The sequence below is a fragment of the Chaetodon auriga genome, chromosome 17, assembly GCF_051107435.1.
Source record: "Chaetodon auriga isolate fChaAug3 chromosome 17, fChaAug3.hap1, whole genome shotgun sequence".
NCBI lineage: Eukaryota > Metazoa > Chordata > Actinopteri > Chaetodontiformes > Chaetodontidae > Chaetodon > Chaetodon auriga.
The window spans coordinates 6,284,768-6,428,946 of record NC_135090.1 but is presented as its reverse complement, the minus strand read 5'-3'; the positions used below and the strand labels follow the sequence as shown (position 1 = coordinate 6,428,946).

At 41.8% G+C, this 144,179-nt stretch overlaps 4 protein-coding genes across 5 annotated transcripts; 1 reads left to right on the top strand and 3 right to left on the bottom strand.

Moving 5' to 3' along the window:
* The first annotated feature begins 989 nt into the window (after window positions 1-989).
* LOC143335259 (transmembrane protein 54-like) lies at window positions 990-6,199 on the top strand. The gene is made up of 6 exons (XM_076754547.1): window positions 990-1,055; window positions 1,765-1,961; window positions 2,374-2,433; window positions 3,963-4,154; window positions 5,564-5,710; window positions 5,846-6,199. The coding sequence occupies exons 1-6, from the start codon at window positions 1,043-1,045 to the stop codon at window positions 6,197-6,199; spliced, it is 963 nt and encodes a 320-aa protein (XP_076610662.1). The 5' UTR covers window positions 990-1,042.
* Window positions 6,200-7,696: 1,497 nt separating this feature from the next.
* On the bottom strand, window positions 7,697-46,350 carry LOC143335044 (hippocalcin-like protein 1). The gene is made up of 5 exons (XM_076754142.1): window positions 45,769-46,350; window positions 18,110-18,278; window positions 15,846-16,127; window positions 12,502-12,607; window positions 7,697-11,129 (listed from the first exon to the last, which is right to left on the bottom strand). The coding sequence occupies exons 2-5, from the start codon at window positions 18,203-18,205 to the stop codon at window positions 11,032-11,034; spliced, it is 582 nt and encodes a 193-aa protein (XP_076610257.1). The 5' UTR covers window positions 18,206-18,278; window positions 45,769-46,350; the 3' UTR covers window positions 7,697-11,031.
* A 48,522-nt stretch (window positions 46,351-94,872) lies between these two features.
* On the bottom strand, window positions 94,873-112,354 carry nt5c1aa (5'-nucleotidase, cytosolic IAa). 2 transcript variants are annotated; one of them, XM_076755351.1, is made up of 7 exons: window positions 111,672-112,343; window positions 107,746-107,790; window positions 104,703-104,870; window positions 104,476-104,605; window positions 100,132-100,254; window positions 96,938-97,122; window positions 94,873-96,355 (listed from the first exon to the last, which is right to left on the bottom strand). In XM_076755351.1, the coding sequence occupies exons 1-7, from the start codon at window positions 111,825-111,827 to the stop codon at window positions 95,999-96,001; spliced, it is 1,164 nt and encodes a 387-aa protein (XP_076611466.1). In that variant the 5' UTR covers window positions 111,828-112,343; the 3' UTR covers window positions 94,873-95,998. The 2 variants fall into 2 exon arrangements, with proteins under 2 accessions (XP_076611466.1, XP_076611467.1); XM_076755352.1 differs by lacking the exon at window positions 107,746-107,790 and having other exon boundaries at window positions 111,672-112,354.
* A 4,344-nt stretch (window positions 112,355-116,698) lies between these two features.
* On the bottom strand, window positions 116,699-139,849 carry LOC143334965 (hippocalcin-like protein 4). The gene is made up of 4 exons (XM_076754014.1): window positions 139,660-139,849; window positions 125,395-125,570; window positions 123,270-123,485; window positions 116,699-123,113 (listed from the first exon to the last, which is right to left on the bottom strand). The coding sequence occupies exons 2-4, from the start codon at window positions 125,554-125,556 to the stop codon at window positions 122,916-122,918; spliced, it is 576 nt and encodes a 191-aa protein (XP_076610129.1). The 5' UTR covers window positions 125,557-125,570; window positions 139,660-139,849; the 3' UTR covers window positions 116,699-122,915.
* Between the last annotated feature and the right edge of the window lie 4,330 nt (window positions 139,850-144,179).

The window sequence follows — 144,179 nt, the reverse complement described above, 5'->3', positions numbered from 1 at the left end:
TGACAGAAAGCTCATGTCTATGACCACTGTCATCACCAAAACTGACATTTTTTGTTTTTTGTCTTTTGTATTCCCTAAAAGAGACTGTCAAAGCACTGAAAATAAAGCCTTTTTTCTTTTAAACTTTGATAAAACCACAGCACCTGAGCTTTAGTGTGTGAGACCTGCTTCCCCCTACTTTAATGGCGCCCTTTCTCCACCTGGTGGCACTAAAGGCATACTACACTATGATATGAAGGAGGTGAAACTTCAGACAACATGATCCCTGAGCTGACTTAGAAACACATGGCTTCCTCATTTAGCCTACTATCTAAAACTGACATAACATGTTTACACTTATTCTGCGGTTAATATTAAAACTGTATCATCGCGTGATCACAGTTGTCTATCGTGTTTATCCAGGCTTTGGATCCAGGTGTTGACACCGGAAGTAGCATCATAGAGTAACGTCCTTAACGCACCATATTTATCAAAAACAGCATAGTAATGTCAAGAAAAAAACAAAACAAAAAAACCCTTTATGAATATAGTCAGTTGACTGTAGTGTAACCGACACCAACCTATAAGGCCTGTACATATATTTTTTTTTTCACCACCAAAGACAGGAAGCTGCTAATCGACGCACCTGTGCTCTTCTGCATCAAGGTTGCCGAAATTCCACCGATAACAAGTAATTAGCAATTTTGGTTTCAAAATAAAAGCATGAAATATTTTCCCATTGGAGACATAGACTGCTGGAAGTGTATGTGAGGACCATTTTGGGGCATAAAAGAGTATTTTAAGTATTGATTGATAAGCCACAGATTATAACTAAAACATAATCTTTCTGCGTATTTTCTTCATTAGCTTAAACAATTGCACTGTGTACATCATGTTCATCACAGTTCAGCGATGCGTTCCCAGGTAAGATTTTATTTTGAAAAATGTGAGACGAGGTGTCACTGGCTGCTGGCTGACGGACTGGAGGGAGCTGCACAGTTTGAAGGGAAGAGGAGACACGCTGATAAGGTCAACGCTTTAAACGAATGGTGACCTAAGCGAGATGCCTGGTACAGGTAAGAATCACACCTGAGAAGTTCGTGGAAATGTTTGAACACCGCAAACATGTGTTTGTTTGGAACTTTCCGAGTGATTGTTTGGGCGTACAGGTGATGAACTCTGGATTAGTGGAAATGAGTTTCGACAACGCCTTGATCAAAATGATGGTGTTGAGTAACGAGTATTGGTCATGATATTTTACTCTGATTGAAATCATTTTAAATAAAAAGAATTAAAATTGCACATTGAAGCAAGTATTGGAGTGTGTGTGCTCTCTGCATGTGTTTTGTGTCAGTGAATGCAGGAATGTGTGAGTGAGAATTCCCCAAATATTCAGCTGTGAACTTGTCTGGAGGAGATGAGAGCAGGTTAACAGACATGCGCAAACAGAGAGGTGGAACTCAACTAACCAGCTCCATTGAAAATAAAAGTCTAATTCCAGCAGAGCCACTTGAATATTTGTTGCTTTCATAATTTAGTTGATTTAGCATATTCTCTTCTCTCCAGCGTTGACTTTATTCCAGTTAATGTAAAACCTAGTTTGATTCTCGTTTTTGTTCTGCAGGTATGTGTTTAGCAGCTAATCATTAATACAAGTGACATCTCTGCTGTGGACTTGACCTGGCTCTTGTGTGTCTGATCAATACAGCATGAACAGCATGGCTGCAACTCTCTGTTTTGGATTGTGATTCTTAATATTTTGCTCTTCCTCCCTCTCCTCCTCAGGAATGTGTTGTGCCAGCCTGGAGGACCCCAAGACGCTGATGAAGATGGGTCTAAGCATGGTCCTCGTTGGCCATGTGAACTTCCTGTTGGGAGCGCTGGTGCATGGCGTGGTGCTCCGACACATTAACCTCCACAAGCAGGCCCGGGCCCTGGAGTACGCCATCTCCAACGTGGTTGCGCTCACGTCGGGCCTTGTGGTGAATAATCACACTAATCCTATAGCAGAGGGGATTTTGATGACATCTATGGGAATATTATGGAGTTCAGCATCACATTGTTTTAATTAGAATTCCTGTCTCTAATATGAATTAGGTGTCGAGTTAAAGGGTCATTCTGTGATGTTATTTTTCTTTAGCCCTTGTGAAAACAACTTTGAAAACACACAGAGATACTTAGACTCATACCTGAAATGCTTGTAATGATAGCCCTGCTGGGGGGGTGAGAGGAACCATCTTATGACTTTTTCTCCCTGTCCCTACACTGAGACCAGATGAGAAACACATCATTTTTCACATTGTGGTCATCTGACATCCTTTTCCCTGTAAAATCATGGTCATCATGGTTGCAGATATGAATATTCTTCAACCCTCTTCTGTCTTGTCTCTGCAGGGAGTTGTCGTTGGCATTCTGGCTATTGTCCTGTCTAAAAACAAGAGGAGTCGAGGCCTGGTCAGTAACACTGATGTCTGTCATATAAACTCTTCCTTTTTTATTTGAACGTTCTCAAGACATGCTAAAAAAAATCTGTGCTGTGATGGTGCTGCTGTCAGTCCTTTCCCCTGATATTTTCTCTCTTCTCCCCTTCGTTGTTTTAAAGGCGCTCTCAGCTCATTTTGATCACCGCGTGTACACTTGCTTTCTCTTTATTTCCCAGCTTTCTCACACCTTATTCTTATTCTGTTTCTGTCTTTCTTGTCATGAAGACATTTTAAACCCCCCTTTGAGCTCCTGCGTGTTGCCTCAGGTGTCTGAATGCAGCCCTGCAGAGCTGGAATTGCTCCCTCCCTCACTGGTCGTGCAGCACGGCTTCTCCTGTGTTTATTCAGTCAGCTGTCGGGCTGGATCGAGTGAGTAAGCCCAGGCAAACCTGCCGCGATAAACCACTCCCCGTTTCCTTTGTTAGCCACAGCGACCGTGAACTGGGCAAGGCAGCGCTGACGAGCAGCAGTTTCACTCCTCATCTGTCTTGTTATCTTTTGCAGTCATTCAGACACCTCATAGCATGAATAACATGTAATCTCAACACTCCCTTTTTCATGTTAACACAGTCCCTTGATTACATACACTGGCTATATCTCCCAGACAAATTGCAACAGTTTTCTTTTGTTCTTATCAAGTAAATGTATTTAAGGATGGGTTCCCTTTTTTTTCTACCTAAAATATGATTTAGTATTGATCATAACTGACAGCTGTAGTTTCTAATGATTCTGACTGGTAGTTTGGATAAGGCTGGGAGTGTTTTCTATATTTGACTTATTATCAACAAATCCCATTAAGGGACCAAAACCAACAAGGAGTTAGACTGTCTGTCAACACTTACGCATATGCCTAGCCTGTCTGTGGCACCCAGCCTCAAGCCTGTTTGTTCCAGTTTCCTTTCGCAATATTTGCTTGATAAATGATTCTCAATCCAGAAATTTAAAATCAGGCTTCCGTTAAATTAGGCAGCTAACAACACACAGATTTTAAAAAAGACTGGTCAAAATTGATGCAGCAGTGGGCAAACTAGTCTGACTTTTAGTTTCAAATATGGCAAAAGATCCAAAGCCACTGGATCCTCCCAGCCTGGCCCAGGCCTTTCAAAGTCCACACCCTAAGTCTGTAACACAGGTTTTTCTTTAAAAATCTTAATTCTCAAGCCCAAACCAAAAGACAACCCTTGTGACATCACCAGGGTTTGACAGGCTGAGAGGTATTCCTGATGACAACGGATTGTCATGTGTGAGACTGGTGGAGTGCACCTTTAATCCGTCACTGGACTGTGTTGAACTGACAGCGAACTTACACCCATTTTCATTCAGTTGATCATATTTTGCTTATTTCCATAGCTCATTTTGTAAATGCTGCCTTTAATCAGCTGGATTTACACTGTTACTACTTATTTTTTCCAGCTGGGAGCGGTACAGCTTTACCTCACCAGGTATCAAGCTTTTGATTCCTGATGGTTTTTCCTATCGATCCCTCTGTTTCCTCCTCAGACGTGGGCGCTCTTCACCGTGGGTCTGGCTGCAGCTCTCATGGCGGCAGCTTCAGCCATCGGACTGTTCGTGTCTGTGGTGAGGGCCATCATTCACGGCGGGCGGAGCCTCCTGACTCACTGCCGCTTCCCCGATGCCATTGGCTACTCCAGCATCACCAACGAGTGTCCTTTTGACCCAACGCGCATCTATGTGAGTGTATTAGTGTGTATGGCAGATGTTGAGATCAAGGCATGAACTGTGATTTTTTTTTTTTTTCCTGCAGCAGCTGGCTCTTTGATCAGCTGACTGTTGTCAGTGGCATAAACATAACAATGTGGCTGCACGTCATAGTGGCCGTGCCTCTTTTGTGTGTGTGTGTGTGTGCACAGGCTGTGGGAGAGGCAGGGAGTGTGAGGCTGAGTGTCTGTCTTTTCTGTCACACAGTCAGTCACTCTGTGCAGCCACAGGGCTGGTGGCAGAAATGTTGACCTGACCCTGTCGGTCCTCTTCAGGCTCTGTCCTGTTGCAGTGTGCTGCAGATGGGCTGTCAGACCTGCGCTGCCTCGCAGCTGCAGCCACACATCAGCACGACTTTGGCATTTTAGCACGGCTCGTAGTCTGTAAATTATCGGTTAAGGGACCTTTGTCTTAAGATGGATTTATTCTTGACACGCTGTAGATGCATCCAGCGTAGGCTGTGAATTATAGCTCAGTGTCACATTTCACCCATTAATAGCACAAACCCAGCATTAGACAGATTTACAACCAGTTGTGCAATTGTGTTTACATTCATTCATTCACTTGGTGACACAGAGCGACTGTGGGAAGGGCTGCCTTGTCTCATTATTGAATAGGAGGCTGCTGTCATGCACTCGCCCTGTTTACAGTGTGTTCTGTCATTCACTGGGATAGAAAGTGGCAAACACTGGGAGCTGATGGTTGTCTAGCCAGTCAAATACAAAAATGAGTAGGTAGTACTTTATTTTCACATCCACAAATCTAGCAGCATAAAAACATTTAATAAATGGTTTACAAAGCACTGTAATATACTTGTTAATAACTTTAAGTGCTCTGTGGGCTGCTGTATAAACAGATAATGAGTGACAGTATAATATTGTATAGAATGCTGCTCACTTAGAGTTAGCTAGGGACCTTCAATATGGCTGCCTGAGGGTGCATTACATCACCTGAAAGAGTGTTTTGGACTTCTGGCTCAGATACTCATAGCTGCTTAGGGGCAATAATGACGGTTATGCAAGGTTTCTTTTTTTGTGCTTCCTGCACATTTCATCATGAATTCCAAAGAAAGCTCCAAACTTAGAACCATCAACGCTCATTCTCTTTGTAGCCCAACAAAAGGCAGCTCGTTTTTTTTTCTTTTTGTAATCCCCTTGCACACTTCTACTTTGATACATTCTGCGGCGCATATTTTATTCACATCGCTGAAATTCCCAGATCCACTGCTGTATTTTTGCAGCCATCTGACAAACCTGAGGTTCTGTGTCACATCATTATCCACACTGTAGCCCTGATTCTGTGAAGCTGCTCTTGCCTCAGATTGTGTTCTCTATGGTCCAGCTGGTGGTTGCCACTAACTCCGCTCTTCCATCCCTCCTCAGAGTACCACTCTGATCCTCTGGGTGCCTCTGATCGTGACTTGTGTCATCCAGATGGTGTTCTCTGCCCGGTGCTCTGCTGTCTGCGTGTCATTCCTCGGTCTGCCTTGCTGCCCAAACAGGAAGAGAACCAGAGACTACGGCAGAGCTGTGAGATTTTGACTCAAACATACTGTACATTGTGCTGCTTTAAACAAGTAATCCTGTAGATGATGCAGAAGACCGTTTTCAGTGTTTTAAGATTGGATCACAGCACTGTTGTGAAATAATTTCTGTGTTGTGTAGATCAATGTGGTGAGGCCGATGGAGGAAGCTGCTCCCTCTCACCATACCGAACCTCCACGAAGCCACAATGAACCTCCAACACGCTACACTGAACCTCCAGGAAGCTCCCGCCAACCTCCAAGATGGAATACTGAACCTCCAAGACAGCAGCACCGAGCTCCTCCCGCTCCACAGCGTCTCCCACCTCAGCATCGGAGCCTTCCTCCCTCGGAGAGGCAGCCTCTTCGCCAGCCGTACAGAGAAAGGTCAGACGGACAAAGGCAAGAAACGAGGATTGGCAGCCAGCAAAGGGCAACGGAGCGACACCAACTGCTAGAGAGGGGTGCGCTGGAAAGGTCCAGCTTTTGGATTTAGCCATTTTTGACATGTCAGCATTAAATGTAGATGCTGTAGTTCTAGTTACAATACGTGGATTCAAACATCATACTCATAACATCCAAACTGTGAACCTGGAGCTGGAGATGTTTTATTTAACAGTGCAGTGGATCTGAGCTCAGCGTGCAGGATCCTGGTTATGTCAGCGTGTGTGTTCTGGTATTTTTGTACTTCTGTGTCAAATTATTCATATCAGGAAGACAGATGAGTCATGAAATCCTCGCGTGAGGACATTCTTGCTTGTACAAGGATTTAGTTCAGAGTTAAAGAATAGTTTGATATTTTTGGAAATGCACTTTCTTTGTGAGCGTTAGATGAGAAAATTGGTCTCGCTGTCATGATTGTGTGTGTGCAGGATGGTGCTGGAGATCAGACATGGTTTGCTGAAGTTAGCAGAAAGACTTGAAACATCCAGCTAGCTCTCTCCAGTGTAAGAAAATACACTTAGCAATAACTCACAAGCTGCCTAGCTAACATGTTACATTTTGTTTATTTAATCTGCATAAAAAGTGAAGTAGAAAAACGTGGTTGTACTGAGGATGACGTGCATGACTGTCTCTTGGCTGAGTTGCCAAAATACGATTTCTCGCCATGACAATCAGAGTCCAGGAAGTCACTGCTTGTCACAAAGAAACGGGTATAGTGCAAAACTTTCTGGAAAACCACAACTTCTCATTTAGATTTTTTTATGCTTTTATTATTCGTTTTTTTTTGTGTGTGTATTTATTTTTTTGCTTTCCAACTTTATGCTAGGCTAAGCTAACCATCTGGCTCTTGCATCACGTTTAGCACACAGACGTGAGAATTGTGCCGATCTTCTTGTCTAACTCTCGGCAAGAAAATGAAAAAGTGTATTTCCTAAATGCCAAATTATTCTTTTAATGTTTGAGTTTTCAAATAGCTTACAATGGAAGCAGGTGTCGTAGAGATAAATTAGGGTTCTCACAAATATAGTAGTAGTGTACAGAGTGTGTGTGGGTGTGCCTTCTGCCTGTTTTTGCAGAGTGAACCTCTGGTGTGTTTGTGTTGCCTGTTGGAGCTGTTGACAGTCAAGTATGTGCCCATTATTTTAAGATAGGTCAAGATAAACCAGTATTGCTCGTTTTGTATTTATTGCTTAAGTAAATAAAGTTTTTATTCACAGTTTGGCAGCTATTTTGTGTGTTTTGCATTTGAACTCTGCACCAAATACAGTGCATATGTGGTAATGTCAGCAGCGAGTGGCCTGACAGGTATGACTGGTTACACTCAGACACACATGTCGACATCCTGACAGGTTAGCACAAACACATTTCACCCACATTCTGCCAGCTGTCTGTAAATTAGGAGCTGCAATGTACCTTGACATGCTGCAAAACTTTAAAGTATCTGAGTGACGTTGAGCTGTCAGATGGGACGCTCACCTCGTGGTGAAATGCTTGGCTCATTCGTGCACTCCCAAATAACCAGAAATGAAGAAACATCCACGCGTACAGCTTTGAAACACATAGGTATATTTCGCTTTCAGGTCCAACGGAACAAACATGACATCCTCACGTGAGGTTTTCATGCAACAGAAAAGTAGGAAGGAAAGAAAGGGAGGTAAGGAAGGAAGTAAGAAAGAAGGGGTCGTAGTTATCGAACACAAGGTACCAGTTCATCAGAGGCAGTGAGAATAGAAAAGGGTTAAACTGTAGTAGACCGGGTGTTGCAACTGTTGTTCCTTATCCTACCAGCAGAAGGCAGTGACACTATAGGATCCCCAAAGCACAGGTGTGGCTGGGTCGGCTCCTGTGCAAATGTTTGGTACGAGCTAACCTCAGGTCAGTCCTAATGACGTGGATGCAGCTGCACCAACACAGCTCTCAGGCTCTCATTGGTAGTTCACTTTGCCACCATTGCACACAATAATTCAGTGTTGGGCAACATACATACTGGGATGATGTTGGCTATTTTTAAACATCAGGTGTTCACCAGGTAAGTGTGGTATGATTGAGGTTCTTCTCAGACTGGCTGAGGTTATTTTATGTGGCAGATTGAGAAATCATCCATGAAACGTTTGGCGTTTAGGGTAAAATGAAGCCTGTCCACACCTGCTTTACGAAGCTGCTAGCACACCTGAAATAACTGCCTTAGCCTGGATTTCAATGAAGCATTTCAATGTGCCATTTTAAAAGGATTTCCTCACATCACGAGAATCTAATTAAGGACTAAATACTAAATACGTGCCCCCTTATAAAGTGCTGCATTCAAACTGTTTACTTACATAAAAATCCAGAACTATTGGCAACAAAATCTACTTCAAGGTTTTTTTTTTCTCTTTCGGCTGCTCCTGATTGGGGATCGCTACAGTGGATCAGGATTATCTACAAAATCTACTTAAAGTACCAAAGTAAAATTGCTCATTATGCAGAATGACCCATGCCAGTGTGTATATTATTATATTATTGCATCACTATTATTGATGCATTGACATGCAAGCAGCACTTAAAGGTGTAGTTGGTAAGGTTGGAGCTAACTGTTTCATATCATTTTGGGAAGTTTAGAAGAATACAATATATTTTATAAACTTGATCTGAAAAGCAAATAGTAACTACAGTTGTCAGATACACGTGATGCAGTAAAAATTCTTATATTTCCTGCTGAAATGTAATGGATTAGAAATACAAACATAAAAATACTGCAGTAAAATACCTCAATATTATACTTAAATGCATTAATTGATTTAGTTACATTCCACCATTTCGAAATACTGAGAACACTTACATTTCAGAGATGAGATGAGATCAGCCTGTAAAAGTAAAAAAAAAATGCCAATATAACTAATGCTTCTTAATAATAATTGTCTTTCAATGCTTTTGGATGGTCTTCAGTAACGGGTTTGACCTCTTTGTGCATCATGTATTTCAACTGTGACTTCAGTGGTAAAATGGGTCTATGAGTATCTGCACTGTGCAGTTTTACTTATTCCTTCCTGCCTGCCCAACGCGTAGCTTCTTCACCAACACACTTTATGTTGTGTTTAACCTCCAAAACAGAAGATGGCAATAGTGTTCTGACAATGGGGGCCTTAAATGGTTGGTACATGGGAGTCGTGCTGGTATTGCTGCAACCAGTGGCTCTGTTTACATGTGCACACTACATCAGAGGGAGGCTTTTATTCTGACGCAGTCAAGCCTATGTTTCAAAACCCGACATACAATTAAAAGTCTTGTATTTCATTTCAGTCGGACAGACATCGAAGTGTTTCACTTTTCTTGCTCCAAATAATCAAATATGTTTGAATAGGTTCCCAAAATATTAAGGATTACTATCAGTGCTAATGTAAACACAGCCACTGATCTCTGTCAGATTTCTACATTGTTTGTTTGGAAACCCTGAAAACTCTCATTAGAGCAAGTATCTGCACTTGCTCTTACCTCCTGAAACATGTCCCATCATCTAACTGCTCTGTAAGCAGACTAATCCAGGAGGTTATAAAAGCATTCAGCTGGAGAGTGATGAACGAGCCCTTAGTGAGATCTCTGTCTGTCAGAGGAAAAGAGAGAGGGGGGGTTGTCCCAAAGCAAGACAAATATTTAATCATTTCTGCCTGGTACGGTGCTGAGGAGGCTGCAGAGCTACAAAAACATACCGCTGTGCATTGACTGGTTTTGTGGATTTTGTCGTCATCTGGTTCATAGGATCATGCAGTATAGTGACAGGTTACGACTATCTTAAGTTTACTGCTCGTTGTTAAAGAAGTTTAAAATACTTACAAATTAAGAAACAACACAACATGATAATACTGTAAAAGTTAGCCTCAAGCATACGGTGCATATACACATGCACACACTCGCATTCAGACCAAATGCACAGCCGTACTTTATAAACACATGGCGGCTCAAACGATATGTGCTACTGGTGTCATTGATCAAATGCATTATGGGATTCCCTTATTTCACTACAGTTTCACAATTGTCCACTTTAACGAATCTACAAATCCCAAAGAGGTCAACCTTAAATCACATAATCACATTCTCGCTCTCTCTCTCTCTCTCTCTCTCTCTCTCTCTCTCTCTCTCTCTCTGTCACTGTAAACTGGAATATGGTCATCTTTAAAATCATGTCACGATAATAAGAATACAAATAAATAAATAAAACAACATGAAGGAGGAAAACAATATGTACAAATGAAAAAAAAAAAAAAAACTCACACATTTAAAATTTAAAAATCAACAAAATGCCAGTAGATTTCAATAAAAACCTAATGGGATCTCAGGCCTTCTTTTTCTCAGTGAAAGATCATATAGCAGTAAAATCCCAATAACGCCCCACCCCCAGCCACCTCCACCCCGACGACTCGTTCAGATCAGACCAGGAAGCTACGCTACATAATACTGCCTTTCGAAGCCAGAAAGTGTGCACCATACATGAAGACAAATGTACTTCATCTCATGATATACATAGACGTACAGTATATACAGGATATACATGTGTGTTGGAGGACAAGCTGAGCCATCCCCACCCTGCAAAAAAACATCCACACTTTGTCACCAGCTCCCTGGAAACCCGATTCCAGAGAGAGAGAGATACTCGGGAACGGACGTCACTGTCGACTGATCATTATATATATGCATGTCCCTTCATTTTTCCCAAATATAAAAATGAAAGTGAAATGACAGAGATGACTTCTCTCAGCCTCCTAAAAATTCCTTCTCCATCTTTGCACACAACAACAACAAAAAAAGATGATATGAGAGACGAGAACCATCATGCATTGATTTGAGTGACTGTTTCAATAGCAACAGAGAGGGTGAGGAAGAAAAGGGTCGTAGCGGGGCTGGGGGGGTTCAGAACTGGGAGGCCGAGCTGGGGTCGCACTGGAGTAGCCGGACGATGGAGGGGTCGCTTTTGGCACCTTTGATAAACTCCTCCAGGGACAATTTGCCTGCAGGGTGGATGGAGACAGACAAAATGAGGAGCCATTATTTTGAGGGAATATGACGCTTGTTGCAAGCAGACTACAAAAACCCTGTTTGAATTGAGTCAACATGGTGTTAAAATGTAGAGTTAAGAAGGAGAAAACTAAAATACTATATTTTAGAAATTCTACTCCTGTCCACAGCACTGAGTCACATAAGCTGAACTTAGTAGATCATGTAAATATCCAGACTTCCATATTAATGAACACATGAATATTATACGTTCATGCTCTTACTTAATCAGCTGGTAGAGCTCTAGGAGGAATCATTGGTAAAAGTAAAGTCCTGATATTTTCCCATATACTCAAATCTCTCTCAAGATTGTGTGTTTCCTGCACGCAGGTATGCAGCCAGGGGTTGGTGCCTTGTGTGAATTAGTGCAAAACAGTGAGTACTTAGTGATGATATTACTTTTTAAATGAGTAATACGTAATTGATTAATTTTTTAAAAGTAACATGCCCACCACCGGGGATATATCTCAGTCGTAGAATTGTTAGTTTATATGGAGGAAAGTAGGCTGACAGGAAAAATACAATATTCATTTGGGATGAACAGCTTATTGGATCTTGTTTTTTTTAAGTATGAGTTCAGTGGCATGAGGCATTTTTTAATCATGAAAAGATCAACCCTCATCTGTGTAGAGTTATGTTGTATGTAATTCGTCTCAGAAGCAGAGATCCTTATGTGCCTAGCTGAGATCTAGTATTTTACCACTTTTAATGTGACCGTTTATCAGTCTAAAACAGGGCTTCACAAACGTTTTTCAGCTCGAGACCCAGAAGGAAAAATCTGGTGTCTTCTCAGGACCCACATTCACAAAGATAAATCATGAATTGCTATAACATGTACATTGATAAACTGCTGATAAAGAACAGAACAAACAAGGATTTAAAATGCATAAATTGATATGTATGCTGGCCTACACATAATAATGACAGAGAGGGTATTATTACAAAGTTGGAGGACTCTGCATAATGTGAGTGTGTAAACTGATTTCTCCCCACGACTTGAGTATTACACATCCACACACACACAACAAATTTTGGATAATTGTCCGGCATGGAAACTAACACATACACACACCTAACTAATATAAATGCACACGCATTGCTGACTCTTCCACTGTCAAAACAATGTTGAATAAATGCACTATGCATTTCACTGCCTAACATACGAACATCCTCCTAAATTCTCTCAAAAACCTCCAATTTCCAGTAAAATGAGCATGTTTCAAAGATTATCTTCAATAAGCTGTCACATCCACCCTTCATTCCTCACGCACACACTCCCTCTCTACAGCATATTCATCCCTCCCTGTTGCCATTTCCTCCTCTCACCATCATTATTGAGGTCCATTTGTCTGAAGATCTTATCTGTCCTCTTCTCCGGCGTAGACTCATCCTCTGGCATCTTCATCACAGATGACACCATCTTGTAGATGGCCTGAAACATGAAACAAGACAAAGAAGGAGAAAGACAGGGTTAGGAGGGGTGGGGGCAGAAGAACAGAAAGTGAAATGAAGCCAGCAGGGACCCATTAAGAGACGGCAGGAGACAACTAACACACAACTGAACTGAAAAATAAAGTCGATGTGGCTTTTAAGATGCTGATAAACACGCTTTCCAAAGTCCACATGATTCACTGACATTTGTTACGCCCGATGCTAAGAGCTGCTCTCTGGACAGCTTTTCCCCAAATACTCACGCAGGGCTTGTTTGGCTGCAAGATAAGATAAGATAAGACTTTATTGATCCCACACCAGGGAAATTAAGTTGTTACAGCCAGCAAGTATTAGAAAAAGCAAAAACTGTGGCACAGAATGGTCAAGATAAAAAAGTATACAAGAGATAAAAGAGGTATACAGGACTATAGAACAGAAAATCTACGTCCATGTACATTATGTATAGATTATAAAATACTAAATGCCATAAAAATACTACTGCCCATAAAAACACTTTTACCAATATTCTTATGAGAAAACTACCAATGTCATATCATATGACTCATATGTCGTATTGCACTTACAGAAAATACTGTTGCATAGAAAAGACAATGAATTTGACATGGATAACGAGCATAAATTAGCATCGATAACAGTAGTGCAAAAAAAAAACAAAAAAACAAATAGTAGGTTTAGGATGTAGAGCCACCATCATACCACAGTGATACGTGCCAGCAGCATGGGGGGGACTTACGAGCAGAGCTTACTGTATTGATCTGATGCATCTTTATCTGTTGACTGATACACGAGCGTCTCCCGTCCCCTGATAGCATTAAATTAACCTCTGCAAGTGAGCACAGAGAAGCTCTGAGTATCAGCCAGCCTCAGACACGGATGTACAATCATCTTCTGCGCCCATTAAATCTTCTCCATTGGGAGCATGGGGTGTAAAACTGACTGTAGATGAGTGTCAAAGCAGCACCCTCAGAAGGGGAGGCAGCTTGCATAAAATAAGCCCTCTGTGCTTTTTGGTAAGACATATCAGCTCTAAAGTTTTATCTCTTGGATTATAAAGCGAGAGTTCATATAGCTGGGTGTATGCTGAAAAATATAGATATGTTATACTTAAAGGGCAATGAGGCTACTTCTCATATTCTCATTCTTTTCATGTCATTTGACTTTGATGATATGTCTCAGTGATGTGACATGAAGAAATTGACTTATTTCAAAATTCATCAGTCAATTAAAACAGACATTGATTTGAAAAATGTGGCCAAAATAGGTCATCCGCAAACAGAACACATATATTTAATATTATCTGTAATCTATTTAATTTATTATTTAAAGGGAAAGTTGGGAGCTAATAGATGGAGGACCACAGTGGTTATGTAAATGGTTGTAAAGCATTCCATTACTTGACATCTATCAGGACAATAAAAATTGGATTTTACAATTAAAAACATGAATCCTGAAATACATACATCAAATAATAAACTTGATCACAAAAAACATAAAAAACAATAAATACATCAACTGAAAATAGCAATAGTAATTTCAAAATATAGTTTTAAAAGAGGAACAAATAACTGACAACAGTGATATCGCATGATTCCAGAGATTTTTCTGACCCAGACACGGGGAAATGTTCTCTTTCCACATTTTTTTAAATAAAAATATCAATTAATGCTTTCATTATTGTAACTATGCCAAACATTTCTTCACCCTATTCCATTTTCAGTCAGCTTTAGGAACAGGCTAGATTAAGTCAAAAACTTATTTTCATGTAGAGAGCAGGAATAATGTTGTGACATTTTGGTGCACATAAAACAAACCAAACTCCTTCTATTTTGACAATCTCTCTCACTCTCACTCTCTCTCAGTGACACAATGGGCCCCTCCTCTCTCATCCAAAGGTGCGTAACCTCAGTGAGCCTCAGGATAATCCCAGTATTCTGCACACTCAGGGATAAACTCTGGTTAAATTTAACTCGCTAATCCGTGAGAACCTAGTAGTGCGTACACATTGCAAACACACACACACACACACACACAAAGAACATACGGCGAGATCCTCATATCTCGACATATGGGTTTCTCAATTTCTTCTCTTCAGGAGTGACAGGATTACAAAAAGCACTAATGTAGCACTGTACTTGACAGTCTCCACGCAAAGTGTTGCCGCTGCCAATATTGCAGTCAGCATATTAAGTGGACCTGCTAATCTTTGCATATTACTGCTCGAGCCTCCTTGCACATATTTACAATGTATTAACTTACATAATTAAAGCGAGCATTTACGGTGTGATCAGCACTTTCTATGTCTATCCCTGTCAATGCAAAAACTCTACATGACTGTTTGGTCCAAGAAAGTGTGCAGGAGCGCACTTGAGGTGGGTCCAAATTTGTTATAAGCATATTATGTTATCAACAACACCATATGTGTTTGTTAAAAGCAAAGTTAAGTTTAGTGACGAAGAGATTTATGACATTATTTTGGGAAATGTAGGGATCCAGTTTTGTCGGTGCTTTATACACAGTAGGAACTGAAAGTGAGGATATCGCCTCCTCTGCTGGTTCCATTTTGACAATTTTTAGACATGCTAGCGGTGTCGTTGGTTGGTCAACCACCATGGTCCAAACTGAGTCCCCTGACAATTCACGTAATTTGTCTCAGAATTTTGGTTTATGACCAAATACCAAAGCCAATGACATTCCCATCAGCCTCAGGTGTACTTTTCGTCAGTGCTAATTAGCAAATGTTAGCAAGCCGACAAACTAAACAAAAGTAAGATGGTTAGCATGGTAAATATCAGCATGATAGCACTGTCATTGTGATGTTAGAATCAAGTCCAATGCATAGCTGTGTCTAACCTCACAGAGCTGCTAGCATGTCTGCAGCCTCGCTAACAGACAGTCTGCACTTTTGTGAGTTCGCCAACTTTACAGAAGTGAAAAACTAAACTGTAAAGTAACCTTGCCCTAGTAACTGATTCCAAAAAGGTTTCCACTGCTGTTTCAGTGCGAGGCAACTGCTACAGTGTACTTTATTTATACCATATTGCTCTCTTGTTTATGAGTCACACGTGACAACCTTACTCTTAGCACCTGAGGCCAGAGGAACAGCTACTACACATAAACCTTCTCAAAAATGAAAATACCCACATCTTTTTCATAGACAAAGTACCTCAACTCACCCTCTGCCCCCAACAAAACTTCATTACCCAGTGCCCCTTGCTCACCTGTACAATCTCCAGCATCTCCTCGCGGCTGATGTACCCGTTTCCGTCAAGGTCATACATGCTGAAGGCCCATTTCAGCTTTTGCTCCAGCTTGCCCCGTGACGTCACGCTCAAGGCGATGATGAACTCCCGGAAGTCTATCGTTCCATCGCCGTTGGTGTCAAAGGTTCGGAAGACGTGCTCAGCGAACTTGGAGGCATCACCGTAGGGGAAGAAATTGGCATAGATTTTCTTGAATTCCTCCACATTCAGGGTTCCACTGGGGCAATCCTTCAAGAAACCCTGAGGAAAAGAAGATATCAGGTAAGACAATAATTCCTGTAATGCTCTCTTTCAGCACTTCCAGCAGACCAAAATAAAACCTTTGCAAAGCCAGTTGGAACAATGAGAATTCAAATTTGGGTCAAAAAACTTTGACCAGTAAATGTTTCATCCATGTAATGTTTCATTCTGAACACACTGAGAAAGTACTTTTTGATAAGGAGCTTAGTCTTGGATAGTTGAAAGCAGTTCTATCTTCTTTGCAAGGAGTCACATTTGATAAAGCAGCATTGTGCCTGAGAAGAAAAGGGAAGTAAAAGTCATGTCAGTCTCAGTCTTTGTTCAGCAGAAATAAAGCTCTTTTATTATTTTTTTTTTTTACAAAGGCCTTTAAGATAGAGGCAGGGAGGTGAAGTCATTGCCCTGATCTGAAGGCTGGAATTACTTTTTGATCATCATATCAAATATTCTCATAGGTGAAGGTGGAAAGTCAACATGGTTCTGTTCCCAATAAAACTTTTTTTTTCATTGCCTTTGCCGTTTTCTGTGTGAGAGCATCACAACTTGGGCTTGGGTTTATTACCAATAAATCCCCAACACAGACAAGCTGGATAAATTCTGCGAGACCTCAGGCACCTCAACATCCTGTTGAGTATACCATGCAGTTTATATGACATCTCAAGCATCCGGGAGCTGTTAATCTGCTGAGAGTGAACACTATCATGACCACTATCAGTGTGAAGAGACCCGGGGTCAGCGAGGCTTAAGTCAAAGGTCAGGAAGGCGACAGTTTAACATGCACAGCTCTTATTCAGAACCACTCACACAGCTGTTCCATAGGTCTAATCCATGCATAAAGCCATACAGCCATTACAGAAACACATCTACGCACACAAGATGAGATAAGTCATGTGGTCAGGTCAATGTGCACTTCATTAAGTCTTAACGGAGTGGGAGGCGGTGGTACTCGACCTTGGATGTAAACACATACTACCACATTCAAGGCTACAGTCGAAACATGACTGTAAAGAAGAGGAAATTCTGTTTTTGTGAAGGAGCACTGGACATAGAGTTATGATGATTACTCTCAAACATCATTTCAAATGCAAATGTACTATGTGACTTAATGCAACTCGCAATAAGAATAATTTGTATTTACTTCATTACAGATACATTTTCCAGTTGTTTCTAAGTTCGACATCATCAACATCTTTTCCTTATGCAGCTGTTTCCAACAAACAGCTCTATTAAACTCAGTGTACACAACCTGCCCACCACCAATTTAGCATCTATTGGGCTAACAGAGTTTCCCTCAGATACTGGTGGAGACAAAAACAGAGCTAAAAGGAGAGTAAATACTAGACTTACTGACTGGTTCACCACATCAACTTTATAAGGCGAGTGTGTGTTAATGTTGTGTTGACAGCTTGTTAAGTGGACCTAAAAATCACTTAATGTAGGTTGAAGTGAAAGTAGAGTCCTGAATTCAAAAATGTAAGAGTAGAAAAAAGTAGGTAGGTAGGTAAAGTGACATTGTTATAATCTATCTTATATGGAGTACTAACATAGTTTGGATATTGCCTCACCCAAACAAACAGGGGTTGGTGTTGGGTTGATGGGGGAGTAGACAAAAACAGAAGGAGAAAAAGTGCTCATTCATTCAGTTGGGTCTTGAGACATGAAAGCAGATGTGAATGGTACCAGCCTGACTGGACCACCGGCCAGCCTTCATTTTCCTGGTTCTGCTCTATGTAAAATTTTAACTTGCCAAGTAACATATTAAGTATACCTGCTAAAGAAATAGTAAAAAAGTACATATCTCCCTCTGAATTGTAGTGATATAAAATGTTAAGTAGCATGAAATGGAAATACTCAAATAATGTACAAGTACTTCAGGTGTATGTGAGAAAATGTAATCAGTTACTTCCCACTCCTCAAGCACAGCAGTGCAGTTACTATGACTTGGTAGCTCTGAAAAATGTCCACACTGTGTGTCTACATACCTTGTACCACTCCTGCAGCTCGTGGTCAGAGAACTCGGTGTTCTCCCGGAGGTCCTGCAGCATCTCTGGCCGCAGCTTGCTGTTCTGTTTCCCCATGGCAATGGGACAGGACACTTGGTTTCCTTGACAACAACAGTGACTATAGCACCAGCCAGGCCGCTTTTCACACCTGTCAGTCAGAGATAAAAACAAAGGAGGTCAGCAACAATTAAGCAGACAGGAGGATGACAAAGTGAAATGTAGGTGGTCAGCAAAAAGCAGCATGTCACTGGAGTCACTCAGCAACAGATAAAACATAGGAGGGACTGGGAGCAAGCAAGAGTAGATACAGGTGACTGTTAGCTGCAGTGGAGAGTTGAAGATAGTTAAAGATTATTTTATCTATCACTAGTCTGCTGCAATACATAGAATCTGTTTGTGCAAATAAAATCACCGAGCAAAGAATAGAAAAATGACATAAGCCAGTTCCCTACAAGACACTGACAAGCTGGCAACATGACTTTGTCCTCTCACACAATGACTCTGAATTTTTAAATGCAATCAAAGCAAGCCTTGTCACAGTGTTGCATCCCAATTCCCTTGACACGGGATGTTATGTAATGCCACAAGCCTTTAAACTGCTGCATCACATTTGCAAAACATTAAATAATCCCGAACGCACCCCTGTGACGTCAAGCGCTAGCCCACTGATCACATATCTGGGTTTATCTGGCCAGCTGTGTGTTTGTGTGTCAAATCAGCTGTGTGGTGTGCGTGTGTGTATGAGTGTGTGTGTATGTGTGTGTGTGTGTGTGTGTGTGTGTGTGTGTGTGTGTGTATGTGTGTGTGTGTGTGTGTGTGTGTGTGTGTGTGTGCCCAGATCTCCTAATCTTCATCTCAGCTCGACCTTCCTGACAAAACACGATTTCAGTGATGCAACTACGTAATGAAACAGTTACTATGAAAGCAAATCCCTTAATATTTTAAGCTTAAAATAATGATGTAATTAAAGTAGTTTTTAAAGAGATAATTAATTGTAATGGATTATATGCATGGTTTAAGCGGTTAAAATGCCTTAAAATCCTAATAAATTACATCATTTGAAATGGGAAAACTGATATTGACCAAAAAACATGAAAACCATCCCTTAATCTATAATTTAAAGAGAAAATTCAAGGATGGTTTTCATTTTTTTGGGGGTCAATTTTAGTTTGCCCATTTAAAATGATGTAATGGGGGTGTTTTAAATGTTATTTTAAGAGGATATTTAATGAATTGTGATACGTTGTTTTCAACGGATTACATGCACCGTTCTGTTAGGAAGCCTCCTTCGCCCTTCCTTTCCTTGAGTGTGTCCCCTGTCCCTTTGTGTCTTGTTAGTCTCTGCTTATGTGTGTATACGTGTGTGTGTATGTGTGTGTCTGTCTGTCTGGACTGGGCGGTTCCCTGCAATCATCACCTACACCTGCTCCCTGTGCCAATCAGCCACCACAGCTGCAGCCAATCCACACTCCTCAACCCCAGGATAAAAACCCGGTTCTCCTCTCCAGTCTTTGCCAGACTGTTGCACTCAGCAGCCTGGTAACATGTCTTGGTCACTTTGCTTTCCTAGTGCTTTGTTTTATGCTCTGGAGTTCTGCCTTTCTGGCTTTTTCCAACTGTCTAAATCTGCTCTCCTTGTGTCTCAGGATCTGGTCTGCCCAGCTCCAGTCCACCACCCAAAGAACCTGCTGCTGACTCACCTCACCTACCTGCCTGCTCCTTTCTGGATCTATGCACAACATCCCCCAGCAATCATTATTCATAATTTGTGACAATAAATCTTTTTATTATTCAAACCTTCATTGTGTGTGTTCTGCACTCTGTGTTCAGCCATGACCTCAGCCCTGGACAATTTCAAGGGGTTTTTACGGCATATGAAATCACTCTAAATTAAGAATCATGAAAGCCCTCCCTTAATTTATGCTTTAAAATGGCATTGAGCTGCTTTAAAAATGTAATATTTTACAATATTATAGATGTGAACTGTGGCCACAGGCAGCAAGTGCAGGATGTTTTACTTTTATGATAAAACCACTGAGATGTTTATCTGTGATATGCCAAAGTGAAGAGTAAAAACTAATCAACGAGTGTTTAGAGCACAAGCACATATCAAAAAGTCAGAAAACTAACCCAGTCATATTAGTTACACAGCACTTCGTGGTTTAAGCTCATTGTCAGCTAACATTGGCCAAACTAAGCTACTGGGAACACCAGACCAAATGTTGCTGTAGTTGTGTATTGAGTTGAGTAAGGGTGCATTTCATTGCCTGTACATTCAACCACAGTCTCACTTTAAGCCATCCTTTAAAAATCCACAATGTAGAATTAATAATTAATTCACATATTAATCAACCCCCAAATTTGAGGTGTAAATATCTGAATGCTTTGGATTACAAATCCATCAAAATAAAATTGAAAGCATTTCAGACCTTCATGTAAATTATTGTTGAAAGTTGTTTGTTGTGTTTTCGGGGCTGAATTAAAGATCATCACATGGTATTTTAGGCAATGCTCATTTCATAGTGCATGTAGATAAATCATGGGCTTTAATTTTTCAATTAATATAACTCTATTACTGGTAGAAAGTACGCCAGTCTGACTCTGTTGTCCACTGTAAGGTCCTGGTGTAAAAGAGACCAACAAACTCGTGCTTGTTAGGTTTGCTGCCTTGCACCAGACGGCCAATTAGCCTGTGCTCAGCCATCAAAGCGGTTGCTTCCATGTGTGTGTTTGTGTATGTGTGTGAATGCTGATTTAAATTGCAGTATCACTGGTGCTTGAACACCTCCAATGAGCCTTGGCCGACCTTGCTGACCTCCAGTCTCTCCTCAGTCATGCTGGGTAATTATACCAATAACTTTGTGTGTGTGTGTGTGTGTGTGTGTGTGCGAGAAAGTGAGACTGAGCACAGGCCTGTTTGTGTTTATATGAACTTGAGAAAGTCAAACAGTATGTGTGGTGCATATGAGGTGGACTGTGTGGGTGTTGCAGGTCTCGATCGCAGCCTTGCGAGAGCTTCACATACACAGAAACAAAACCCACATGTGCAATCGCTTCCTTACTCGGCCAATAAAATCAGACTCAGTCCCTCATCCTGAAGGAGTGGGGCTAAATACTTGTGCACTGACAGTAATGTTTGCAGCCATTCCTCAGGCTGCTGAGGGGAGACCTGTTCATCACTTATTATTTCCTCCTCTCTGTTTGGGGACGTGGCACACTCCGAGACTAACAAACTATATAATGGCCCTGTGTCTGCGTATGATTTGCTGGACTCCTCTTATCTTTAAAAAGAGCTCTTCTTTTTCCAAAAACATAAGACAACGTTGGTTCCCAGCATTGTATTTCTGCCAAATGTAATTAGTACAGATCTCATTTCAGTTGCTTGAGTTATACTATGATCATGTTTGACAAGTATGACTTGCCTGTGAAATTTGCATTTTTCTCAAGTGTCTGCATGTGAAAATCGGACATATTTACGTCATATTTTTTAATGAGCCGGAATTGGTTTGTACTTTAAATGCATGTCAGGTTTTTCTACTAAGCCATCCAACACAGCTCAGTAAGTCTTTATCCCCACACACAATCTACAGACAAAGGCATACGCAAATTCATTTCTCCTGAAGGGGTAATTGAGTGGCAACTGCAGAGCTGAGAGCTACATGTGAAATCAGTAGGTCTCGGTACACACCAGTAATTTGTGTGTTTTAACTGAGCAGGCAGAGGACAGATTGACTGCACCGCTGTGTCTCAAATGAGTGTTTGGAAAACACACACTTGTCACAAACACACACTGACGCATGTACTTTTAGTACCTGTAGAAATTAATAATAGCCATGCAAGCTGTCCAATTGTCATTTGGATAACACAGCCACAAAGCAAGCTGTCTGTATCTGTGTGTGTGTGTGTGTGTGAAGAGGGGGTGTTGGTGGTGTATAAGAAGAAAAGCATGGAGCAGAGGATGAGATTTAATTGGAGAGATAAAGATTCTCTAATTAAAGCAACTAATGCTTCCTGATGACATAACAGACAGACAAAGCAACCCTCAGCTTAATTGGCTTGAAGCTAAAGGGAGTTAAGAAAGTGAATAAAAAGAAACGTATTTCAGCCACAAACAAGGCGTATTGTGTAGATAAGACTAATGACACATTCAGAGCCATTTTAACACACTGCTTATGTTGAATGATGTCCTATTTGGATTGAGATCACAACAAAAGTGATCTGACCAAGCGCACCAGTTAAATTGAATTACAGTTTTTATCCAGGAGAAACATAGGAAATTAATGCTAAAATGAATCCTCTTCACTAGGACCTCATGCAACGAATAAAAGCTTTGTAGTAACATCACATATCTATTGTAATTAGAGCTACCATCATCATGGAGCAGATTTTATTCATGTAAATTACTTAGAAAGCTTTGCTCTTTGGTCTCTATCAATTAGAATTAATGTTATCTCAGAGGTGAAGGAAGGTTCTATTTGTAAATGGTTGAAACTTTGCTGTAAAAAAAAATACAAGCATTTTTGTATTAACAAGTAAGCTTACAGATAATAGTTGCCAACTCTCAACAATTAAACTGTTGTTACACTCTAATCCACGGCTAAATGTCATTTGACCCAAGTGAAACAGTGTCTGCAAGTGAAAATCCAGCGATTAAGCATCGTACTTCCATTAGTCTGATGACATCATCTTAACAAAGCTGCTTCAGAGCCACAGAACACCGTACACACTGGTTTCCACAGGCTGGGTAGCACTAACCATGACGAGTAAACTGACCTTTAAATGTAAAATTGGCGCATGCCCCTTTAAAGAAAGAGATTTTAAATGTCATATAACATATGACATGGAATAAGTGCGACGTCCTGCTGTGAGAGTTTGATGTGCTGGTCTTTCAGCAAAGCAATGTGAAAGCTAGTCCTGAACTGACCTTAGTTATTATGTGCTCATTGGAATACCCATAGCTTTTTCTTTTCTTCTCTTTTCTTTGGGGGGTTTAAGACAAATCCAGTGTGTTTATTTCAGCCTGTCCTCACCAGAAAAAACACTGTATAAGCTGTCTATGCAAGTTATTAAGGTTACTATGACCCATATTTATATGTATTGTTCTGCATGTGACCAAGGCAGTCCACATATGGAGAAGCTTTGGTGGATGGATGGGTCAAAGAAACAGCGGACTTTCACCCTGGAGGCTGCTGTTCATGTCCCGACTGAAACTAAAAGTCAACATTTAATTATTGTCAACTCATGTTACGTACTTAAGTTACTTCATTTACACAACAGTAACGATTTTAATCCTCAACCTATCCAAGTAGTTTTGCTGCCTGAACCTAAGCAAACTGTGACCATTTGACAGTGCTACCTAAGCAATGATGGAGGTCCAGTATGTCATTTTAGGACATATATTTGTAACTAGCTAAAAGATTTGCATAAGGAGTTGAACCAGCTGTAACCATTGGTTTCGTTTTTAAGTAGAGAACAGGCCAATCTGGCCGAGGAACTAAGGCTGGTGCGAGCAATCACTGCCAATACTAATTTAGCCCATAGCTATATAACAATACACAATGGCTAGCTAGCTAACAAGTTACCGGATAATAAAATAAATCTTAAAATATTACCGAACCATGCATGTTCAGTGTTGCTGCTGCATTGTTTGACAATTAGCTTCTCTGGGTTATGGCGCCCCAACATGGCTGCAAGAGGAGGTCAGCTGACAGCCCTCTGCAGGTTTGACAAAGCCCTCGGAGGCAAAATGAGAGAAAGTGAGTGTAAATTGACAGGCGGGCTGCCATTATTGTGTACTTGCTACAACTGCACAACAAATCCTATTCTAACGCTGACCTTTTCTCTGCACTCTCTCCCTCCTCTCCCTAAAGATTTTTTTTCTTCCTTCAGCCCAGCTGTGACCTGTGAACGCTCACTGCATGCATCTCGTTGGTCTGAGAATCACAGAAGAGCAAAACTGTTTCTGTCCTCACCAGTCACAGTTGTTTTAATCCCCCTGTGGCCCCCAAAAGCCAAACCCTACTTCCAATCCCTTCGTACTATCCCTCTATCGTTCATCCCTCCATAAATCACTAATCCATCTCTCCAGTCTAAGTGCCCACTGCTTGTTAGTTGTCGTCCAGCCTCATCGTAAGTCCACACAGACACACACAAACATACACACCCCATGAACACGCATATACACTGACTCTGCCCCTTGAACATCTGTTCCAGAGCTACTAAGCCGGTCACCAACCTCTGGGCTGATGATCCTTGCACAGAGGAGAAAATAGGGAAAGAAAGAAGGAGGGAGACAAAGACTTGCAGGCGAATGATGTAACACCAAAAAACAGAATCAGATAGAGAAAGGCAGCTAAGGTGAGAGAAAATCACATCCGAGGATGATGGGTGCTTCCAGAGATAAATGGTGTTATAGTGGTAGACGTTCGTTTGGAAATAATGAAGCCTGGACCCTCACAGGAGGGATATCTCCAACACCATCCACTGTAGACCCAGTTCGTATATATCTCATGTATCATCTCCGCATTTAAGTCACAGAGATAATGTCAGAAACTGTTTTTCTAAAAGATAAATCACAGACAATTTTTCAAAAATCCAGAAGGTTATTTAACACTTAGCATGCAGTTCTACATCAAGCGCTGTCAACTCAGTGTAAGAGATTACAGTTTGACATTCAATAATTATACTTCTAGTACTACTACTCCTACTACTGGGCCACTAGGTCTGTCAGGGTGAACAGAAGCTAGTTGAAGTGTATGTGGCCAGTTCCCAGGATTTAGGTAGACACACTTAAGCCCAGTATAAGAATGAATCTGCATATCATTCAGTGTAATGGTCCTCTATGAATAACTGTCAAATTTATAGAAAAGGGTATTGTAATAAAGATAAAATTGGCTATTGTCATCGTTTCCCTCTAAGAATTATTTTTTCTCCCTTTTCAAAATATCTATTACTCTCAGTTTCTATAATTTGGATATTAAAGAACACAATACTTTTTATGGGTAATCTTAGAGAGCATAGTAAGACATGATAAAAAGGTCGAGGAAAGGTTAAAATGTTAAATGAGCTTGACAGACAACTTTAATATCATGACTGGCATGCAGAGCTTGAATCCCTCTAGTTCCTCATTTCTACAAGAGGAGGCTCTGTTTTTATTTTCCGACATGTATAACTCTAACATTGAAGACATAGGACATGAGTTAGATCAGTCCCAGAATCTTAGAAAGGAAAGAACGGAATACAGAGGCCCTCTGATGTAGCAGAGCTAATACTGTTCATCGAGCCATACAAAGAAGTCTTCTTTGAGCTATTCAAACTGAGTAAATTGAAGCTGCAGTTGCAATACCATTTTTTTTTCTATTCTGAAATTAGTCAAAACTCATCTTTGGTGAGAAAGGATCGAGTCACCTCAGGCGAAGTGAATGATTTTCTTGATGTCCTGTTGTGGTTATAGGCTGATTTTGTTGCTGTTGTTCTTTTCACATTTTTCACCCTAGATGTATCACCAAAGAGGGGAAATTAATTATTCATAGCACATTGAATGAGTATTCTTATATTTATTATTAGATGTAAAGCAGTAGTCTTTTGGTGGAACCAAACTGACAGCGGTGGTGCTGGTATGTAACTGTTATGACTAATATATCTTGTACTCCTTAAATTGCATGATGAAAGATCACATGGGTTTATCTTTAAGGAAACAGATCCTCAGGTCTGTGACTTGGAATGTAATGTGAGAGGCACACACTGGGGCTAAGAATCGATTTGGCGAAAACTTTTGAAGGCTGATTCTGGGTTTATGTTTCATTTAAGCGCCCCGTAGCTCATATTTTGTGCCAACATTATAAGTGGATTTTTTATAAGGCTATTTTATTGCCCAGAAACCCCTCAGAAGCACCTTATAGCACATCAGTGAACATTAAAAGTAATCTAATTCTTTGAGCTGGGTTAGCTGCTCCTTAAGGAGGATTGAAGCAGGTTTCACTGCAAGTTTTACAGACTGTTGAGTAAAATCCTTCCACGCCAGGCTAGAATGATTTCCCAGGGCATTAAAATTATTAAAGGATATTGACTAACCATGGTCAAGGAGGTACTGTCATCATCACAGATGTAGACAACAACGATGACATTGGCTGGCCGATATCAGGTTTTTAATAAAAGGCCTGTTAAGTTCATCACTCCAACTGCAATAAACTGAATGAGAAAGAAAGTGGTGGAGAACAGATTGAAATCCAGAGAGGCAAACTGGAAAAAGGGAAAGTCAGAGTGAGCTGGAGAGAAGATAAGTCCAAAGTCCAATTTAACATTTTAGTCTTTTTTCTTGACTGTTTAATGTGCTTATAAGATGAGAAAATGCCACCTTCATATCGCCTGCCAACAGCTCAGTCATTAGGGAGGAACAGGGATGGAAAGAGAGAGGGTGAAAAGAAAGCAGGAGGACTGGAGTGAAGGAACGATAGGTAACAAAGGGAGGGGTTGCTGAAGTGGTAGGCAGCACTTGAAAAAAGCAGACAGAGATGGTGCCTTGTGAAAGAAGCATCAGATCAAGAAATCTGACAGCCATTGATTTCTTTTTTCTTCGCTCGAGTGTTTTCAGCCTCCCGTTGCCTCTTCTCAAAGCGCAGCAATCTGAGAGGCCACCTGAGACGCTGGGCAGCATATTTCTTTTCTGTATTTTTCTCCTGCTCGACATGTTTTTTATCTCCATCACAATTTCCCATAATTTCTGCCCAACAGTTGGCTTTTCTTCTGGAACTTCCACCCAGGTGATCCATGGCTTCTCTCTCTCTTGTTGGAGAGACATGATAGCCCTGCATTATTTGCCTTCTCTCTCTCAGATTGTTCTTGGTGAAGGTCTGCAGTCTTATTTTTCCCCTTTTCCTGTCACTTCTGATGAAAACTATTAATACTCATGTTGAAGATGAAGTGAAAAGTCAGCGACAAGTTACAATATGATAATATGGTGCTGAAGTTCAGAAAAGTAATGGTTTTGAAAAACATGCAGCTGCATTCAAGGACAATCAGAAAGCTCTGACATTGGCAGCTTATTTTTTTTAAGGCTCTATGTTTGGTCCTCCAATGTTCATCCAATACATGCTCCCCCTCAGTAATATAATCTGTTGTCATGGTCTCCACTCCACCGCTATGCTGATGATGCCCTGCTCTATATCTCCAGTGAATCCATCTTCACTACGTCTCACTCCACCCTGACCAACTACATCACCAAATTTAAATCATATACTTAAGCCATCTAATACTGCAACTAACAATTATCTAACTAATCTGCAAATAATATTAGCATCAATTAATCATTTGGGTGGTAAAAGTTCCTAAAGTCTGAGGGGACATTTTCAAATGTCTTGTATGATCAACAGTCCAAACCCAAAGACATTCACTTCACTCTAAGAAGACAAACCAGCAAATGTTCACAATAACTGGAATCAAATATTTCTGTTTAAAATTTAACAGATTTTCAAAACTGCTGCCGATTATCAATGATCACCTCATCAATAAATCAATTAATCTTTTCAGCTATAAAGCCAACTTTTCAAAATTGAATAGTGACAAAAAAAAAAAAAAAAGCCTGAAAGCTCTCATCCAAACCAAACACAGCTCCACTCTGTCTCACCTCGCGTCTGCCACATCCGTAACCTCTCATTTGGACACCAAGTTCTCACCAACTGTCATTTCTAAAAGTGCTGTTTTTCACTCGAAAAACACAGCTCATCTCCGCCCATCCTACCCCTTTTAAAACTGTTAAAGCTCTTAAAACTCTGATCCATGCCTTCATTACATCCAGACTCGGCTACTGCAGTAGCACTTTTTATGGCACATCCTCCAAAGGGCAAATTAGCTTGTGAATGCAAATGCTTTTGGCAGAAGCCTTGAAGGTACCAACAAGGGAAATCTTTAAACATGCAAGGTATAATTTACAGACCACAGCATTGTCTTATTTTTTGGTAACAAAAAACAAACAAACAAAAAAAAAATGACCTACAATATTATCAGTTGGTGAACCGTTCTGTTTACCTTATGAATCTAAGTCCAAAATTCATTCTGATTCCAACTCTGTAAAAACAATGAACTGAAATATGTTAAATGCTCTGTAAAGCTAAGGGGAGTTCCTCATAAATACAGTCATGTGGTCCATTTTTAATACAGCAATAATAATTAAACTTCTTTAAGAAACTGACCTAAAGTTCACTTCTACAGCTTGTAAACGGTTCTTCAGGATGTTGATAATGGATTAGAATGTGGTCCTTAAAGAAAACTTGTCCCATCAACCTTCCATTCCCTACTTGCTCTGTATTGTGCCCTTACTGCCACTGCTGTAAGAATCAACTCATGAAGTCTAATGTCCATGTGTTTCCATCTTTGGAGGCAGTGAGAAAAAAAAGCCACTGAAAAGCTGAGAGAGAGGAGAGAGAAGAGAGCAAGGATTGATGAAGAAAAGTGAGTTATTGAAGGAAAAGACATTAATGGAGTGGTTAAAAATAAGAATGAGGACTGGCCCTCAGTGTGGAGCTCTCTCTCCTGCTGCACTCAGGGTTTTCAGAGCATGTCCAAATCCTGCTAATAGCTCTCTGTCAAAGAGGGAGCACACACATACACGTGTGTTCACACATGTATGCACACTCTGTCATCTTCGTTCTTTAATTTAAAATGACTAATGTCTAAAACATACATCCAGTGATGGCAAGACAAGGGCTGAAAGCAAGGAGAGATGAGGAAGTGACGAAGAAACACTTACGGTCACATAAGTGCAGGAGGCAAAGGCTTAAAAGGCTTATGTGGTATTCACTTCAGTGAGAGAGTGGGAGACAGACAGAAAAACGGACAGACAGATAGAAGCTGGGATAAGTCAAGGATGGAATAACTACTAATGGGAAAGATCATGCTCCTGAGATTACGATAAATCAGAGAAATAAGATTAAATTCAGAGAACTGCAAAAGGATTTAGTCTTTCTTTTTCACCTAAAAATGCTCCACATCTCATCCACATTAGGGCTGCAACCAAGGACCATTGTCATCATGACTATTTTCTAAATGAATTATTATGTCTATAAAACATCAGAACACAATGAGGGCCCAAAGTGATGACTTAAACATTCAATCGATTCTCAAAAAAGTTAATGTACATTATTTCCATATTTAAAATGAGAGCGTGACTACAAGCGAAGGATAACAGGATCACTGCACTGTTAACTAAAATGGCACTTAAAATGAGGGAGAATTGCATTGTCAGGCATCCTTATCTAAGGAAATTCACCTTATATGTCTGGAAATACTGGGTCAACAAGTGAAAGGGACTTTCTAATGGCATATAAAAAACTAATACAACGAGATTTTACAACACCAACACAGAGTTTTAACAAACAGTTCTTCCTGGCCCCTCAGGACAAGAGCAGCTGACCTCTTTTCAGGATCTCAGACCTCCATCTGGGATGAGGCTGACCTCATTTAAAACACATCCATTGGAGGGCAAGGCTATTTCCATCTGGGTCACAAAGACAAGAAATAATGTCCTCCATCTACAAGTAACAATCGCGTTTATGTGACTGAAAACAACCCAAGAGCCCCCTTATATCCATTACATGGGTTCAAAGCAAGCAGATGAAGATCAATTCTGCTATGAAATCTGGGACTATTTAAGTCATGCAGGTAAAACTATTCCTACAAGTCCATGGAGAATCAGGCGATTTGTGATAAAAGCCTTCTTGGCACTAGACAGCAATTTCATTTTCCTGAAACACTGACACCCTCATTCCTGTTCCTGTCCAATAAAAACCTATGTCTCTTTCTTGCCCAACTGGCAGCTAGTGAATCCGTCCGTCTCTTCAAACACCGTATCACTGCGTTCAAATCATCCAAAGCATCCAATTTCATTCCGAGTGTCTTTTTTTGATGATGTCCTCGACCACAAAATCCTCTCTGGCTGTTCAATTTTTAATCAGAAAGAAAGGAAAATCAAATACGCGCTTGCACAAATATGCCAGCGTACGAGAAGGCATGCACACATATTCTTTACTATTTCCTTGCAGGGTAGAGATATGAATCAGCTGATACCACAAGGAAAGACAAGATGTTCATTTATATCATATTTATATAATATTTTTCAAGAAGCGGGACTTGTGGAAAGCCTCCTCCCAGCCTCTCCTTATGAAATATTTACACTGGGAAGCTCATCTTCACAGTCGGTAACGGCACACATTTATTAATCAGTTCAGGCTTCCAGCTGCTCCACTGTTCGCTTTCTCTACACGTATGAGGCATTATTACACATAAATGCTAAATTATACTTAACTTTTGCATGCAATAATAGCAAGTGCACACCACAAGCTCGGACATGAGTGAAATTTATCATGCTGAGTCAAAGACAAAAGCAATATGCATTCATGCCTGTGCTGTAACTACACAACTTTAACACATTTTGGTGCCCACTTGGCAGGTGGACACAAAACACAGTCGCTGCAATCCTTTCAATGCACTTCCCTCTGTTTACAACAGCAATTTCACGCATTCAAATGAATAAAGTGCACAGTAATACAGCAAGGTGAGCGTTCCCAAACAGAAAAGTGTGGGCAGCTATTACAGCCTTAGTTTTTTTTGTTTATTTCACTTAATGGCTAAGACGCCACAGCTTTTTAAGTTACAACACATTTGATGGAGGCAGTAAATCAAGCATTTGCTCCAGTGCCACTCAAAACTGTTGCTTTGAAAAGGACTTGTGTTCAGCAGCATACGGCTCAGGTCAGCGCTGCATCTGTCCGTGTATACACAGCAGAGGAGGGAGCTCGAGCTGGCTCCCCGGCTATTGCGCACCATGTGTTTGTGTGGGAAGGGGCAGGTTCGAGGAGACGACGAGCCAAGCGTCTGCACAGTTGGTGCATCAAAGGGAGTCAAGCTGTAACATTTGTTGATTACACAACATGTGAGTCTAATAGAGGGTACAGGTTGCATTTAGTAAAGGTGGAGGACTGAGAGATGGAGAGGAAAAGGAAAGAAAGAGGAGGATAGATAAAAAAGATATGAAACTAAATAAGAGGACTCCTGATGGATAATTAATGATGCTTTTCTCTTCCTCCTCATTCTGTTTTCATCTCAGTATCTGCTCCGTGCAACGCTATGACCTTTAGGGTGTGTGTAATTCGAGCACGGGGACCTGAGCATAAGAATATATGAAAATCCATAGTGTCTGCTGCACACCGAGCAGACCGAAGACAGCTGGCTCGACTGCTGACAGGCTGTGGTCCTCCACCCAGACAGCTTATTATACCAGCAGCAGCCTCGCTCCCATGGGGGAGACGCAGCCAGAAGTTAGCTCATCTTCATCAGACAAAAATCACAGTTCAGAAGCTATGTTCCAGTTCTTCAAGAGCACATTGATATTTTTAAAACTCAATTTGAGACATCTGAACTTTTCTCTCCTCTAAGATAATCCAACCGATTGTCCGGAAACTATGACAGATATTCATTCACTATTACACCTTACACTAATGCAAAAGTTGGTTGGTTAGTTGGTTGTATCTACTACCTCAATAGCAGGCTAATCTTTCAGTTCAGTTTGGATAGGTTTCAGCAATGAAACAATTTAGAGCATGAAACCGGGTTTCCTGGATGAAAGTAATGTGCTTGACCTATGCAATCACACCAACCTGCTCTTTACATGTCATTTGACGCGTTGGAGGTGAGAATGGGCTGTTCTTTCCGAGTACCCTGCACACTGAAATATGATAGTAAAGGCGCACCAAATGCCAAAGCTTCCTGAGTGAGAACAGGTTGACTAAACATGTCCAATAATTACCAATCAGGACACACAAGCTCTTCAATCAACCCAAGCCAGGATCTGAACCCTTTAGTCCTATGCTAAAGTATAGCACCCATATAGCTAACAGGGTAATCCAACAGATGAACGAAGGATTATAGGGAGATTACTGGAGCAGGTTTCACTAATGATATAACATGCACAAGCATTCTGTACATGAAGTACTGGTGGAAATTAACCAAATTGTTTTTTTCAGTTCAAAGAATAAAAGTCACCATCACTGACTATATAGTTCATTATTTTTTGTGTTAACTCTTGGCAGCACCATTAACAACTGTTCGTAAATTCGGTTTGTGATTACCTGTAAATTCATCTTATTCCTTCTGTTCAGTTCAGTCCAGTGAAGTATGAAACTAGGCCTATATGGGAGTTATCCTTTAGCATAATGATTGAAGGATTTCTTTGTTTTGTTTTGTGTTTTGCTTTTCTTGCTGGTTTGACTACAATGCACCAAAGTTTAGCAACATCTGAATCTGATTGCAGTTATAGGGTGTTGCCAGTTCACTGTAAATCAAATCGGATTAAACCACAACATGCACAGTGAAAGTCTTAATAAATAATGCCCAAGGATGTTTTTTCCCCAAACTTTAACTTTGATTGCTGCTCACTGAGATGCGACTATTTAATGTTCCGTTATATATAATGCCGACAATTTGAAACCAAGTATTAAGGGGCTATAGGAATATCAGCCCTACAACGGTTCCTAGATTCCCATTGAAGATATAATTAACATTGTGTCTGTCAAACTGACCCTTAGACAAATCTATAGCATCCACAGATTCCCCTCAGGGGTCACGAGTGTAGCTATTCTGCTGCTGAGGTGAAGGAGGATCCTGATATAGTTCTATCCTTAGCTGCAATCGATCTGCTGACAACAACACCCATCTTCTCTGTCCTCTCATTTAGCCTCCCCTTTCTCTTTTCCTCCTTCCTCCATCTATCTCCCTTCTCCTCCAAACTGTCTCCAATGTCAGTTTGTCGTTTTTTAACAGCCCTTGATCTTTGCTAAATGCCTTGGGCCTAGCTTGCTGCTGCCTGAGCTCCCCTGGTATCGCTGATCTAGATCTTTCCGTCCTGCTCCTGCCAACGCAAACTGGCAGCAGGATCGCTAGAACCCGGCCTTCTGGCCTTTCTCCTTGTTACTAAACTACCCAAAAGTGGGTTCAGATGCCTCATGTTGTGCTGGGATTCATGAGTGCTGTCGTGGTGTCCTGGATTAGTTGCCTTGCTGAATGGACAAGACAAGGGAGCAGTAATGGAGGCTGAGAGCAGTCAGACTCTAACCTTTGTACACCTGACATATAAGCCTCAGGTTTAATGAGGTTCTAGCGCCCATATCAATTAACTACAATGAAGACATTCAAAAAGTTGTCATGTAAGTACAAACCTGCATGCATCAGGAGGGAGATGTTATTCTTCAAGCATCCGTTCCGCAGCTGGGACAGTTTGAAAAGCTTGTGGTTAGCGTTAGTTGTAGCTCCAGTGTAAATGATATTGTAAGGGCAAGTTAAATAGGACACTGAATCAAACCTCTCTCCTTTCAACCTGCCAACAGTATCACGTTGCCTGCGAGGTGAATTGTCCCACATGCACTGCGAGCTTAAAGGGTTACTGTGATGTTTTCCGTGTTCTCCAAGGGCTCTAAAAAGGGGACATCCCTTACTGAGAGAGGCCTCCAGGGTGAAGGGCTTTCGAGGCAGCAAAGTATATTTTTGCTCATGTCCCCGTGCAGCACGCTGCACCGGCACAGCATCGAAAGCCCAGAAGACACACTCCCAGCTACGTGCGAGAATCACACGCACACGTTGGAAAAATACACACTGCAAGGACACACACTTCCCAGGATGGAGATGGTAATCATTCTCCCAGCATCAACTTCCTCTCTTTGTTGCTCAAGGCAATTACTCACTTATTCAGGTCAAGGATTGTAATGAGAAATCAGTTAAAAAAAAAAAAAAAAAAAGACATGGAGCACAGGGCATCACTAGGGTTTGGCAAGTTGTGGCACATCCCATAGCTTGACTTTAAAATGATTTTTTAAAGACCACTAAAACTGCAATATTGTGAGCCATGGTATAGCTTGTGACTTCCTGAGATGATTGTATAAGACTGAACTGCACAACAGATGTTGACAACTGTAGCAAATTCAAGTCTAAACAGAAGTCTAAGCTAAGACATTTCTTATGTTTTAATGGTGCGCCATTGTTGCACAATGCTTGCTAGTGCAACCAGTCCAGGACCAGTGCCTCCTCTAAGCTGTTACTACAGTGACGTACGTCGGCTATTTCATCACGTAGACCAAATCCTGTCTCGTCAGTCATCATTCATCCTTTCAGATTGCTCCCAGAAACTTAGTAAATATAAGTGGATTTTGGCAATTTTGGAGTAAATGTCATTACATGCAGGGACAAAGCTTTTGGTTTATTGAACTGACATAGAACAACCATCAGGAGTTTTTCAAAGCCCACTCAAGAGAGCGTGTCAGCCGTGGGGAGATCCATGCAGAACACAAGGGCAAAAAACACATCAAAAAAGGGTGATATGGGTGGGAAGAAAGTCATGTTCGAGTGAGGAAAAGAAACGAGAAAGCTCCGATCATGTGGGGCTCAGGAGAGTCGGGGGTGTGAAGGGCAGATGGGAGAGGCAGCAGCATCCGTCTTTTCCAGCTGCTTGTCGGCACACACACACACACACACACATGGACGGCAAGGTTACGACCCCTCTGGCTTTCGCTTGTCGTCCTCTCTTCTCAACCCTCCTTCTCCATATCGTGCTCTTTTTTTCCACTCATCACATTTCTCCTGCAGACATCTCATGTGTTGTACGCCAGTTTCTAATCCCCCCGTGAAAAACACACACACACAGGCCGATCCCATCCCCCCACTCACTCCTTGGCTCCTGACGTTCCACCACGCATGCCAACACATGGTGATCACGCATCCTTGGAAATGTGTGACTCATATCACGAATGTATTGAATTAATCTAGAAAAATAACTACATTTTTGGCAGCGTTTGTGTTTGCAGATAGGTGAACTGTGGGTGCATGCTCGCCATATTGTTTCATCTCCACACAGCGTACAGTATTAACTCTTCCCAGCATGTCTTGTGCTGCTCTTTCGCTCTGTCTCTATTAAATCCTGTTATCTTTACATAATGCAAAGTTGTCCTGAGAACATCCACAAATCCCCTTGGTGTGTTACACTTGGCGATTACGTTGATTGGGTCTCTGACGTGTATTCCTCTAGCAGAATTGGTGTGTGGTTAGAAAAACAGGAGGAGTCTAGGGGAGGGGAGGCAGCTCTTGCCTAAAAGTCATCACATTAATATAAGGCAAAGGACATTGCTTTCTAACATACTTACATAAAGAGGATTTAGCCTCCATTTTGCGTTCTCACAACCATAATCTAACTCTCACTCAGCCATGCTTATTTCATGCAACTTCTCCCTAAGCCAGGAAGATTTGATCAAACGTCGTTGATGACACATCTCTGCATAATGCAGTAGGTTTTCAGTTCAAAGCGACGCTTTAAATATTCAACCTGGTCTGGAAAATCATGAAAAGAAGGGTAATCAGATGCCTTGATGGCATTTTAACTGTGGAACTAGCGTAATGTTACGTCAGGAAGCATAAGAACATACGTATGTGACTCAAAAGGCTCCTCAATTACCAAATAAGGCAGAGGCATGCAGCATGTGGACCTAAATGCCACGCTTCACTGAGGGGAGATACGAGGGGTTGACTGGAAAACTACGCCGTGCCACCTCACCACATTATAGTTTGTCTCACTTTCATACTTCCTGCACAGGTGATGAAAAAAAGAGAGAATGTATCTAAAAATACCAGCACAACCTCGCAAACAGCCAGCTCAGCGAGAATTTCCCCTTCACCAGCGATCGTGTCGCACCAACAGAGGCCCACAAGCTGCGTGATGGAGATATCCCACAATGCAGTGCAGGGACTTGTACAGTACTGGCGTGCAGGGCTCACCCCGGGGTCAGATGGAAAGATCACACGCACAGACAACTCCTCGTCTTGCTCGCAGACTCTCTTGTGCTCCTGCTCTACATCCTCCCTCGTCGTCTCCCGCAGGCTCGGTGTGAAGTTCACACTTCAGTCTGCTGATACCGAGCAAAGAATCACATCCTCGCTGGTTAGCGGCTTCCTCAGGTTCTCATTTTTACCACGAAGCTGTGCGCGCGATACAACTGCTGGAAGTGTGACTCTTTACTACAGCTGGGTGATAAGGAGATCTGTCGGGATGAAAATCTTCGCTGCTCCTTATTTTAGCTCTGCATAATTAGCCTGCTCCACATTTAAATTCTAGTGAGGATCCCTTAGAAAAATGATAAAATGATGCACAAGCAGTGTTGGGGAGTAACTGGTTACATGTAATTAAATCATAAAATAAATGGAATTGTAATCGGTTACAGTTACCAAGAAAAAATACGTCATGAAATGTAATAATTTGCATTACTTTGATGAAGTAATTGAAAATACTAGCAAGCAGCTTAATTTCCTGCAGCCAAGAGTGTTTTCATTTTCTACTAATCTGCATCTTATGCTCTCAGTTAAGTATTTTGTCCATCAAATGAATGGCAAAAAGGAGCAAATTCTTACATTTTTACAAATTTTAAGAGAACAGTATAGTAGAATAGTAAGAACTGCCCATCACGATTTCCCAAAGCCAAAGGGGACGTCCACATGTTACTTGTTTTGTCCACCAAACAGTTCAACATAGAAAATGTAACGTTCTAGCCAGAAACGACACTACTAGAGCAGTGAGAGTGAACCAAAACAGTAAAGTCAAGCTTAAACTCATTATAAGGTGGAGAGGAGCTGCAGATTTGGTGATAACTCCATTTACCATAACCATTTATGCATCGTCACGTTCACACTGTCATTTAAAATGCTGTAAAAAATATTGGAGAAAAAAAAAAACCTATCTGCATTAACGATCAATGGTAACATATTTCCCATAGAGGAGATTCAGTCAACTGATCAGACAGAGGGACTCTCTGGGTCTGCACACACTCTGTACACATCTTTTCAGCTGTAACTCTCTCTCACCTTCTACCTCCTTTACTTTCTCCTTTTATCTCCCTTTCCAAAAATGTTGGAAACATCCCTCTCTTCCTTCCTGCTCTCCACTTCCATCTTATTCTCCACGTTTAGTTTTTCCTCTATGGTTAATGTGTTAGCGAAAACACAGACACATCTCACATCTCCAGGGTGGAGAGAAACAGCTTGCACAGCAGCACAGCACTCTGATCAGTGACAGCCTTGTAAGCTTCAGTGCAGCACTGTCACTGCTTTCATTTAGGACCTCTGTATTGTTTTGTACTGGGACGATTCAGATTCAGATCTGCTTTATCTAAAGGACAGAGGCTGTTCTATTTACAGCTGACAGCCAACCTGTTTATCCCGGTCTGTTTGTGTGTTTTTAACAATTTTGTTTGGATGTCGTGATTGTGCGTGAGGGTGCGCACACTGGAGTATACGCTGACGTGATGCACCTTCATGTTTCCACTAATTGGCAGCTGGTGTCAGTAAGAGAAACTTAGCAATGCATCAGCAAATGTAAAGACGATGCCAAACATGGATGTAAACAATGCAGGATCACAAATGGAAAAAAAAAAATCAAATTTGCAGATGTTTCATGAGGAAGGAAATGCATTCAACATGTTTCTTAGAGCACAGGGATCTGATCACAAGCACAGAATATATAAAGCACAACTTTGCTTGTTTATAAGAAACCACCCTTGAGAACCACTTTAATGCTTTCACTGAGCATTTTCCCAATGTGCTATCGCTCCACCAGTACCATCCACCACCGCAGTAGCAAACTACATGTTTACAGTCATTCATTCTAATTAGGAGGTCACAGAAGCATGTCTGGCTCCACGCAACTTCATCACTACTGATCACCAGCAAACCCCCCTCCCGACTGCCCCCATGAATCCCTTAAATCTCCCCACATTGGTGCCTCCTGATGACCACTAATTCAGCACAACAGCTAAGCAGCCGCAACAATTAAAACAGCAATCTCCGACCTCTGGAATGGTTTATTTGGAGATTTGGTCTAATTCTTGCTCAGAATGAAGGTACAAAGCATCATCAAAGAAAAAGCCATAAGCACAGCAGCTCACATTACGAGAGTATCATGCTGTGCTCTGAGAGGCAGACGAACTTTTAATTGAACAGACTCTCCAAAACAATGCTGCTCTTTTGCTCACAGCTCCACAGAAAAAAGGTTGCTGTGTGATTGCACCAGCCGCTGAAGAAATGAGTCTGCAGTCATTACTGCTGCTTGTAAATGCATCCAAGCCAGCCGGCGCCAGATCGATTTTTCTATTTCTGATTGGCCCTCTGTTATTGCCCTGAGAGCCCTGCGAGAGGCTGGCTGGGGGGGAAATGCTGAGCTTAATTGATGCTGTCATGGTATGAAACATGTTAGGATTTTTGGCCCAGAAAATTTTATCTCGCTTCTCTGTCGCAATACTGCTCTATTCTCATATTAAAAAAAACAAAAAAATACAGGCACGACATTCACTACTCTGTTTATATTCATGCGGTTGAGGTGGAGACGCAGCTGGTGGTTATTCTTCCATAAAATTCCTCACATTCTGCTCAGGCGTAGAGTAGAGTAGAGCTTTAATGTCCCAGAGGGGCAATTTGGCTTACAGACAGCAGTCAATAATAGTAAATACAAAAGGAATATAAGGACGTGGGGTTGAATACAATTCGTCAGTGAAGAGTGATCTTGCATGTTTTTTGTTCTCTTCCAGATGCCGCAAAACAAGATTTAACAGGTTTGCAACTTCAACCCCCCCCCTTGTCTTATAAGCTAACTGGAGGCGGTCCAGTCAGTCTTGTGTCATGGCTAATCTCTAGTTTTGAACATTGTCATTACACAGGGTGATCACGGCTTTGGTGATGTGGCACTGCTACTGGTTTGCTACCTTCCAAAGTCTGGCTACCTTCTGCAGTTTCAGAGAAGACTGAAAGATATACATAAATATGTCTTTTAGGAGTTTCCTCCCGGTGCTGTCAGGACCAGACCGTTCCTCGCCTTGATAAGCCATTCTGTGTCTTCATCAGTCTGTATCAGCCCTCTACCCTCTCACAGAGTTGATGATTAAAATCATGTGCATCAAACCTCTGATAAAACTGAACTCATCCGCCAATTCAGACATATCAGGGCAGATTACAGCGCACTTTTCATCCTACATTCCAAACACAGATCTAATGCCTCTCCATGTGTTACCATTTCTCAGTTCTCTCTATGCTTCATTTTCCCAGAATGTAACATGATGACAAATCTGCACAGGATTCTTTATAAATGTCCCAGTTTCTACATTCAGAACAGTGATTTAGCGTCTGAATAGAGGTCTCACCATGAAGGCCTTGCACTGTTTTTTTTGTCTCTTCAAAGTCGGCTGGTAGACTGGAACTAAACAGCGTTATGATCAGAGGTGCCGAGAGGAGCTTTGCAGTAAGATTTGCAGGCTCCTCTGATGGTCCCATAGCAGAGGTCCAGCACCTCTGCACCCATAATAGGGCTGCTTTCATCAGGAGATACAGTCTTTTCTTCAATGCGTGTGGCAGTTAAAAAACATGTTTTCATTTAAACACACACCCTTTTCTGTACTTTGCAAGTCTTATGAGGGTCCTATCTCAAGGTTGTCCAGAACCTTCGATTTGAAGATCAGAGCTGGAGTGTTGTCCTCTGAGCCAAACTGCAGGAGTTCCTGGACACTGTCAGAGACTTTGCACTTGCCCTTCAGTGTTTTGCGAGCACAATAGAGGGCAGGGGTATGTGATGCAACTGTTGTCTCTGTGGTCCCCTCCTCCTCACCCAAACGGTACAGGTTCTAGTGGAGTGCAGTCCATGACCTTCCTTCAACAGTATAACAGTACCTGCTTTCATTACCACAGTACCAGAACTGCAGCGCTGAGAAATTCACAGCTGTACTTCAGTCTGTGAGTTCTGGTCGTACTCCTGCAGGCAAAACATGGCCGTAAAAAAGACCAATATCACAAGAAAGAAAGGCCACAATCTTTGATAGAATGATGGCAATGGAACAGACAAAAGGACGGACGAATCCCCCTTCTGCAGGCAGGACGCATCCAACAAACAGACTGAGAAACAGCAGAGGAGACTGTTGCAGCAGGTCCCCACAGGTGCAGTGCCCTGACTGCAAATATGTCTTGTTTGAAAGGTGTAAGAGAGGCGTCTTAATCAAGAGAGAACGCCCGAGTCGAGAGTCAGGAGAGAGCCGTGAGAAAAGACAATATTTTTGTTATGCCTACTGTACAGCTCCTCGGTCTAAAGGGACTAATTAGCTATTAATCCATTTAGACTGAATCTACATTTGACAGAGAGACAAGGTGAGCTAAAAAATGCTCTGAAAGAAGATGAAAGGCTAATTACAGACTAAGAGGAAGAGAGCTAATGGTTGAGTGGGAGACATGCAGAGAGAAATGAAGTCAAGAAGTGAAATGGGGAGAGAAACATTCTTGTGGTCCGGGAGAGAAGTGATAGATGGCAGACGAGGATAGATAGAGGCAAAGAGGAAGAGGCTACTTTGAGATACGATCTCGACAGAGGTATCGCTGGAGTGCGCGGCGACTGTGTGTTCTCCACCGCACATTATCAGTTGAGAGCTGTTGGCCCATTTATGCTAAAGAACACACACGTACACACTCGCTCACACACTTCTCTCCCCACTGACTTCATTAGCCTAACCACATGCAGAGCTCGGGGAGTAATTGGCCGCCCTTTCAGCCTCCTAATGGCGAGCGGAGAGGAGAGGAGAGAACAGGAGGTGAACGAGCAGAACTACTGTCATTTCTCCAAACTTATTTTCTTACGAGCTTTCATGAGATGTTGTTTTTTTTTCTCCTTTCTCATTAGCTACCTTATTGTTTTAGCCCACTGCTCTTTCGTGGTATTCCCTCTTCCCACTTCATTTATTTTGATGCTTCTATTGGAAGACAAAAGGAGGAATCACTTAGCAGTCCAATCATATTATTCCAAATCAGTGTTGATTGGATTCACTTGGAGTCAGCTCGACCTGCCTACAACTAGAGATTTGAACAATTATGTTGCTTAAGCTTCATATCTTTTGATTAAAATACTTTTAATCAAGAACTGTACTGAAGTACAATTTTGAAGTACTTGCACTTGAGTAATTCCACTTTGTGCTTTACTTCTACATGTATTTTAGAGGGAAATATTTACCTCATTGTCATGTCTCAGATGTCTACAAGTTGTTGATGGGACTTCTATCTGGTTTTCTTTAAATACCTATCATTCTCAGTTTGATTCATACAGTAAGGATGCTCTAACCAGACCCGAGCTCATCACTGGCTGTGCTCTGAGCCACATGGAGCATCACACTCGGACTGACTGGTAACAGCTTTGGTGTAGGCCCGCGCTGTGTTTTGCCCCGAGCTGTCCACCTCCAGCTGAGCAGCTGCTATCTCGGCCTTATCGCGGGCTTTATCAGACTGCATGTCTGACGGGCAGGAGACGCCCCTCCCAGTAGGATCGGGGCAGATTATAGGGCCGGCAGCGTGCACGGCAAACACAGACCTCATGTCAACCCATGCACGCCACATCCCCCTCAACCTACTCCACTACATATGAAAACAGAGCCACAAAGAAAGAGGCTCACGAAGCATGTAAACATGATTCCTTACGTCTTCTCTGATTCTCACTAGTTTCATGGTAAAGATGTGTGAACCTATGTGTGAAGGCTGTTTTTTTCCCTCTGTACACCCCCCAGATACAAGAATTATGGTTGCTGTAATTTCTTTAAAGGGGCATTCCACCTACAAACGAGATTCAGTTTATTATTCATGCAGACTGATGCTCAACCTGTGAAAACATCTGAATAATGTCTTCTGTGGCTCTTGGTGGGGTGTCTAATGAAAGATGCTACCCTTGCATTATGGGAATCCATACTCAGTCCACCGTTTTTGAAGCTTGACTCAGACTAGGAACTAGAAGTCAGGATATCTTGGTCTCTGCTGCCACAATTCCTCCTGTGAGTCTCTTAAGGAAGTGCAACACGAAACAGTTGAGCACCCCTTTCACGTGGATGTCAGCTGGTGTTTCTTGACACCATTCAACTTCAAACATTGGTGTAACGTTTCATAGTGCTCAAAATAAATAAAATTAAGATTGACAAAGGGGTCTGTTGATTTATTTTTCCATACCTGATTGTACTATTCACACCTAAACAACAAAACTAGTAAATTTAGTCAATTTAGAGCTAAAATTTGGTAGTTGGTTATGGTGAGGCAAAGATCGTGACATTGGTCAAAGGCCCTGAAATCCTACTTTTGCAATTAGATTAGCGATGAGCGATGCGGTCTGACATCAACACAGAACAGTTTTGGCTTTTTCATGAGGGTTTTTGAGATTTTTCGACTTCTATTTATTTTCCCCACTGATGTCTATTTTGGTGCAGGACAATGTCTTGTATCTCAAGCCTGGTATCAATCCTGTTCATTACAATCATGGTGCTGGTTCATGCGAAAGTGCTATTTGCTCATAACACCAGAGTACTAAAGACTAAATGTAACATGACTCTCATTAAGGATAAACAGAATCATTTCCTCTCCATTACTGTGTTATACAACCAGACCACAGGGACATTTTACACCAAGCCTTTATGCCCAACTCGTAATGACTATTGTTCCACTGGTCTTCCACCATCATCCATCATCTGTCAAGATATACAAACAGCAGGCCTCTGCGGGGGGATGCTAACCTCACCCCAAAGGCTGGGGGCCACTCCGGCTCCACCAAGGATTTCGAGCATCAGGGGATTCAAAGGTTTTTCTTGTCTCTCTGAAAGAAAGAACTCCAAGAGGCTGGGCCTGTGTGTTTCTATCCCATGATCCACCGCTAGAGCTGTGTTCATGCGACGAGACAAAAACCTTGATTCAAAGTGACTTTCAGGCCGTGTACTTATGTATTCCATGCATGCATGGGGTCAGGGCCGTCTAGTCAAGAACTTCCACCAGCGTTACATGAGAGCAAGGTCACCTATATGAACAACACTAGATGATTCCTGTGAAAAGCCTGTGGCATAGAATATAGAAAGAAGTACTTTTCACACAGTGGAGACAAGCGTGAAAGAGCCACTGAAGAGCGTGAGAGGTGATCATGAAACCATTTCCCTTTCCCTCTGCACTGCAAATCACCTGCCTCACTGAAACAGGCCTTTACTATGACATCTATCATTTTCTAGGTGCTTAACACCTGAGGGCTAAAACCTTTGCTGGTGTGTATATATACAAATTAAGAGTGTGTGTGTGTGTGTGTGTGTGTGCGTGTGTGTGTGTGTGTGTGCAGGCGAGCGTGTTTTGGAGCCAGGGTGACTGAGAGAGAGGTGCTCCAGCACACATTTATCTTCTTATGTAACAACTTGACGAGCATTAACGAGACTAGCATTAGGAAATGCAGGCTAAACGCTGCCTCTACCCGACAAAACATCAGGGGCAGGGTTTTGCCTGTTTCACATCCTGTTCAAATTGAGTTGAGCACGTTTCCTTATCCCCAAATACGAATCAATTAGTCAGGACCGCTCCTCCACCGTGCACCACATTCTCATTAACCTTGGGTCAGACCCAGTGACGGCCACATTATCTGATCCTTCATCACTCTTTACACGATTAGCTGCACGGAATGACAACTACGGAGTGACCACTGTGCCTTCTGACCCTACAACTGCTACTCAAGTGACACTTTTGAATATTCCTGGGTGGATGACAACCGGCTTTCTGCACAAGATCTCACTTCTTGGTGCTGAATGCCAAGTCTGACAGGGACCGGTTAAATCTGGAAGGATTATATGGAAGGCGCGCAACAGCTGGGTGGCATTTAGGAAAGTAAACGTGGAGGCAAATCATATCATATCAGTGTAACACAGGAGGCCCTGAGTCAGGCATAAACAGGCTCGTTATCTCAAGGAAAAGGAGAGCCGAGGTCATGAACACCTAAGTGACAGATGATAATTAAAGATGTCATGTTATATACCCCAAGGACCACCGGGCCCCTGCCTCATATGTTATTTATTTAGTCCACAACATTACCGCCAATGAGCAAGAGAAGCCCTCCTCTCTCTCCAGTGTGGATAAAATGATACACAACATGTTTATCTGACACATGAGATGCAGAGACAGCAGCTATAAGAGGGTGTGGGCTCACTGAGCAGACCACAAGCTGCTTTCTATCCACACTGATTGGTTATCAGCTGTTATCAGGTATTATCACCAAGCCGTGAGATAGCCCCCAGCCTGACACTTACTAACATAGAAAAGAATCATACTATTGGTCATCCAGATGCTGTTATATTAATCCTGCTACAGGTAAAGGAATACAACAGCAAAGAGAGCACGTGACTATTCCTATTAAATATTCAAAAATTAAAGCAAGACATTTGGTAGAAATCTCTACAAATGCACTACTGACTTATGGTTGACAGCTGGGAATAGGAATAACTACAATCACCTGACAAATTAGACTTGTTATTTAACATACCTGTTTCAGCAGGCTTTGCATAGAGTTGGTGGCCCCCTGCTGGTCTAATAGTGCTAATAATGGCTTTTTGTGTATAGTGCATTTCATACATAGGCATTTAAATGGGATTTAGCCATGCTTTGGCCTTTTTTTCAGGCTGCAGAGAGGGATTAAAGGTGGCCCTAACTTTTAGCCTCTCATTTCCATTGGTTTTGTTCTTGTCCATACACACACACACACACACACACACACACACACACACACACACACACATATGTATATATACACACACATACACATTAATTTACTTTACTAACATAAAATAATACTACTACTAATGATCATTTCTGGCCATATTTCAGGCTAAGTGATGGACTTGTGTTTGATGACAAAAGGAAAAAAGGCACGTAATTGGAAACATGTCTTAAGTTTTGGAAATAAAACAATTTATTGATTTCTAGCCACCTTACACCTTTGGATATTCTTTTATTCAATGCTTTACTCATGTGCCACGATAATGTAATGTTTTTTAGTTAAATGTCTTCTTTGGGGGTTTTTTCCAAGCAAATCTTAACACATGTTTGAGATTAAATCAGCATATATCTGCCATCCCTTATAGTCTCCTGCCACCATATGGATATTTCCCTAGATCCGCCCCTGATTACAGCGTAGGTCATTATCAGTAGGGTAGAAATAAGGCAACAAATAAGAGGATGCACTTCAGCCTCTGGATCATCCTTTTCTTCCTGTCTGTCCTGTCGGTCTGTCTCTTTTAAGGGAGCTGGGAGATGAATGCACCTCATGGCTCTAAAACAGGAGGAGGAGAACTGTACGATCCAGAGCACCACAATGCGCATCCATCCCTGCCTCTTGTCCCGCGTCAAGATCATTCATAAAAATGGCAGACCGACACCGCTATCATCCTATTGGCTGCACAAAAGAGGCTTTTCGCGTTTTTATTTCAGTGTTTAACTCGATTTAAGGACCCTGAAGATGATCAGCCGGAATGGAACGCACAAACATACAGAACATCTGTCCAGCAGAACATCTAGTCAGACTGCAGGGGGTACACGGGAATGTTTTCAGATCACATACTGTTGGCTGTGCTTCACTCGGAGGTTTATTGTCACCACACAGCCGAAATACGCACCGTTTCAGCGGGGAAACAAAAGCGTCTGTGTCGCTTTTCCAGAAGCCGGCTTCATTTTACCAGCGATAGCATTACAGAAAACATGCACATATTCAGTACGCTACACATACGAATGTCGAGCCTCTTCCTTACCCGATAGAGTCGAGGTGGTGTCTGTGGAGGGGAGGAGGAGGGTATCCCTGCTCCGGATCAGCGGGGCCGGTGTGCAGGACAGCCGGGTAGAGATGCAGGGATGCTCGGCTCGCTCAGTCCTCCTCCGGTGCTCCTGCTGAACAGCGCTGCCGGACCGACCGAGATCTCCGTCTGCTTACTACTGCTGCTGCACACTTACACACATCCACACACACACCGACTGGCTGACTGAGTGACTGAGTAAGTGGCCCTTGGCTACAGCAGCCGAGCCCTGCAGACCATGTTACCGTGCAGGAGAGAGGCAGCAGTGATGGTGCTGCGGTGCGGGGCTGGTGGTGGTGGTGCTGCTGCTGGCGGGTCCTCTCCTCCAGGGGCCGGGTTTGGACGTGATAGCAGCGGAGTACAGTGTGTTTAAATGGTGAGCGCCGTTGGAGTGGATTTAAACGGGGGGATGGTTTCGCTGAGATTACGTGGTAGGGGTTTAATTAGACAGCGCAGCGCCTATTGGCACCGACGTTGCGCACAGCCCTCCTCCTACTTTCCTCCCTCTCTGGCTCTCCCTCTCCTCTCTCTCTCTCTCTCTCTGCCTACAAAGCCGATTGATATGTGTGTGTGCCAAAACATAGAATCGTGGTGCACCATGATGTGTGTATAACAATATAGTTCACTGCGCCACATTTTATTCTTATTGATGGAGAAGAAGATTGCACAGGGGCCAGAAACAAGTACATACATTAAAAAACATAAATATCACTGTAATGTCTTTATATGGACCCAGTAGGGACGATATTATGCTTGTTGTATAGTAATGCATTAGTAAGCAATATAATAGTCTATCACTTTGGTTATGCTGTGATAAAGCTTTCTAATCTATTTTCGGACTTTCGGTCTAAGACCGACTATTATTATTATTATTACTACTATTATTTTTAATTATTTTTGTAATTGAATAATTATTCAATATCTTCTGCTGTCCGAAAATGCCACACAGCTGGAATATTCAGCGCAGCCGCCACAATAAATGTTTGCACGGTGCGTTTCTGCAAACCATCACTTGAACTACTTTACTTGGAGAAACGTCCAATTGTGGCAACTGGGCTGTGAATAATATATGGTTTAAGACATGTAAGTCTGCCTATTGCTGAAATTTAATATTAACAATGTAGTCTCTAGCCAAGTTTTCATCCAAATGTGTTGAAAATTTGAAAGGAATTTCCACAGAGGAAATGTGGGTTAAAAAGCTGTTTCCATCCACTGCTTTGCACTTTGCACATCAACATAAACATGTGGTGGTGTTCATTTAGTGTCAGGTGCCATTAAACCAGTGCAGAAGAAGGAGGTGCAGTGAGATCATTAAAAGAAGCCCAATCGCACCTCTAAAGATGGAGAAGGATATGGGGAAGGAGAGACTCCAGGAAAGACCGTGACTTGACTTCTGTGGCCACACGCGGTATTACAACTTCCAGCATTTTCCCCACACATAATCGTTGGAAAATGAGCAGTGAAACAGTGAATACATTTTTCGAAGTGTCACAAACACAGTGAAATGAATCTTTGTATTATTTGGATTTGATCCAAGTCTAGAAGAGCCACATGATTAAATCCCATACAGGCCACATCTGGTAAGTCAGCTGGCTCGTGCACATGTTCTGGATACATGGGGGCCCAAACAGGTCCATGCGCCCAGTGAGTAGATTTCATGGGAATGAACTCGACGCCATCTTGCTATGCGGTTCTCTTGAATACATCAACAGGGAAATGTGACGGAAATATAGCATTCCTTAACTGGAAGAATCACCTCATTGCTCCACACACATCCTCCATTTTTCATCTCTTCAGTGGATCAGAAGCTTCAGATGTTCGACTCACATTCTTCATCTAGATCATGATTTATTCAAAGTCTCTTTGCACTGCACCTCATCACACACTCAGCTGAGTTTTGCAATATTTAGACTTTTTTTTCCCTAATTCCTGGTATTATTTTTGTTACACAACTTGAAAATATATAATACAGGTGGACGAAAACGCACTTGCTGCTCTTTACTTTTGTAGGGCAACACACTGTTTTATATGGAAGCACACTCAAACACACACAGCTGCATGCATCAGAAAAAGAGGCTTCAGATCTGAGTCAGACATCGGACAGTCTGTGGATGTTAGTGCTGATGGCACAAGCCGCGTACCAGCCCTCACACACACACACACACACACACGCACACACACACACTACACTGTGAGGTTTGCCATCTGAGCCAGACATCAGCCGTACTTTGTCACACCTCACAGAACTTGAGAGAGCTGTGGGAAGGTTTCTTATTAACTCCAAAGGCTGAAGATGACTCACAGTCGGTGGTCTCTCTGGACTAAGTTTGGTTGTTCATTGAAGGGACAGCTGGCCTGCGTAACCAGCACTACCCCAACAGGAACATCAAAAATGACATGTTCCTAAAGGGAGCACGCAGGCACTCAATCTATGCCATGATGGATTTTAGGCGACGAACATGAAGCAGAGAGGTTTCAAGGATGCTCAGCTTCTTAATCAGCCACTGTAGTGTGTGATGAGCACGTCTCATTATCCTCTAGTCATTTAGGCAACACGTCTTGCATTGACGTGGCCAGTGTGACCTCCCTGCTCTCCACTTCTGCTGTGTGATGAATCCCTCTTACAGTAAAGCCCCAGATTCATTCCGGTTACTGCTTCACAATGTGATCACAACCTCACGGTCAATTTCCCAGCTCTTCACAGAGTGCAGAGATGATTATAGGGTGGATGGAATGGTTGTGAACACAGGGTGGAGGCTGTTGCAAATACAAAGCTGAAAGTTATGTGTCTGATTAAAGGGAATAATTAATAGATGAGCGTTGCTGGCAAGATATCATACACAGGCATATAAATGAAGGAGAGGGGAAGGAATCACAGCGGGGTTGGACAAATCAAATGCAGAATGAGATGCAACTGGAGGACGGCAGGCGTGGAATAACAATTTCCATGTACAGCATGAGCTCCATATCATGCACAGAGGGGAGGCGCAGCGTACTGCATTCAAAGTGTCCGGCCAGATGTTTGAATGGGGATGTTTTACTTGATGCCCAGCGAAAAGACACTGTTGCACATATAAATGAAACACAGGGAGAGTCTAAAATTCAGTCTGAACAGTATGTTTTTGAATCTACTGTGGAACCTTTGGAGCCAAAGTGAAAGCTCGACTCCATGTAAGGAAAACTTCATTTAAAATCTCACTGACACTTTTACTAACAACAATGGCCCCTATAACATTACAATAGTCATTATGCATGAGGAGTTAAACAGCCCAAAACTCTGCTGATCTGCTTCTTCAGGACTGTGTGGGTGTGGTTTCATCAGATTTAATTGGCAGTCTGTCAACATAACAACAACAACCCAACAATTCTTCCTCACATTTTGATTCAAATATTGACAAAAACAGACAAAAAACCCACACAGACAGAAATCTCTCATGGAAAATAACCAAAACTTTGCAGAACACCTTTCTGCTCATAATAAGGAGCGAAAATATGAGGGCTTTTCAGGGCCCTGAACGTCTCGAAGAGTTCAAATTGAATATTCATTGGACAGTAAACCCAGGGGACACATTTAACTTTATTAGAAGGACAGATGAAAGAAGAAGCCCTTAGTTAGAGATTATGTTGAGCTCTCTAAGAAGCTGAGTATAAATGATTTCACGACTTTCCAAAAATAAGGTGGAGTGTTGTTAATATTTTTTTAAAAGCTTGGGCAGGAGAAAACCAGGAGACGTTGAATGCTTTTCCAAAAGAAATTATGAAATGTATTCGGCTCACAGACGTATTTAGAGTACGGCACTGCGCTCTAAATCACTGGATATAATACGTCTGGTTGAAATCCTCAGTATATGAATGACTCACTTATCATGGGTTTGGTGTCTTGCTGACATCTTTTTTACTGGATTTCTGCTACATTTATCTGAAGTAGCCCAGAGCCAAAGACATTATGTCCATATTTGACAAATATGAATGTAATTTATGTCCAGTGATTTACATCCAGTTCCAAAGTTCAGTGTTGATGCAGGAAGTAGTGTTTCCATTATGGGGAAGTAATGATGTGGAAGTAATGCAACCGGTCATGTCATGGAGGAGGCCAGTATGCATATCCTCTCATAGACCTGCTATTTACATAAATTCGTTTTTTTAGCTGTACTAGCAGTGGTGTGTTTGTCTCTCAATCCACTGCTGTGGTCCAGACTGACAACTATCTCCTTTATTTAATTAAATTAGAATAAATGCAATTGTAATCTGTTACTGCTACTGAGAGAAAACATGTCATTTAAGTACAATTATCTTTCAAAATGTTGATGAGGGGTTATATCAGAATATAGTAATAAGTTAATATGTATATGTTGCTTTGCATATTTGCCCTCTTTTGTCATATTTCTGGTCACCACAAGTCAGCCAAGCTTTCACTCATCAAGTGTAGGATGGCTTACAAGGAGCTTCTTCTAGATATGCTTCATTCACTGGGCAGCGGCCACTCAAATTCTGAATTGTTTGGATTTACACCACCTCTCGTCTGCCAAACAAATCAGTGTGCATTGCTCTAGGCAACCTGCGTCTGCCATGCCTGCAGCCAGCCCACCTAGTTTAGGCATGTGGCTATGTAGTTGGACGAGGATGCCTTTCAGTGCAATGCTTTCCTCATGAAATCAGAAAAGAGCTCTAAAATCACTGTACACTGGAAAGCTTGTTCAGCAGCAGTGAGGATGCTGTCAGCATTGAAATATGCGATGTCATATCTGACAAGTAAACTAATGTAACCGCAGTCAGTCACATAAAGTACCTTGCATGCCACCATGTTATTTATGCTATGTAATTGGCTCAGTTTAAAACATTTGTTAGAAATGTAATAATAAAGGAATCAGCTGTAATAAGTTATATTACTGTGATGAAGTAATTAAAATAGTCACAGTACTGATTCTGTAACTAGTCACCTGTAACCTGTTACATCTCCAAAGTAGCCTTCCCAACACTGGCCTCAGCTGGGAGTGCTTTGTTGTTAGTGCTAACTAGCAAATGTTAGCATCCTGACACTAAAACTAAGACAGTGACCATCGTAAATACACACGCTAAACATCAGCATGTTTGCACTGTCACTGTCAACATATTAGTATGCAAACATTAACATTTAACTTGAAGCTCCACTGTGCCTACACACAGCCTCACAAAGCAGCATGCTTGACTGTAGTCTGTTCATCTGGTTTTAATGATAAATACCATCTGTTCTTAACTGTTTTAACACATTTTAAGTGGTTTAGCTGCCTAACTCCAACCACACCATGTAGTGTAGTGTATTGATAATGTGAAGATATTGTAGGAAGACGTGGACATGAAAGTAAAAAAGTGTTGAACATCATGTGTGGTTTGGCAGGATTGTATAATGTATCTCCATTCATTTCTGGAAACAGGGTTGATCTTAGTTGTCAGTGGTCACTGGGTGTCCATCAGTGCTGCTGTATCTGCAGGAGAAAACGGCCTCAGACTGGAGACCACACTACAAACCAAGGGGAGGGAGGGGTGATCATGGACGGGAGGATGATCGGGAGCCCAGCCTGGAAGGCTGAGGCTTTGAAAGTTGTGTGTTCAAGGCCTAAGAGTGTGTATGTGTGTGATCATGCATGCACTCCTCAGCTCAGAGGGATTAGGGTGGACGAGAAGATGCATGGTAGAGTTCTTCTTCTGTTTATACTTACAACCTTTTGACCTGAAAGAATGGAGGAGCTACTGTGATGAACAAAAAGCTCTGCTCCTGGTGTTTTCTCTGCCCACACCTTCATCCCTCTCCTTGTCTCTCCTCGCTGTTGTTTCAGTGAGAGTGAGACCAGGACAAATATCTGACTCAGCTTTTGCTTATTTCATTAGTTGTTCATAACTCTGGCTCTCTGTCTCTCTGTCCTGTGAATGAGGACGCTGATGTGATTGAATTACCCCCTCCTCCTCTCAATCCCTCTCTTTTCCCTCTCTCTCCTTGGTGTTTTGTGTACTGTTGGCACTTTCCCTCCTCTGAGCCAGGGTTCAATGCTGTTGTTGCACTTTCTCTGGTCTTGCGTAACCATGCAGCGGTCGTGTTGCGTTGCATCCTCCATCTCCTCTTCCCCAGGCGGGATGGTCACTGTGGGAAACAGCGGCCCAGAAAACTGACCTTCATTTCAGTATTCTAGAAAGACTTCCCTCACTGTATGCGGAGCTCGACTCCCCAAAGGACAGCATCATTAGACCTGTTCGACCTTTGTTGAAGTAGGATAAAGCACTGGGATCTGCTTTAGACAAAGGCCCGCACTCTTATAGGAGCCACAATCAGTTTATTTCATTATTTATTGATGGGAGTGTTTCAGCTTTCTGCCGTCCTCAATGTCATTCACCACTGAGAGACACACAGGTGTTTAAATACAGGAAGTCACAGGATGGTAAGAATGCAATACTTCTCTACAATTAAAGTCAATTCAGTAAAAACAGCCCCGTCTGAGAAACATAGCCTATAAGTATGTAAATGCTTTTCACTCATTAATACTATAACAACATTGACTTTGCGGCCTCAAAGCTTGTACACAAGGACAAACCTGGCTCTGATAGACTTACTTATCCACACAGTTAAGCTTTATACATACTCTCTGAAAGAAAGAGACACTATTTTTTTTATTGTTGGACTACTATTAGGTTTTAAATGTCAAATTGAATACAGGAATCATATGAGATTGAATTCACCATTCATGCCTGCAGAGCACCCAAGGTGCTTAACCTGTAGGTCTGCTCTTTCAGGCTTTATTTTTTAGGGGAACTCCACAGATTTTACACATCAAAGTCTGTCTACAAGCCTTAAGGGGACTGATAAATTGCCTGAAGTGATGTTGCTTCAGTCAGCATCAGTTGGAAAAGTTTGAAAATGAAATGAATTTGCAGGTGTGGAGTTAGACAGAAGTGAGGTTAGTAGACTTCTTCTGGGAACCCTCAATGAATCAGCGCACCAACAAGGATCCTGCTGGGAAAACTAATACTCCTTAACGACACATACACAAACTTAGATCATAGTTATATAGATAACACAGAGAATACAGCACATCAGGAGGTTGGGATGGTAGAGGGAGCTGCAACAGCATGAGCATAATAGCAGAGTGATAGTGAGAGGTATCGGGTTGTAACGGCCACACTGTGCACCTGAATGAATGTGATTGGATGTAACTAGTCAGCTGATTGCCACACAACTGTGAATGACCCTGTGACGCTGACAATTGATGCGTTCACATTACATTAAACTGTCATATGTGGTTGGTTTTGGAAAAATCCAGTTTTAAGTGGAAGGGGACTTTAAGTCTGCCTTGAAACAAATCTCTCATGTCTAAATCAAAGGAAGTTACCAATAGCTCTAATTTGAGCATTAACATCATTCTGTTGCTGTTTTATATTAGTTTCTATTTTCAGTGAAATGACTCAGACATGCTTTTTGTTATTTTGAGCCCACATGTTATGGTGTTCTGAGGACACTGGGGTAAGGTGGTTATGGCATGTTGTCAGGGTACTCTGTGTGATGTAGGGATTTACAAAGTAGCCTTGCTGCACTGAACAGTGCGTATGTTTAAAAAATGGAGAAAAAGCAATAAAAATTTGATCACAAAAAAAGTCATTGCTGCTGCAAGGAGACACGGACCACTGTAGCTTACAGCCTTTGGCAAGGAGCACAGCTCAAAAAAATCTTCTGGCTTTAGAAAAAGTGATGAAAAATATGAGAAAGAAATTTCATATGAGCTCCTTACTGTGCAGCAGAGTCCTTATTAGTAGGCAAAGCAAGTAAAACAGCAAGAAATGATTATGTATGTGTTGCAGATTATATTTGCAAAATGTGTTTTTCAGACAGATTTTGTATTGTTGTAATACAAATAATGAGAGTCAAGCTTAATCTTGCAGTTACATAATGAAAAAAAGCAGGTAGTTCAAGGACAGAAGAAAAATGACCAACAACGTACTTTACACAGGCAAAACAACAAAAACACAATCAAATACAAACAACCACTAGCAAGCCAGTACATTTTTACTTACTTTATTTTTTTATGAGTTGCGTACATCTCACTGTGCCAATTTAAAAAGTGAATCAGTCAAATGATTGTTTTTCCCACTGGAGGACAGAATTGAACCAGCATGTTAAACTCAGCTTTCTACGACTCCCTCTTCTCTCCACACATCAACACAACACCTCCAGTTCCAGTTTTGTTCTGCATACGACCAAAACCAGTGTGCTGCGTCTTCGCCTGCTCAGTCCTGCAGGCATCACTATCACAGAAAACTTTTATCACCAAGCTGAGGTGCCCGGGGTCTGTTTTTCACATCCCAGTGCACTGCTGCACTCAGCAATAAGCCAAACAAACGCCACGCTATGGTGCATTCAAGGACCCGCATCCAGTTTATAAACCATTTCACGGCAATTGCGTTGCTAGGAAACAGCTTGGGTTCATGATTATTCGTGCCAGCTATTGAAATTGAAAAACACAGCAACCGGAAATGAACTTGGACCAATCTGGTTTCTTTATGGTACAAATTATTCTAAATTACCTGGCACTCACAGATAGTGATAGTAAAAAAAATAATAAAAAAGAAAAAAAAAATCTTGAATGCATCCTGTCAGAGCATTTTCCACTGCTTCATTTGACCCAAGCTCCATGACATGTGGAAAATCCATGAATGAGCTGGACGTGTAACTCGATATTTGTCTTTTCATGAAATACAATGGCAGCAGCGTTGCTTTGAACCTCACCTGCATCTCCAGCGTATGCAGATAGTAGCTCTGCAGGGGCGCTCCTCTGAGAATGGAGCATTCAGTAAAGAGCAGATATGATTTCAACACAGAGAGAGAGATGGTTGTTCACAAATAGCCTTATTATGTCTCTGCATGTGTGTGTGTGGACTCACCCGACCAACTGACCTGAACGTCAACCCTGACGCACGCATCAAACACTGGTTAAAAGTGCTTGACTGTCACAAAACACCACTATCTCAGACTCATTTCCACATACATCATTGCATGTTTATCTCATTTAAGTCAAGAATGATCTCCTGATTAGAAATTCAACTAACTTTTGTGCCTGCTCCCAATCAGTTCAAGCAGGACAACCAACACTACAAATCCTGATCAAGGCCTACAGAACATATTGCTGTGTTCACATTTTGAGAAAAAGTTCCAAGGCCTGGTAAGAAATCACTCACTCTTGTCTCTTGCTTATGCCACAGTTTCTGTCAGAGCACAGCTTCTTATAGCTGCAGTGTTAATTTAGATTCATAAATCTGGCCTGGTACTGGCTTGCTGGATGACATGCTGAAGCGACTGCAGAGATAAATCTGTGTGGGTCAGTGTGGTTGTTGGTGGAAATGTGTAGAAGAGGGTGCCCAGACTGTAAAAACAGCTAAACAGTTTCAAAATCATCTAACAAAAATAATTCCGTGACAAGAACTCAACTCACCTTTGAACCGATAAGCCAGTGATGGACGAGGAATCGTTAAAGTGCTCAGGAAATGAAACAGGAACTAGCACTGATGTTACCACCCAGCTAGCATCTGCAGTAGGAACAGTGCAGCCAACCCTCCCACCACCTCTTCTCCTCCACCATCACCACTATCCAAACCTGGGTCGCCATTTTCACCACTAGCAGCTACCTCAGAAGCAGACGTTCGAAAAATGTGTTCACGGAGCACCGAAGACGCCTGTCACACCCCCGGAAGCTCATTTAATTCAACTTGTTTTTGAGAAGGACCTGATCAAGCAATGGAAGACGGAGCTGAAAGAGTTTACTAAGGAGATTCCGTTCATCTGGGAAACGTCGGCTGCAGCTTTATTTGGCCCAGCCTGAGCCACCAAAGTGTAGAAAGTAGGCCACCATTGTCGTCAGCTTTTAAGCACTTAAAAATGTCTTTTCGCCAGAATCGAATAACAGATATGTGACAGAGTTGACTAAAATGTCCCCTGTGCCGCGTGCTGTCGTTGTCTTGTGTAGTGCTGTCCATGGTGCTGCTGTAAGTGAGTGACTTTTTTTCATTACTGACTTAGACGTCAGACTGTGTATGAAATGTAAGGTTTGATCGTGAGGTGAGACGACACCACTTCAGCACACTTTGTCATTCTTATAAATAACAGGCTGCACTATCAGGTCACACTGAATCCATATTTTAAGTGTCATCATTAAGATATACAGGAAATAAATACCTCATCTCTGGTAGTCTTTGAACAAACATATAAATCTGCATGATGTTGACCTGTTCAATATCAATCCACTGTTGCACTAAAAAAACTGGAAAAACTGACTGCACGTAAAAACCAGACACCCTGCCAGTTGCTGTCCTCTGGCACTGACTGCTCCACATGAACTAAGATTTAATTTTTTAGGCTTTATTAGGCTATATATAGATTTAGGCAACAGGGGGAATGTAATTGGTAGCATGCATTGATGTGCACACCTGGCAAAAAGCTGGTGTGATAAGACATTTTATGAATGATTTAAGATTTCAGTGGGAGAACAGGTGCTTTAGTTTGAGCGGTTGTGGCCTGCAGTGACAGCTATTTATAAGAAGTAACTCTCTGGTCTATTACCAAGTCACTACACAGAGCAAGTGGGTTTTTCTGGCCGTGTGTGCTTGTGTAAACTCATACAAAACATACACGTACCTTTAGTTGGTGACCAGCAGTAAAGTCATAAGTAAATTCTCAATCATGCACAACTGGCAGCTTACACTCACTTATAGTTCAGTTCACAACCTTGTTACATATGCCATGAAATAATCATGCAGGCTGATTAGATACATCACAAACCTATGCTGGACCTTCCCCTCCATGAGATTAGATGAGACAGATTTCTATATGCTTTTTTCTCTTTTCCCCACTGCGTCAGTTCTGTTGATTTGAAATGCAAATGACATGTTAGAAATTGCTTAATTCAGTAACAGTAGTTTATTGCAATGGCTTATTTCACTGCATAAGAATTTGAGTATTATTGCATAATGTAGATTAGCGTAATGACTAGTGAATCTTACATTTATGAATGCATCATTTTCCAGTCTAACTAGCTACGGTTGTTTATCCAGACAAAAGACTCTTGTTGTATTTGCTCAGTGCAACAAAAAGCACTTAATCATAGATCAAAAAATGAGAAATTGAGAGAAAAAAGGTCACCAACCTTCCATCAAATGAAGGAAGCATGGCTGCATGACCTCCCCTGGCCAGCGATGCAGGAACAGCCAGCACACTCCAAGGTTACTGACCAGGATCCAAGCTGTGCTGCTTGATTGACCTAAAAATGCCATGGTATTTTCATCTTCCTGGTGTAGGACTTTACCTACCTTACCACTGTGGCAGCACTGATATCCTTCAGTATTTTTGTAGATCTTCATTACAGAGCCATGAACACTACAAAGTAATTAAAAATGTCCTCAAAAGTGATTCCAGGCCATTTTCACATGTTGTCCTCCCAGTCACTGATGGCCGATGAATGTGCTTCTGTAAAACCTTTTGTTCACAAAGAGAAAAAAATGGGTGGGGCAGCATGAGGTCAGTAGCATCCAGGACCAGCTTCCACACAGTGAGGACACGCTACACAGCAGATGTGTTAGTTGTGAACAAGGTGTTTCATGACGTAACTGTAACACCTCATAAAGATGTAACCAAGTTATTATAAGTACTGATTTGAAAACGCACTCCTTGGCCTTGGAAGGAGATGATGGGTCATTTACTAGTGAGCCAGACGTGCTAACAGTTGCAGCTTACGTTAGAGCAGATAAACACACTGGGTTGAGCGATAAGTCAATTTTAGTTGAGCAAGCCTTATCTGCTGAAGAAGATAATGTGATATGATTGAAAGCTCCTGAGGGGCTGATATATTAACCTTGACATTGTCAACAACTTGGCATATATTCTGCAGATACTACAAAATACTGTCATTTTTTTCTCAAGACCATATAGTATTACTCAAATTCTAATTCTAATGACTGTGCTTAATGGCTCTCTATATACATGTAATGATTATTATCAAGATATAGATAAGGATAAAGCACGCTCTTCATGGTATGATAAGCAGCACGAAGGACAATATTCTGCCATACTCTACAGTTACATTATTCAATATATTGCACAATATACTTAAAAATCTATGTTGTAACATGTGATATACTAGATCTCAGTCAATGCATTTCACATAAGAGTATAAGTAAATATTAATATACAATAATTTGTGTATGTGAGGATTACGTAATGTTGAATTATGTCTCATCGTGTGTGAGTGGTATGTCACTTTGGGACTCTCAAAAAAGGATGATCTTGAAAATTCACCGACCAGATGATCTGTCAGGGGGAAACCAGGTTTCCCTCAACACCTGTCCGCTGTGTGACAGTTAATCCTGCAGCCACTGAGATCACCTGTGTTCAGAGGGATTATACCAGAGCCATTTCTGAGAGAGGAAGGGGGGCTTTCTTTTTTGTAATCCCAATGAAAATCATCCCTGGAAGCTATTTCCCACAGCTTGTTTTAAATACAGTATGCAAGCGCTTCCCATTGTGAGTCGTGACTGTGTGAAACACAATACTGCTGTAAAAAAACGGATCCCAGTCGAAATGTTACAGGCAATCAAGAGGAGCAGTGAATACATAATGCCCGGTGGAATGAGTCAGAATCTAAAATGGCCACAGCAGTTCCTATTTCAAGTGATGCATGATTCTTCTGGGCTCGGTTTCACAGACTTGAAACACTCACGTCCAGCCAGACTGAGACGGCTGGTTTTAATGCACCTAGCAACTCTCACTAATGCTTTGACTGCACACTGTAATGCTTCCACTTAATCTTCTTTGGCTGTGAGGAGAGGATGTTCTCACCTGTAAGATCAACACACGAGGACTTAATGAATGTGTAGAAGAGGGCAGGGAGCTGTGGCTGAACTGATGATGATGAATTACTGTCCTTAATAAGCTCCTCAGCTACACAGATATGGAATTTGTACTTAAAAACACAGAGAGATGAGATGGCTCCAATTCTAATAAAACATTTTGAGATATTTGACCTCAAGTGATTACAGGAGTAAAATTCTCTCAAGTGAAAAGAGTGATTGTGGATCTTGAAATACAGGTGATGTGCACTGTGCTGCAGGGAGCTACAGTCTGATAGAAAGCAGTTATGCTATATAAGAGAGCTTTCCATCCCCATAACAGTCTGTGCATCATAACCTAATCATGAAATTGGCAGATGGTCCAAGGTCTTTTAGACCAAGGTGAAACTTGTGTGTTTTTTTTTTTCCCCCGCGTATGAAGCAGAGAAGCAGACACTTTGGTGCCGAGATGAAGAGCGTCATCTTTCAGATGAAGGCGAGTGACTGTGCATAAAGCTGCAAATAGGATTGCAAGAGCGTTCATTTGCGAGCGCATCGCCCATCACCCCCACCCCGATGAAAGTTCCCTGCTATAACGAGGCTTTTCACTGTGAATGTCTTTGGCATTCTGGCTTTGAAAGTTCTCTCCCCATATTGTAGATGACAACACTTGGCTCAGCTTTTAACTTTCAAGATGCTCTAGTTATGAATTTTTAATGTGGAGGACTAAATAAAAATGAGGAAATGCAGAAACAGAGCGACTTCACCATGTAAAGTACATGTATGGTTTAACCTGACTGGAGCTTGTTGTCCTCAGACATGTAAACATGGTGAATGTCCAGTGATACAACTGGATGTTCAGCTTGTTAAACCCTCCTTTACCCTTGTGAATCTTATTTACATCCTCCAGTGGTGGAAAGTAATTAACTGCATTTACTTTACTGCACTTCTGTCCAATTTGGAGGTACTTACACTTCACTTGAGTACATTACATTTTATGCAACCTATGCAGGACTTTCAAGGAGAAATACTGCTTTCTTGTACTCAATTTATTTGAAGCTGTAGTGATTACCTACTTTATGAACTAAGATTTTAAATGTGAAACATATAAAACATATAAATAACTTAAAAATATATATCTGCTGCTTTGATATAGATAAAGCTACCCTACATTTAAAAGTTAAAAGCTCAGCCTCAACCAGCTTCAGTATTAAAATGCAGATATTTGTATCACATAATCAGAATGTGCAAAAAAAAAAAAAAAATGCAAATAACATAACTAGTGTGCAATTTAATGAATTGTGTTCCTTGGTTATGCATTACATCAGAGAAAAAGGATAAATAATAAAGATAACAGTACAAGAACTTCAGATGTTTTGCACTTCGCGAAAACAAATTCAAAAAAATACTATGCAATTAATATAAACTAGCCAAAATGATAATGAATATGGTCTGTTAGTGCGGAACTCGGCCAGCCTGGTGCTTGACCTCTCAGCAATTCAAGGATGCACAATGCACGATCAATGTCCAATAACACTGTAACTGTCAAAACCAGAGGAGACCAATGAGGTGAGGCTGAGAGTGACCTTTGTGGTTATTGGAGTGATAAATCCCTCAACACTGAGGATGCTAATTAACAATACAATACTTGGCATGCAAGCACACAATTACAGTGTTACTAAAGTAAGTAAGTAAAATAATTCAAGGCTCACATTATCACTGATCGTGCTCAGCTACTCCGTGCTAGAAGATATTGCACATGGCTGTCTCACATGTGAACTCGCTTTTCTTTCCAACAGGCAGTGTGATTGGTACATTAAATCAATAGCTCGACGGCAAGGTTTAGATCTCCTACAGCTTCCAGGGACTATCAGCTCATCACTATGCTCCTTCCAACCTCCTCGACGCAGCAGGCAGAGGTGAGCAGGAAGCGAAAACAGAAAAATAAAAGTTAAATTAGTAATGCAGCCCAGCCTGCTGCCGTGAGGAGGGAGGGTTTTTGTAATATTGATGAGTTGAGTGCAGGGGGAATGACTCATCTGGAGCTGGAGGAAGGAGAGCATAAAACCTACAGTACAAGTCATGACTTGATTTTTTAACCCCAGATCTCCAAATCACACCACAGACCAAACAACGAGACACTGGCTTTCCAAGAATCTCGCCCCTGTGCTGTGTATCGTACTCTTTTAAAAACAGTGTCACAGTTGAACTGAAATTTGAATTCTTTGTAAGAAAATGAAAGCTAGAACAATGGTACAGTGTGTATTCTTCAGTTTTTCAGATGAGGATAAAAACCATTTTGGACATATCTATGGAAACAGCATCTGAGCTTCAAAGTCCTCAGTGGGCATTTTCCTTGGCAGAAGAAAGAAGCTCTTGGATGCCCCTGCAGGGGTATCTAAGGTGTCTCTGAATGGTTCAGCAAAAGCTGCCAAAGTTATGTACTGACATGGTCATGCAAATTCAATACTACACAGATTTATACAGCAAATATCTCTTATGCACAATATTACCCTCACATGCAAAATGCTTTAAGAAGTATCAAGTAGATTCTTCGTGACTCTCAGGTGAACGCCTCTGGCAGTGGTTTATCCGCTTAATGGGAAAACTCGGGACTTTAAAATCATTATATTGAAATTCTTTGGCCAGCGGCTGCACGCCAGGTTTAATAGCCCTCAGAAATAAGATCAATATAAAGCTAAAGCTCCACTGGCAATTATGCACATTTTGAGCACATTCTAAGACAATGAGTACATCCCAAGTCTCGTAAATTGCCTCCATTTTGTCCTCCCTTGTGTCGTAGTCCCTCTGCTGAGGATGCACAGAGAGACACAGAGAAACCATGATGAGGGTGACAGCTGATCACAGCTGCAGAGACTTTAGATGAGGTTGTGTCTTCACATGTGCTCTGTGCTTAAGGCAGTAAAAGCACTCAGATATCAGTGCAGGGGCAGCAGGGTTTTCTCTGTAGCCTCTCACCTGCACATGAACAACATCCTGCATTCTGTGTTCAGACTGTGTGCTGAGTCCTGCTCACAGGCACAGGAGCCATTTCTACTGGAAGAAAACGTTTCTATTACTTATTCATTATTTGCATCTCTAGTTATTGATAATCTGATTGTGAATTCATTATTTAATAACCCAGAGTATGATTATGCTGAGCACTGGAAGTCATTTATTAGGCGAGATGTTTCATGGGAAATTAAAACAATGTAGCTCATATCGCTCAGGAATTATCAGCCTCACGTGACTGAAGGAAATGGCAATAAATAATGTATAGTGTTGCTTACTGACTGACATACTCTCCTACTCTCTCTGACTTAAACCGTATCCATCATAAAAATTAATTGTCCAAGCCTACTGTGTGTTCTATCACATGCTCTCTGTTGCAGACTCATTATCATAAATTCAAAATGTCTTGGTTTTGGTCCCCACTATGACCTCGACAGGCCAGAAAGGGTGTTGTCTGCTCTGACATAGCTGCTTCATCACTGCTGTATATTCATACTAAGACTGGTGTTTTCAGCTGTCATTAGGCTGCGGCCTCTCCTACATGTTGGAGTAAATTGAGCAGACACCCGGTTCTGGGCAGACTGCCCCCAAATTTGAATAAATATTTTGATCATTATGATTTATTGGTAAGTGATGATTTAATGATGATTAAAGCAGTTATACTCAAGATTGTCATATGAACAATATGTCAAATTACCATGTGAAAACAATATGACAATATGAAAGGGGTCACTCCTTGTGACAAACCTATGAAGCTCACTTTAGTTTTATGAACTTATATCAACTCTCAGCTCACATTTTTAGCTGGCCAGCCCGCTCGACTGTTCTGATCCACTGTTTTTCGAGAAAAGGTTCCATGAAACCCAAGTTACCAAGTAGCTGGTGAATGTAGTGGAGCATTATGCAGCTGATGAGCTAGATATATCTCTCTGGAGTTGGTAGGGACCAAAAAAGAGCAAAAAGAAGAGTGAATGTTGGACTTAAATTTGGCAGGTAGATAGAACCACGACTCCAAATGAGTGATAACGTTTTTCCATAACTTTGATATATGGATGTAAAAAGTGATGGCATGTCAATGTTGTGCTCACAGTTTTCTTCTGCTGCCCCCAAGTGGCCAAAAAAGCTCAACAGTGATGATTATTAAGAAAATCGACAATGGTCTGGTGCTAGTCTGCATTGACATTTTCAGCATTTAACCATCAACGCAAAGCCAGTTTCTCTAAACTTAACACAGTTAAGTTATATTAAAATAACCATAAAGTTATGCCATGAGTGAACTTTTTGTATTAGCAGTGAACGGTTTGCTGATATGTTGCAGATAAGCATTTCCACATTATTGAGATTAAAAAACAGAATCTATTCAGGTTCGTGTTACTCCTCGCTGTGCTTAAGCCTCATATTGACTTTTAGAAGGGGTGCTTTGTTTAGCTTGACAAGAATCTTTAGAGACCCAGTTTATAGTCTGTTTTTCAGCACATGGAATCAATTCAGAGAAAACTACTGTTTATTGCAACCCATAGCTTGGACCGTCTGTTCCATTTGTTATGACATTGTGCTAAACAAAGCAGTTGCAGACGTCTCTGTATACAGTGACATCACTAGAAATAGTTCTGACAGTTCTGCCAGATGATCTAAACCTCATTTGCGAGGTCAAGCCTGTCAGATTGTCCCTGTTTGAATTATTTTTACTGCTCTAAGACGTCACTGATTCCTTTGGTGAGTGCAATATTATCAAAAAATAATAGAACAGATTTGGTGACAATACAACTACAATAAAACCCGAGTTGTGGGAAACCATAGGTCTTCTGTAAAATAAGTGAAACATGTAAAAAACGATATAAGTAAAAAATAACAGCCTCTCTGAGTGATCATTGACTGATTCACAGTTTTCCCAGCGGCTATGTCATTGAAAATACAGGAAAATCTGATGATCTATCAGTCCATGGACCTGTGGTGCTGATCAGTCATTCCACACACACACACCTCTGGTTTGATGTTCACAGTCCAAGTTAACGAGCTGCAGCCTCCGGAGGCCTCCGCTATGGATCCTGAAATATTGGTTTCTCAGCCCATTAGCATGCTGCAGCACAGCGGCCATTTTGCAGCCTGCTCCGGGACATCGGTGCGCCATGGAAACCAACAGGAAGTGACAGAAGATAAATGAATGTTTATAAATTTGATATCTGATGGTAATTATCCCAACAATTCTGATTTTATGGTTCAGGCTTTTTGAGCTGATGCATTACTTTTCTGCAGAACATTAACTTCACACTTAAAACACACACACATACACATGAAGGTTAGTGTAAGCGCTTTGAGCACCAGTGCAAATGAATTATTGGCAATGCACCATAGATAATAATAAAGTACAGAGGTAGATGATCCTAATACATTTTTATGCATGGAAATGAAACCATGTGTTCTTTTGTATATTTGACTGAACCTCCGTCACACAGGGGGGATAATGGTCAATTTGTCTGATGCTGTGCACCGCATGGTTCAAACCTCAAAACTGACTGTCCTCCCACGACAAAGGACCACATCAGCAATCATGGGAATTATGGCTCTTGTATTTCAGCAGCAGAAGAGGAAGTAGCATTGCAGTTGTTATAGAAACTGGCTGGATTTTGACATGGGAGCCTGCTGTTTGCTTCCTGTTTCCTACAAAGAATCAACATTGATTTTTAATCGTGGTCACAAAGTAAATATTTAAACCACAAGTCATGATCTGTTCATAGTCCCAATCTCTTTTGTGTTTAAGCACAACAAAATGTTAGCCATGTATATCCAGTCACAAAATGCCCTAACAGATAATTTATATACATGTAATTTACAACTGTTTTGATTGACACTGACAAATGAAACTGTCAATCCAGGAGTGAGATCTTATATGGATCATATTGAGCAGTGGTTCCAACCTTTTTTCCTTGAGGTCCCCCTTGCCTGTGTCAAGGACAAGCTAGCCCCCCCCCCCCCCCCCCCCAACCACAACTCCTACCTGCATACATGCACTAAAAGAATAAAGTGATTAATTACAAACTTTTACTTGCAAAAATAAAAGGTCAGGGGTAATAAGTAGCATAATGAATTTAAATGTGGACCAAAAATATGTTTTAGTTTGGATTATACAGAGTTTTGATTATCCAATTGGGTGTGTTATTGGGATTTTATAAATTTAATGTGCACAAATATAATTGATATGGAGGACTTGGAGGAAACTTATGGTTTAGATAGCCACATATACTCATCTAAGTCATGATTTATTGGACTATTGACATACACTGACTGTTGGTGTTATATTGTGAAGGACTGTTGAAAGAAGCTAACAAGGTCCACAGTGATCCTGCAGACCCCACAGCCACCCCCACCGGTCCTGCAGACACAACACAAAGAGACTTACTATTTGCTCTTTGTGCTTAAAAGAGGACGCATTATTTTTTGATGGAAGTGGCTGCCAAACTGTACTGTACCAAAAATTGATTTTGACTTCGGGTGAGGTTGATTACTCTGGTGCTGCTTTTGGGGTGAGACTGAGCTCCTGCAAGCAATGGAAAAAGCATGATGACAGCCCTGTGTAATCCAGTATGGCACCAAAAAAAAAAGAAAACAAACCCCAAAAAAGCATCTGGCCTCACTTCTTCATTGCAATGTATGGGGGGGGCTGCATTTTTTTTTTTTTTTTTTTTTTTATCAGTGATTAATCTAACCTTGAGTGAGTAATAAACGCTTGGAGTTTAGGCTGGAAGAAACAAATATACAGGCAGAACAGATTAGGTCTCACCTTTCTGGCCCGCCTGCCAGAGGCAAAGTGATTTTGGGAGTGTGTACACACACTCATAAACACTTTTTTAGCATACTGCTTGCGAGAACCTCATACTGACCACATTATTACACACCCTCCCAAAACAAGAAAAATAGCCTATACACTGAACCTTAACCTGAGCTCTAAAAGAAACCAGATAGTAATTCTAATCCCACCCTTCAGCCCAAACCAATGTTCTCTTTCTGCCCTTGAGAGGACATCTTGAACTACAAACACACACACACTCTCCTGCACACAAGCAGATAAGCTTGTGTCATAATACATCTCTATTGTTGTTTCCCTGCCTTTCTCTATCTTAATTCTGTGCTTTTACCAACTCAATAAAACAATGCCCATATCAGCAACAAACACATCAAACGACGTTGGCTCAGGGTACTGTAAAGATAGCCACCAGCAAAACAGCAATATATTGTGTTTGATAAATGTGTCCTATAATGCATACTCAAATAATTCACTGTTGTCTTTTTTTAAGTGTGTCCATTAGCGTAATCTGCCTGTAGCTGTGTCACACAGAGTCAGGGACGCGCCACTCAGCTGCTTCTTACAATAGCAACTCATTAGCACTGTTGCGGACAGTTGATCACACATCAGAGTCCGAAGTGATGCGTTCGGATGAAGGGATTACTTAGTGTTGTTGTGTCACTGTGTGTTTGCGTGTGTGTACAAGACAAAGGCGCATCCCTTGATGAGTTTCCCTCATTTAGAAAGTGTGTGCGTGTTGCTGGGTGGATGCGGTTGTCTGTTGCCTTAACAATGCTTGGCCTCACCCATAAGCCCCTGTCAAAATATCCCTGAGCCACAGCCACCAGCCCTGAGAGCCATGATGGCATTACTCATACTCTCCTGCTGGATTAAAGGTTCCTAGAAATTTTGGGTGAATGTGTGTGCCCGGTCTCGTACCTTTTATTTTTAGAATAGCCAAAAGTCCGGATGACGAGGACTGAATCAGTCATTCGTCATCAAGCGGAGCTGAACCTTGAGCGTCAGTCTCCAGGTGTGTGACTTATGGCTTAATGCTTCACCATTTGACATACAGCACATTTGTTAGCCATCTGATGAGCCACTGTCATTTAAAAAAACACTCTTTTGTCTCTCTTTCTATCTTTGTTCTATGGAAAGCGAGCAGGAAATGATGGATTTGCTTTAGATTTAAACAGAAACTCCAGTTGTACATGAACTGGACATTAAGTCATCCAATGGAAAACCTCTTATCCAACTCTGTGAACAGGTATTCGGTGCAAACGACTCTAAAACAATCAAACCCTAGTTTTTTTTTATAAAGACAAATAGAATTACAGTTCGGAAATGTCACAGACTGGCTCAGGGAAATGTGATGAGAGAGGAGTACACAATAGACAAATGGGACAAACACAGTTTTTGAACTCAATATCTGGAGTTCAAGTGCAGTCTGGCACCTTTCACATTTCAACCATTCTTCTCTTATCTCAGTCCTTGCTGAAATATTTCATATCTTGTTCACCTCAAGAGCCTGCGCCTGAAAGTGAGTTTTGAAAGCAAGAACCTGTAGTAAAAGCTGAGTCATTGGTCATTAGATATGGAGTCAGATCAGTCTAGTATTAATGTATTTTGTGATTTATTCATAGATGACTCTCTCTCCACATGAATAGTTGTCAATGCACACCAACATCTTTATCGTTACAACATATTTGAGTGCTGTTACATTCATTTGCAAGCTGTTCAACCTGCACGTACACACTGCTTGTCATGTTAACTTCACTGCATTTGTGTGTGGGTTTGTTGAGGCACCCCTGATAAGGCTCCATTCACAAATTATCTGAAAGCAAATTATCTTGAGCCAATCAGATCTCTTCTTCTGCTTCAGCCAATCACATATGCATAGTTTCGAGGGTATCATTTTAATCCTGTGGCGTTACATCCAATTATACAATATATATAGATTTATATAATAAGCACAATTTCGTCTTGTTAGTCCTTGTGTTTATAGCTGTGTGTGTGTGCGTGTGAGTGTGTGTCTGTGTGTGTGTGTATGTGTGTGGTCGGGCAGTCCCTCTTGTACCACGCTTCACCTGCATCTGATCTTTGTTACCAATCAGCCGCGACAGCTGCAGCCAATCTACTCATCATCAACCACAAGATAAATACCTGCTTCTCCTCACCAGGCTTCACCACGTCTTTGTACTCACCAGTTTGGTAACGCGTCACGGCCATTGCATCTTCCCAGTGCTTAGTTCTTTGCTCAGTTCAGAATGATCTTTCCTTGTGTCTCATCCTTCTTTTATCATATCCACCTGAATCTGTGTCCTGCTTTTGGGGTTCAACTCTTTTCTCAGCTCCTAACAATTATTCCCTGTTGTTCAATCCTGTTGCTTAGTTTTGGTATTTCCTTTGATAGAGCATCAAAAAATAGCACAAAGTCCGACATTTTCCATAATACGAACTGATCGAAACACTTCAAGATGGTGACTACAGAAATGCATCTCCCAAGCCTGAATACAGCAGCTGTTCTATAGGGTATATACTGTGCAGAAGATGCTGCATTCAGGTGTTAAATCTACCTTGCAGGTTCACCTCAGCTTAGAGTCTGGTAGCTGCTACATGAAAACTCTCCTGTCATGCATCATTAAATGCTTGAGTTATGAATGCTTGCTAAGTTAATTAACTAGTGGCTGTCGATCAGCCTTATATATCTTACTTGTTAGCTTAAGCTAGTGTTAAATGTCAAACTTATCTAATCATGCATGACTTATCTCTTACCTGTGGAGAGCAGCTACCAGAAACCTGGCAGCTGTGTGACATTCGTACTCTCTTCATGTTCTAATTCTTGATTGCAGACTACGCAGATGTAATGCTAAAATGTACGCTTACACCATGACTGGCTGAAGCAGAAGAAGCCTTCTGATTGGTTACAGATAATTCCCTGTATACTGCTTTGACATGTGTGGTTCCAGTGAATCATTTTCAGTCACACACACACTGTCTTCACTTAGAGTCTGTCTCTACGGAGGAGGACAGAGGACTGAAGCTCAATATCAGAAGAACCAATGAGCTTGTGGTGGACTGCAATGCTTCAAATATTGATGCTCCTGCAAAGCTACAAATTATGAAACATGGATGCTTCACACAGATCTCCAACCCAGCAGCACAGAAGATTTATACAATCAGCACAGTTTCAAGATGGACACCAAGATTAGTGTCACCAATTCAGGATCTGACCAAATGTGAAACATGGTCACAATCTGCCCTTCTGTTATGAGTTATGGTGTTGAATAATGGCCAGAAAGGTGTTTCTGGAGAACATTATGATGCCAGAGTGAAGTTGACCCTTGACCTTTTGGATATAAAATGTCATCACTTCGTCGCTTTATCGTATGCGACATTTGTGTGAAATGTTAGCAACTGAATTCCTGAGTTTGTGGTTTGTGTGGTCACAATGAGTTTTGACCAAAAAAACAGTTCAGAAGATCACACGTGACAAGCAGTTGGTTTAGAAATGGAACAATATCCAAACATGCTTTTGATGAAAATTCTTCTTTTAAATACTTCTGTGTGTGGATTTCCAGCACATTTATTTACAAGAAATATTTGTGTGTGCATCAGAAATACATTTGTGAACCTTCTTTTTTCAAACGTGGATTTGCTTTACATTTATACACAATGATGAACATTTTACAGACATTGACAAATATTTCTGTAGAGAGTCATTTACATACAAATCCTGAAATCCTTTCTGTGTGCATTCACTAGTACTGAGACTGATCTGACTCCCTAATTAGGTGCTGTGGGGTTACAACATTCTTATTGCACCTTTCCATTGAAAATCATGGAAAATTTTAATGAGGTTTAGTTAAGATGAACATTAAGACGTGAGAGGATGATAAAAGTGGCCTTGATTGATGGGAAACAAAGGTAGTGAATGGAGGAATATAGTAATAGAAACATGTGCCTGTTATGTGTGTGTGCGTGCGTGCATATGTGTGTGTGTGTGTGTGCCTGTGCTCCTGCATGCCTTCGTTTCAATCTGGAGTGTGTGGCATATCCCTTTACACAGTCCTCCCAGCGTGCTGAACGTGACACATCAATTATAGATAGGCAGTAATGCACACTTTCCCTGAGTGTGTTCCCGAGTGGCACCATTAAAGATGAGAATATTCTTGGCTGCGCTCGCTGCAACATCAATTAATTACTGTGGTGTTCCCTTAAATTCTAGATACCTCTCCTCAAAGTTTCAGTCTCTTCTAGTGAGTTTTCGGAGGGTAATGAGCAGCGCTATTAGCAATGCTGCTCGGAATATATGTTAGTGTGAATGTGAGGGCTGAGTTGGATGCTAGAGAGAGTTATCTAATTACTGATTCATCTGCTGACTTCACTGAAGGAGCGATCCCAGCAGAGAGTGAACGCCTGCTTGCCCTGCAGCTAATCTGATCACTGGTAATTTCTTTTATGAGCTCAGTTCTTATCTGAAATTTAAAATCTACATATTTCAATTTAGCATCATATTTTTCCTTTTTTCTGTTCTTTCAACTTAGATGTTGATCCCCTCACCCCTCCATCATAACTGTTACGATGTATATAAACATCGTAACAGTTATTTGTCTTGTCTGATGCTGAATTTACACTGTGGATCAAAATTAAAGGGACAGTTCAGATTTTTTTTGGCATAAAGTAAAAAATAAAAAATTTTTGGGTTGCTCATGTGGTTTTGTTTAGAGAAATCTGCATTGTTTCTTTTGTGCATGTACTTGAACATGAACATTCTCTTCTGTTTCAAACCCACCTCCTCCAGTGTGCCACACAACCCATTGCTGATCTGGGAGGTGCACTCTGGCTCTTCTGCAGCCTGAGACATAACACCCTAATCTGTGTAGATCCACAGAAATCCATTGTGAATTATAGTCGTGATCCCAAAGTTTCCAGAGATACCGACGTGTCTCCATAGATATCTTACTTGGAAGGAACAAACATTTATTTAGAAGAACTCAATCTGATTGTCATTTTCTCTGTGGGGTACCTCCAGGCTATGCTTTCGGACACTTGTTATTTTATTGTGCAGGCTCCCTTCGTGCAGTATCATATATGAAGTGCAAGTAAATTTCTCCTTTTTTTTACTCCATTGACACCCAGATTTGTACTCCCATCATGCCTGGAGACACTGACTGCTGGCTGCTGTTTAGCTACAGTCAGAAATCAAACAGAAATCAAACCCATATCAGACCTAAAACATCCGCCTTACTATTGAATTGTTAATTGCTAAGTTATCATTATTATTCCTCTCTCTCTCTCTCTCTCTCTCTCTCTCTCTCTCTCTCCCTTCCCTCTCCTGTCTCTCTCCAGCTGTCATTGTCTAAATAATAAAGTAGTTTTTTTTGTTGTTTTTTTTTGCAATGCAACTGAAAGCACTTAGTGAAGTTCAGTCTCGTTGCAGACTTGAAGCACAGGAGAAGACATTTTCTTTTCTAATATTTAAACTTGCAAGAACTTTTTTTTTTTGGCAGCTCATCATCATGACATATTATCACCTGTAAGTCGATAATGTGTTGGCATGTAATTGCTTCTTATCCAGCAGACAAGGAGCGACATCAGTGTTTGTGAAATGGCACATTTATTTAGCACTTTTATCCAAGCTGTTTTTCAAGGTTTTTGCTGCTCATTCACTCAAACACTCACACACAGATGGCAGCGAGTTACCACAAAGGGTGCATGGAGAGCAATTTGGGGTTCAGTTCAACTTTGGCATGTGCATGGGGGGTGGGGGGGGGGGGGGGGGGATGGAACCACCAACCCTGTGATTAGTGAATAGCCTGCACTTATGTTTGAGCCCAATTTTCACCGTCTTTTTAGTTCTGTTTGGCAATCACCACTCCTGAGTGAAATACATGGCTTTTTAGCTAAATGCTTTTAGCTGACTGCTCCACCTTGTTCTCTACATAGTTGCTAACTGTGTCCGTCTGCTGTTTGGTGCTGAGCAGATTGTGTTCGGTGGGTTCATCAGAGCTTTTTTGTTAAAACAAGCTGCCTGCTGTTATGCTATAGACGCAACATGCAGGGAGGGTTAATCAAAGTAAAGCGCCGTAACATAAAATCAACAAGTAGCTGAAAGACACTCAAATGCTCCATAGAGCTTAGAGGAAATGTGAATTTGTAATTATTCTGGTGGATTTGACAACATTTGATCCATTGTTAATATAAGCATATTGAAAAGTGCAACATAAAGGGAAAATAAAGGGGCAAAACTGCTTATTCAGGGCTTAAACCACAAAAAAAACATTTCAGCATCTTGCCATGTTCATGAACTACATGAAAGGCGTTTTTTTTGTCTGTTCATCTCTTCTCTGTTCCTCTTCACAGATGCTGTAATAATAGGGTGAGGCAGTGTTTTGTTTTTGTAGCTCATCAGCTCTACTCCTTCTCCTGCCCCTGCTGAGGCACCCAGTGCTCCTTCCTCTCCCTCCTCCCGCTCTCCAACTCGGTTTGTCTCTTCCCCTCATCATCATACCGTTCTTGCACTGTCATAAACCACTTGGCCAGACATTTTCCCCAGCTTCACTCTGTCTCGACTCCATCATATGTCTCTCCCCCACCCTTTTGCTTTTGCTCTTTTCCCATTTATCTATATTTCCTCTGTGTCTTTTCAACTTCTTTTGAAATGAGGCCATTGATTAGCCATAATTTGATTTTCTTTCCACCCTCTCTCCATTCTAGTAAATAGCCTTTTCGCCTACAGCTTCAATTATGTATTCTTCAAGTGAATAACAAAGATTTTCACAAAGAAAAAATGGACAAGACGTATTGTGACTCATAATGTTCTGCTTTGATAGTTGGTGCATGCAGTCTATGGATGATTTGTTATTGGTGCTCTGCATCTATCTCTTGCTGCTTATGTATAATATCGCCTCAGGTTGGCTGAACACACACACACACACACATAAGCACCATGGCTTAAGGTCACAGCCTGCCTCTATTACATTCAATGGTGCTGTGCAGAAGCTCATTTTGCCCTTTAGCTGATTGCTATCTGCTCATTTGGTTCATTTAACATGTAATAAAAGGCCATCTCAGATGAACAGTTGAAAAATACACACATGCGCACACACACACACACACACACACACACACACACACACACACACACACACACACACAAGGATCAGACAAAAACCAGAGGATCTCAGCCTTTGCCAGAAGTCAATACTAAGCAGTTTGCTATGGTAACCATTCTCTATCCAGGCCCCTGCATTAGCCCCTGTGGGCCCTAATAGCCTTTAGTTGTGTCCTCCACACACATACACTCATCATGACAAAGCTAAGGGACCTTTTATCATCTGGATGTTGATTATCAAATAAGTCTAACAAGAATAACTGCTATCACAGAGATGAGATGACTTTTGAGTCCTATTTCCAGCACACCGGCAAAAACAGACTACGTTGAAAAGTAAAAGGCAGCTTTGAATATCTATGCTTGGCTCTGACAGACATCTTGATATCTCTGGATATTACCTGAGAATAATTCCTTTGTATTTCTCTCAGGAACCTGCGAGGACACCTACCCTTCCAACAGATGAGGCCCAGATTCGAATTGGATACCAGCAGGGAGACATTTTAATGAATTAATATGCATTGGCCCAATTAGCCTCTGCACTGCAGTAATTATCACTCGCACGCACACATTTATGTGCTGGAAATCGGGACATCCCATTGCGCAGTTCTAACAACCCAAAGGATTGTGGGACTTATTTTTAAGCTAGAGGAGGTCAAATGTTTCCGATTTGTTCTCTCTGCACATTAATTAGCTTGAATTCGCTTGCATGAAGAATGTAATGTGACACATGAGCGGTCTGATATCTAATTCCTCTGATCTTACCTCCAGGGATGTGGGGGAGGGGACGGAACATTGTTAGAAAGCAAAACACAGTTTGTTTGGAACATGCAGACATCATAATCATCTTATGTTCATGCTCAGCTTAAGCTTTTTCTTTCTTTAAGTGTGCTTTATTTTTATTATCTGGTGAATAAGATTGACTGAGTGAGTCAAGTGAAAGCTGCTGAGGGAAGTGGGACAGAAAAAAAATACAAGTGCTTAATAGCCTACACTATGTAAGTTGTTAAGGGGAAGACCTTCGGCCAAACGTATATCTAAATCAATTAAAAGGGCATTGCATTAGTTGAATCTTCTCTGCTAAGCTGCACAAACCAGCATTTTATATATTAACAAACGCAGCGTATTATCAGATGAGAACATGTGTTGTGAAAAGGGCTGCTCACAGTGACACACACACAGACAATTATTAGCATTTTAGCATGTTTTCACAAATTTATGACATTTATGTACTGCGCTGGAGTCGTAAGTGAGGTGCTCTGGGTGGATGGTGGTCGCACACAGTGCTGGACTGTGACAGCAGAATCCAGGGTTCATGTCGAGCCCGTGGCTAGAGAAAGATTGCGATTTCATTTAAATGGTAATGAAAAATCTTACGTCTCAAGTCACTGCTGACTATTTCTGTATGAAAACAGAAAAATAATAGAGTAATAGAATAATGCTGTCGTCACTGTGAGTGGACTTTGACAGATAGCAAATTAAAATACGCTGTCATTGCCCTCAATAATAATAACTAATGACTTTATAAGATGATATGTTCAATAGTGTGTGTGTGTGTGTGTGTGTGTGTGTGTGGTATGTGTGTGTGTGGGGGGGGGGGGGGGGGGCGTTGGTTTGAAATTGTTGATCAAGCAGTTTTCTGACATTTCATTGTATAGACTCAGTGATAAATTAGTAGGTTTAATACCTATTGTGTTCAAGACACCAAAATGTAAAATGAAAGGAAGGAGCTGTCTTTTATTGTGTTGTCAATGGTAGAGGAGCAAATAATTCATCATCAAGGTTGAGCATTGAATTAAAGTAAGTGTAAAAGAAGGTTCAGTTTCATTTCCATCACTCAACATAATGGTGATTTTACAGTGAGTGACCGGCTTGTTATCTGCCAGACGCTGCCAAAATGTCAGCCTGATGTGCTCTGTGTACAGTCACAGGTGGCACTGACGGGTGCTATTGAAAAATGAATGATTTAGAGGTAGTCAGAGACAAAGCAAACAACGGGAAACGCTGTATACATACTTCATACAGGAGGTGGGGATGGAGTGATGGAAGGGAAATATCTGTGAGGATCAAAGCAAACATGAGAGGACAGTCAGGGAAGCAACAGCTAGACTCGCTGACTGGCCTTTGGCATCTCTCACGCTTTAATTAAAATAGATTGGAGATGGAGGGAAAGAGGAGGGGACTGTTACCATGGAAACCAAGTTTGGGTAGATTGAGATCTTGAGTCATCTTAAAGGGGGAGAGGGCTGTACAGTATTTTCTGCATTCCCTTACTGTTTGGCACCTCTGCAGCTGCTTTCCCAGAGGCTCACGCTGAGATATCGGCTTTATTTCACTTCATCATTGTTGTCGTTTTTCCATCAAAGTGAATGTTTTTGATTAAATGTTTATTCTCAGATGTAAAATCAGAACTTCCACTTAATTATACAGACTATATCTGGCAAAAGCATGTGAAGTCAATCACAGAGAGTATTAAAGTGTGTGTGTCAATGAATGTGCATACGTGAGAGAGTGTGTGTTTACCTGCTCACCTCCGTTCAGGTTTCAGATGATCACATTCACAGCTCAGTGGACCCGTGCGTGTGTGTGTGTCTGATTGCAGACGCTGAAGTGATGGCCCGTCTCACTAACATGTCAGCTGATACAGACCACAGTGATGTTTGGCAGAGGCTCCTCAGGCCCCCGTAGAGCCTGGGAGGGAAGCTGGGAGCGGTTCATCACTCACACAGGATGGGGGTGATTACTTGGCTACTGTATTCTGGGTCCTAGATCTAAATATAGAAGCTCCGTTGCACTGGGGGAGGGCCGTGCTGCCAGGAGGACGGTGATGAAGGCATGTGGTCATCATTCATTTAGCAGCAGGGGCAATACAGCTTTTTAGCATATATGCAGACAACGCTGTGCTTACATTCACACAACCACGTACGTTCACTCAGTGCTGATTGCAGATGCTCCAGCTGGATTGACGTTTGATTTGAGCTTTATTCTTGCTGCAAGCAAATCTGATTAGCTTTTTGTTGCTATCCACGCTGTCTGTATGCACCGAGCTACAAATGAAACCATTTTATTCTGCCTCGTATTCCAGTCAAGTGTAGCACTTAGTAGTGGACTAAGTGCTACACTTGACTGGAATATTACACAATGTGCAGCACAGGTGCATGGAGAAATGAGATTAAATGAAAGTGGTGAACTCCCACAAACTATCAGCATATAATTTACTAAAGGAGATATATTTTGGTCTGGACCTAGGCTGATCTGGGCCATCATCTCTAAAATAATCATAACTATAAAAACATTATGTGAGATGCAGCACAGTGTCCGGGGCCTTACTATTAAATATATAGAATAATACAAATAAATATTGCAAGGCAATTTTACAGTTGATACTGTAAAAGCTGATATATTTCTGCACACTTCGATCTATGCAGTATTTCATTTTCACTTATTTCCAGCACCTTATGAAGGACTTAGCTGGGTGGAGTAGTGGTCATTCTGCATTTTATACTGTGAAAGAAAATCTAAAGGGAAGTAAGATTTTTACACTTTTCTCTTTTATCCCATTCCATTAGTTTTGGCAGTAGTGTTTCAGCCAGTTTGTACTTTCAGGAAAGGCCACTATTAGTGATACAGTACAAATTTTAGGATACTAGGAATCAAGTATTGTCACGGTTGATTGGTTGACCCAAGAGGGTGGCTCCAATAAGAGCCTGCAGGAGGCAGATGCCAAGAAGGAAGGAAGAAGGGAACACCTGTCCAAGAAAGTTGAACACAACACAGTTAGATACAAGAGGATTTGAAGATAAAAGGACAAGTAGTGGGTTGACCATCATTAAGTGTGTGTCAAAGAGACAAAGCCTTGAAGATTCATGAGCCTGGAGATTATAGCAGTGTGGAGCGTTTCCCACTCAGGGCACAGGGAGGGAAGGATGGAGTGGTATGTGGTGAGCCACTGTCAGCGAAGACCAAGTCATTTCAGGACACCTCAGGTGTTTGTGAAGTAAGAAGACTGTCAAGATTCTGAGAAGGGGAGATGGAGGACAGTACTTCAATATGTTTGACTTTTGAAGGGGAGTTGCCAGAGAGCTTTATCTTGACTGTGTGTGCTACAGGATCAGGCTGTAGGAGAGAGCTCCTCTCAGATGTTTCTGTCGCCAGGAATATGTACACATTGCTGCAGTTTGTAGAGGAAGCAGAAGGTGTGGGAGATGTGGGAAGGACAATTGCAATGGAGAGTGCAAAGAAGATGAAGAGCGAGCACAGCGCCTGCACTGTGAGGGAAATCATCATGAGTCAGCAAAGTGTCCAAAAAAAACAGAGAGGAAGTAAACATGAATAAGACCAGAGCAGAAAAAGGTTTGTCGTAATCTGATGCCGCTGAGAGAATGAAGAGAGGAAATGGTGGCTGCACAAAAGAAACCAGAGAACAAACAGAATGGAGCCGAGATGGTGTTGGACACTGCCAGAAGATTCTTGAATATTGTGGATGTATCAATAAGATCGGATTAAATAAATTGATTTTTTGGTCTGCCTGTACTATTCTATGGACTATTTATGAATTATTTTTATCCAAACTTTGATCTGCATTGATTTTATCATCACACCAAGGTGTCCAACTCCTTCCTCCTGGTAAGCTACAACCTTGTCATTGAGGCACGGACACTTTCAGTTACCTTGCAGAGACATTTTTGTCAGTTTTTATGAATGCCACCACTCACCACTTCCTCGGACCGAGCGAACAGCAGCTTCAGGAAATGTTTGGCAAGCCAAGCACTTGACAGTTCCAATCAGTAACAAGGGGCAAGGCAACAAACGTAGTCAGGTACAGAAGGCTGAGGTAATTGGCAGGAGGCTGAACAGCAGACGAAGACAAAGGCAGGCAGGTCCGATAACAAGAAAGCAGTCCACCAGAGAGTCTTGTATATAAGTATTAGTACTGCACTAATTGTAATGAGTCCCAGGTGTGCGCTCAGGTGACTGGGCAGGTGGGCATGGCTGAGTATAGGAGAAGTGCTGGCTGGACAGGTGAGCAGATGACAGAGAAAATGGCAGCAGGTAAGGAGCTGGCAGACTGTGACACTCACTGTTCACCTTTCCTGCAGCTTTTAAAGCCGCCATAATTAAACCACTGCTTTAAGAAAGACAGTTTAGATTGGTCTGTCATCTCTAATTACAGACCAATCTCCAACCTGCCATTTCTGAGTAAGATTCTGGAAAAAGCTTGTCTTTAAACAGCTGAACGATTTCCTCTGTGACAACAGTGGGTTTGAAAAATTCCAGTCTGGTTTTAGGGCCCAGCACAGTACAGAAACAGCTCCAAAAAGCTGTCTGTGCTGGTCCTGTTAGAGTTCAATGCTTCATTCGATACTGTAGATCAGAATATTCTGCTGGACAGACTTGAGCGCTGGGTTGGTCTCTCTGACACAGCTCTTAAATGGTCCAGGTCTTTTCTAACTGTATCTAATGTGGCCACAGATGATCACTCCTCTAATAAAACAGGGCTCGATCTTAGGTCCAGTTCTTTTCAGTCTTTATATGTTGCCACTTGCCAATATTCTTAGAAATCATAACTTCAATTTCCATAATGATGCAGATGACGCTGAGCTATATATATCCATAAGCTCAAACAACTACAGTTCTATCAACAGCCTAATTGCATGCATCTCAGACATCATCTTGTGGAGGACTCAGAACTTCCTGCAGCTAAAACAAGACAAACTGAGAACCTTGTTAGTGGTGCAAAAGCTGAGAGAGAGAAACTGTCTGAACATCAAAACCTACTCATCTAAATCTGTTGACACCTTTAAACGAAATCTTAAGACACATCTTTTTAATATCACTTTCTCCTGACTGCCTTATTTGGCATCCTGACCATATACGGTCTGGGAGACGTGCCACAAGGCAATTCATAAATACAGAAAAGCAATTCCTTTTGTTTGGCAATAAAATAAATACAAATAAATAAAATGGTAGACTTACACATTCTTTGGAGTGGTCTCTTTAGAGTAACACACACGTAGCATTGGTATAATGTCGATGCATCACAGCGCCAAGAAAACACAAGTAGATGCAGAGTGTCATGTTTTCCAAGATATTAAGATGAGCTATTGTTTTCTGGTTGAAGTGAAAAGCAAGCCAGTGTGACTACGGAGACCACATTTAGTCATGAACAGTATTATACAGGTGAGTGTGCTTACTGGACGAAGTAGAATTGTTCCAAAGTGTTTGTTTGTCTGGAATAATTCATTGGGATGAAGGAAAACCTGATGTGGAAACTCAGTGATTCAAACCTGGATAACCAGCTGTGAGGATCATCATAATCATCATCATCACCATCATCATCATCATCATCACTACCATCTGACATCAGATGCCTCACGAAAGAGAAGCAGTTCCACACATCGCAGAGAGTAATGTGATGTATGTCTTCAATAATTTAATATGGCTCATGAGGGCTGTTATAAAAACTGAAATGGCCCTTGATAGGAAATCTAGATGAGCCAGTTCACATGCAGATGCTCCATTCTCCTCATCCCTCAACCTTTTCTGTGATATCGTCTGAAAGTTCGATTTGTGTGACTCAATCAGTGTGCAAGATAAGGTGCGTTTATGCCAGTCTACTGTTAGCTCTGGCTACCTTTCACCTTTAGACTACCTTTTCCATCACTTTATATATCTTTTATTATAGCATGAAGCATGGGGTGAACTGCCATTTTTGAGATTCTGTTTTAATATGCTCGGCCTTCAAGCATCCCAACCAGCCTGAACACAATACTGCAGAATTTAGCATGTACTCGGCTCGCGGTGAAGAGCTGGGGTGTTCTCAAAGGCTAAACTGCCGATAAAACATAGCCTGCTGCCAACACTAGTGTTTTGAAGAGCGTGTAACAAATGCAGATTTTAAGTACAGATAAGTGGGGTGACACTCTGCTTACCGTGTACAGATACAACTGACACCGACATTTCTTTTCAATACCTGACAGAACAGCTCCAGCAAAATAAGCTGTGGTATGCAGTTGAGAGCGGCACTTCTCTCGGTTTGAAGGGCTGTTGAGAGAATCGTTCCCACAGGCAGTGGGAAGAGTGAGGTTTCCACCACGGTTTGAGTAATCTGTTGCGAGTGGGTGCAGCTGGGAGCAGAAGAGGCCAAACGATCCCGGCTGTTGCCAGGTAGGTTTCGATTAACATGTCTGGTATGTTATCCCGGGGGCCCCATCAGCATTTCTTGTGGGGACGAGGCTTTGTAAGCTAACTCTGCAGCACAGGTCATCTTGTTTACTTCACCCAGATATCTCACTCATAAAGACGCTGTGTTCAGGTGCTAAAACCCACTCACACCTTTAGCAGCTCACCCCTGTTTAATCTGCTCCACACAATCATCATCACAGGCCATAAAATCTGTTTTGTTCTCTCCTTCAGTCTCTCTTCAGTCTTATGTTATTATTATACACAAACATTACATACTGCTAATGGAGCCATAATTCACTTAAACACACATGATTAGGTGGGTAGAATTTATGAGCAGTTGTTCCAGCAGAACTCTACAGATTGTGGAATCATGTAAACCTTTCACTCACACGAGAATAGAAACCATGCTTACAAGAGGACATTAACATAAATCTTCAAATGTTATTGCTGTATGGACAGATTACATCTCCGAAACAGTTGCCTCAGGCAGTCTGTCAAGCTTTTTATTTCTCCACTTGTTGAGTGGTGTAAACAAAACCAAAAACACGAGTGGAATTACAAGGAATTGAATAAACACTTCACCTTTTTGTAACTTAAGCTGCACATGTTAGCATGGCCAGCTAACAAGGTTATTCGTCACAATAATGACCTTCACTACTGTACATCCTTTTGTGTGGTTAAGATACAGGCTGCTAGAAAAAGCTCCATTCACGACCTCTTTGCAGACTTCTTGTTGTGCAACTCACAATGCGTAGGTTAAGTTTTCATGTAATAAGTTTCATGTAATATAATATAAAGAGCTAACCACTTCGTTTGAGCTGATGAAATCTGCCAATGACAGTTGTTACATGTATATCAGCTGACACAAATAGACTATTGCTGGCTCGAAATTCTACTTGTTTCTTTCTGCAATCAAGAACCCATTCAAAACTTTAACTACAACTTTTGAGTGGTGAATACGGCACAGTTATAGCTGTAAACTGCATCTGTGCTGGAACAGAAGCTTGACAGGCATAGCATTAGCAGTGAGGGGGTTCGCGAAGGGTCAGTTCAATTATTTTCTTCTCAGCACATTTGGAAGTATTAGTAACCTTGTAACATTGTAATGTGCATATTCACACAGAAAGGTTTTTGGCAGTGAGGTGGAGAACAGAAGCTGCTGCACTATTTTTCTGTCAGCTGAATGAGAGCCTGGATGGTAAATGCAAAAATAATGACTACTGAAAATAAGAGGTTATCTCAGTCGCTAACATCAACCGGCTGGGGTGGAAATGCTTGGTCACCCACGCTCCACTTTGCAAAAGCAGTTTAACTAATTTTACAACTTTTAAAGAAATGAGAGTCAGAGCTTGAAACAAACCAAAACATGTAATGACCTAAATGACCAGTTGACAGCAATTTTTATTTTGCAGTGTTGCATCAGTAAAGCTGTGCTGTGAGATTTGTCTACCATGGTGTTATGTGTGAATATACAGAGACACTGGGCCGTCACGTAGTGGAAAGTTTAAAGAAATAGTTTGACACTTTGTGAGACACACTTGCTGTCTTGAAGCTAAATATGACAGTACTGCAGGGAGCCAGCTGTCTTAGCTCAGTGAGCTTCAGAGATGCTAACGGGTCGTTTTATCCTTGGACAGAGCCAGGCTAGCTGTTTCCCCCTTTCTCCACACAGCCTCTGTGCTCGGTTAAGCAAGATAGCTGCAAGCTGTAGCTTCTTAAGCATGCATCAGACATGACAGTGGAATCTTTTGACACTGAAGTTAAGAGTATATATTCATATGCACATGACAGACTACATTCTCATGATTTTAAGACTGCAAGGCATCCACGAAAACAGGATCAGGCTAGAATGAGAACAACCGCCCACATTCATTACCACCTGCTACTACTGTCTGCTGTGGGGAAACTGATCCTTCTGTGATGTAATCCGACAAAAAAAATTCTCATAATGCAAACTTTTCGACCTGAATTTCTGCTAGTATGACTAACTAAACCAAAAAAAAAACCAAAACAAAGTATATTTAGCTCTCAAAGCATAATTGCCATAAAAGTATGAATTTTGGTAAGAAATTCAAGTTACAAGCTGCAATTTAGAGATTAATTGCAACAATTGTAATAGTTGCAAATGAAGAAAAAAGATAAGATAATGAAAAGAAAAAAGACAAGATATGATCCAGTATCCATCTGAAATATCAGGGCTTCTGTGAAAGTACATGCTAATACACGACCAGTACATGTAGTACAAAAGTATACAACTTTTGTATTTGTTAATCTGTATTTTGGTAAAATTCATGCACTGCAAAGAAAGGGACAAACAGGCATGAGCAGTGATTTGTATGAAATAAATAAAAATCATATAGGAAACACAATTCAGTGTCTGACTGTATTGTTGAACGCTTATCCACAGAATTAACCTCAAAATCAAGAAAAAAAAAACATCAAAATCAACCTGTTCCAGCTTGCTCTTCACCATCACCAGCTCTCTAAAGTGTCAAAGTTCAGGTAACAAATGCTTCATCACCTCCTCTCACTAACAGAACCTCCAGCCTCCCCTCCCCCTCTCCACCCCAACCTATAGATAGAACTGTGATTCTACAAGCCTGTGCATTGCCCTCACCACATATCGAACACCCTACTGATCGATGTGCACATGGGCCTTGAGTGAGTGCTACTGATTATCAAGATGTGCTCCAGTGTGTGTTCAACCACCCAGGTAGAATGAGCAGCAGGGCTGGCTACATAATGTCACAGGGGGTGTTCAATACTAAAGGACCATGCAGCAAGAAGTGTTGAGGGCACTGCGGTTCATCACTGCCGCGTGCTGCTTGACTTCATGTGTTCCAGCCATGGCTCGGAAGGAGGCTGGAGGAGCTACACTCTGACACCAAATTACAAAGTAAAAATCAATTTTCCTCATTCCTGCTCACATTTCCTGCTAAGGACTATGAAGGTTAGACAGATTAAAAAAGGACAGTGTTATCTGAGATGTGACTTTTGCACACACACACACACACACACACACACACACACACACACACACAAAGAAAGGGTCATCATGTTGTTCTTTGTCATTAACTGTTGCATGACTCTGACAGCTTAATGGATATTGCAAAGGAGACACCCAGCCAAGGTTTCTTTGGCGGGGGGGGGGGGGGCTAGTTCTGTAACTGCCACTTGTAACTAAGACAAAGTGACCACATAACACTGGTTCGGTCAGCGTAGCTGGATATTTCCTTCTCATTCTAAACTGAATGAATACTTCAATATTTCTCCATGTATGAACATATTGATACAAACCCTTAATTTACAAAGGATTGGCAGTTAAGTTGAATACATCATTTCAGCCCCTGAAACTGTTGCATGTTGAAGTTATGTTACTTGCTCCTGATGCTACGCTCAGTGGCGTGCATGCCGCAAAAATTTGGTTTTTGCACACATAAATGCACAATTCATTTGAGATGAACACTGAAAAAATAGGTTAGTGGTTCTCAAAGTGAGGTCCAGGGGCCAACAGAGGTCCCTGAAAGCCCAGGCCTATCAATAATCGTTGTTGTAAATAAGTGGCTGGAGCCCTGGCTTGCCTGTCCACAAGCCCTGCCCCTGGCTACACTAAATTTCTGTTTACATAGTTGCTCTTGCTCAATAGTGGTCAGTAAGAACAGAAGACAGGACTTTACTCAAACATAGTGAATTTAGGAGCATCTGGTGCAGATATTGGAGGCAAACTAATCCAAGACACTGACAAGAAATCTTCTGCAGACGTACTTAGTTTGAACACTTTGTGCTTGCAGACAGAGAGCTGTAGATACTCTCCTGGTATATCTGTCCCTGTTTTCTGCAGTCTGTTCACAAGATCCTCTGTCCGTTCATTCTGAATAACCTGCAAACTAAAACACATTATATCATATGCACTTGTAGATTTTCTAAAGCCAAGAGGGAGAACCCACAGTGTTTACTCTTTACGTACAGTATGATGACTTCCATCTTTTTTCAACCAGACAAGTGAAAAAAAGGATGCAGCACAAAATGTTAGGACTCCTGCGGAAAACAATGGAGTGTTTGTTGGAAAGCGCTGAATGAAACCTGAGAGCTGTTCACAGTGGAAGATTTCCAGCTCCACAAACGCGCATTGTGCCGAGACCCCGCTGACCTCAATAAGGTGGGGAATGACTGTGTTTGCCTGTGCGCGCTTACAGCACAGCAGTGCATCTGCTCGTTTGCTGTGTGTGTTGTCATGTGTGTGACAGGCCATCAGTCATGATTGGATCCCTGTACTGCGGCGGGTGAGAATGGTCGCTGCCAGGCGGCCCCTCAGGGGGAGAAAGACGCAGTGTGACAGTGATAGAGCGAGGTGCGCTCAAGGTTGTGTGTCCGTGTACAGTTTGTGTGTGAGTGTCAGTGAATGAACGTGCAGAGCTGGTGGGCCGTGCTGGTTGTTGTTGGAGTGACAGCTGGCTTCTTCATCTGCTCGGCCGGGATAAAACGCCGCCCAGTTCCACAGGACGGAGGAGACACACCCCCACCACCAGCTTTAATAATCCACCCGCTCTGCTCTCTTTCTCTTCTCACCTTCTTCTTTGTTATCTTTGACTGCATCTGTAAACCTCCCCTCTTTTCTGTAAATTAACAGTATCTTGATCTGTGTGCCCATCTATTTCCATCTTCTTATCTGTCATCTGTCCATTATCCAGCTGACCTGTGGCTCACGCCAGCTGTGTGCGTACGTCACTGTGATCTTGTGCTTTTATCTTTGTGAGAAGCAAATGACTGAAGACATGAACACTAAACTGAGAATATATTTGTTGGTGCTCACATAATCTTGTCTATTTCTAGGGTAGAGATTATATTTAAGGCTGAACTTTGTCTGGGCTGCAGCATGTCTACTAAAATTTAAAGGGATGGTTGAATATTTTTGGAAACATGCTGATTTGCTGTCTTGCAGAGAGTAAGATGAGAAGATTGACACCACTCTCATGTCTGTACTCAAAGATTTGATCACTTTTTTTTCTAAACTGTGCATATCAGCAAGTGAATACTACCACTTTACTTGTGCATTCTATTATTAATGCTTAACCTGAAAGTAACATACTGTGTAACGTGGCTGAGCTGACAGCGATGCTCTCAGTCACCAGTGAGGAGCTCTGCTGCTAAAAGCTACTGATGTAGCAGTCAGTTCACTTCAGACATGTGAGCACTTCTACCTGGCTCACACCAAAGCTCAAAAATATGCTAACTGGCAGCTTTAAAACTCACCAAATAACACATTTTCTCTTGTTCCTCTGCTGCTAGAAGCCTCTCATTCAAGACATTGGTGTCCGATGACATCACCTTCACCCACCTCCTTTCGGACTCTCTGACGTATCACCTGGTGTTTCCCATGTCGCCACTGACAGGCGACCAAATGAAACGCACCCTTCCCCTCAATAAAATTTCTCTAGGTTTGTCCATTGTTGCAAAGATTTGGGATAATGTAAGTACACAACTCAACAAAACACATGACGTAGGTCTATTTGTTTTAGAGATTTTCATGCAGAAATGTTCCATTTTATACCTTCACCCTCATTCACAAACCAAAATCTTAGAAACAAAACAGTTGTGGTTTCACTGTGAGTTGCATACTGGAACTTTTACGCACCGCACACAGTGATTTCCACTTGTTGCCTGTTAATCTCAAGGTGAAGACAAGATTCCAGGAAGTCACTGCACCTGACTCACAGAGACCAGACATCCCAGTTTGAGCAGGATTTTCCAGGTTTCAGGTGTCCTGAGTCCCAACATATATCTGTAAGACACTAAAATGTCCCGGTTTTCAGCATTTACTACTAACCTGTCACGATGTGCACCACAATTAAAATAAGAATCAAATAACTAAACTTATTTTCAGCACTTACATAGACGTTTGCCATGTTTTATCCCCCTCTGAATCCAAAACTGACACTGATTCATCTGTGTGTGTGTCAATCAATCAGCGTGTCGTTGTCAAGGCTGTTGCTAGTCTATGAGTCATAGCCAAGCGTCATAGGCTATGACCAGGAGCACCACCAAGGGGGAGGGGGAGCAGGGGTGGTTGTGGCCACCCTGGTGCACTTGCTGGCCCCCCTGTTGCCCCCCTCAAGCGAGCAACAGCAATGTAAAACTGACACGTTTATTTTATACACACAGAACTGGATTTGTCCTCACAAGGACAGAAAAGCAAATGTGTGTGTAAGTGTGTGCTTGAGTGTGTACATGTGTCCCACAGTGCTGAATGACTGTGTCTTCTTATTGCTCAAACAGGAAATCCATTCTGTCAGTCTCCTCCCTAATTGTCAGGCCACACACACACACACACGCACACACACACACACTCATAGACTCACACAGACAGACACACACACACACACACACACACACACACACACACACACACACACACACACACACAGAGCACACATGCTCATAAAATCACATAAATGGCCAAAGAAGTCCCTCATACACACAAAAACTGTGCGCACATACAGCACGTATACACAGAGATTACTCTGGCTAATCTGTGCACATTAGGGCCATTAGTACAAAACATTATCTCTTTGATCAGTGATTATAGAAGCCATATACCAGAGCAGCGACGAAGCCTTTAGCAAACTCGGAGTGCTTTAGATCATCTGAGGGCAGCCAACCTCTTCCTGCACCATTAGAGACTAAACTCGAGATTTTATTGACAAGACATTCAATGAGCAAAGAAATTCACCGCTCTGTGAAACCCACAGCAGATAGTAAAAAGCACTTAAGCCTAATTAGCCTGAGTTATATGCCGGCGTTTCAGCCAACAGCACCAGATGGTATATTTCTCTTTTTTTTCACAGTTCGGGGAGGTGTTGATTGACTCCATACTACGTTATCCTACTCATTTCTCCAAAGAATTATCAACACTGACGACTTTCTGCATCACTGCAACTTCTGAGATCAAGAGATTCTGTGTGGTTTGAATGACGAATTCTGTACGGGTGGAGTCAACGGGGGCAGCGTGGTCCCCACACCTGAGGCACTTTAGGTTCGTCCAGTTTAAGCAGATTAATGTGTGGTAACTGGAAGGACCTGCTCTCAATGCAAAGAAAATGACTGTTTGCTTTTGGTGCTCATGTTCGCTCGTCAGCATCAAAACGTAAATCCTGAGAGTTGTCAGTTCATCTTTTCCACTCTTCAGGGCTGAAATTAAAGATATAAATCAATAAATAATTATATGATTAAATGCTTAAATAAATGAATACATATATAATATAAAATAATATGCTTAAATAAATGAATAATTACACAATTAAATACTCAACAAATATGCAATTATTCAATTTAATAAAAAGAATGATATATATAATTATAATTGTTTATTATGTAGCCAATTATGTTATTTATGTTTAATTGTCAGCATAAATAAATGAATAAATCACAGATTAAATTAAAATAAATATATACACTTTTATCTTCGTATAGTTATTCATATATATACCACCTGCTGGTCCCCAACTGTGATACACAACACTGCCTTATAAGTAAATGGTTATTCATCTCAACCTTAACTTAACAGATGCCACGCTGCTCCATGCCTCTTAATGGTATTCAGACACAGCTTTGGATTTTCAGGTCACACAAAACATAATGTTCATGTAAATCAAAAAAAAAGGGGGGCAGCCAGGTCGTCCGTCACCCTGCAGCCTCAGTGCTGTACTACCTCCTTACGGATCGCGAATACAGCTTCATTAATTTCTGTGTCAGTCAGGGCCAGTATCGTTCCAATTCGTTCAGCAAATCACTCAATCTGATCTAAAAAAGCATAGGAATTGGTGTTTGACTCCATCTATTCAGCTACAGCCAATATATTGTAGCATGCAAGATTTCATTAAGATCTGCACCGGGTGCTGCCATCTTGACTTAAGCAAAAGTCGCAGGTTCAAGTTCAACCACCATTCGCAGGGCAGAGTCTGCCCCCTGACTGTTGATGGATATATATATATACATAACAGATATAATATATATGTGAATAAAAGACTAAGTAAATAAAGAAATATATGAATGAAGAAGCAAACATGCAAAGTGAGCCTCCAAAGAAAGTTTTGCTGAGGGTGAACTAAAGGTTAGAGCCATTCCTGCTGACTGTCGTGAGCTGCTTTCAGCTTCAATTAGCGACCCTGTGTCTGTCTGTCTAATTGCCATAGCTGCTGGATGCTACATCAGAGGCTTTGTCACCTTCGCATGAAACAAACCACTGGGGTAGCTCTGCACTTGGTACTGATTCACTGAAATCTGGCACAAAATAAAAGCTTCACAAAACACATGGGGCCAGTAATGGAATTCAAAAATCTGTATTAGTCAAGGTGTGTGGTTTCTAGAATCCCGACTGAGAAAAATGTCTTGTAATAATGACAGCAAACACCAAACAGCTCAAAGTGTGAAGCTCGTTCCGACATTACATTCTTCTATGGGGACAGTCAAAGCCATTTCTCCCCTGAACGTCAATAAATGTTCTTCCACTATTAGTTATGGCTTTGGCTGCTGCTTTGGTGGACAAGTGTTTGAATATAAACCGTCACATTTTCCGTCTCCCTGGACCCCTCTTCAGCCTCATACCCCAGCTGTTACTGTTACTCTGGGTCTCAGTGCAGGCTCTGATGGAAAACCTGACAAGAACGACAATATTACTGCATCTGAAGTCACATCATCTCGCCCTGCTGCCTCCAAAGTGGTTCTGGACATGCGGCTCATCTTGAAAACTTCGTCGAATCAACTTCTCCCTGCTGCTCATATTTTCAATGACTTTCTAAAGAAAAACATGTGGCAAAACCTGCACAGGTGAGGAGTCCCAGGTAACGTTAAATGCTTGTTGTTTAAGCTCCAGGTAGAAACACCTGGAAGTATGTCAAGTATATACAAGTACATAAAGAGGAAAAATGTCCGGCACATTTAAAGATTCAAATTTTCTCCATTAAACTTGAGTCGGAGTTTCCCGACATGACAACAGGTGCGATATGAAAGCCAAATATAAGTCGTGCACTGCCTTCAGCATAGTAATTAAGAGAAGTGGCAACTGAGCAAGTGAACAGCGTGTTTTGCGTCTGGTTTTGTCAGGCTCATCCGTGTGTGAAATGTTGAAAATGAAAGGCGAAATCTAACTACAGTTCTGACACTGTGCACACAGCGCGCTGCTCCTTGCTGTCAGTGGACTTGTTTTCCTGCTGTCGGCAATACCTCTGTGATTCAGCTGTACTCAGTGTGCACACACTAATTAGAAGACAAATTATTTTAAAAGTCTGATATGCATAATTCATGCGTTGAAATGGGTGGTCACATTCCTTTTGCTCCATGTGCATGTGGAGTGAGGAACGACAACTAATCAATATGCCTGACGTGACTTGTTTTCATGACTTCTTGCTTTATTAATTAATCTGCAGTTAATGTTATGCTATCCTCGTTGTCAACCTATCCCTTTAACCTACAAATGGAGTGCAAAGGAATAGTTTGACAATTTGGGAAATAAATTTTGCTTTTTTTTTTTTTTTAAATTATAATTGAGCTTCCATAGTTAAAACACAGACATGCATGATGGTGGTGTCAATGAATAATTGCGAGTAACTGTATTTCCCAAAATGTTAAATAATTCAATTAATCACACAAGTTTTTCCATTATTTGTAGCGTTTGTGCTGTAATAAATTGGACTTTCATAAATTCAATGATTCAAATGGATATCTGAAGCATCTTATCTCGCCCAGTTCGTAGAGCTGATCTGTGGTGGACACAGGCTTGGCTCGTATCTTGCATGAGGAAAAACTCCATCCATGACATGAAGCCCCGTGGAGTAAAACATCTCTGCGAGCCTTCCACTTGCTATCTATCCCTCCAACTGTCTTTCCTTCCTTCATCCCCTCAGCCACTCTTTTTGCCCACACTTCTATCCCCTTTATCTCTAAAGATCAGTCAGCGCTTAGCACCATGCCTCAGCACGCTTTCACTGAAGTGTTTCCTGCTGGATATGTGTGTGTGTGCGCACACTTCATCTGACACTCCTGTTGGAAGGCTTGTGTTATATGTTTAAATTGCCTCAGGTGTGTGCAGGCACTCCTGCAAATGGCTTATCACTTTGTACCCACATGCATGCTCTGCCTGAATTTGAGCATGTACCTCTCAGGAAATGCCCATAAACACTAAATTTATCCTTATTCTTAATTTCTGCCATTTATCCAGAATGCTTTTTTTTCTGTTTTTCATATCCTGTCTTCCTCTCCTACTTTCTCCTCTTTTTTTCCATTTTCCACATTCACACAATCATTTTCCTCGTTCTTCTTCCTTTCCACCCATCATCATCCTGGATGAGGTAGCCATGGAAACACAGTCGAACTTTGTTGGTGACAAAAACGATTTTGTAAAGGCCAATCCATGGATTACTTGCCTACCTCTCGCTCTCTCTCTCTCTCACACACACACACACACACACACACACACACACATACACACACACACACACACACAAAGAAACAAACTTTCTCTCCTTTCATCTCTCTCAAGGGGTAGCCTTAATCTGTTGCTATGGATACCAACATGGGGGGGTGTGGGGGGGGGGGGGTTGAATCCCTCTAGAAGAAACTTTGAAGCACGTAAGACATAAGCATGAAAGAATGAGCGTTTTAAGGAGATTGCGGTGCTGGTCAGCTTTTCATAGCCTTTCACTGATAACACCCAGACTCAGTATTTGCAGTATAAATACTGCGTAAGTGAGAAGTGACTCCTGTCAGCTGTACTGCAGGTTTCGTGCTCATCCCACTGTTCAACAATATATTACACCCACAGCTCAGAGACACCGCTGCACTGACCAAAGGTATTTGAAATAACATGCTGTAGATTTTCTAAGGTTACTGTACAAAGCGGAGGGCACAGCAGCAGCAATCATATCAAAAGCAGTTCCAGCCTGACAGAGCTGAACGTGAAAAGGTCAATGCACATTTCCAGCCAGAGGTTACTGCATGTAAGTATTATATTTGAAGATAGATGGAGTTCGGTACCCGTGGTTGATTTTTATCCTCTTGAACCAGGTGCTGTCTCAGTGAGATTTTGATTACAACACCTGAAAAAAATTCTGCCACCAGGACGGTAAAACCACTTCAAAATGAGTCATCAAAGATCTTATTTGTGAATTTTGGTGCTTTTATGTGTCTCATTAAAAAAGTTACGAGCGCCTGTTTGAGAAAGTCACCCACTGCTTATTGGATTTGTCGCTGAATCACTACATTATTATTTCTTATAGCCTCTAAACTCTCGCAGAGAAAGCCGTTTCAATTTAATAACACCGAATTAAATTACAACTGCAACTCAGTTTGCCAATTTGTTGTTTTTCGTAGTTGTTGCAGCAGTTTGGCTAAGGTGGTGTTCAGAGCGCTCCAGCTGCATAGTATGCGGATTTTGTATATGTGAGAAATTCCCAGATACAGGATGATCAGCAGCATGCTTACAGTTAATCCTGAGTGGGATGTGAATCATAGGAATCCATCTAATAGCTGAAGACAAATTTCAACCTCATGGTGGCACTAGAGGAAAGTGACAGGGGATCAGTAAAGTCTTCAGCCTCCATCCTCTGTGCTCCATGAACGTCTGTACTGAACATCATGGCAGTAGATTGAAGAGTTTTGAGATATTTCAGTGTGGACCAAAGTGTTGGACCATCCCTGGAGCCATTCTGCTAGCATGTGCTTAAAATATACAAGAAAACGCTGGAAAACATTTGAATATCAGGAGCTCTGTTAATCAACAGCAGCTGTTATTTGTTCCTACATATGAGTTACAGAGACAGCTGTTTTCTCACTTGTGACAGGAAGTTATTTTGCTGTCAGGCTACAACACACAACCTGCACGCACAATCAACTCTGGCAGATACACACAGTAGTTTGTGTGGTGAACTTGGTATTTTTATTCATTACATCTTTATGTATGATACCTGACTGGCAACCGCTCTCACACACACACACACAGTCGCACACATCCCTGCTACCAGCTGCCTCTCATCTAGGCAGAATCTCCGAAACGCTGTGCTGAGTTAATGAATACTCAGTTACCGAGACCAATGACACACACACAAAGTTCAACCAAATTAGCTTAACGGCTATGAGTCAGGTTATTAACTCCACAGACTTCATTTCATTTTTATCGTGTGACACTGTACGGGGAGAAAAGCCTCCTGAAAGCTGTTTCAGCTCAATTCCTAATTAAACACATTGCAGCACTTTCAGAGAAGTGTCTATTTTAAGAATTTAAAAAGCTACAGGACTTGAGTGCACAGCAGACAAAAATTGTGTTGGAACAGATCGAAAACATTTTGTGGACTGGTCTCCCACTGCACTGTCCCTCTGAGTCTGACCGCCAACTCTGCCAAGATAGACTGAGTCACCCATCTTTTCCCTCCACGGGTGCCACTCTGCTTTGTAACTGAGCAGAAGGAAAACAACACTCTTGTTATCTGTGTCTTTGGGGCAAGTGCTGCTTTGCTCTGCGTCTGTCTTTATCCTCATCTCTTTTTCTCTCACTGTCCTTCTTCTTGTGTTGTTATCCAGTGTTAACAAAGACCATCCCCCACCCAACGCTCAGCCTCTCGTCTGTAGGTCACATCTGGCTGTAAGACTGCTTATATTTGAGCTTATGGTCTGTTACATAATGTCCCACATTCGGCCCTCAATTGCAGTCAGTGGGACGTATCCGCAATCTATAAAATAACTCTTTACTCTGCTCTGTTTCTTTCCTCTGCATGATTGTCCTCCCATCCCATCAAACAGTTTTATGATCTTTTTAAGAAGACCATGGGTTGCTTCTAACACCTGAAATGAAAATATATCCCAATTTCTTTTTATCTCTCCTTCACTTGAGTACCTTCCAGCATTTATCTGCTAACTGGGGTATCTGTAAGATGCAGGAGAGTGGGTTGTTATGGTCATTTCTGTCCCCAGGCACCGGCTCAATCTGGCATAGTGAAGCACAAAGTCGTCCTCTCTCACTATTCTTCATTCACGTTGATGGTTATTGTCTGTTTATGGATACAGCTGGCAGCCTGTCATTATTAACTGTGCATAGGCTTTGCAGAGTTCACCAGCTGGCCATATCCTATCTATGCAACTCTGTATGTTGCAGCAACATGAGCTGCTTACTGTTTCCGAGGTTATAAAATCCACACGGATGTCAGTCCATCAGCGTTTACCAGCAGGGCCCATCCCTGCGGTGTTGTTAGCAATATGGCTCCAGATACACCAGCACTGCACACTGGTGCTTTCTGGATTTTATTACCCAGGCTCTGCTGGGAAGAGCACAATTCAGCTGGGACTGATTGGTAATATTAACACGTTTTTCACAGATATGTGAATAGGGGAGGGAAGATGCAGGCGCTGATATGATTCTGCTGTAGGGGAAAATTGAAAAATGGGAGTAAATAGGAAAAGATGAGAGAGGATGTGAGAAAAAAAAGAAAAAAGAAATTAAGAAAGCAGGAAAGAAGAAAATATGTAAAGATGGCATTTCACATTATCTGCTTTAATTTGTGTGGAGCTGTTGAATCAATGTCAAGTGATAAGTTTTCATCCTAAATAAAATCAACATGTGGTGAATGAAGACCGGTTGCTGCAGCAGGTCATTTATCATTCCAGTGCTGCCACCCCATGGTAGAGTGAAGGAGTGCACATCAGTGAGTCGCAGCATGGGAGTGATGTGTTAATCTTGGATGGTTCATTATAGAAATCATTCAATCTGAGGCTTTTTTCATTCATGGGTAGAGCAACAGCTAACATTTTCATCTTTATTATTTCTTCATGTACATTTTCTTATTGCAGTGCCATAGGCTAAGTGTATATAAAGTCATCAGAAACTCGCTGGAAGGTCCAAACAATGCTTCATCTGCATTAGTCTGATCCCGAATGCCCAAACTGCCCTGATTGATCCTGCTGAAACTTTATCCTCCGATACCTCTGCCATCATTTCAGGGCAACCGTCTGCCAAAAGACACATCTGCTTAATTATGTGTGGAAGATTTCTGAGGACTCGCCAGCAGTGACAGAGTGATGTGAAGTGGATTGACATTTTCAAAAGGCCACTGCGGCCATTTTTTCAGTGAAAGACAAATTCTTGTTTCTCAATCAAACATAAGTCATACTGTAAGTGAAAAAAGGCATTGATTGCCAGGTGCACTTGGACTGGTTAAACTTCGCAGAGCGTGACTTTGCACTAGCTTTGTTGTACAAGAGAGGGCAGTAAAATCAAAGTGGCTGCTTGTGGAACATCTGTTAACGTGACACATCAGTTGGTGAGAAACCTCAACATGTCGCACAGAGGCTGTAATGCCCTCATATGAGCTATTGGGATGGCTTTTAAACAAGAGCAGCCACAGAAGGCCTGCAAGGCGATAATACTGGAAATCGAAACTGCTGGAAGGAATAAACATTGAGATCTTCGTTTTACCGCTTGTGGCGCAAAAACCTTTGGCCTGAGTGAGCAAAGCCACACTGTTATAAACATCACAACAAGAAGTCATTTTAAGGACAATTCAGACCAGAATTATCAGAATTTACTCATGTGCTTTGCCCCTGTGCTTTAAGTGAATTAACATTAGCATGCTAACATGGTCAACATTAGCATGCTAATGGTAGTTTACTGCTGCAAGTGATGGGGACTGAATTCAGTTAGTTTCAAATGTGTTGTGTCATGAACTGAAGAGCTTTGAACGGTTGCTGGTGGGGCATGAAAGGAAACACCTATGATCCATGTTGTCAAGCTATCACTGGACCATATAAAGATATCCACTGAAACTAAGACCCCCACTGAAACTTGTGGCTGCCTATTTGTCTTGGGACCATCAGAATAATAAAATAATATTTCTATATTCAGGCTTATGAAATACACTTAACATTCTCAGATTGGACACCTTGGCATGCTGATGGTACGTCTGTGTCGTACAGCTGTGAGGGTGATGGAGGTTGGTTATTAATTTAATGCTACATGAAAAGTCACTGACATCAAATTCCCACTTGATATTTTTCTCTGGGCCAAGAACACACTGCTAGCATGGCAATAAATCATGTACTCACCAAAACTAAAGGCACCAACTGAAACTTATGGCTGTATATATTCTTTTTTTGTTTTGTTTTGTTTTTTTGGACAGAATAATAAAATAACACTGTCGTCAGTAATATGTTATACATTTAACATGCTAGAAGGAGGAACATTAGCATGCTAATGGTCATGTATGACTGAGGCTAAGGGAAATTTATTAGCTCAAGGCCTTCTGTCATGAGCTGAAACTTTAAGTTTGACCTGTGAGGCAACATGAAAAGTTGATCTCCATCTTAGGTTTCATTCTGTGCGGCATTAATGCTCATACTGAATTTTATGGCAATTCATTCCACAGATATTTCAGTCTGGACCAAAGTACTGGACTGACCACACTGCTACATGGCTAAAAATAGTGTCTTCATTGAAACTAAGGCACCAACTGAAACTTATGGCTTTCTATACGTGTTTCGGACTAACAACAGTAGATAATACAATCAGACAGTGTTCAGAATATACAAGACATTTTGTATAGTTGCAAACAAACAATTTTACATTCTTGTAAAGTCAAACTCTGTAAAATGAGTCAACCATAAACTTTAAATTATGACTCTTGTGCTACAGTACATCACTATGATTATTGACCTTTTTATACCTCTTCACTGGGCGTATGGCTCACCAGGCTGCATACAGAGTAGACTCTGTGCTTCACTTGAACAGGAGGCATGTAAATATCAGTGAAGCCATTGATTCTGTAACCTCCAGCGTTCGCTGTAGAGGCATCTTCTTTATGAAGATGAGTAGTAGAGAGAGAAATAGCAGGTCATCATGGCAGTCAAGCACCTCTTGAATTTCCTGTATGAAGCAACATTTGACAGAACGTTTAAGTATTGAGTAGATTGAGGCTTTGAAACTTGACATCATCTCAGGTTCCAGATCTGAACTTTTCCTTTCAGGACCTCTATCTAACTCCTAATATAATAGCATTAAGCTGAGATAGTTTACTTTGTGATAAAACAAGCTTACAGTTGCTACAGAATGGAAATGATGCATTTCCATATACATTTCAGTGCATCTTTCCAAGCTTTCCAAAACTTCTCAGCCTCATTTTGCTCTACTCTAAGATGTTTCTTCATCCCATCCTTCTTCTCTTCTTCTTTTTCTGCTTGGATGACCATGCCATTTGCATCTTCAGTCCTGCTGGCTACTTCCCCACACTGGTGTTCTTTTTGGGGTTATGTTTCTGTGCAATGCCGTAGGGCACATGGGCAGCGATGGTGCCCATCTCAGCCGCTCCTTCCACATGAAACATCTGATCATCAAAGTAGATGTGAGGCCTGATCTTCTCCAGCATGGGGCCCTTCGGCGCTCCCGCAAGGAACAAGGCCTCGTCGATCTCCAGTCCCCAGGCCCTGAGTGTCTTCAGCGCTCGGATCCCAGAGCTGGCCGCGCTACGGGCTGTGACCAAGTATGTTCGGATGGGACAGTCCAGGCGCTGGCCTTTAGCGTAAAACTTTTTCTGGAGCTTCCCCAGTGCCTCCAGGAAGCCCTTCAGGGGACCCTGCCAGAGAAGAAGACAGATTATGATGAAGCAGAGCTGGCAAGACCTTACACCTTAGATCTTATATCATTAGTTGTTATTCCCTTGCTACACTTTTCTGCACATGCAAACACATGCTTTTATTGAATTAGCACCATTTTATTTTAGCGCATCTTGAAGTCTGCAAAGTTTAAAGCTATATTCATAAATTGCTGTCTGTATCCCAGTGCCATTTGAGACTATTTCTCATAGAATTTTGAATTATTAAGTCATAGAATAATAAGTTAATAAAATGGATTTTAGATTAAGACCACCATCATCATTTACAGGTGATAAGAGCTGCATGAAAATGGCAATTCGAGGTTCCCAAGGAGAATAGGGATTAAAGCAAAGCTCACCTGTTTTTTTTTTTTTAATTAATTTACATCTTCATTTTTTAATTATACATGCCTAAAAACCCAAACCTCCCACAGAAACCCATCTTGTGTTAGAATGAAATGTACTGATTCTATCTACGATTACTTTGTGTAAAGTACGGCGTCAACACTTACAATACTGTTCAAGAGAAAATGTCCAAACAGACCTCCAGTGACATTTACATACATGATCCAATAGTGTGTCCTCATGGTCCCTCTCGTGCTCGAAGAACTTGTCCAGCCCGTGGGCCTTGAAGATGCGCTCAGACTCATCAGAGAAGAGGACGGCATCCCCATCAAAGGCCACCCTCAGCTGGGACTGTGACACCTCTGTCTGCTTCTCTGGCATGAACATGGTGGCTGCAGCGATGCCTGAACACATCAGTAAGAACAGGTCTGTCAAAACTCGAATCAGATCATCTGAGGCAGTTAAATGGAAGTCCACTCCACTTCACTACACTTCATGTCATAAAGATAGACTTTGATGCCAGCAGACAATCCAAACACAGTATCAGGGTAGCTTGTGAAACAGTCATGACATTTAATCGTAGGATAAAGTACACACTTTGATATCTGATGACAATCATATGCTGGGTGGATCAAAATCAACTGAACAGAAACATTTGTTGCTAAGATAAAACCATCTCTCACTTCACCTCACTTCATTTCCTGCAAGATGTAGAACAAATCAGGAATGTTTTTAATTACATTGTTACAGCTGCAGTCTTATCAAAAAACACTCCCAACAGACCCACAATGGCCCTCAGCTTACAGGAAGTATTAGCAGCTACACAGCTATTGAGACCTTTCAAGTAAAATGTCAAAGACACTTCCTTTGCTTGACTCTGTGTGTGTGTGTGTGTGTGTGTGTGTGTGTGTGTGTGTGTGTGTGTGGATGGATGAAAGATGAAGACTTGGGTTAAGTTCAGGGTAAGGGTGAGGTCTCCAGGAAATGAATGTAAGTCTAATGACCTCCAAAAGCTACGGAAACACAAGTGTGTGTGTGTGTACTTGTGGGAGGGTTGGGGGGTTGTTGGTGGGTGTGCGCTTGCCATAGAGTCACTAGATTAGTGACATTAAGTGTGCAAGTCACATGAAGAACATCCCTGAAGTCACCTTGAGTGGTATGTGGCCACAATGATCAGTCAGGTAATCTCCCCTCAGCCCTCTACACACAGAGACTGTGACAGCGGACGCCATGTGCTGTTTTCTGGTGTTAATAGCCAGGAAAGTTTGAAAAACTAAAACATTCTGAGTCAACCTAATAGACACGTTTTTTTGTTTTGTTTTTTTAATTAGTTTAAAACTGGTTTCATCCTTCCTTCTGTATTTGGCTTTGCAGGATTTTCAGTTCTCCTTTGTTTCAGCCCTCTCTCTCTCCACTTGGGCTGCTCTATTTCAGTATGTGCTCTTCCTTTTTGCCAGCAGTAACAATGAAGCATGAAATATGCTGCACTGAACAGATTTAAACCTTCAGAAGCGGTTGTCACCTCATGTCCCACAAATTTCACATCAACATATTCTGTTTCCAGCTCTTTGTCAGCTGAGCATATTAACATTTTATATTTCTTTGGGAAAAGGAGCCCATGTTTTCAAATATTGATACACAGTCAGAGCAATGCTGGTATTCCCTTTAATGCATGTCATGCAGGAATCCATCGAGAAAATATAAAGAGAGGAAATAATCAATATGCTGTTTTATAGCAATGTCACTGCAGCGTTGGAGAAGATGTCCATCACTGCTCCTCATTATGCAGACAGAAAATAAATAGAAATAAAGACTGTATACTTTCAGCTTGTTGTATGTAAGAAGTGCTTTAGTTGCTTTATACTTTTCATTTAAATTGTAGTTTAAAGGCACCATTGAAGTTTATTCCATTTTTCTGAAATTACACGTATATAAAAAAAACCCTCTTTCCAAAACTTTTTAATCATTCTGCCATTACAGCTGCACTTAGAACTACAATGATAACAATAAAATTACATTGGCGTGTTGGAAGCAAATGGACAGTCTTTTTTCGTACAATAATGAAATGAATGAAAATAAACAAGCCCTACTCCACCTCTGATTGGTTTACCCTGATATTCTTATCTTAACTGTAACCAATCATCACTCGTCATGCCCAATCCTAACCGACCCAGCCAACAAGGCAACAAGGACAGTGGCAGAGTAGGGCGGGTCATCCTTTTGCTATTGTAGCATTCATAATTTAGCCTCAGTTTTTGTACAGATAAAACAAATGAGACACAACATGTTAATTAGTGAGACTTAGAGGTGCTACTACAAGGATTTTTTCAACAGAGCCAGGTCAGCTGTTTCCCCCAGTTCTCGGTCTTTATGCTAAGCTAAGCTAACCAGCCACTGACAATTGAGAGGGGTATCAATCTTAACATTGACCTTCACCAAGAAAACAAATGAGCCTTTTTCCAAAAAATGTTGAACAACACCGTAAAACAAATTTCCCATTGTCTGATCTCCATAGAGATTAATTTCATTTCTTAACTATAGAGATGAACTAATAGGAAATGATCTTAAAGAAATTGTTCCAAAAAAAAAAAACATATATAACACATATTCTTTAGCATAACAAGATATCACTGAGAGAGTGGAAGGATTTCTGGTTAAAAAGAATGAGCAATGCAGCAGATATTTGTCCCTGTCCTCTTGTGTCTTGTGAGTCCTCCCCTTGTGTTTTTCCCTGTTTGATTGTGTGCATGTGTGTGTGGGTCTGGAGTGGGCGGTTCCTCCTCGACAATGATTCACCTTCACCTGATCCACATGCCAATCAGCCATAACAGCTGCAGCCAATCCATAATCACCAGCCACAGGATAAAACACGGTTCTCCTCACCAGTCTTTGTGAGATTGTTGTACTCACCAGCCTAGTTAATACATCTCAGCCATTTAGTGCCTCGTCCTGTGCTCTAGCTTTGGGTTGCCCCTCCCAGTGATAAAACTGTCCTCTCCTCATGTCTCACCTTCTTCATGTGTCTACCCCCCCAGCTGCAGTCCACCACCTGAACTCCTGCTCACTCACCTCACCTGCCTGCCCACTCCTTCCTGGATCTGCACAGATCATCCCAGTGATCAGTTTACACTTATGTGACAATAAATCCTTTTCTTAATCCAGTTCATTTGAATCTGTGTCCCGTATTTGCAGTCCAGCTTTTCACTTGACCCATAACATAAAGTCACTCCAGGTTGGCTTTTAAGCATTTATAAGTTTAATTCAAAACAAATGTGATTTGAAAAAAAAGAAATACTTTCTGACTTTGCTGTACTGTAGGTCATCATCTTTAATTCGTAAGTAACAAATATATTGGAAAGTTGTCCTTGTTCTTCCTCATCTGTGTGTGTGTGTGCTTGCATGTGTGCGCTCACCTTCAGCCAGCGCCTCCCTGACCTTGTCAGCATCAGCAGACAGGTAGAGGTTTGTGTGCCAAGCCTTCAGGTAGCCAATAGGACTGCTTCCCCCCGTCATACAAAACCTCTCAATGAACAAATCTGCGGACAAGAACAAACAGCAACAAGGATTTTAGTTTCAGCACATCGGCCCGTGTTAAATGTTGACATACAGCATATTAGCTGGATTACAGATCCATTACAGTATTGTTAGATGTACATGATACAGTCAACATCATGTGACTTTAAAGAGTTGAAACAAAACAGGAAAATCCCTCTCTGAGCTGGAAGCTGTGACTCTGAATTTGTCATGGAGTTCACAGTAAGCAATTTCAGGAGGTGAAGTGGAGGGGGGGTGGGGGGGTTAGGACACGGTGAGAGGATAAACTTTCAAGACAGCGGGAGAGGGTCCAAAGAGGGGCTAAAGTAGAAGGGGGAAGAGGGGACTTCGTGGGGGGCAGAGCTTTGCAGATGAGAGGCAGAAGGAATTAGGACTGGTTGAAAAGTGTCTGTTTGCATTTTGGCTGAGGGAGGCTCGTAATTCGCTGCTGTGGCCTCATCCAAAGAGCAGCAGAGAGACGATACGAGGAGAGCGAGGGGAGCATGACATGCGGTAATTAGATCCACGATTACAGGGCTTTTCAGGTAAAGTTGATATTTACGTGGGACCAGGGCGAACAGAAGACAGAGGATTGTCAGAAAGGGCACAGGAGTTAAGTAATAGACTAATGTTAGGACGGAGGCGTGGTGGAGTGAGAATGAGAAAAGCTGAAGGTTATAAAAGGATGAGAATCGGTGGGTGACACCCAAGATGGATGGACATATAGTGAAAGTGAAGGTTAGTGTGGGTGGGAGATTAATATACCGATTATAAAAAGAGAGACAGCGAGGATATGGCATTTATTTAAACCTGCAGTAGGCAAGAAACTTGAACATGCAGGTGAAGTTATCCTGACTTTTTGTCCTTCATATGAGTCACACACCACAACAGCTGGATCCTACATTTCCCATAATCTTTTATACATTTGTTGTGTGCAAGCCCAAGATAACTCTGATGACATCACTGTGACATCACCAGGGTTATTTACTCTGACTCGACAAAGCTCCCTGCCACAGTGTCGTCACAACCTGAGTAGCACCAATCATGGCTAGTATAACTGCTCTTTTTATAAAGAATCACTGCAGTTTCCCTTTAAGATGGCTGAACCTTAACACACGTCTTTTCCTTTCATCTTTCTTTGCCTTCCCTCCACACTCAGTCAACATTATTTCACGCCCAAAAGCTATCACAAAGCAGGAAAGTAACCTTCTGTCACCTTCCTCCCTCTGAGTCCACTCATTTGAAATGTCAGTGGAGCAGAGCACACAATACGAGCTGTCATTAAGATGCACTGACTGCACGTTCATTTTGCAGACAGCTTCACTGTAATAAATGTGTGACGCTGTGTGAAAGTGGATAAAGAAAAAGAGATGCAGCTCTTTTTGTTTGCAGAGGTCTCTCTGAAAGTGTACTTGAAATGCTAATAATGGACAACAACAAAAGGTTTAAACAAATGTTTTTAACTGTTTCGCCTTCATCGGGGTGGGAATTGTTTTTCCCAGCTGACATATAATGAAACAGAAGAAAATACAGTTTGCAGGTTGCAGCATGAGCCACCAACAGAAGGTTTGAGGACTCACAGGACATAGATCAGCAAAGTGTTTGGCACCATTTACACACAAAAACAGCAGTGATCATGTGCTGCGGTTCCCAGCCGTTTCAGCTGGTGACCCCACTCAAAATGGACCAATGTCTCCTTGCAGCCCCCGCTCGCATGTTCAATACGTCTATAAGTTGTCAGCAGTTTAACTTAAGAGTTTAATCTTAAGAGTTTCTCCTCTAAACCTCTACTTTTGCTTAAAAAACTGAAGAGGTAAAATTGAATATTTTATGAGAAAGAAAGCAAACATTAAAGAACATTCACAAACAATCTTGTCGATAACTTAAGATGCAACACACAAACTGTCTCCTGACTGGACAGAGATCCGCCCGGAAACCCACGAGCTCGGCAGCAGTAAACTCTGATGTTTTTGATGTCAAACTCATTCTGCTGAGATCTACCACAGTGCAAGATTGTGTTGTGCATTTTTAAAGAAGACTTGCAGAAACAAAGACAGTATGAGTCATAATCAAGCTGAAGGCAGATGGAGACTGAAAAGCAAACAGAGGGACGGTGTTCTCTAAAGCCCATGAGTGATCTCGCCATTATTCAAAGAACCAACTGTCCTGTATACATTTTCTAAAAGGTTTATTTAGCTTTGTAGTCGTGCCCTGGTGAGCTTGACCCTGCACTGCGCTGTACCTCATCACATCAGTTCTCCCATGTGTCCTCTGCCTTTAAGACGGGTGCCGGAGCGTGGGAGTCACTCGAGGGAAAATCTCCTCATCATTGATGTCTTTGTATCTTTTTTTTTTCTCCTGCAAAAATATTTTCATATCATCTATCTCTGTACGATTTATTTGCTTATTCAGAAGATCTAAGCCATGGTAATAGGGAAGCAGGAAATCAGCAGGACTGCAAAGATGCCGCTGTCACGCGAAAAAATGAGCAGCTCCATTGTGCAGTTTAACACTCCACTCTCATGGCGGCTCGGTGTGTCCATGTAGGACATTATGCATATTGCATGTGCTCGTGTAGTGGCTCCACTTTTGATTTCCATAGGGAATGCACATATTGCTGCACCTTCCAGTGTATAGATGCAAAGCAGGTGCATGAAATTGCTGGGGGCCACCTTGTCATTCACAGCCATGAACTACTGTACTGTATTGCTATCCCCAGTCATCCACATGCAAGGTGCGAAACTTGATACTTCATCATACCACTGCTAAAAATAGCAAGTGTAAGCAGCTGATGAGAGGGAAATGAGTATCTAAGTGTTTCTCTGCGGTGCCCAGATTGAGTTTCAAATGGGAAAGGAAGGCTAAGGAGCAAGAAGATGTTTCTTTCATAATCATTTTTAGGATTATGTCACCCACGGGGACCGATTGCTGCCCAGCACTGCAGGGAGGAAGTTCAACAAACCCTTATCTCTGTGACATCAGAGGAGCCGTGTTTTCCTTCAGATCTGTAGGAAAGGTGAGAGGTCAGGGGACTGTTTGAATGTATCAGCCCCATCACGCTGAGGGCCACCAGAGAGATCTAACATGGAAGCATCTGGAGGGCCGTGTGTTGCCTCGGTGGCTCCGCTCAAACCTGTTTTCATTTCGGGCCCCTCGGATTATTCTTACATCCCGAAGGAGGTCATGTTGAACTCACCCTGACCTGACGCTCCGAGGACATGAAAACATATGAGGAGCCGAACAGGAAGTGGTCTATGTGGAAGGCGTCATCGCTGGGTCTGAGATTTCCCTGGGAAGGATCCCGTCAGTCAGCTGTTCATACACTTTGTTGTTTGTTTCTCAGCTGAGCTTGCGTCAGCTGCTTGGATTATCTCATTACACCGATGTGCGTCTTAACGTCTTGCAGTCCTCTTTGTGTTACTTAAAGGAGACCAGTTTTATGAGCTTCAACGAATGGATACAACAAAATACACTAAAGAACTCAGAACCACAAACTGACCATGTTTTACTACAGTCGTTTGTTTGCTGACTGTTTCCAGACATCCGATACCCTTGAACCTATCAGATTAATGTTGAAAGTTTCCTCCTTCAGAGTGAACAGAACTTGGCAAAGATTCTTATGTGGGAAATCTTTTCCTTTCTCACTGTTTCTGATTAATGCCCACACGAAGGCACTGACCGCATCAGCCTCTGCTCTCATTCACAGTACAGCTGGCATACAAGCTTGTATTTGCGCATTTATTTATTTCTTATCTCTTCCAGGTTATTCTGCTGGACTGTGTTTTACTGGATTGATAACCACATTTCTTTTCTCTTGGACAACATCCACCTAAATATTCTGTTTTTGCTCTCAATTTTACTTTATTTATGTCGTATTTTTTCCTCTCTTACATCACTGGATGTACATTTATGTGCAGTTTTTGAGTCAATGCCAATGGGGCTCATATGTTTAGTTCTGCTTGCGTCTGTGTGGGTGATAGAAATCTGATCTCTTACTAATCTATCAATGGCAGGAAGCTACAGCATTTAAAGCCACTAACCACACTGTATTTTCTATTAGTCCCACTGAGGGTCGCCAAAGCCATAATTTTTTGAATTCTACATATAGAAACTATAACCTGATGTATCATTGCCACTACGGTCTAACCCTGAAAGAGACGCTGGGTATAAAGCACCACTTTTCTCAGCTTGGAGCTACTTAGTTCGATCTCTGTAAGACTTACTGTGATGGTTGATGGTGTTGATGAGCCGGATTCCTACATGTGCATGGTTATAAGTCACCAAAACAATGTCAAACAGCTCTTCGCTTTGTGGGTACAGTTCCCGCAGGTGAGCATTCACAGCCTCCAGAGCCTGTCAGGAAACAGCGACAGGCAAAACATTCAGTCTGCACCTGAAAATCTGTCCTCCTTTCATCATGTCTGTGAGTGTATGCTTGTGCGACTTTAACCTTGACGAAGGGGAAAGCGGGTCCAGGGGCGAAGGGTTCGTTCTCGTGTTCGATTTGGTACCTCAGATACTCCTCCACCCCTTTCTGCTCGAACACCTTCTGCTCCAGCTCAGTCCGAAACAAGACCCGAGAGGAAACGGCGACAGTCACTGCGTTCTCTGGCTTCGGCTGCAGAAAAAGAGAGACGAGATAGAGAGAGAGGTGCGATGAAGAGGAACTGAAGAGGAGGGAAGATGAGCGAGTGGTAATGACCCATTGAGCTGATGATTGGAAAACACAGGTGGAGGAGAGATGAAAGGTGTCAGAGGAATGGATGAGCCTATTTTTACCTGTGGGAAAAACTGAGCCGCCAACCAAACCCTACTAATAATACTTGGACTGTTTCCTCTTAAGAAGTGCATGCCTATACAAGCACGGCTGTTACCTTTTACAAGAGACCTCTGGGGCGACTTCATTAAACCTTTATTAGAGCTCTTCACATCAAAGTACATGCTGGGATACATGCAAACACACAGGATACATTTCACACATTGCCGTGCCTATTATCTGCTCTAGTAACATTACAGCATCTTAATTATCCTGGAGCTGCAACAAACTGCATGAATGGAGATTTGTCATTGGTAGAACAGTGTCATCTGTAATCATGGGATAAAAACACTACGTGTGTGCGGTCACATGATCTTCCAATGCTTCATTCACAGCAAGAATGCAATACAGCACAGCTGCAGCAACAACTACCTGTCCAAATGTTGATTCAAGTCTGTGGTCTGTGTGTGTGTGTGTGTGTGTGTGTGTGTGTGTGTGTGTGTGTGTGTGTGTGTCTTCTTATAGAAGACTACTCCTCCGTGAACTCAAATGAACAATACCAGATGACAGCTCCAGCCTCATGCTGAGCTCATGTTGCCTAATGTGTGTTTATGCTGGGGTGCTAGCGTGTGGAGGGGGAGGGCGGCATTCCTATGGGGGCAGCCAGCATGAGTGCCCACAGCTGAACGCAGATGATGTCTGGGTGATGGGATGAGAGGGGCAAGGGGGGCAGAGGGGGCTGACAAATTTAAAGTACAATTAATACAATCTAATCTAATAATAGAGATGATATTGATACTATACTGCTTAGTGTTATCGTGTTATGAGTCCAAAAACTTGAACTTTATTGGAAAAACAAAATGCAAAAAGGCAAAAGTGTTGCAGCGGGAGTCGGAATGTGTGTATTCACACACATGCATGTTTGTGTCCATGCCCCGATGGCTCTGTGCTGGTAAATAGGCCACAGGCTGACGGGGGCACTGAGCCATTGTCCCTCTATTTAGCCTTATTCCATCACAACACCAATGCCTGCTGACATGTCACCTACATACCTGCTAACACACACACAAACACACACATCACCTTGTCAGGACTAATCCTGACCCACATCTTAATCAGATTAAAAATTCAGTTTGATCAAACATAATCCAACTTTAATCACTTCTCCTGTCTGCAGGGTTCTTGTTTTTGTGTCCACTGAAGTGAACTGAAATTCAGGTTTTTTACACATATAAATACATGCATACTGCAGGTATAGTTTCTGGCAATGTATACTGTACACAGATGTAAGCAGTGTTTGTATCACACACTGCTGAGACTAGCTTTGTTTTGTCACCAGAGGGGGGGAGCTCATCCCCATCGTGCATGTGAAGGATGCTATTTGTCAGGACAAAACTAAATGAACACCCTTCACCTTCAAAAGTGCAGGAGAGGGATGAAGGCAAAATAACACATGCACGAAAATAGACTAAATGTGAAGCTTTGCCTTCATTTAATAACAACGTTTTCACTAGAATCAAACTTCAGGAGGGAAGAAAAACACTGGAGTGGAAACACGACAGCAGTGACAGTTTTTCCTTTTTTCGATGCCAAATTTATAGTCACTGTGACAGCACCATAGACAGACTGCTTTATTTTAAGCCAAACTGAATTAAAATTCATTTTTGCTGAGGAATCTGGACTGTGCAGTGTATTTGGTGTTTGTTTTGTCTGATAGGACTTGGTCAAAATTGCAATTATTAAAAGGAAGACTTGAAATTTTATTCATTTGTCTTCTATGACATTATTTTTGCTCCAGGAGGCATGAATGTTTGGTATCAAATGATACAGTCAGTACTGTAATGTGATTGGTGCAATACATGTGACTGGGTCCAGAACACCATAACTGACATTATGCTTGGTAAAAAAAATAAAACTTTAAATAATATAAAACATCAAACACAATCACACATGTATTGTATGTTAAATTTGTATTCAACTGTGTTTCATACATTGGTCACTGGCGCAACATATAAAAGTTCTTACCAAAGTGAGATGTTTCTAACAAATATGCTATAGGGTCATCCTATGATCTGATGACTCATAGAGCCAACTGGTCCACAATCAACACGTAACTAGATTTAAGGGCTTCTATGTTCGTGTGCAACTCCTTTGTGACATGATATGACATACAGGGTAACCCACTGAGTGCTGAAGTCACAGCTGTTCCTGTGAGTTCTGACGCCCATGTCATTTGCCGTCACCAGAACAGGAATCCAGGTGGCACTAGCTGGACCATCTTTCTTTGTGAAATGCCGAACGAGCATTTAATGAGTGAACAGAAGCCACCAGTGACTCAGCAGGTGATGTCTAGGACTAGGAATCAGGCATAAACAAGGCAAATTAGGTTAGCTAGCTTTCACTTATCTGAATGGAAGCCAGCTAGCCTGCTAGCTCCCTCTGTGCTCACAAGTCAAAGCAGCTCTCTGCGGCTGTCTGGTGATTAGAACATAGCATGTTGGTTCATTAGCTCAGTCCAGCTGCGGACTGTAGGCTACAGTGTGAATCAACATGACAGCACACGTGACGATGCATCAGGTCAGGCTGTTGGTTAGTAGAGCGGGTGTGTCCGTGATCATGCAGGCACATCGACAGCCGTCACACAGGAGGTTAAAAGAAGGTGAAAGGGCAGTGGTGATGGTCATTCAGTAGCCATGGAAACAACCTTTGACCTCACGCGATGATGGGACATACTTACGAAGAACACGCCTCCCTCCACCTTCCGGGCTCGTCTCCCTGTCACCTTTGCAAAATGACAGTTTGTTTTTATTCATCGGTCATTCAGAACATTCATTTACAGCCGAGTTTAACTGACAATCCATCCCCAAAAATACTTTTTCTTGCGGAGAAGCTTTGAATTTTGTGTAAATCAAGGTCTCCCATATGAGGACACATAGCTGCATAGGACACAATGACACCATGTGCTGTGTAGGCTGCAGTGGATATTATGAGTTCTCTTTCCAAATGTCAGAGACGGCCTTGCACATGGACGAGACCTTTTGGTGCAGCTTATCCATTAGAGTCATTTTAATCTATGAATAACGTGTCACACAGTCTGGGAGTCATCCCAGAGCTAGAGTCCAGTCCTTTGCTGTGATTTGATACTGGTAGTGTTAACAGCCTGCCCTCTCTCAGTGGATCTCCTACCCACTGGGAATGCATTGATCACAAGGCTCCTCTGCGCAGGAACCCACAGGAAGCGTAATCACCTCCTACTTATTGATTTGTATGCTGACAAGGACAAGAGAATTTAATCAAACCTGCTGGGAAGGAAAACGAAACACTCATTCATGTTTATTCTATGTCGCATGAAGAATCAGAGCACCGTTTATTGTCCAAAAAAGGGGATTGTTTTTGAACTTTACCCCTCCTCTCTTCCCTACCCTCTATATTAATCCTGTCAGAGCTCTGCCAGATCAGCAGCACTGGTATCTTTGCATAACCCATATCCATGAGTCATCTGTTATTTACATATCTGAGGCTGTGAGACATCCCCTCCATCCATCTGAGGATGAAAAGAGAAGAGGTGGAAGGGATTTCCAGACAACAGAGAGGGAAAGAACAGAGGTGAGCGAGTGAGCAGAAAGTGACGGGGTGGGGGTGAGGAGCTGTGGGAGGGGGCACTGATATTTATAGATAAGTAAAAGGCCAGTGATGATGCAGTCTGTTCAGGCCTTGGCAGATATGGTAACAGAGGAGTGTGACTGGACACTGCATTAACAGCAATGTTAATGTTTGTCTGAAATCAGGCCAATATTGGACTTTTATGCAAAGTCAGGGCCAGGGAGTTACAGAGACCTCTGATGTGATCTATGGTTATATATCTAGTCTAGGCAGTATTTGATCAGTGCTGCTTTGAGTGTCTTACAGGAAAAAAAAAATAAACTGAATGCAGTCATCTTGATCAGATTCTGTGGCTTTCTGGCAACATAATGACTTCAGCCACACAATAAGTGATACATACAACACTCATAGATGTGTTCAACGAATGAAAACAACAGCTTCAATCTTTCCCTGAAATGACAACTGTTGCTGGCAGATCTTGTCAGCTGTAGCTAGCCAGCTAATTGAGCTTGCGGTGATCCATTTAGAGGACATGGAAAAAAAGAAAAAGCATTTCTTGTACTACAGTGTAAAGATTTCCTAGTGAGTACGAGAAAGAAAAATGTAAGGTCACACTCATACAGTATTCTAGCTGTTGCTTATCCATTAAAAATATTTTTATATTTGTATAATTACATGTTCATTATTCTTTTGATTCAACTCTAATTAATTAATCTTTATATTTGTGGGAGTTTATTGTGGTCCATGGTGTTTATGTAAAGCTATTACATGTGTTATTACAGTGGCTTCCATATGCTGTTACAGTCGCCCCTGCTCATGGGGGCAGATCCTAGTGTTTCAATCAAGAGTTACCAACATAAAAAGGTTTTTGAGTAATGATACCAAAAAAACAAAATTGGTTGCAATCATTCTATTTATTACCTTGTTATTGAAATTAACTTTTAAATATTTAAGATAAGTCAGCTGTATGTCACCTATGACCCCTGAGTCATTTTCCCTTCTTGGTCCTCACCTTCAGATTCACTGTAGTTGAGAAACTGGTTTCATTTAATATGAATGCTATTTCATTACACTGACCTTGCCATTTAAAGTGAATTAAAATGATATAAGATGAAACGAAAGAAGTACTGAATTAGCACTGCTTTTCCTTATTAATGAGGCCTGCATTGTTGAGTAAAAGCTCCATTATTATCCCCTATTTATCTTTCATAGTATTTTCAGGTAGCCAATTATGCCTAAGGCGGATGGCATTTATGAAAATGTATAACTCAAAAAAAAGAATGATGGATGAAATTTCATCACTTGACTGAAGATTAATGCAGCAATAATGCTTTTTTGCTATTAATTAAAAGTCACATTTAAATGTGTCATTGCAGTTTGTAAATCTGAGTGTAATAACATACTGCAAAGAGAGAAAATGGAGGGATTTTCATGTGAAAATCCACCCAAAAATGATTTTTTCAACCTATATTTAGCATCTAGCAAGAGATGAGTGACCAAAAAAGACATGGTCACACCATAAAAGCTTGGAAGGTTTTTATTCTGTCTTTTCCCCTGTTTCTTTAAAAATGAATGCTATGATAACCAACGGAAAATGATGTCATCATGGCCACAACTTTATTCTGCTCTGTCGTAACTGTCGTGATATCGTGCATTCATTTCAGTAAAAGCTCTATAATCTGCATGGTCCATTTACTCTGTTAGATCAGATGCAGTGTTCACTAATGCTGTTATGTGGTCTTAAAACTCTCAATATGATATCTTTACATGTCAGCACAGTTAAACCCCCCCAGCGTGCAGAGTTTCAGATGAATGCAGACGTGGATCTGTGATGTCCATTAGTCCAGTGTCATATCATTCTTACAGTAATATTTGGATTGATAGTTAAGCAGTAATGGATGTTTGCAGTCTGAAAATATACCACTGTGCCACACTAATCCTCAAGCAGCAGAGATTACTCAGCTTTTAGCTACTTTTAGCTCCAGCCTTCAGTTTGCTTTCCTCACCTCCCTTTAGTTTTTTTTTATTTTTTACCATCCTCTGTCTTCTTTCTCACCCAAATGTTCTGTATGCATGTTTAACTGCACGTATATAAACTGAATAATTCCGTTTGAGAGTAACTCAAAGTAGCTCAGCACCGTGTCACCTGATTCACTGGTAGTGCTGATGTGTCCTGCGCAGTGTGTAAGTCCTGCAGTGCTATAAACAGCACTAAACTCTGCCACCGGGTATGTCCACTTCTCTTTTACTTGTCAGCTTGGATTCATGTTGACCTTTTGCAAACTGGACTTTTACTTCTCAGAAGTTTGTCGGAGGCAAAGTTGCTCTGGAGGCAGCTGTGGTCGAGTGGAACCTGTTTGTAGAACCTTAGGCGAACAACTCAAAGTGAGCTAAACCTACAGTAGCTTCTAATTCACTTTCACTGAAGAACATCTAGCGTACAAATATCCTCTTGTGTCACTTTCAGTGTCACATGATCCAGCTATGTTCGTGTAGCATGCAGTCATTTACATGCAAAATATCTTTGATTGCCCATGTTCATATTTTTTGTCATACATGATATCATATCCTTCATTGTCATGATGAGTGAAAATACTTTAATTCATTAGACAATATCAGATGCAATGAGCCTTTAGACCAGTAAAAAACATAAGTGATGATGAAATGAAATGTAATGTAGACAATGATTTATGCAAGCTAGCATCAATGGTAAGATTGGTGAAATTCCATTCAGAATTTGTAAAAGAAGTTTGAAACCAAACTCTGCGGCCTCAAAAACACACACTCTCTCACCTTGTGTAACCCCCACCTCCCACCTCCCACCACCCCCACTTATGAGCTACGCTTTAAGTTGCACGTGGGTGAAGTAAATATCTGACTCAAGAGACTAAGCTGACGACAGCAGCAACAGGACCGATGAGACGACAGGAGGCCTGAGGGATCTTGGGATGAAATGTGTCGTGCAGTAAATGGAAATTCTAGCCTCTAATAATCCAGATCCCAAACAAACACAGACACAGACAGATGCACTGACATTCATGGATGATCGGTGACACTTACTGGTTTTGGCTTGGTGGTGAGGCCCAAGTTGTCTTGATCAAACTTTTCTTTCTCTTCCCATGATTCTCTGCTGTCCCCGTTGGACGAAGGGGCAACCTTGAGCTCCTTCACCTGGCCGCTCATCACCTGTACAGGGTCCAGACTCATCTTCACCATAGAGAATCCCCCTCTCTGTGCTCCCAAAGGTGCCCCCCAACCTATCCTCACTCCTGTGCCTTTGACAAAGACACGACTCTCTTCTTCTGCAAAGTCAAATGAGCAAAATGTCCCGCTACAGTCTGCAGCATTTATCGAGATACTCCGTTCACGTGCATTGAGAACAGGCTTACTACAGTAGTTTGCTGGGCTTGCACCTGCCCTGTGGAAGCAGCCGAGGTGTTTGTATCCTTTTTTCCCCAGGAGGATTATTGATTACTGCTTCCAGTTCCAGAGGACATGAAAGACATTCACTCATTCACTACCATTCTGCACATAGCTTCTCCGCTTGCATACACACACACACACACACACATACACACTCTGTCACACACACGGTCTATCCTTTGCAAATGTGTTGCAGGCAGTGCAGCAATCCATCTGCTGCTCTCTCTGTGTCTTTCCCCCCACTCAGTGCCTCCGTCTCTGTCCCATTCAGTGCCTCCCTCTGCTCCCTGGCTTCGTCCATTCCCCTCTGCCCCCCGTCTGACCAATCACAGCCCTGCTTCCTTATTCAGCATGGCTCCGCCCCTGTGGTTGACAGCCCGAGAGGCTCATGGGACGCTCAGGGCACAAACTAAGTACACAGCAAAAAATAGCCATCATGTTGAGGCATTTAATCTGGTGGTGAATAAGAATTTTTTTTTTTTATAGCGATATGATTTTTTAATCCTTTGTAAAATCACACACTGTCCTTATTCTAACACTGGTTTTCAATTGATTTTTTTTTTTTTGCCTTGTAGCTCCCTATATGTCTTCTCATTGTCCACACTAATCTGAGGGTCTTAGGTTTAAACCAGAAACATTTTCACATGAGGTTTTAAGCCACGTCAGATGACTAAACAGAATGCAACAGAGGGGAGATGAGAAACATGTACATGAAAGTGAAAACAATGGAGAAAAGGCAGCTGGCTGAGCGAATGAGCGTGAGTAAGGGAGGGGTTGATCAGGGAATGGGGAGTTAAATTAGCCTAAAGGTAGCAGATAATGGATGTAACCTTCATTTAAAACCAAGGTTGTCCACCGAGTCAAACACGGGGCCATTAGCATCCTTACTCATGCATGTTGAGTAGAGCACAGTGCCAGGGCTTCCAACGGCCAAGCGCCTTTGTGGCTCGCTGTCCTGCTTCATACAAAGGGTGGCTTTGCAAATTCATTTATCTTTCAGTCACAAGGAAATGAATGCTTTTGTTGCATCATGGCTGCTGTTACTCCCTGATGATATCTACAATATGTTTGTCCAAACTGGTGCGACCAGATTCTCCGGATATTGGCTTCACTTTATGTCCTACCAGTGCAGTTGAATAATTCATTACAGAATTCAAAATAATTCACTCAGCGTTGCAGCACATTTTTGAATTTATTGCTATAGCTTTAGCTCTGATCTGCCAGCACTCGAGGCTGAAGGCTGATTATATTTGCATTTATATTCCTCATACACACTTTTATGTATTGTGCTGTTTGGAGGAAATTACAAGTAATTTTAGTAACCAATAAAGCAGTCGTGTAAGTTGTATTATTATTATTTTCTTAGCAATTACTTATAAACTCCTACTTTAAAGATTGTCAGCCATGCTAGCTGAGTGGCTCTACGATGGTAATGTTTGTCTGCCAGTCGGTCAGTCCTCTACTTTGGTCCAACCTACAATATCTGGACAGCTACAGTCCAGATATTCATGATGCACAGAGAATTGTAGCACCCTGGCCGTGGTGATCCTCTTCATCCAGCGCCACCATGAGGTTAGCATTTGTAGTTTTGAGTGAAATGTCTCAACAACTAGACCCTCCAGTCCACCGTGTCACTCAAATTAGCAAGAACAGATATCAGATCGGCAAAAGAAGCTTGCTGAGAAACATTTCAGGTCACAGTTTGGTTTGATTAGGTTTAGGAGGATAATGATTTGGGTTAAAATAAGTACATTACCTGTTTAAGTTCAGTTACCTTTCCTTTTATTACGTCACATTACTGCACATATGTCTCCTCCATACAGCAGTCTCCTGTGTGAAAGCCTTATCTCTGACTCATTCCTCCAGCCCGACCACCTCCCTTCGCAGACTTGTCCCCTCTTTATATACTACATCATATTTTGTTTGTCCTTTACTCCCGTCATTAATCGACCCTGCTGCTACTTCCCCTTGAGACGTGTGTGTACATTTCATGCATGGGCAAGGCCAAACACGACACACTATCCTTTGCTACATCCGCAGGTCTATTACACTGCAGCCGACTGGATGAATCGCCATGAAACTTAAAGGTAAAAGCATTAATATTCCTCTCAAGGACAATTTGTATGATCCCTGTGTCTTTTCAGGTGGCATCATTAACAAAGAAAAGGGGGTTTTTATAACATCCCCATCAGCCTCATCTGCAAATGCTAAACTAAGATGGTGAATATTAAAACTGCTAGATTTCAGCACGTTAGCATGTTGATTAGCTATTAGCTCAAGGCACCACTGTGTCTCACTGCAGCTTGTCATGGTTTTGGGTGTTAGTTTTGTTATTTCCTGTTTTATGTTGAAAGTTCTCCTCATGTGTCATCTTTTGTTTACTTCCTGTGTTTTCCCTCCTTTGTGATTATTGATTTTTTTCACCTGTCCCCGTCAGTCTTTCCTCCCCAGTGTCTGTTTCCTCTGAGTCTGTGCCAGTTCATCCTTGTACCTTGCGTTTCAAGCGTTCCTGATGTTTTCTGGTGTTTTTGGACTTTTGCTTTATTTTTCCCTGGACCTCGCTTATTTTTGGACGTTTAGCTTCTGCTCCCTTTTGGGATTTGTTTACCTGTTTGGGCTGTTTTCTTTGGATTTGACCTTTGCCTGCCTCACCTTCCCATAAGCCCTTTGTTAGTTGCCTTTTTTGTAAATAAATAATTTGAGCTGCATTTGGGTCCAGCTTCTTGCTTCTTTGTTTCCCCTATGACAGTCTCACAGTTGATTACATTTTCCAATTAAGTTTTGTGACATCAAATACAGATATTACTAAGAGAATGGGAGTTTCGAAGAAATAGTAGCACTAATGTAGTTTTATTGTAGTATCAGTGGCGGTAGCAGCATTAGTTGTGGTGGTAATAATGATAATAGTAGCTGGAGGAGGTTTCCTTTGTCCCCTTCATTACTCTCAGAGTGAGGTACTGAACTGGAATATTCACATCACTGGCTATCAGTGCCGTTAAAGTGCAAGATCACTGCAAGATGTTGGTCTGTACTAGTAGCCATTCCTCAATCTGCCTGCATAGGCGTCTGGATCATTAGCTAGTCGTGACTTGTGATATCATAGCATCCTATTTAACACTGGTAAAGGAGAGCTGTGTGACTCTTATGGCAGTGAGTAGACTGACCCTCATGCCTCCTGCTCTAATGGTGTCCCCTTCAGAATTTTGGCTTGCATGACGCCTCTTGACTAGCAAAGTTTACTTCTAGCATGAAACTGATGGAGTTCCCCCTTAATGTTTCAATAGGTGATCTGATCATTGCTCTACATGTATCTGATCCAGTGACAATGACTTCTACTGATGAACTTTTGTGATTTCAAATCATTGCTGATACCACACACAAAGAGTAGGGAGCTGAGCAGAAGCAGCAGGACTAAGGTGATGGTTTGTGTTTGATGGTGAGTGTCAGCTGGAGTGAGGGGAGGTTGCTTATCAGCCACACCTGTTTGCCTGATCATGGATCAGTGTGACGGTGCATAGTGTGGGGAAATGTGTTGTTTTGTAAATGAATATCTGTCACCTTCTTTTCACCAAATAATAATATAAAACTCTTCTTGGCAGGCCTTTCTTCTACTCTGTATTTTATTTTTACTTTTACATGGACACAGGAGTGTTGTCAGGGAACTGAAAAACTGACCCTCATATGGTTAAGATGGTTGTGATGATGTTAGGACATTATAGTGCATGTGACTGAGCTTACAGCTCCATCCTGTGGCTGCTGTGCAAACTGCACCTCCTCAGCGTGACCTCTATTGCTGCAGTGTGATTCACTGTTTCTCTGCTGCTCGGCCTGTGTGTGCGCACTTGTGATGTTTAGTTTTCCACTGAGCTGAGGCCTAATACAGCAAGGCTCAGAATAGATTCATATTGATCCATGATAGATGGCTGGAGGAGGGGGCAATGGAAAAATGAGGGTTTAGCCAACACAGTTTAGGAATGAACTGAAACCTGATGGCAGAGACCCTTTGTCACACTGGGAAGAAAACACAGGAACTCCAGTGAGAGCTTAAATTTAGCTGTGTTTTCCTTTAACAAAACATGTAAAAGACAGGAAATTCATTGAATTTTTCATCAGAAAAAGTTCTTGTCAGTGTTGTCATCTCTCATGAGTATTACATGTTCATATTGATTTATTAAGTCAAAGCTCAATCTTCCTCAGTCATTTAATTGCATTCAATTATTCCTCCATTGCTGCCCAGCTGAGTAAATGAGAGTCTGCAGATACACCACAAGATACAAGATTCATTTCCGCAGTTAATACATCTCACTCTGAGTTCCAGCTCTGCCTGTGTGCATGTGGTTTTGTTTAAACATGTGTAGTAATAAAGGTGTGAGAGTGTGTTTGTGTGTTCATTCACTGGTATCCCTGCCTTGTGGCCTCAGCATGGTTACCATGAGAACAGTATGACTGGTGACATCACTGCAGCAGTGTGACATCACTGCTAGACGGTGACTCATACTCTTGGCCCAGTGCTGTTTGTGTGTGTGTGTGTGTGTGTGTGTGTGTGTGTGTGAGAGAGAGAGAGAGAGAGAGAGAGAGAGAGAGAGAGAGAGAGAGAGTGTTTAAATGTGTGAAGATGCTACAGGGAGGAAACACACAGGCCGAGGAAAGACAACAACAGCCACTCTGGACATCCATGTGTTTTATTCTATGTAACAAAAATAATTACATTGTCTTTGATCTAGAAGCCTAACAATATCGGGAAAAAAAGAGAGAAAACAAAAGCAAAATCATCAGACGGGACGAGTAGACATTTACATAAACATCATAGAGAAATGTCGAAGAGTAGAATTCTATTGCACGATCAAGCACAAATGATCCCCTGTCAAAAAAAAAAAAAAAATATCCATGTTGATATTCATGTCACACAGCTCAGAGCGTCTGTCCAGAGCTTTCTGAGGACTGACAGCTGATGAACTGCATCACATGTGATCAATACATCACTTCATGTTTAACTCCACCCGATCACTCCACAGCACTGTTCCAGCTTCCCCACGCCGCACAGTCCCATCTTTGGCACATTAAATCTGGAGTGAATATTGAATTCTGCTTAAGTCGTTCTGAATTGGATACTGCATGGAAGAAAGAGGAGAAAGCAATCAAAACAACAAAACAGAAACCGTTCGTGTCTGCAATCTCGGGCAGCAGAGTGAAAGTGGCTCTGAACCGGTGCTAATTAGGATGGACAGAGTCTAATAAGCAGAGGAGTGTGGAGATCAGCATATTGTGAAGCCACTTTGTGAGCCAATCTGTTCTAATCAACTGTTTTACTGCAGACCGCTCGACGTAAAGTAGGATGATTAACCAAGCCTATGACAATGTTATAGTGTGAAGTCAAAACAAGATTCAACAAAAGGAAACACATGCGGCTCTATGGGCGACTATTTTTTACACTGCAAACAATCTGCAAGACCTTCATTCTGGTGGTGTCAAACTTAGTCTTTTATCTTTGTTTTTCTTGAAATAAGTGCAAAAAATCTGCAAGTGGAGCTCCTTGAAAAAAACGCATTTCAGTTTCCGTGTTAATGATTGTATATCACATCGTTCACTGCTCTCACTTTTGGGTCTATTACTGGAAATTTTCATATCTTACAGGCTGTATAGGACTTTAAAGCTGCATGAATTGTTTTGTTTTTTCATTTTTGCCACTTGGGATCTGTGGAAAAAGCCCCAAATAAATATTCGCACATCATCACATTCAATAGTTCTTATGGAGAATGTGTTGTGCTGTGTGTATTAACACCTCCAGCGGATTACACAGAAACATTAGCATTCATTTTCAGCCATGCTCCTGACACCCAACAAATGAGGGGTTTTTTTTTTTTTTTTTTTTTTTACTCCTCCACAAGATCAGAGGAGATCATAAGAAAGGATCAGCCTCTTCATCAGTAGCATAAAGAGGACAGAGTGACTTGATTCGAGAAAATCCACAAAACAGGCTAATAATAACAATATTAATAACAGTAAAATCCAATTTACTTTGCAAAAAAGGTGAAATGATCTCACTCCACTTCCAGATTTCTGCAATTCTGTTGAGAAACACAACACTGTAAAGACTGAAGCAGGACTAATCGAGCTGTTTGCATCACAGATCGCTGTCAGTTTCGATCCAAACGGCTGTTTATTACATAATAAACAAAGGGGGGCCTTACGGTGTTTGAGCTGTCGTGAGGTGTGACATTATACCTCCATCCACTGGGTGACACTGTGACACAGGACAGGATTTTTTTTAGGTTTTTTTGTTTGTTTGTTAATCGCTGACATCCCCCCCCTCACACTTCTGGCTTCTCCTGCCAACAATTTCTCACTACATCCATTTCAGACAGACCCCCCCGCTGGCTAGTGACCCCTCAAAGCCATTCGGTGAAACGTCTATATGTGAGTATTACGTGTAGAACTGCAACAGGAGGCTACAGCAAACGAAACGACACGTCCCATATCAGAGACAGTACATACAGTATATCAGCGGACCACAAAAGCAAGTGTAAGTGTGGGTATTAATACTCACTGCTTCGGTGTGAGGGTTTACACTCAAGTTTTTTACAAAGTTAAACTAGACTGAGGCATCTCTCGTTACACAAATGATACAAATACAAAACACGTGGACACTCGCAAAAGCGTCCCGACATACAGCACACACAGAGCTTCCACAAGCACTCACAGGTGTTACACAGGCTCTCTCACTCTCTCTCTCCCACACACACACACATGCACGCACACACACACAGTAGCTGTGTCATCATATGAAATTAGGTCTAAGCTAGTGGTACATTTACATTTACATATTGTATTTGTTTATATTCATAAATACGATTACAGTCGTATCATAATGTACATGTAGTCTTATCATTACATTATCACACAAAGGAAGCTTGTTCTTTAGCTTTAGAGAGGGAGCATGCTCATTGGCTGGATGAGAAGGAGGAGATGAATCTGATTGGCTGATAGGAGAGAAGTCAATTGTTTTTGCTGCTATGCAGAGATGTGAGAAAGTCTGACATTTTTTTTTTTTTTTTTTTTTTTTTTGAATGATCCACAATGAAATATACAATGGTCTGCCCCAACGAGGCAGAATCCATGACGCAGCTCATGAGATGCAAAATCTTTTCAGAGCTGCTCGGTTCCTCTCTGTGGTACCTGGCCTGGAAGTATCCAGCAACTTGAATTTGATTAATACTAATGGAGGCACTAAATACTCGAGCACAAAAACAAGGTGCGTCACTACCTCCTCTCCTAAATCCGTCTCTTCCTGGAGGACAAAGGTCCACTCTTTCCAAAGGAAAAGGAGCCGACAGTTCATCCTTATGTAACGTGTCTTACTGCAACTTTAGCCATACTCTCTGAGCACATTGACTCTAACTTATAATCTCCCTCAAATAATGATGTTTGTCACCATGTCCAAGAAAGTCTGGTGGACGGATCACTGCATTTCTTTTTCAGCCAATATTGGATGCATTAGGTGCATTTGTTTGAGTGGGGAAAACTGGCTAGCTTTGCTCTGTCCAAAGGTTAAATAATTGCCTACCAGCACCTCTAAATCTCTAATTAACACATTATATCTTGTTTATTAAAATAAGTAAATAAATACATAAATAAATAAATAAATAAATAAGCAAGCTAGCTGTCTTCCCCTGCTTTCACACAGTCTTTCTGTTAAGCTAATCGGTTCCTCCCTTTACCTTTAACAGGCAGACAGACGGTCCATTCATCTAACTCTAGCACTGCCATAAAATTAGATTTTAAGATGATGCGAAGGAATACATAGATGTTGTGATTTTAACTGAGGAATCACCGACTTCTAATTTCCTGTGCAGGTCGCATTACACTGTCACGCGTGTAGTCACACAGCACGCAGGTTTCCTCTTCAACCTTTTCCTCTTTTTTGAATTGATTTTAGATCTGAGCTGAGTTCAGCAAAGTTCCTCTCCCTCCGCCTATTATCAAAGCGCTTCCTCTCTGACATTTAGAGAGGAAGACAAAAGAGGGGGGGAGCAGGACAGTCGGAGAGGAAGAGGAGAGATGGCTATTTCAGCTTTTCATGTGAAACAACAATGAATCATGGAGGCAGGTTTGGCCTTTCGGAGAAATACCGTTTGTGTCACACGGCCTGTAATTACTGTCCTGATTATCCCCACTCCACACTCTTCCAGTGGCTCTTTCTTCTGCTCAAACTGATGGTCTTAGAGACGCAAGATCATGTTTCATATTATTTTGTATGCGCTTTAGTCAGTGCACATGCATCAGACGTAATAATGAAATAATGGAGCAGTGTAATAACTTTGAGTCTCCTTCAAAATTCAACCTGCTAATGAAATACCGAAAGTGGAAATAGAAATTTCTTAACTCATTAGCTGCAATAATTAGCTCCATTACAGCTAATGGACTTAATCTAACAATTACTAATGAGGAACAACTCATAAGAATGAGTTATTACATTGTTATCCGATATAATCAGACAGGCTGCAGCTCTGAGACGTTGAAAACAGTTTGTTGATCAGCTGCTTTGAGCATTTTTGCTTTGAGAGGTTTTGGTCATTTCATTTGAGAGCGTTCTGCCTGTGCTGTTTCACTGTGCTCTTCTCAGTGGTTTGACGTGGGTGGCTCTCTGTTGGAAAAAGGTGATGCCACTCATTTCTGTCCACCAATCACAGATTAGCAACAACTGACTTAGAATAAAAGCTCACACGGTCCTGATGAAGCAGGCTAGCTGTTGACGATTTTGAAGATCAAACATACAACTTACTGAGCTTATATTGCAGCTTATTTGAGCATTACATGATATAAAGAAATTCTTAAGATCGGAATAAAATTACAATGTGCAATATTTATAAGTGTTGGACTTTTGAGTCCCGTAGTGTTTAAAAAAAAAAAAAAGCACTGACAAAGAGGCTTAAAGCAACACACAGACTGTGCTGCTTTATCAGCGAGCAGAAGAATTTAAAGATATTGTAATCGCATAAAAATCTGACACGTGGTTGCTTTAAATATGTAAAGCTGTAGTGATTTCTTCTTTTAACAATTATAGCAATTATTATATAGTACTAGTGATGTGAAGTTGAATGCTAAATGTTTCACATCCCACTCAAACTGTAGACGGCGTTCAAATAAACCTAAATCAATCCCAAAGAGATCCATGCAGAGAACATGTTCACCTGCTGGGGAAAAGCACAGATTACATCATGCCTCGCGTTGCCAGTGTGGAGGACAAGGTTTTATTCTAATTACGTGTCCTTTGAATAAAACACTTGCAATTGCTTTGATAAGGTATTGATTTTGTTAGCATGCGCAGAAAAGCTTCAGGGCAGCCCGAAGTCACTGCGCAGTGCATCAGTATGCTCCTCCATGCTGCTGAAGGCAGAGACATTCATCACCTGCCGTACTTTTACTGTACTGTAAACTATCTGGAATGTGTTCTGCAAGTGCCATATAACTGCTTGTGGATTTGGTTGTTGAGGAACTGATGAATGCGCCTGCACACACACATACGTATGCAGAGGGGCAGTCTGGCTTCATGAGGTGCATCTTGCTTGTAAATGTCCACATGCACGTTCTCACATTCATACTCATGCACATATGGACACTAACACAAACTCGCACACAGCTTATGGGATTGTTCATTTAACGTGATTCTCTTTCTATCAGCATGACATTTGCTTCTCTCTCGTCGCTCTACATGGACACTGTGGACCAAGCAATGGACCCTTTGCTGGTTTGATGCCATTCCTTTTTTTCAAACTATCCCATGCTGCACGGCATCCAAACACTGGATGTGTTTCCAAATCTCAATTTACACTTGAGTAACATGATTGGGAAATATGCTTATTTGATGATGAGAAGATCCATATCACTCTCATATGTGTGTGGCAAATATGAAGCTGGAGCCAGGAGATGATTAGCTTAGCTTAGCACTAAGACTGGAAACAGCCTGGCTCTGTCCAAATATAAATAAAGCAAATAATATATAACATGTTAATTGGTGAGTTTTAGAGGTGCTGGTAGGCAGATTTCTTCACCCTTGATCAGAGCCAGGTTAGCTCGTTCCCTGTTTTCAGTCTTTATGCTAAGCTACAGTAACTGTCTCCTGGCTGTAGCCTCATATTGAACTGACAGCTATGGGAGAGCTATCAATCTTCTCACATAACTCTCAGAAAGAAAGCGAATGAGCGCATTTTCCAAAACTACTGCTTTAAACAGACAGCTGAAAATATCATTTGGGACAATAATGAAGAGGTAAAACCAGATGGTGAAGACATCTGGTGATGTTGTCTTGTGATCAACACACTATTACATATTTTCTCATTGTTGTCTGTGTTAGCTTACATAAATTAGAGGCAACCTGCTTTGCAATTATACAGTGTGCAAGTGTACTAAAAACAGAACGGACCTTTGCACTGAAGTCACCCTGCAGTCTCGTAAACTCACATGCGAGGCACAGAGCCTATGTGAGTGACACGTCTGTAAATCCCTACACTGTCTGTGCAGAGGAGCTGGAGGAATTTCCACTTTTCACAGATCATCAGATTGGATTTGTAAAGACACCCAGCTAGACTGAAGCAGAAGTGCTGCAGGATGACACTGCACAGCGGGACGGTCTGGAAGAAACAAATGGCATCAATCAGAGGTCCACTGTGATCCAAACATAGCTCATTCCCAGTCATCTCTGCCTCAAAAAAAAAAAGGACAGCTTCTCTACCTCCTCCTCCTCCTGCCCAAACTGCATCCCTCCCTTTTTCCCCAGCCCATCTGTTCTCTCATTCTCCTTCCTTCTCTTGTTTCAGTTCAGCTCTTCCCCCCCATCCATCCCTCCCTTCCCTCCCTGTGTTTCTCCACCCATCCCTCTCTCTACTTCTGCATGTCACACTGAAGCAGTAAGACGATGGAGGGGTCGGACTTGGCCGCCTCCTTAAACTCTTCCAGGGTGATCTCATCATTGTGGTCCTTGTCCATCTTGGAGAAGATCTTGTCCACGCGCTGCTGCGGGGTCAGCCCATCCTCGTTCATACGCATCATGATCACAGTGCCCACCATCTTGTAGATGGCCTGCAGAAGGGGAAAACAACACATTTAGATTTTGTCTTAAAATGTGCTCCTTTATAGGAACAGGAACCAGTGGTAGCCCCAATCTAATTCCTAAATAAAACCTTCCCAGCACACTCTAAACCGTGTCCACTCCCTCCTCACAAACACATACTGTACCTCGATGATCTCCAGCATCTCCATGCGTGTGATCTTTCCATCGCCATCCAGATCATACATGTTGAAGGCCCAGTTGAGTTTCTGCTCGAAGCTGCCCCTGGAGGTGATGGACAGGGCGCAGATGAACTCCCTGAAGTCAATGGTCCCGTCACCGTTCTTGTCAAATGTCCGAAAGGCATGCTGGGCGAACTTGGAGGCATCACCATATGGGAAAAACTAAAGAGTGATAAGTGAGAAAAATAAGGTGACATAAATGAAAGACCTCATTGAGTTGCATTAAGGGCAATGTAGGATACAGTGTTTGTGGAGTTTGACCCATATCAGGCCCTAGAAGTCAGGATATCTCAACCTCTGCTCTTTGACTATTCTTTTTCTTAATTTGTCTCTTGTGAGTGATATGGGAGGATTTTGATGACAGTATCACAGAATTAGAGCAGGAGTATTTCAGTGTTAGCTCAGGGGACATTAACTCACCTAACAAATAGTGGATCGCTGTGTGCAGTGCATACACATGACCACAAGACAGCGAGTGCGATTTGTGACTACTTTGCGTTGCATTTAATGAGCACTGAACAAAAGATGAAATAAGAAGCAAGATTCTTTTCTGTTTTACAAAGTGTCAAGAACTACAAAAAGTGATGACAGACTGCGCCTCCTCATGCTTGTGGCTGTGGTATCTACAGTGGTAAAGACAATAACATGGACAATCTGCTGACAGACTTTGCCCAGTTAAGGTCCAGATGCTTTCCTCTTATGGACTCAACGAATAGCAGAAGGCAAGAAGATGGGAATGCCTTCCTCCTCTAATCTACCGAATAACATTTGTGTTGTGCAAAGAGCAAATAATCGCCTACAGAAGCCTGATGCTATAGTTAACCGCCGTTGGCTTTGTCATACTGACTTACATTAGAAACGATCTGACATGATTTATTATGTTGGATTGTCTGAGGCTTAGCAGTGACTGACTGTTTCACTGCATGCTGCTGGATCTGTGAACTGTGTGGCTGCAGCGCGCCATAGAGAGGAGAGACCCTTCTGAGAGGCAACCTGGACTTTAGCTAGCGCTTAGTGAACCTGAAAGTATTGCACTGTCTGGTCTTTGTATGCACTCATTCAGCCCTATTTCTCCATGACAAGAAAACAGACCTCTGATCAGTTCATTAATATAATGTCACTGACTGATTTGTTCGTTCCTCCATGATTTTCAACGGTGTCTTATGGCAGGATTTTTGCCCAACAGGCTCTACAAATGAGGTAGGTATTTCCAGTAACCAGTTAATTCAAAGATGTTGACTGAAATCACCCTTCATGCTCAGGCCTTCATACTTTGAAACAACAATAAATTTAATTGGTTTGTGCCAAATGTGCCTTCTGTTTTGAGTTTGAAGTTTGAACAAATGACTACTGATAGACCTCTGCTCTCTGTCCATGGTGCTGAAACATGCACCAGATAGATATGATGGAAGCTGCACATTAGATGCAAACATTAGGCATTGTCATATTTTTTTTCACTGTTCATATTTTTATTATTCTTGTGATGTCATGTCATGCTGACATACAAGTGGAGACTCCTTATTTACAAAATGCAACTATACTCCTAATGCAACTTATCTGGGGCCAGGTGAACTTTGCAGTTAGTTTCTTAATCACAGTGACAGATTAATACTTAAAGCACAAGCCACAGTTGTTCTCTAAGCACTTTAAAAGTGGGAGAGAGTGAGAGGATATGCAAAACTGATTTAAAAATAACTTTAACCCCTGTGCATCCATGAAAAATCAGGCAGCCTCTCACTGGCGCTGTGCCATCTCAAACGCTCCAGAATGTTCTGAGCGAGCTTCAGCCAGCAACAGTCGTTGGCAGTATTACGACTCCGCCTCCTCTCTGTGGCCCAAACACAGGATGACTAGTCAGCCATGGTAACATAAGGTTTCTATGGAACAACCCAACAGTGAATCATTTAACAGGTAACTTGACTTATTTTATGTAACTGTGGGAAAACAGCCCAGTGTTCACTGTGGGCAGTGCAGGAAAAAGCTATGAAGAACACTGTGCTACCATTTTCTAAAGACCCCAGCCCTGTTTACTGCTGCATAACCAACTGCCATGATTTCACCTCGACCTCACCTTGACATAGAGCTGCTGAAACTCCTCCAGGTTGAGGATGCCAGAGGGGCAGTCTTTGAGGAAGCCTTTGTACCACTGCTTGAGCTCTGCCTCGTTAAATTCAGTGTTCTTGGTCAGATCATCCAGGACCTCTGGAGCCAGCTTGCTGTTGTGTTTCCCCATGATGCTTCACCTCTCTGGGGGCGGGGGCAGATACAGAGAGAGAGGCAGGGTGAGGACACAGGTGAGGAGGTGTTAGACAAACAACAGCAACAGCAGTAATGCCCCTGTGTTGTTGCAACCGCACAGGTCTCTGAGGACAGATGCAAACAAGGAATCACCTGCAGGGGCGTACACTGAGGAAAGCTGCATGGTCTTTTTGTGGCTTTGTGTGTCAAAATATTCAGTATAAAACATTCACAGACATATATACGCTACAAAAAATACTTTCAGCAAGCCATTTAGCCCTAAATATTAATCATTTACAAGTGTTTTTGACAAAGTATTTCACATAAAATGACTGACATTTTGTCAGTAAGGTTTGCTATTTATCAGTGAAGTCAAAGCTAGATACTGTGTGGGTGGTGTGTTCTTAAGCCTGAAGAAGGCCTTTCATTTTACTGTCGAAGCTTTCTGCTTTAGATACCTCAAATGAAACACTTTGCTGGATGAAATCTTGATTGGGTAAACACAGCTAAAGGGTCCGCCTTGAGGACTGCTTATCTGACACTGAAGGACAATATTGGTGTGCCCAAAGGTTCCATATTAGGCCCTTTACTGATTGTGTACTGCATGTACTTTCTAAGAAGACTCCTGTCTCCTGTTCATCGGATGGACTAGAGAGGAGAGGAAGAACATAAAAATTGTTGACAATCTCAAACATCTTGGAGTTTTCTTGTGTAGTTTAAGCTATAAAACCATACATGCATGCAGTGATTCTCTCAGAGATCTAATTTGTTCAGTAAGGAGACTTTAAAGCATCATTAGGACTTCTGTCTTATATTTAAAATTGTGCATGGAATGGCACCTCCTGCTTTAAGCCACATTGTCAAACTCATGGACAGAACCTCTAGGAAAACAACAGCAGTCAGAGCTTTTTCTGTGAAAGCAGCAACTTTGGATCATCAGGATTTGTATCATCTTTTGTCTGTTTTTAGTAGTGTTGGGGCTCCGGATGCTCTGGAACTGACCCCGGCACATTTACATCGAATTCTGTGTAGGTTAATGAATATTGTCCCCTATAAATAACATGTTTCCAATACATATTCTATTATTGCAGGAATTTTCCAGACAAGTGAAAATATCTAAATAAGATAAAGCTGGTAAGTGCAGAGTACAGCTTATTGAAAAAAATCCCTTAAAATAAATAAATCTACATCCGACAAGTGGAATTATTTGCTTAAATGATTTGTTGAAATCGATAGGGTGAGCAGTGCACGTACATTCCAGGCAAAATATTCATGCCACAAAAGGTCTTTCCATTGCCATCATGACTCATATCATTCTGCCTCTATAATCACCTGCTGGCATCGCTGCTCTTTTGGCCATAAAACGGCCCATTACCCTGGCTCCTCACCACACACATATTGACATGGCTGAGGACCGCTGCAGCGCCCTCATGACGCCACGCCTGACTCATGGTCCCGTCTGACAGCTTTCGCACTTTGACACCAGGACACAGCCGAGTCAAGCGGTCACAAATCCGCCTCTAAATTGGAGATAGTGAGGGCACAGTTTAGGGGCTGAAATATCATCCTGCTGTGCTTTATGGCGAGTGAGTCATTTAGAAAGAGGCAACATAACCCTAAGTCACTGCAAACTGCACAAATGTTTTTGGACTTTACTACAAGTGGGAGGCACTGAAGGAGAGCGAAGAGCTTAGAGGAATAGCAATAAAGAATATCAATAGGCCAACAGGCCATTCGAGCAGTAACTTATTTTGAAAAGGTCACCTATGATCTTATCAAGTTGAAACACAAAATGAATGTTTCTCTCCTCTCAGGCAGTCCTCTTACATTTGTTTCAGACAAACAGAGGTTTCTGTTCAGGAAGTGCAAAGACTCAGAACACAACTCAAACACTGACTTTTGAAATAGCTTTCACTTTTAGCATGTTTATAATAGACATCGTCAACCACAAAAGAGCCTGTGTTTAAACTGTGCATTGACACAAATGAATCCCTTCAAAAGGTGACTCAGGATTTTTTAGGTTGGCAAGGCGACCGTTTTGTGTGGCGTCTCACAAGCTTTCCGGACCATTTGTGTCATGCATTACTTGCACAGACACACAAACCCGCTGAGACACATGAACACACTCAGTTTCACAAGGTTAACTGCTGCAGGATGGATGCAGACAGATGTTGAGGGCGGCAGTGTGGAGAGGGTTCGCGCAAGCCGGTTCATGTTGTGGCAGTCACACCTTCTCCCCTGAGAGCTTGTCATTAAATTAGAAGTATTCAATTAATAAATCTGCACTCGCTCTCTTAAATGTGTACGACTCTCAGGGCATTAAGAATGAATTTCCACCATCCCTGAACCATTGACAGTGTCCACTCAGGTAGCTCTGTACATCACTGACTGCATCAACAAAGACACACACACCACAAGCATACTTAGCATGCAGTAGGGCTCTTCCCGCCTGTGCATACACACACATACACACACACACACTCCACAGAGTTGCAATGTTCTTTCTAGCCTCTGACTGAGGCAGAAGAGATTTTCTCCCTCTGTTAGGAAAGCAAATGCAGCAGATAATAGAGTTTCCCGGGGAGGACGGCGAGGGGCTCGACTAGCCGGGCGCGCAAACACATTGGAAACTTATCCCATTTGAAAGAATCAAAATAAACACTGCTTGCGCCAGCAAAATAGGCAACCCGTAGAGTTCATTCTAATCATTCCCAGGTCGGATGCTGCCTTCCAGTCAGGTGCTCATGTCTCTGCCAGCTCGTCTTACTGAGGAAGAAATCTATTGTGGGGGAATATTCAGGTGTTGGAGGTTATTTGGAGATAACCCTGGGTGTTTATTTTTCTTGGATTAGGCCGCCTTTCAGAGCAAATAAGTCAAATCCCTGGAGAATCACTGCATTCAGAATACAGATTTACTGGCTTCTTTGCCATTTTCTCATGTTGCCTGCTTTGGAGAGGGTGATGAGCCTATGCATTAACACGTGCATGTATGGGTGCACATGTATGACAAACTAAGGTCTGCGTGTTGCAATAGAGATGTGCTTGTTGCGTTGCGAGAAATAAAGACTGGAAAGGCAGACATGTGAATGCATAAAATATGGACTCTTTGTGTTTATGTTGCACGGTGCCACAGCTACAATGCAATTATTTAAAAAGGTCTGGTGTTATGCTCACTGATGGCTACTGGCTGATTCCAGCTGCAAAACAATCAGAGCTTTGTGGGCAGGGTTAATCATAGGGACATCAACTTTCTGTGCCTGAGCCAGAAAAATAGCCGTGTCCATGAAGAAAAAGCAACAGAGAAACAATCATGGATGAGCTGTAATGTACAGGTTATTGGAAGTTGACTTACAGACAGCAACAACTAAGTATCTATGGACAAGCCTTATATTAACTTCAATAAGATTGTCAATATGCCTAACAAGACTGCAGGTCAACAACTGCACAGGGTGGACAGTCCTCAGTGATGCATCACACGCTCTGCAAGGTGAACACAAGCTGTTATCATCAGCACAAAACAACCTGCTAACCTGCTTAGCATAATTTCATTAGCATGGATTTTGAAAGTGTACAGAGTCCAGAGACATTTACATGCTCTTTCTGAATTTTTCACTGAAAAAATAATGAAAATTAGCAGATAACATCACTATCATCAGCTTTAGTGCAAAATTGGCAATTTCAGCTTTGGCTTCGATAAACCCTTCACAGCCTGACAAAGGACCAAACCCCAGGGGAAACCTATTTATGCTCTCTGATGCTGGTGCATTCATAATCACTCCTTCTGGTGCTAATATAAATTGCTTCTGCTGCAATTTCCCTGAAATATACTACAACCTATAGAGCCCCGAACATCTGCTCTGCACCTCCCACCAAATGGGATCAATTGGCCTGGCAGCATGCTGCTGCTGCGCATGATGTCATCTTTGACAGTCCGTTCACGTCAACACACAGTGGAGACCCACACACACACACACACACACACACACACACACACACACACACACACACACACACACACAAATATCTAAGCTTCAACCAGGGACAACAATAACATATTAGTTCCATCAGTCTCAGGTGGTCTGTGGAATTCTTACACACATGGACACTCGTACACCGACATGAAAACTATAATGATGAAGGAGGAGATAGGACGCAGTGCGAGAAGATGAAGAGCTTGTGTGTGGGAAAAAAATGGGGAGGGAGGATGACTCAATCTGGATTCACACCTCTGAGGGAGAAGACAAATAGACAGACAGGCAGAAAAGACAGACAGGGAGTGAAAAGGCGATGAAGATGGAAGGAGAAAGATGGAAGGCTGCAGGCAGATGAACGGAGCTTGTAGAAAATTGTCCCAACAGGCGTTCAAAAGAGAAAGACATGTATCTCGCTGATTCTGAAAGCGCCTTAACGCATGTTCATTCCAGCTGTCAGACCGATAGTAAACACAAAGTCTAATCTGAGTTGCAAATGCGTGGGAGACTGTGTGTGTGTCACTGTGGGTATGTGTGCACATTTGCCAGCCCAGCTTGACAGCAATCTAGCTGATTGGATATGCTAGTTAAACATGTTTGCGTGCCAGTGTCAGGAGCAATAAAGTCTTGCGTTTCCTCCAAAAAAAAAAAGGGCCACACTGACAGGAGGAACAGTTTGACTTCACTCCTTGAAATCAGCTGGATGTGCATAAGAATGACAATGCAAAGTGCAATGAAATGAATTTCTTAAGGTCTCACTGAGATCAAAAATTCTTTTGCCAGTGAGACCTGAGAGCAAATTACAAGTCACACCACACAAGGCAATTACAGTAATCACAGTAATCATCTGTCACACAAAGAGACACACTAATTAAAACAAGAGTAACTTAACACCCCCTGAAAATCTTGACCCACTGTGGTCTAGCTTCTCACTTTGCTGGAGTGATGTGCAGATGTCATGGCGACGATTTGTCCTATTGTGATATGAAATGCATGAGAAAATAAGAAAATAAGAAAAAAAAACAGGCTCTTTGGATAAAGTGCCAGTGGTCTAATGTGTTTCCACTCCACTGATATGAAAACACTTGTTCTAATGCATCAAATCATGATGTTGAAGGTACTGTAGTGGGTCTCCTGTTGACGGTGTGTAATGGGTCCAAGGCTTGACGTTCCAGCGATGTATGGCAGGTGGTCATGGATGGTATCTGGAAACAGGTCTGGCAATGCAAGATTACTATTTTGTGATACTTTACAGACTAAACAATTGATGAACAATAAAAGCAGTCATAAGCTGAAGCCCTAAATGAAAACACAGGTGAGCCTGCACCAGAGCTAAAGCATTTAGGTACCGGACAAACCCAAAAGACAAAGTGTCCTTCATAGGCCTTTTGACAGCAACATTAGTTTTCACAATACTGTTCCTCAGGACCAGTTGTTCTAAACTGCAAAGGGCTCCAAAACAGCCAGCTTTTCTTAAAGGCTATATTTGGCTACATGACAGACAGAGACAGACGGGCAAAGGTGCAGCCATACTTCACTGTTGGCATTAACTCTCTAATAACAGGGGACTCAAAGGAGAATACAGATGAAGCTGACTTGGCTAATGTGATAAAAACTGTAAACAAATCGAGTTGAGTCAAAGGGGCATTCGGAGTCTGATCTGAAATGAAATCACAATACAATTATCCTGAACTACTTTTTAATTATGCTAAGCATTTTTTTTTTTTCTCTCTGCACACACACACACAGCGAGAGGCTACAAGAGGAACAAAACAAGCCTGACAGGCAGTGGGCTTACGCCGTCATTACTGTGAGGCTCAGGCACTCTGGCTTTAACTGAACGTAGCCTGAAGCGGAAAATATGTTGGTGTCCCTGTGACTGAAAATGATTAGCTGGCAAACGCTGTAATTGAGTTGGAAACAGAGCAAAAATGGGAAGCTAGGTCTCCCATACAGTAGTCATTTCCTGTGTACACGCGTGTGTGTGTGTGTGTGCGTGCTTGTGTTTGCAATGGCAATAACCTTTGTGAGAGTGGAAAAAGTACAATGGACTGTAGCAGCAATAGGGGAGCAATCAATAGGATACCAGGCCAATACCAGCCCTGGCCATGAACCACTGTCAAGTGTGTGTGTGTGTGTGTGTGTGTGTCAGAGAAATAACAGGATATAGAAATCTGATGAGAGGTGGATGGTCAGCGTATTGATATGTGAATTGATAAAGCACAGACTCAGCGGTCTTCATGGCAGCTCATCAAACCATCAAAAGTCAAACACAACAATATTTTGTCTTGACGACAGTTTCCTGGCTCACTGCCAATCAGCCGTCCGACAGCAGATGATGCTTCTGGCCAGTCGAAACAGTCCCTCTGCCAACTGGACCTGACCAATTGGCTGACTGATATACAGTATGGGCTTGATGTGGGGTTTTTATTGAAAATCTAAACATTGGCCGGTGTCAGTCCTCCACATCCCACATGATGTCCTGTGTTTGCTTCGATTTCTATTGCTGAATTGAACAGCAGAGTAATACACTGATAGTTTATCAGATGCAACTAGATTTAATCTAATGCAATTTCTTTATACACTTCTATGCAAGCTACTTTTTATTAGTGCTATGGCAGCAAGGCTGAGCAGTTCTGTAGTATTAACAGTAACAGTGCTGTATTATGCTTTGATCATATTGTGACATTTCAGAAAATTCTGCTGTCAAATTACAGACAACAATAATAACATGTTTTGACCTGTAACAATGACAAAAACACTGAACATCAATATTTTCAGTTGAATTTCTCTTTATCTTGAGTCTCTTTAAAGAAAGGTTTTGTGATAAAAAACCTACAAATATACATTTATGACCTGCTTAAACATAGTGTAACACTTGGAGAGTAGAGACAAGTAGAGAAAGTCAGCACAATGGCACGGTCTACAGAATTCAGCTTTTCACTTCTAAGAGGAATGTGTGATTGCTTCTTTCTAAAGTTACGTGGCTTTATTTTAATCTCCGCTTGCAGAGCTGCAGACTTGGGACTCACAGTCAGACATGGAGGTGCCATGTGTAAGATATGGCCAGAATTTTAATCTAAACGTTTCCAAAAATGGACTAATATTATCAACAGCAGGTGAAGAAGTACAGTTCTGACGCTATGTCAACGACACCTATGTATTGGGTTGCAGAGATGTGTCCTGAAGTTAGCATGCTATCCAGCTAGCCCAGGCTCATCCCGTCTCATAATACCACTTTGTACCTCAAGAGGTGATAGTCCGACAGCCTCCTGTTGTTTCCGATGGAAAGTCCTTAACAGCTTTTAAGAGAAAAGAACATTTTTAAGAGAACAGAAAAATACAACCATACACCTTCCAGCTTCACTCTTCTCTCTCTCTCTCTTCTCTCTGTCCCCACCTGCTGTGTCTTCGTCGTCCCTGGAGTCAGAGACCTGGTTGGTCTGGCCTGGCGCTGATCATCTCAGCACTGTTTTCCCTGTCAGTATGGCTGTGTTCGGCCCTGACTCGGCTGTGTTCACTTGGTCTAATTTAGGTTAAAAACTCTTTTGACACTGCCTTGAGAGGATCATTTTCAAATTATTAGCTATTATACTGAGACACTTCCCATCTACTTGCAATTTGACCCTCATGGACTTAAGACTTGTGAAGACTGACTTGACTTGACTTTGTCTTATGCCCAAATTGTCTAGCTGTCAAAAGCCTGTGGTCAAAGCTGAAAATCAATTAGCAGCTCTGCGCTACATTCAGTACCAAGTAGTACCAAGTATTTTATGCACTGGACTTTAACCAAAAACTAAATATATCATAAAAGTACATGACACAGAATTTTATCCACATTACCCACCCCTATTTGCTGAATCATGAAGTATGAAAATACTTGAAAAATAAATGCAGTAATATTACTATTATTCAAGCAGTAGTAATAAGAGCAGTAACAGCTGCTGTATTAGTGAGTATTAGTTACAGTAGTTCTTGGTTTGAATGCTTGAATTCTGGAAAAGAACAAAGTATCAGTAATCGACACTTCAGTCCAAAAATGTCAGTGTTGTATTGTTCATCATAAACAGTGAAAGCCTTGTTAGCACAGAGTGAAAACGGCTGCTTATGTAAGTAATTACAGAGTCATGAAAGGAAATGTTGGCGCTGAGGCGTTGCTTCCTATCAGTAACATCTCCATATTATTCTAATCTACATATATTCTCTCTGGTGACTGGAGCAGGAAGGATGCATCACTATAGAAACGCAGCTCACCTCTGTGCAGTTCAAACTCTAATTTAAGACCAGGCAGCATGTCGAGCCTGGGGAGAAACACGGGGGACAAAACCACTGTGTGCATGAGTCAGTCTCCCAGCTAACCTTTATCTCCCCTATCTCCAAAACGTCATTTATTCACCTCTGTATTTATTTATCGCCACAATTATGAAACATTTACTGAAGTCTGGGTGACTCATGTCTGAGCGCCTCTCTAATTGTCAGCCATTGTTCCTGCCTGTGCCCTATCAAACCTGCACAGCCTTGTAAAGTGTGGCTAATAATATTCCGGCGACACCTTTAAACTCAGACAGAGGTGGAAACATGCCAGCACACACACACACACACACACACACACACACACACACACACACACACACACACACACACTCACACATAGCTCATATGCACAAACACAAAAACACACTTTCCCATATTACATAAGCCCTTGTGGAGAGTTGTTTGGTTGTACGGCTCAGGTGTTTCTAGACGAAAACAGTCTCTGGAACAAATATAGCCATGTTCCGTAAGTGCACGCGCACACACACACACATGCACATGCACATCCAGTAGTATCAGTGTATTTATTGTGCAGTGTGTTGAAAGTAGTGTAAAAGAACGGGGGGAACAGAACATCGGACAAACGTCTGCACCACTTCCACCTGCTCCTGCGCTGAAAGCAGACCCATCATCACTATCCTCTGTTGACATAAACATTCAATGTGTCCTCAAATCAAAGTGTGCTGGTAGGTGGCAAATCAACATCTTCCAACCTACAGAATAATGTCAGAACACTGTGTTCAAAGATGCAGCGTGTGCCGTTTTGAGTTAAATTAATCACTCTCGATTCAGACGTTACCAAACACTCTTCATAGCACTCTCTGCAGAATATCCATTACACTGCATATAGAATATGTGTACAAAGCAGTAAAGGATGCGGTTTCATAATCTAGTGGAAAGATAGTTTGTTATATAGATACAGCTTTTTAGTCAAGCCATTTATATGTAAAATAAACTCTATATAGACAAACTCTATGTTACACAAAGAAGCTTAAAGTATACTGTGGATGTCAATGTCTTAACTGGTTGAATGTTAAAAGAAGTGCAGCACATAACTCTATTGTTGGTAGATTTACAGTTTCTTTCCATTGAAAACTCTTTAATCATTATTTCCATATTTGAAAACTCGTCTATTTACTGTCAACAACCTTGAGATAATTTTGGCAGCGTCTGCTTGTTTCTGGCGCCGACATGGACTCAACATTAGCCCTGACTTATTTTGACTTCCACTTATCTCCTGGTAGAATTTTTTCTTAATTTTGAGCAAATGTTTCGACGATAACACTGTCAGTAATTGTTTAGTACAAAAATGTGACACACTTACGCACATTAGAACTGCAGTGGCTCACTACCGCTGCTTACTTAGCCAGCAGAGAGGCTAATTTCATGCATCAGATGCCAAAAACACAGGTTTAGGTCATAAATGCAATGGGGAAAAGCTGGACAAATCTAATGAACGAAACCCCACTATGAAGACAAATATTTGGTTTTCCACCAAGGCCAAGGTGTAAGGACGCTTGCTCCAACCCCGACAGGTTGTCAGCCTCGCACAAGACTGGGCAGTTTTAGCATCACCAGTTCACCTGACCTGTTCATATGCCTTTGAACTGTGGGAGGAAACTAGCGTGTATTCATCCTGAACTAGACAATTTCAATTCATTTGTACAGGACATTCAGCTTCCTCTGTTCATCCACCCTGAGTCTAGGGCTGAACGATAAGCAAAAAAAATCAAATAAAAACAGATTTTGTGATTGTGACATGGGTCATGATTTTAGTGGAAATGGTCAATTTTGCATTTCATTTTCACTGAAACAAAAACGGTAATACGGTGATTTTTGCTGAGATCTGTAAACAAACACGTTCCCTGACGTCTGCAGATTATGATTTGTAGGTTGGGGTATCCCTGTACCACCACAAAGCTACACAGTGACACATTTTACCTTAGTTACAAAATTGCAGCTCCTACGATTTGGATATTGCATTGTGATTAACTGTCCTCCCCTATCTGTGACCCAAACACTGATTGTGAAAACATGTCTACGACTCGCCTTCTAGAGCGTGAGTTTTCGCCACTAAGTTCTGGCAGTGCACATGTTGTATCCAGCACCCCGCCCTGGGCCATCCCACCACAATTACCACTGTCCACATACCCCTCACATTTTAATAAGGCTACTCACAGTGAATCCTGAACTCTTCACCGTTTGCCTGGTGATGAGTGCTTTAAATATCAGAGCAACAAGGATTGGATTAACTAGTTTCTGCATTCAGTAACTCCAGTTAGGTCGTCAGAATCAGATACCTGGTTGAAAGTTAAAGGCTGTGTACTTTCCTGTATAAGTAGATGTGGATATGTAATATGTGTTACTTGCAGAACACTGACATTATGCTTCAGTTGTGATTTTGAGAGAGGCTACTGGCAAATGGCAAACTGGTCGGAGAAGGTGGTGATGGAAATGGATGGCAGACAGAGTACAGATGCAGTAATTGGCAGAGCGTGTCTCTGCACCTCTTGGGCCTCTTATGTTTGACACTTTTCCCTCCGTGTGATGCACTAGAATCTGCATGCCATACTTTATAAAAAGTACGACTTTGACCAACAATGCTCTTCATTCAACGAAGGTAAGCCTCGTCCTATTTGGTGAGATATTTACATTACATTATTTAATCTTTTCTTATCTCATCTTTCTTCTTCTTCTTCTTCTTCTTCTTCTTCTTCTTCTTCTTCTTCTTCTTCTTCTTCTATTGGCTGATGCTGTTTGAGTGAATGACATCTCCTCACTACCAGCCAATGTTCTACATATTGCCACTTGCATCACCAGAGAGCAATGCAGCAAACGCATCCAATTAGCCCAGCGGTTATGTCTCCTGACAACGTTAAAGCCAACCCTTTTACTTTTTGTTTTGTTTAGAGAGGTTAAAAATGCAGGAGATGTACACATACTCTATCAGTTTTATCCACTGATAACTGTGGGTGTTATTAGTTATCAGCTGCTGGTGCCAAACTCCGTCACTCAACATTCATTTATTGTTACTCAACCACCATCAGCCGATCCATGGGCTCACAGGAGCTGGTAGTGCGTGTCGCACACGCACACCCAGTTTTATATTCCAGCATCTGTCTCCCTGGGTAATAAAGCATGTGAAAGGAATGAATGGATGAATCAATCAGTCAAGAGACCTAACATGGAGCAGCTCAAGCGAGCCACCCCCTACAAGCACACACACACACATGCAAGCACATGCACACAATGAGCCAGTGATGCATGAGACAGATGCAGAGTACACCTGGCCACGGGCTTACGGCGAAATGGAAGTGATACAAAGGGAAGGAGAGAAAGAGATACAAAAAGTGGGGGGTGGGTGTAGGTGTCATGGGATCATTCATCTGCTGCTGTTAACAGAAAAAAAGGGAAAAGATGACACCGGATAAACAAACAACACACACATGCACAAATGCAGGCAGGAGGCTGTAGTGTAACATGTTGCTCCAAGCTGATAATATTGGACTGAAATGGATCAATAGATCTTGCCAGAGTAGAGGAAGTAGCTATGATCATGTGTTTTCCCATCCAGCGATCTGTCAGTCAGCTGTTATGCACAACTGCAGCTTCTTTCCACCTGCTGCTGTGAAAAACAGGGAGTCTAACATCACTGCAAAGACCTCGCAAACGACTGTGCGCCTTTAGGAAACAGCCTGTTGCTCGTCTTATGTGATGAGAACATAACCAAAATGATCCACGTGTCTCTCTAAAGCTAAACAATACACACCACTGAGTAGAATTTGTGTAAATCCTGATAACATTTATTTAGAAAATACAATAACAATGTGCTGTTTTAAAACGCCATAAAGGAGAACATAGCAATGGGAGCCTGTGTTTATCTCAAGCTTTAAAGCATGGGTCAATGAGAAAACTCTGAAACATATTAGCGAAAGCTTTGTCTTCTTTATTTGGATCAACACTCAACTGAGTGCACTTAGAGCATGGAGCGCCGTGCTAACAATCAGGCATTTTGCACTGCATGCTTTCAACAGGCAGGCCACAACAGTCATGTTGTTGATGCTGAGAAACACACAGAATTTTTTATTTTACATCTGACTGTAAAAGTCAACCTCAACGCAACGCAGTGTGTGAACATTCCTGCAATTTCTACAGGAAACAATCACCGATTGGACGTTTCACAGTATTAATATATATATATAGTATTATAATCTGATGGTTTTGGGGATATTTGGAGGAGATGGCCGCACTTAATAAGATGGTAATTGCGGTACTGTAATAGCCCCCTCATGGGATGCTATGCACCACTTGAGACGAGCTGACGCTTGAGAACTATGCACTGCTGAGAGCGGAAAAGTGGATCGCAGGAGAAAGAAAGCATCAGAACCGACTGAGATTTCTGGCTTGATTGACCACAAACACCTCATCATATCTGCACTGATAAATGTATTTGAAACTATGTCTATGTCACATCTTTGAGCTCTGTATCCCTTAAAGTTAGCAAACTGGCAAATGTGTAACCTTCGGCGCTGAGACCCATCATGCACCAAAGATCTGCTCCTGTTCAGCTAAAGGCTGCCAGCGAAAGGGCTCCAGAGCCAAACGGAGCTGTCACTGCCACCAGCTGTCTGTCATGAATGTGCCCATCACGGGTGTGTTTGTGCATTTGTTTGCATCCTCCCATTCCCATGGGCTGCTTTCCACTGTGTATGACCACAATCAATGAACGCTACATTATGCATAGACCAAACAAGGCATACAAACATGTACACATACACAAGGTTAGCGGCTGTGATGCAATAACTCATCTGGCGTGACCCTTCGATGCACAGCCACATGAAGGCCACCAGTAATGTGAACAAGCTCACACACAGCACACATTGGAAGCAAAGCGTATTGATTGTGCAGGAGCTGGTGTCACTCACAGAGGACTGGACTATGCAGATAAAACTAAAGCACATGTTTAGCCTGCTGTATTTCTCTGTCTGTCACACACAGGTCACCTCAAAATTACTTAGAAGGCAGAAGAGTCAGACCTCCTGGCTTCTTCTGCTCACTAACTCTTCATTTCTATGCACTTATTGCAGTTTGTGTAACTACCCTATACCTGCAGTGTTCAAGCACAGACTTTTGCACAATTTAACGCACATTTGATTCAGTTGGCATGCTTATATCATGCGAATTGAGGCTGTGCAGAACACAGAGCAAGAGTCCAGTTGCAGTGGTGCGACACACAGGTAGCCTGATTTCGTTCATCCATTGATTGCTCCCACAGCATGAAGGACATTCTAGGACTGACTTCCCTGGCTGCGTTTTCAGATCCGTGCAGAGGCGAACAATTTCACGCATCCATCCAGGATGTGGAGAGAATTCTCTAAAAATTATTCAACAAATTTAACACATGCCAGCACAACACAAGCTTGATTATGTTTCTGACAGCATGGTAGATGTGGTGAAGAAAATGACTTAAGAACAGGAGATCATGGAGTCAGGGTCTACTGACTCTACAGCCCTAAGTGTCCTTGAGCAAGACACTGAACCCTCTGGAAAAGACAGCTCAGTATAACTGAAACCTGGACTCATTTGTGGTGCTAAATGAGTGTAACACTGACGGGGGAAAGGTTTCAGCTCCCCACTCTCAGGGAGACACCTTTGATTATAGACCAGTGACATAATGTCATCACTTACTGCTTCTCTTAGTCAGGAATTAAAGGTAAGCAAAGGAATATCTGACACATTTTGACCAGAACTTGCACACATTAACATGATGGCACCAAGAGACCATGTCCAAATAAAAAATGTCCTCCACTTACCCTGTAATGTTTGGAAGAAGAATAAGCTCCTTGCTGCCGTGAAACAAAAGCCTCCTGTCTGCTTTTCGGCTATTCCCACGGCAGTGTTTTGGTCCAATACAGTTCCTCCCTCATGCAAAATAACCTTCGTGTTAACTCACCTCTCTCTCTGGAAGAAGATGAATGAACCGCTGCGTCTCCCTTGCCAACACATTTGCATAAAGGCCGCCTCCCCCTGCGCGACGATTAGCCAGGGCGTCGTTTAAAGGTGGATCCTTTTCATCTGATTCGACGGAGCGCCTTGTCAATAACGGCGCCGAGCTGTGACCGCGCGCGCGCCTGTGCCCTCGCGTCCTCTCCTCAGCGCCTCCGACCGCGCGCGCGAGGGAGAGAGAGAGAGAGAGAGAGAGAGCAAGGCAGAGAGACAGAGAGAGAGAGAGAGGCAATATTGTAAAAAGCTATAAAGGTAAATCAACAGCAGTCAAAACAGCAATGACAAATGCTCAGTTTAAATAATTTATCTCATGCCAGTAACCTTCAAGTTCACCTAATTTGCATAAAAGACTGAAGAAGTTTTTTAGTGATAGGCTGTGACTTCACTCTTTGGCTCATAAGCTTTGACATGGTGGCCATTTGGGTAACATGATGGCCGGGAAATTGACTTCATGCACCCACAGAGACAGAAACATCTGTTTAACCATGACAGTAGCGATATCGCTTACGGATAGTTTGTGTGCGAGAGCTTTACACTGTAACATGCATGGCTGGATTAACTGCAGCCCCCGGGGAAAAATGAGCTGCGTGTCACCTGTTAACCTCCACTGCTTTATGCATATTCCAAGTTAACTGAGGGATATGATTTATATTATCACCAGACTGAAATAATTTAGGTCTTCAAGCTAGACTTGACAGGGACCCACGTCTAGACAGGAACCCTGCATTCTGTTAATTCACAGTCTTTCAATTCAGTGTTTCAGTTGTGCATAGCAACTGTGGTATGGTTGAGATTTGGGAAATATTGTGTTTCTGGCAAATAAACTATGGTTAATGTTTGTACGCATGTCTGCTTGTCAACCTGACCTATGATGGCTAAATGTCCACATTCCATGTGTGAAGTGAGAGAGAAGACCTCCAGGTGTAACTGAGGGACTGGCTCTCCTTTGTCTCTAAATGGCACAAATGTCAGTTTAACGGAGAGAAATTGTGGCGGCAGAGAATTGTTTTGTACGTTCTGTCTTATCATATGACAGCAGAGCATCCAATAATGTCCTACATGGTTACATAATGATTTCGACTGTAGTGCATTATTGATTCCTCTTGTGCTGACATGGTATTACAATCTGTTGTTGTAATTTGCAAAACCCATTAACTGTTTCATCTGGGTTTACAGTAGGTTAGGTATTTCATTAGTTTGTAATTTATGTGCTGTCCCTCTGCTGTTTGTGCTCATAAACAACACTGAGTCTTGTTATTGTTCTTATTTAACACTGTGTAGTCAAGATAAAACAGCTTAAAACACACATCTTTAAACTTTAATGGGACAGAAAAACAAGACATGCTGCCCAATATTATCTGTCTTTGTAGCTGTCAGACAGAAGTGCATGTATAAGTGTGTGTGTGTGTGTGTGTGTGTGTGTGTGTGTGTGTGTGTGTGTGTGTGCTCCCCTCATCCTAGAGCCTGCATTAGAGCATTTGGGGAATGAAGAAATAGTAGAAAAAGACAGAAAACAGAGACTGAGTTACAACAGAAAGCAAGAAAAATGTGCTGCAGCCTGATTAGCCAAGATCAGTCGGGGCCTCCAGTTAGGAGTGACATAATCTTGTGGAGAACCTGGAGCCTCTGTGCCGTATAGGGCCCGAGAGACCATTTGATGTGGCCTGTGAGGCAGTTCATAAATACAAAAAGTAATTACTTCTTCTTCTGAAGGAAAAAAACAATATAAAATGGTAGACGAACACATTCTTTCAAGTGGTCACTGAATGCAACGCACATATCTGTTGATGATGGCACGTCAATGCATGAAAAGGACAAACCAGGGTGACTGAATTAAGCAAACCTTGAGCATAATTACGGCTACAAACATGCTAAACTAGATGAGCTGCAAGGACAAATTGGATAAAGTTTGGATGCCCATCAAGCAGCTTTCACATGGCCACATTCTGACAGAGACAGTGTTCTGCAGGTGAGTTTTGTGGTGAGCGAGCTAACAGCTAAGAAGCTGAAACCCCATTCAGAAGGAGAATCTGTGAAGGAGAGCCTTGTTTGTGCTGCAGAGCTGCTAGAAGCAGACAAATAAAAATGTTCCAAAGTGTCAGTTTGTCTGGAATAATTAAAATCTAAAGTGACAGCAAGTGTCTGTGTGATTTGGACATTAACAAATACCCCTCAGAGCTGAACCTCAAGCTCCAGCAGCTTCTCAGCTCTCTGCTTTCAAATGTGAAAATCACAATTAAAGCTGTGGCAACTGGAAAGAGGAAACACTGAGCATGGTTCTACTCTGCAAGAACAAAAGCTGCTGTGACATCTGAACATGCTGCTGAGTGTGAAACTCCTTCATGTGTTTGGTGAGAGGTTTCAGGACATGAAAAGTAAACAAAAGGAACTGAACTTATTTGCTGTTTAATGTGGAACCAGCTGATGACAAGCAACAATGTAAAATCATTGAGCTGCAGAGCAACAACCTGCTACTGAGAGCAGCTCTTTTCAAAACTGACTCCTACAAAGACTCAGCTCTGCTCAAGACTGACTGACTCAGACCTTGAAAATCAGCTGTGAGGATCATCATCATCATCATCATCATAATCACTACCATCTCACATAAGACGCCTCACAGGTGAGAAGCAGCTCCAGCTATCACAGATGTTAGTGTGATATATGTCTTCAGTAATTAAGCATATCTCTTGAAAAATTGAAATGGCCCTTGACAGGAGTGTGTGTCCTTCACATGTAAGCACCATTCACTCTGAAAGAGACTCAGATAATCACGACAACCAGCAAAACGATCAGTTTCAGGATGAGCATATAGAGCTACGTATATATATAGCTATGAAAATCATGAAATCATGGAAGGTACAATGAACATCGCAGAGAATTTGATGATGATGATTGATTCCACTGTTCTGTCTGATAAATATAAAGCTACCTGGCTTATCGTAGCTTAGCTTAGCTCAGCTGAAAGACTGGAAACAGGGGGAAACCCTGAGTCTAGCTCTGCAGGCAACTAAATTCACCAATCAGCACCTCCAAAGCTCACACATTAACATGTTTCATATTGCTTGTTTAATGCATGTAACTCCTTGGTTTTATCCCTTAGGTTATGTGAAGGTCTTTGGACAGAGCCAGGCTAGCTGTTTTCAGTCTATGTTATGCAGCCTGTTCTCACTCCCAACACGTAATATCTGGCAATGCATGGTGACATGGAGGTACTGCTCTAACATCATTTCTGGAGGTGTGTGTCTGACGTAGTATAAGGAGTGAGAAAATTCTGCACCACAGGACGTGGAAGTCTGATGGTTCGTACACAGAAACATCAGGGTCGTGTCCCACGTGGAACCAAAAGCATATATTGACGTCCCTCTAACTTATTTACACAAAACCCAAACCAAGTAGTTTTGCTGCCTAAATCTAACCAAAATGTAACCATTTCACAAAATTAACCGCATGTTTATTAGTGTTCTGAACTATCTTTATTTTTGAAAGTCTAGCTGGATGTTGCCAACCAGACGTCGCATTTTTATTATTGCTTACTTGACCATGGAGCCCTGCACGTGCAAAACGCACCCCTGAGGGCGATGTAGAGCATGATAGTTTGGAGAGTAAGGCCACTGACCGAGCTGACAAGTTGGAGTGAGAACTTGTTGCAGCTACGCCAAGCTAACCAGCTGCTAGCTGTAGCTTTATATTCACCTTATCAGCATGAGAAGGTTAGCCTTTTTTACCTTTCACCTCGAAAGCCACTCAGTGTATGTCCCTTAACGTCGAGCCACTCCTTCAGGTATTAATTTGTCCTCCTGTCTCTCCGTCCCTTCTCCCCGCTCTAATTCAAATATGTATTATTGAAACCATATTAATTGATATGAAATGAATCTCTCGCCCTCTAATTGAAATATGCTTTATTGAAAATGGCATGAATATAGTATGAACCTCTATCCCTTTTACTTCTATGAATATTCATGGCAGTGTGTGTGTGTGTGTTCAATGGCAACAGAAGGTTGCCACGGGAGACAACCCATCGAGCCTGTCCTCATCCTCTCATTCCTCTCTTCTCTCTTTCATCTTTCCTGTCCTCTGTCACCACTCTGCCATCAGTCTCCACACTTTGGCACTGTTCGGTGTTCTACTTTCCTCGGCTCGTCTTTTAACTACTTACTCTATTGACGCTGCTGTTTCTTTGCAGTTTTTTGTGCTGTTTCATAGCTGTGGCTTTAAAACGACTCAAATATATTCATCTTTCGCTGAAAATGAGTGAAATTGTCACTTCACGGGCTGATTTTTGTGTCACAAGTGAAGGAAAATGATTTGTTCCTGTGGATATTTTCCT

What these genes read in the sequence shown, in the direction of transcription:
- nt5c1aa (XM_076755351.1), bottom strand. Translation starts at nt 111,827, where the DNA reads ATGGTGAAGATGAGTCTGGACCCTGTACAGGTGATGAGCGGCCAGGTG. An exon ending in CAACACCATCAACCATCACA is followed by an intron (nt 100,255 to 104,475) that starts GTAAGTCTTACA and finishes TCTTGTCCGCAG; the next exon opens with ATTTGTTCATTGAGAGGTTT. An exon ending in AGGACACACTATTGGATCAT is followed by an intron (nt 96,356 to 96,937) that starts GTATGTAAATGT and finishes CTTCTCTGGCAG; the next exon opens with GGTCCCCTGAAGGGCTTCCT.
- LOC143334965 (XM_076754014.1), bottom strand. Translation starts at nt 125,556, where the DNA reads ATGGGGAAACACAACAGCAAGCTGGCTCCAGAGGTCCTGGATGATCTG. An exon ending in TTCAGCAGCTCTATGTCAAG is followed by an intron (nt 123,486 to 125,394) that starts GTGAGGTCGAGG and finishes ATCACTCTTTAG; the next exon opens with TTTTTCCCATATGGTGATGC. An exon ending in AGATGCTGGAGATCATCGAG is followed by an intron (nt 123,114 to 123,269) that starts GTACAGTATGTG and finishes CCCCTTCTGCAG; the next exon opens with GCCATCTACAAGATGGTGGG.
- LOC143335259 (XM_076754547.1), top strand. An exon ending in TTGACCCAACGCGCATCTAT is followed by an intron (nt 4,155 to 5,563) that starts GTGAGTGTATTA and finishes ATCCCTCCTCAG; the next exon opens with AGTACCACTCTGATCCTCTG. An exon ending in CCAGAGACTACGGCAGAGCT is followed by an intron (nt 5,711 to 5,845) that starts GTGAGATTTTGA and finishes TGTGTTGTGTAG; the next exon opens with ATCAATGTGGTGAGGCCGAT.
- LOC143335044 (XM_076754142.1), bottom strand. Translation starts at nt 18,205, where the DNA reads ATGGGGAAACAGAACAGCAAGCTGCGGCCAGAGATGCTGCAGGACCTC. An exon ending in AGATGCTGGAGATTGTACAG is followed by an intron (nt 12,608 to 15,845) that starts GTGAGCAAGGGG and finishes TTCATGTTTCAG; the next exon opens with GCCATCTACAAGATGGTGTC. An exon ending in AATGGACCTCAATAATGATG is followed by an intron (nt 11,130 to 12,501) that starts GTGAGAGGAGGA and finishes TCCACCCTGCAG; the next exon opens with GCAAATTGTCCCTGGAGGAG.